General features: G+C 45.3%; 1 protein-coding gene across 8 annotated transcripts; it reads right to left on the reverse strand.

Annotated features, from left to right (window-relative positions):
• Positions 1–3,969: 3,969 nt before the first annotated feature.
• On the reverse strand, positions 3,970–68,389 carry LOC101403991 (ral guanine nucleotide dissociation stimulator-like). 8 transcript variants are annotated; one of them, XM_087428386.1, is made up of 6 exons: positions 9,013–9,133; positions 8,664–8,766; positions 6,498–6,571; positions 6,020–6,094; positions 5,388–5,420; positions 3,970–4,697 (listed from the first exon to the last, which is right to left on the reverse strand). In XM_087428386.1, exons 1-6 carry the CDS (start codon positions 9,091–9,093, stop codon positions 4,599–4,601), a joined length of 465 nt encoding a protein of 154 aa, XP_087284512.1. In that variant the 5' UTR covers positions 9,094–9,133; the 3' UTR covers positions 3,970–4,598. The 8 variants fall into 8 exon arrangements, 6 of the variants coding, with proteins under 6 accessions (XP_087284512.1, XP_087284513.1, XP_087284508.1 ...); XM_087428382.1 differs by having other exon boundaries at positions 4,624–5,027; positions 9,013–9,124; XR_015551359.1 differs by lacking the exons at positions 3,970–4,697; positions 5,388–5,420; positions 6,020–6,094; ... (1 more) ...; positions 8,664–8,766; positions 9,013–9,133 and adding exons at positions 30,166–30,283; positions 31,777–31,963; positions 32,177–33,672; ... (1 more) ...; positions 45,333–56,262; positions 67,106–68,389.
• Positions 68,390–138,703: the final 70,314 nt, after the last annotated feature.

Below are 138,703 nucleotides of genomic sequence, written 5' to 3' on the forward strand. Positions count from 1 at the left end.
GCAGATGGTTTTGTTTTTACAATGGTACCAAAAGATAATGTTTCGTGCTTTTTCTCAGTTTGTTATAAGACCAGCAGTAGCTATGGCATGGCAGATAATCGGGATCTTCTTGGTTTGGAGGTTTACAACATAAATGAGTGGTAAAGAATTTTTTATTATTCCAAGGAAATTATTGAGATCATAGTGCATGGAATCCAGGATTGATAGGTGTAGGAGGAAATTAAGGTGAGGATCGGTGATCTGGCAATACTTCTGATCTTGAGGGACAGGTATCTACTGTATGAGTGTTTGAATAAAAGTATTAGAGATCAGGAATTTGTGGTGAGTGAATATGTTTTCTGAATTATTTACTTTTGACCATAACCATTTGGATTATATGAACATCTGGGATATGGGAGTAAGTCGTTAACAGGGGGTGGTTGATAATGTCACTATTGATTTAACTTCTATGAACACCAAGTGGTCAATGGATTAAGAAAATGAGTAGTCAGAAAACACAGAAATGGTAGGATTTGGGATTTAGTAAAGGTTTGGGGACCGACTGTCCTGAGAGGGAGTGTCAGGACTTGTGCGGTTGAGAGTGACAAGGACAAGAATAGAATAGAAACACACTCAAACAAGGAGGGGTGTTAACAGGTTGGGGGAGGAGAAATGATCTGGAGTAGCCTTGAGTTTTGACCTTGAGCTTTCTGTTCTTGATGCAAATCTGCCTGATGACATCCCAGGACACAGGTCAGATCTATCCCCAGAGGATAGAGGGAGGGTGGAAGTACAAAACAGCCAGGATAATTGTCCTAAAAAGGCAGGCTTCCTTTATCATTTGACCCAATTTCATGATTTATTTTTGTAAGGTAAGAGGAAAAGAACGATGATAGTCACGTCTTCACAGAGGAAACAGTGTAACTGTGGGAACCAGTCCAAACCAAAGCCTCGTTTAAGCATCTTCATCCCTTTGAGGATGTCCAGTGACATATTCAAGAGGCCGGGTACTAGAATCCCATCTCATTCTGGCGGTGACGGGTCTCTGGGAGGACACTTTGGACCAGCGCTACCAGGTCTGCTGGCCCGAGAGACCACAAGGACTCCAGGCCTGCAGCAGTGCAGGACAACTGGTAAGTCCTTTCAATCTTGCCAAAGCGTTGCAAAAACTTGCACCTAGTCACACAGGTGAATCCCTGCCAGGTGTGCTCGCAGGTGGTCTGCACTCTAGGTCCCATGCCCACTCCTGCCGGTCTTCAGATTTGGCAGAGATGATTCCAGGAGCTGATCTGGGCTTCCACAGCTCCACTGCCAACAATTTCTGGCGACTGAGGAAGGTATCAGGAAGGAGGAAAGGGCAGTGAAGAGCACAGGAGAGAGACTGGTGATAGCACGGATGGCGGACAGACTTGCTAGCGAGGCAGAGAAAGTGAGGGGCCAAGAAGGACGTCCTGACTGCAGATGAAATGGAGCAGGCACCTCAGTGAGGTCTCTTGGCAGCATCCCTAATGTTTCCTTGCTTTGAGATCTTGAAATTTTAAAACATACCAATACGTTTCTTTTATTAAACTCTGCTGCGTGACATAGAAAATATAGACAGCGGTTTCTTTCTGAGGTGAGAGATTGAGTTCCAGGTGAGGAGAGAAAGATCTTCCTTTTTCATGCTGTTCTCTCATTTTCCTTTACTATGCACATTATTTATTTTTACTTTCAAGTTAGCAGCGAGTTATCAACGTCACGAGATGATTCAGTTTTTCCCCTCACAGTCACAGTAAAACCTACTTAAAGTGGATTATTCTTTTTGTGTAATATTCCAATAGATTCCAAAATATTATTTCAAAAGCACATCGATGTCTATATTCTCAAATTAGATATTTACTTTTTTTTTTTTTTTAAGATTTTATTTATTCATTTTTTTCCCCCCAAAGCCCCAGTAGATAGTTGCATGTCATAGGTTCACATCCTTCTAGTTGCTGTACGTGGGACTCGGCCTCGCGTTGGACGGAGAAGTGGTGCCTCGGGGCGCGCCCGGGATCCGAACCCGGGCTGCCAGCATCAGAGCGCGCGCACTTAACCGCTAAGCCACGGAGCCGGCCCTAGATATTTACTTCTAAGTCTCCATTTTTATGTTCTTTGTTGCATGCTAATTCAGAGTTGCATCTAAGGAAATACCAGATTTCCCTCAGTTTTTTAGATCCATATGTGTTGGAAATTTGATTCATGAAGATGGACATGGCAGCTGGGGGATCGTGCTATTATCAAAAGAGGCCTTTTCAGCATCAGTAATCTGACAAGAACCCACTGCTTGTTGGGATTTAATTGTCTATTTGAGGGATCAAGCTTTTGCTGTTGGCACTTCTCTTTCTCTTTGGAGGGAAAGTACGGCCTTCCCATTCTTTCCATTACCAAACCACTTTCCTGGGTGGCTATGCCATGTCAGGAAGAGCCTGGGATGCCGGGAACCAGGATTCATCATCAGCTTCTGGCTGTCCTGAGAAAGCTTCCCTGGCAGAGTCCAGCCTGTGTGTCTGGGTGACACTTGCAGCCATCAGAAAGGAGGGGATAGCCCACAAGTGCCAAGCGATTCATCTGGCCCTTGTCTTACAGGGTGTTCCCAAGGGAAGAGCTTCAAAATGCCACTTGGTAACACTTTGAAAGCTGCTAGTCATGGGGTGGGTTCTCGGTGTGAGCTCAGAGCAGTGTCTATTCACCACCAGATGGGAAGCATTTCAGTATTTTAATTGGTAAGGCTGTGTTCATGCACGTCCATGGATCATCAGTTCCATGGCATTCCCTGCTGGACCCCCCCACACCCCTGTCATACCTGATCTTTCAAAGCTCCAAACAGGGTTCACACCCCAGCAGGTGGTTGTAATGTAACCACAGCACAAGACTGGGGAAAAAAATCACAGACATCCAGGCTTGACACACTTTAAGGGCTCGGGCCCAATTGCCCCATTTTGACGAGTTTGGAACACCAACACTGAGTGTGTAAACTGGAGGATTGTCCAAGACCATGGACCTCAGAAGGACACGGGCTCAGAAGTCACCTTGGACAGCAAGGGACAATGTGGGGTCACTGACTGGCCAGGATTATGGTCCCTTATCCTGGCAAAGTAGAGCTCACTCAGGATCCATCAGGCCAAGCCAGGGAGGAGGCTGGGGGCTTTCTAGGGAAATTCTGTCCTAAAGGGAATTGCATAAGGAAGGCAGGGGTGCTGAGAATCCTAGTTCACAGGGAGCAGCCATGTTTATGGAACGAGGCCCAGCTGTAGCCTTAAAAGCTGCGTCACAGATCTTTCCTCCTGGATAGAAATCAAGCAGGAAAAGGAATTCAGGGTCCTGGACAGGGATCCCAGCAGGATTCAAATCCAGGTCAGGGGTGAACACGGAGCCCCTAGAGGGGCCTCAGGAGGGAAAGTCCTGCCTGTCTTTAGTCCATCTGCAAATGAACTTCCTCGGGTCTTGTCCTCTCAACGCGCACGTTTTGATCTTTTTCCATTGTTTTCCCCACTTAGAGCTGATGTAATCCCAGAGATTGAACTAGAAAACAACAAGTTCCTAAAATTTGGTCAAAAGAAACCTCAAGAAGAGAAGCAGAAAACATTCCCTCTTCCTCCAGAATTAGGAAGGCAGCCCCTGCCTGCGGCACGACATGGTCCTGCGTAGTGCTGTTTTAAAGTTACCCACATTTCAGTGGCTGTTTCTCTGCCTGTGAAAGTACCTTCAACCTTTAAATCTCAGGAGAAGGGGTGGTGGGCTGTGTCTGCTCCTGGAGGTGCTGAATGATACTGAAATGAACTGGTCCTCGGTGTTAGGGGGACTTGGTATTGTCCCCACTAGCCAGAGAAGGGGCTGGCCCTTCTCCCTTCTCCCACATACAATAAGCTGATGACCCGGAAGAGTTCTTGATTCAAGGAGAAATGTGAGATTCTGTGTCTCCCTCACATGCCTACAGAAAGTGACAGAACCACACCACAAGTTCCAGGCTGTAAAGGGAACAGGACTTTAATATAATATTCAAACATGGCATTTATTATTTACAACAAATAACTACTGTTCCTCCCCAATGAATGCATAGGTGCTGGGGGATGTCAGGGAGCTGAGATGGGATCGTCCCCCCTCTCTTGGGCTTCAGGGGACCCTAGGAATCAGCTTACAATGCTCCCCTCCCTGTCAGGTGAGAGGAGCTGGCCCGGTACATCGCAAGCATCCCAGCTGTGTCCCCGCTGCTGAGGATGAGGCTGTGATCGGCCACTGGTACGTGGCTCAGTATTGGGGCCTGGGCGCTGAGTAGAAGTGTCGGGTTATCTTGGGGGACCTCCCTCAGAATCATGGCCACCCACCCTGTCCTCACTGCACTGGGTGCTGCAGACCCTGTGCTCAGTGCTGTTAGCCACCAGTACCCCATTTGTCCCTGCCACGGGAGCAATCGTTTACTATCACCTATTTCACAGAGGAGGAAATGGAGTCTCAGGAAGCTGAAGAGAGTCACCCCAGTCACAGGACTGCTCAGTAGTGGAGCTGGGATCTCAGTGCCAGCTATCGGACTCCCCAAGGACACGCTTAGCCCAAAGTTTTACTGAACCCTTAGGAGTCAGTCACCCCGGCCCAGACACTCACTCACCCCAGACCTTGATGATGGCCGGTTCTTCTTGGCCTTGAATATTCTGCTGGCCAACTAGGTCTGGGGCTCTAGCAGGCAGGACAGGCTGTAGCTACAGTACAGAGAGGCACCTCTGAGCCTACCAGGAGCCACACCTCAGGTGTCCCCCCACTGCCTTCCCAGCAGCTGGAGTCTGGGTGTCCCAGAGTTTGCCAAGCAATAAGGACTGGGGCTGAGCAGGGGGCCACGGAGACAGGCTCTCTGGACTGGCCAACATGGAGAGTCCACCCCTGCCCTCACTCAACTCCTGCACAGCCTCAACTATCATTCTCGTTGAGCAGCTCCATGTCCTGGAATCAGGCCCCAAATCGCTCCTCCGGCTCTGGTTGTAATTCTTTGCAACCACTGGGAACAGCAGCATCTCCCTCATGACTCGGTATTCCTGGGACCAGAGGGAAGGAGAAGATGCACACAGGGCCTGGGTGGGGGATGCTGCAGGGGCCTTGTGGGGGGTGAGGTGTGGGGCAGGGGACCAGTCCTGGCAACGCTCCTTCCCACCAGTTCCATCCAGGCTCTACCTGTTCTCAGCATGGGAATAATCAGCCCCTCCTCCAGGAAGTTTTCCTTGATGCCATCCTCCCCTCAACCAACCCGCCAATTGGATGGGTCTCCCACTTCTCTGTTATCGAACTCTTCCACTCAATGTAAGATACAGGGGGTGGAACCAGGGACTGTTCTGCCCAGAGGGTCTCTGATTTCCACCTCCTTCCCCTCCCCTGCAGGGAGTGCCGCAGCTGCTCACCTCAGTCCCTTTCTTAAGGTTGATCTCATTCCCCTGGAAGGTAGACAGCCAGAGTCCATCAGACAGAATGCCATAGCCTGACTAGCCCCTTATGTCCACCCCTTCTCATGTTGCACGACTGCCAGGTCCCCAGAGGGGGCGGAGCATGCAGAGAAAACAGGACTTGGACCTAGGCCGGGCTCTGGGCTCCAGAGTAGGAGGACATGGGGGGGAGGCTGAGGGACCTGGCAGCACAACCCTCTCTGATGACAGATTTGGAGGCTGAGGCCTCAGGCAGAGGGGACTGCTCAGCAACTTATGTGCTGCCTGACTTGGGGGGGGAGCCGACTCCTCTCTCCCTCCATGGGCAGCATGGGAGTTAGAGGCTGAGTCCAGCTCAGATAAAACCTCACGCGGCTGTGCCATCAGGCAGCTCTGAGCTTCCCCAGCCTGGGGAACCGGAATGGGTGTCTCAGGTGGAGCCTCTGTTCACTCATCCCTAAGATGGGCCTGATGCCCCAGCTCCCAGGGGCGACTGCGAGGCTCCCAGGAGAGATGTGTCAAGTGCTGAGAGCTCGGAGCTCATTTTGGGGGCTCCCGCATCCCAAGGTTCAGGATCATGGTCCTTCCTGCCTGGTCTCAGGTTCACCCACCTCGAGATAATCACCCATCGCCAGACACAGCATAAGCAGGTCACCGAGGAAAGTGCCAAGATAGGGGACGACACCCTGTGACATTGGGGTGCAGTTGGGTTGAACCCTTGCTCTCAAGTCGACCCCCTGCAGACCCTCCCCTGAAAAGTCCACAGCCACAGCCTCCTGGCCCACCCCAGGGTTCCCACGGGGAGCAGCCTAGGACCATTAGCAGCTTCCCCTCAATTCCTCCTTGCTTCACACCCCAAGAACACCACACTCCTCCTCCTCTCCCAGGGCAGGCTTCTAGCAAATCACAGGGTATGCGGTCCCTGTCCCTCCCCACAACACACCCATCCTGCACCAGCTCTTCCAGGCCATCCCGGTCACTTCTACTGGGGGATTCGGACACTGTGGCACCAAGAGAAATGGCCCTCCTCTCTTGATTGGAGGCCTCCAGCTGGGATGCGCAGAGCCCCTCCCCCACAGGCACACTCACCTGCTGCTGCTGCTGCTGCTTCTCCTGCACTCTCTGGGGGTTGCTCTCCGGGGGGCAAACGTGGAGGGTCCCTCCTGTCAGGGTCGAGGACAGTGTCAGTGAGGCCATAGTCCCCTCACCGCATTTCTCTCCAGCACCACTTGCCTCCGACACTGGACATCTGACTCGAGTCAACTGGTACCACTGCCACTCCACCCTCCAAGGTCTTGTGATTCCAGAACAAGCCCAGCTCCAACTCTCTGAGTGTAAGCTTGGGCTTGCGTCCTGGACTCCCCAAGCCTGTTTCCTCATCTAGAAAGTGTGAGAACTCCAGCTACTTCACAGGATCTCCTGAGGACTCACTGTCGCATGACTGTCATCACTGTTCTCGCCCTCACCTCTCCAGGTGGAGCAGGCAGAAAGCTCCCACATTCCTTTCCTCCCTCTTACCTCATCACCCCCATGTGAGGCCTGCACCACACGATCACCATCCTTCCATTTCCCTGATGGGGAGACAGAGGCCCAAACAGGGGCAGTGAGTTGCTCAGGGGCCACAGAGGAGAGGCCACTTGGCCCTCCCAGCCAGAGACCCTGTTCCAACATCCTCACCTAACCCCCAGCCCCACCACTGACAACACTCCTGTCCCCTGAGCTCTCGAAGCTTGGTTGTGGGCCGAGCCATGGATGGAGAGGATGTGGTGTCTTGGGAGTCTGGTTGAATGGCTCCTGCCTGCCCCAGTCCCGTGGAGTGTCTGGCCCCCAGGCTGGGACAGAGGCAAAGCCAAACCCTTCTCCTCCCCAAGGAACCCCTCAGGATATTCCCCTGCACTGAACTCTTTCTTTATCCACTCAGAAACTGGACCCCCAAGGTGCCACATCTGATCTACAGGGAAGGGGATGACAGGACGTTTTGCTTCCCCGTTTACATGAAGCTCCTAACTTCCTTTCAGCAGGATCCACTAAGAATCTATCAGTTGCCTAGACGCTACTCATAAGCCACCTGGGGTATATGTCATTGCCAACCAGGCATTCAGGTGAGACTCCTGTGGTTGACTCGAGTGACTGTTCTAGGGGTCCAGGGGGTGTCCCAGAACGCACACACATCTGTCTCTGGTCCAGCTGTTCAGATCCAAAGATGAGCATCTTGTTTGTCCACCTGGGCCATGGGAATCCCCTGCTGTGCCTGTCCCTGGGGCAGGCAGTGTGCCCTCCCCTTGGAGACATGGTGAAGATAGAAGGAGCAGCAGGGGCCTGGCTTCCTGAGGACAGGCTTAGGCTGAGGGATAAACCCACCCAACCACCCAACAGCCTGGAAGAGGCTACATCCAGCAGGATGGACGTGCACGGAAGCCAGAGATCTGCTGATGGCGCCAGCTCAGCAACTTTCCCTGGAACAGCACAGCCAACACCACTGTGTCCCATGACCAGGGCCTCCTGGTCACAAACGGCACCCCACCTGCCCATGAGCCAAACAGATCCCTAAGCTTGTTAACCTGGACAAGATAGATGAGAAAGTTTCAGAGAAAGTTCAAGTGAGAAACTATCAAAACCACAGCTTGCCCAGTCACCCTCCCCCTGTGGCCCCTCCTCTCTTTGCAGACCCCCAGCCTCCACTCCACCTTGGTCATCAGTTCTCTGCTCAAGGACTCGTCTTGGCTATAGCGCTCCTTAAGTTTTTCAGAGCTCTCCCTGAGGCGAGGGGAAAGAGGGAAGGATAAATTTAGGGATAATGTGAGGGGTCTGAGTGCAAGTCCTTTTCTTTGACAACCTGAGAGATTCAAACTGCCTGGAGGAGTGCTCTCACTGGGCTCCTCTAAGGGCTAAGGTCTCGTGGGACTGGGAGGGTGCTCTCCTGTTGGTCACTGGGGTCACCATTCCCCCGCTATACAGAGCAGCTCTCTTTTGACCACTTTGAGTTTCAACTGGGCATAGAGTTCTGTTGCTATAAACACTTGAAAATCTCCAATGTGGCTCAACCCAGTACCTGGCATTTAGAGAAACCGAGTCCTGAAGCAGAATTGGTGCACTAAGGACACCAGGAGACTTAGAGACCCACTGCCGAGGCCCAGGCCGTGTTCCAAGCATTTGCTGCCACCCAGGAGTTCCCAGCTGACTGAGGGGCCAATGGCAGACATACGGGAGATCCCCCATCCACCCTGGTCCTCCTATGGAGAGAGGCCTACCCACCAGGAAACTTCTCCTGTGTGTTCTTCAGGTGGCATATGGAGGTTTTCTGCAGAGGAGAGATGACAGTGCGGGGCGAGGAGAAGTTCTTCAGGATCTTGCACTCCTGGGGAAGGGAAGAGAATGAGCTGTGAGGTGGGGTGCTGGAGCCCTGCTTGCTCTAGCTTCAGTCCCCTTCTATTTAAATCTCCTCTCCTGGATGAGACAGATGTTCAGGGAGCCCCAGAAGGGCACATTTAGGACCCAAAGAGTAACACTCACAGGGAGGAGGATTTTAGCTCAACCCAGGAAGGGAGCCAGGTAGGAAGCGAGCATCCCCGCACTGGGACCTGGAGTCAAGGTCAGCATTCACCTGGCAGGAAGGGCCTAGGGACTTGCAGGGGCTTAGACCACACACTGCAATCCTGGGAGCTGATAAACGTGGAGAGGCCATTCCCAAGGCTCCAGAGAGGGGCTCCACTGGGCCTCCCACAGCACACCTGGGCCACCTGGATCCAGCGCTCCACCACCATCACCCTGTCCTGGGCCGTCATGCTCGGGTCCCCGAGGCAGGTGGTGATGACGAGGCTGGCCACCCTTCTGAAGTGGTCGATGGTGGCCCGGACAGTGTGTCCCAGGTGCTCATGGCCGGGCTTGTTCCTCTTGCCCCAGGTGGAGCCCAGGCACTGAGAGAGCTCTTCCGGAAGAGCTCCTGGGGAACAGGGGGAGTGTCACCCAGCATTGACACACCCTAGCTCTGTGTCCACATCCCCAAAAGTCCCACACAGGGGTCACAGTTTAGAGCTGAAGCTCAGGAAGCTCAGGATGTGGCCTGAGCCTTGTGAGAGTCCCTGGCTTTTCTTCTCTGTCCACCGAGAGTACTCAGCAGAGGATGACCCAGGACCCAATACTGGCAAGGAAGGGAGAGGGGCATTTGCATCCAGCCCGTCCTGGCTAACTCCAAGCTCCAGATGGTGGCTCAACTCGGCTCATCCCAAGGGGGCATCTTCCAACACCCTGATCCTCCCTCTGGTCCCACTCCCCATTCTGATGCACATTCTCCTCTGGCAGCTGCAACCACGGGCCTTGTCTGTCTCCCTTGTAGTGAAGTACACATCAGGTGTCTACTAAGTCCTGAGGCTGTTGAGCCTCCTCAGCAGACGGTTGGGCCACCAGGGACCTGGCTGCACACAGTGAGTTCCCCTGCACCAGTGATGTGCCAGGCCCCACCCAGCTTTCCATCTCTTCTACCTCATGGAGCCGGCACAGCCACTCTGTGCAGCAGGTCCTGTTAGTGTCCACCTCTACAATCTGCAGGTGGAAAGCAAAGGCTTAGGGGTTCAAAAATTTGCCCAGGTCGTATGGTTGGTAAGGGGTGGAGCCAGGATTTGGGCCCAGATCATAAGAGAATGGATGAGGTCTGGGGCAACGATGGCAGAGGGAAGGGCTACCCAACCCCGCACTGAGAGCCCAGCTGCTCACCACATCCATCATGGTCAACTGCTCCACCACCAGCTTAGGAGGGAAGGCCGTAGGTTGGGCTTCTTCTCACGCTTCTTAGCCACAGGTGGAGATGGACTTCCCACTAGAAATGATGGTCCAGGTGACTCCAGCTCAGCAGCTCCCACTCCTGCTGCAGCCGATGTCGGCCCTTGCTCCAGCTCCAACACTGCTGGTGGAGGGGACACTGGCTCCAGTGCTAGAGAGGGTGGTGTCAACGGAGCTGGAGCCAGCTCTACCTCCACCACTGCCCACTGCTCTGCTTCTGCCGCTGGCTGGAGCTCTGCACCTGGCGCTGGAGCGGGATAAAGAGAAAGATTCACTCACATAGCTGACTTTCCATGTGTCCTTCTAAACACAGGAAAGATCCCACTTCCTTTCCAGGAATAGCCAGCCTGCAGTCCCCCTTAGCCTCTGGCTCTGCCTCAGTGGCCTCCTAAACTCACAACAGACAAGGGAAAGAGGGTCACGGGAGCTCAGCTTTGAACCAGACAAGGTTACCTGCATGTACATCCCCTTTAGCTTGAAAAAGAGACAGCCCCTGACTGGTCCCACCCTAGTTCTGGTCCAACCCCATCATCTCAAGGTCCTGAGTGTGGAGGCCCTCTGCTCCTGCTCTCATCTCAGAGCAGCACTGGATGGTGTGGGTTGCCTCATGTACCTGCTCCTTGTCTAGTGAGTTGGTGGAGTTGAAACCATTGGGCAGCTACTCGACCACCTCCTGAGTGGAGTTCTGCAAAGACTGCCCGGGAGCTGGGCCAGAGGGAATCAGGGGTTGCCTGCACACTGCCACTGGGGCCAACCCCCAAGAGAAAGTCTGCTCCTCAGTTCAGGCACAGAGGGCTTCCTGGCAAGGAACTTTGGTCAGGGAGGGAAGGAAATGAAACCTCTAGGGTTCAATAACATACGATTAGAGGAGCTCACCTTCTCATGCTGCCAGCCATGATCTGGTGTATGAACGTGACAGACTCACCAGGTTTCCGACACCTAACAACCAGCTCCTGCCCAGGAATGGCCTGCCCCACATACCCTGCCTTCCCCACTCCACACAGACACACAAACACACACAAACACACGATGAGGGGCCTGGAGTGTGGGGTTGATCAGGTGGGATCACTGTTGTGTCCTGGCCTGCACTAGCCTTTCCTGGGCTCCCCCATGTTACCCTTCACTGCCTCCTGTCAGACACCCAGAGGCGTCAGGGATGAGGGCTGAGCCAACATCAGCAACAATCAAAAAGATTCTCTTTCTGGGCTTTTTTGAGGCCAGATCCTCCAAATGTTGGGATACAACAACAAAACATTTTTGCTTCTTGACTGTCTCCATTCAAGTGAGCTGGATGAGCCTGGTTACCAGAGTTCTAAGATCTGTTGAGGCCTAGGACCAAGGAGATGGGGTCATTTTTCAAGATTCCTTTACCTGGGACCTTTACCTCAATCAGATTTCTCCAGAGCTGCCCCTTGAGCCCAGGCTGCTCACCCTCCTCTCTCATGTCACTTCCTGAACTGTGCACAAGGAGCCTACACAGCCCTAGCAACAGCTCCCTGGAAACCTAACTCAGCTCCTAGCTTTGAGGAGACAGAGATGAATGCAGACCTCCTTTTTCTTACCAGTTCTGCATCCTGGGAAAGTCCCCGTGCCTCTCAGGTCCTCCCTAGTTTCCAAACCTGCACCATGGGGATCAGGCTAGAATCTACTTCCTAGGGACCTCACCCGGTGTATATGAGATAATATCTATTACCCATGTGGGCTGGTGTCACATGTACCTATGGCACAAAATTAGAGATGGAAGAATAACAAGAAGGGGTGACATGTAGCACAGAACACCACTCAAAACAGGCCTGGGTTCTAGCAATGTGATATTGGAACAGTCACTTCCAACTTGGCCTCATTTCCAGGTCAGCATCATGAGGGGTTGAAACTAATGGAAATTTAGATACTGCCACCCTGTGGCATTAAACCATTCAATTGTTTCCTGTTTTATGGAGAATGAGACCCAAGTGCCTCATCTTGGCCTATGAGGTGGGCAGCCTCCACAATGGTACCCAGTAAGCCCCACCCATGGCATAGCCATCCCCGTGGAACCACTAAGTGGTTAGTAACTGGCTTATGAACATAATAAGAGCCAAAGTGATGGGATGTCTTGTCTAAATTTTAACTACACAAGTCTCTCACTTCCTCTTACTCCCTCTCTCATGTTCCACCTCTCTTTCTCACTCTGTCGAATCCCTGTAACTGAGGAATCAAATACCAGTGTTTTGGGGCTGCCCAATGTGGAGGCCTATAGAGGAGAGAAGCACGGGAGTGCCCAGGCCAACAGACAGAAAGTAACTCAGGCTCTCAGTCCAAACTGAACCCTGAAGTCTGAGAGTGACCTTTGGGGCTAGTCCTCCCCTAGTTGAGCCTCAGTTGAGGCCACAGCACCAACCTGTTCAACTCACTGAGGCAGAGGCACCCAGCTAAAACGTGCCTGATTGCTGATCCACACAAATTGTGAGATAGTCAACATTTGTAGTTTTGAAATGCAAGGTTAGGGGCAATGAAGTCAGAGAGGGAAAGGTAACTGACACAGCCTACCAGGTCCTGGCCCTACCTTCCACCCCAGCTCCTGTTCTCTCCTCCCAGCCTCCCTCCAGCTGCACTGGCCACATTTCTGACCTCTTCTGGCCAAATTCACTTCTGCCTGTGAGCCTCTTGTCATTCTGGTCCCAGCAAATGTCACCCTATTGAGGCCTTTCAGACCCTCCTACCCAGTGACGCCCAACCCTCCCTCACAGCCCTCTGCTGTGTTTCTCTACAGCACTTGCTCAGAGGAACTTACCCATGGCTCTCAGAAACAGTGAAAAAGATGGAGAACTCAAAGGTTTTGCGTGTACCAATGCCTGTGTTTCTCATCCCCTAAGCCATCAGATGTCTCCTTTGGATCCCACTGCTGCCACCAAACTGGTACAAAACAAAATAAAACTGAGTAAATTTTAAACATCTTATTGGCTTTATTCAACATTTCATGAATCAGGCAGCATCCAGTCTAGCAGAGAGAAAGGAGCTCCAAGGAGCTGTACAAAATGAAAGACTTTTATAGGCAGAAGGGAGCAGGAACAAGGAAGTTACACTACACAAAAAAGAGGGTTGGTTATTGCAAGGTTACCTTCCTTTAGGGGATGGCAGGGTTCTATCAGGAATTTGACCTACCTGCTGCTCATCAGGTGATTCCCAATTGACTGGTTTATGATTCTATTCCTGGGAGGGCAAAAAGTCTAATTAAATCTCGGCTTGTTGACGTGAGACTTAGGCTAAGTGGCTCCATTAGGGCCTGGTGTCTTGTTTTATTATTTTATTTATTTATTTTCTTTGTGAGGGAGATCAGCCCTGAGCTAACATCCGTGGTGATCCTCCTCTTTTTTTTTTTGCTGAGGAAGACCAGCTCTGAGCTAACATCTATTGCCAATCCTCCTCCTTTTTTCCTTCCCCAAAGCCCCAGTAGATAGTTGTATGTCATAGTTGCACATCCTTCTAGTTTCTGTATGTGGGGTGTAGTCTCAGCATGGCTGGAGAAGTGGTGCATCGGTCACGCCCGGGATCCGAACCCGGGCCGCCAGTAGTGGAGCGCGCACACTTAACTGCTAAGCCACTGGGCCTGCCCTGGTGTCTTGTTTTAAACACATTACTTCTGCTGGTCCCTGATTCCCCCAGTTACACCCCAGCTGTCCCTTCATTGACCATTGTTGGTCACACACCCACTGCACCTGCCTCCAGTCCTTCCCCTTCAACACCGTAATCTCACACACAGCTCCTCCCGACACTATCCTGACATCTCCCACCACAAGTCCCCTATATATTCCACATTGCCATCAAGATGATTGACAAACACCACCACCATTTATGTCCAATGGGCTGAGAGGTCTAACCATGCACTGGGAATCAGGAGTCACAGGGCCTGTCACTTGGCCTCCAATCACCTCCAAGTACCCCAGCTGAAGGGCTTACCCTGCGGAGACACTCAGTTGTAGCCAACTCCATCGAACAACATCTTTGCCCCGGGATTCCTTCAAAATGCTCTCCCCACTTTCCGCCCCAACTGGTCCTTGAGGGGTCATTTTGGGGTAGCCTTTGAGGCCACCTTGGTGATTTTGTGCCCAGGCCCAGACAGCTCTTGGCCCACAAACACTTTAACCATACCCCCTGAAATCATATAGCACAGGTAACTAGTGAATGGATGCAAATTATTGGTTTTACCTCAAGACACCTAATGAATATTTTACACCAGGAGCATCCACTTTTGGGTTTTACTGTGGGCTGATATCACAAGGCTCTCATCCAGTGAGCTTCTCTCTTCCCCAGCCCTCTGAGCAGCTTTCTCCAGGCTATATTGTGCAATGCACTATTGTTTCTCTCTCAGCCTGCTTCTCTCAGGTCGCAGGTCCCTTGAGTTTCCTGCCCTGACAGGCTACCAACAATCCATAGAAACAATGTCAGTCCTATAGCACTGGGTTTTCAGTTCTACTGGGATTGACTGACTGGACTTGGCACAGGTGCGGTGGCCCTACCCACACAAAATCAGGAAACTGAGGCAACTAAGAAGTATCCACAACCTTAACAGAACATGGACAACAACTCCGTAAGAACATATCATAACCCCTGAACAACACTCTCATGAGTCTCTTGCCCAAATGGTTTTAGGAAATAGCCTGGCCCTAGACTGTCTATACCGGTCAAGGAAGGAGGGGTTGGTGCCTTTCCTAGAACCACTTGCTGAGTGTACATCAACAGAGAAGTTCAAACCTACCTCCACCAAATGGCCCAAGAGGTTAAAATATTGCATAATATTACCCAAATCTTTGAATAGATACCAAAGGCCCCCGAGATCACTGACCTATTTTCATGGCTGGTCTCTCCAAGTTGGGGACAATGGAAATGGACTGGATTTTAGACTGTTGCTTGTATAATCATAGGATTTGTTACTATAGCCCTCGTCGGATGTTTACTCTCTTGGCTACAACCTGCCCTACCCCTAATAACTCCATTAATTACACTTATTAAATATACCAGCCAACTTAAAATTAACCAATAACCTCATTAACTTAAAAAATTCAAAATTTTTATGTGGACAATCTGCTTAACGTAGAACACATCATTTTAAGCATTTCAAAGTATACATTTCAGTGGCTTTTAGCACAATGATTATGTCGTGTGGCTATCACCATTATCTAATTCCAGAATATTTTCAACACCCCCAAACAAACCCATACTCATTCACACTCTATTTTCTGCTAACCCAAACCCATGGAAACAACTCATCTGTTTTCTCCCCCTACGGATTTGCCTATTCTGGACATTTCATTCAAATGGCATCCTGTTATTTATTGCCTTTGTGGATGGCTTCAGTGAGCACACATGTTTCAAGGTTCACCCATGGCCGAGCATGTAGCAGTACTTAATTCTTTTTTATGGCTTATAATATCCTATATTATGAATAGGCCATATTTGGTTTATGCAGTGATAACTGGATAGAAATTTGTGTTTGTTTCACTTTTGGACCATTGTGAACAATGTTGCTTTGAATGTCTATGGGCAAGTTTGCTCTTTTGGACATATCTACCATGGGCCTCTCCAGGTCAATGGTAATTCTAGGTTTAAGATTTTAGAAAATGCCAAGCTGTTTTCTGCAGTGGCTGCATCATTTTACTTTCCCACCAGTAATGTATGTGGGTTTCCCTTTCTCCACATCTTTACCAACACTTGTTATTTTCCATTATGTTGAATATAGCCTTCATTTTGAGCATGAAATAGTATCACATTGTGCTTTGAATTTGCATTTTCCTAATAATTAATGATACTGAGCAACTATCTTGTGCTTATTGGCCATCTATATATTTCCTGGAGACATGTCTATTCCAGTTGCTTACCCCGTTTCATTGACTTGTCTTTTATAATTGAGTTCTAAGAGATCTTTATATATACTCAATATAAGAGCCTTCTCACTTATATAAGTTGCAAATAGTAGGAGACTTCAAAGACCACTTTTAACAATGGATAGAACATCCATGCAGAAAATCAGGAAATAGCAGACATGAAAACATTAAATACTAAATGGAGCTATCAGACACACACAGAACATTTTACTGGACAGCAACAAAATGCACACTTTTCTCAAGGGCACACAGACTATTTTCCAGAACAGATCACGTGTTAGGTCACAAAACAAGTCTTAACAAGATTAAGAAGACTGAAATAATACCAAGTAACTTTTCTAAACACAATGGCATGAAACCAGAAGTCAATAACAGAAGGAAAACTGGAACATTCATAATACATGGAAGTTCAACAAAAACTCTTAAACTTAAAAGTAGATCAGGGGGCCAACAAGTGCTGTAGCGGTTAAGTGCATGTGTTCCACTGCTGGCGGCCTGGGTTCGGATCGTGGGCACGCACCAACCCATGCTTGTCAGGCCATGTTGTAGTGGCATCTCACATAAAGTGGAGGAAGATGGGCAAGGATGATAGCTCAGGGCCGGTCTTCCTGAGCAAAAAAGAAGGATTGGCACGGATGTTAGCTCAGGGCTGATCTTCTTCACACACAAAAAAGGTAGATCAAAGAAGAAATCAAAAGGTAAATTAGAAAATAGCTCAAAACATACAAAAAGAAACAATAGAGACTGGCCTGGTGGCACAAGCGGTTAAGCGCGTGCGCTCCACTGCGGTGGCCCGTGGTTCGCCGGCTCAGATCCCGGGTGCACACCGACGCACTGCTTGGCAAGCTATGCTGTGGTGGAGTGCCATATAAAGTTGAGGAAGATGGGCACAAATGTTAGCCCAGGGCCAGTCTTCCTCAGCAAAAAAAATAAAATAAAATAAAAGAGGATTGGCAGATGTTAGCACAGGGCCAATCTTCATCACACACACACAAAAAGAAACAATAAACACACCAAAACTTATAGGCTGCAGCAAAAGTAGTACTAAGAGGAAAGTTTATAGTGATAAACTTGTACATTACAAGAGAAGAAAGATGTCAAAGAAACAACCTGACTTACAACACACAGCATTAAAAAAAGAAAAAATGAAACCCAAAGTTAGCAGAAGGATGGAAGTCACCAAGAGGAGAGTGGAAAAAAAATGAAAGACAGTATGGACGATTAATAAAAGTAAAAGTTGAGTTTTGGAAAAAATAAAATTGAGAAACCCTTAGATAAAATATCTGGGAAAACAAAGATAGATGACTCAAACTTAATCAGAAATGAAAGAGGAGACATTGCAACGGATGCTTCAGAAAGAAAGCGATCAGAAGAGACTATTCTGAACTAGTGTACACTCATAAATTGCATAACCTAGACAAAATAGATAAATTCCTAGAAACAACCTACGAAAGCTGAATCATGAAGAAATAGAAATCTTGAATAGACCAGTAACAAATAAGCAGACTGAATCAGTAATCAAACACCTCCCAACGAGAAGGGACTTCTCCACTCTGCCTGACCTTAGCCAGCCTGCCCCAGAGCCAGGCTGACTTCTGTGGACCTAGCTGGCTCCCTGCAGGCTTCTGCAAATCCAGGCCCCTGGCTCACACTGGAGCATGCCAGCTCTGGGGGCCTCAAGCAGCATCCTTGACACCACGCTCCCACCAGGCTCCTGGGAACCCAGGGCCCCATCTCAGCCTAGGGGCTGCCATCTTCAACAGCCCAAGGTGGCTCTTGTGACCACAAGTGGTGTCTTTGGCACCAGGCTCCTGGTGGGCTCTGGTGAATCCAGACCCTGGCTCACCCAAGTTTCTGCCACTCCAGGCAGCCACAGGCAGCACTCAAAGCCACAAGCAGCTTCTGTAACAGGGCAAACCCAAGACCCCAGTAGGCTCCCACAAACCCAAGACCCCAGGTCACTCCAGCACTTGCTGGCTCCAGCAACCCAGGTAGATTCCATGACACCAGGCTCCCAGGGAGCTGCTGGGAACTCAGGCCCATGGATCACCACACCACCTGCCAGTTCCAGCAGCTGTAGACAGCTCTTATGGAACGAGGCTCCTTCCAGGCTCCCACAAAACCAGGCCCCCAGCTTACCCAGGTGCTTGTTGACTCAGGGGGCCCCAGGCAGCTCACATGGCACCAGGCACCGGCAGTTTCCCATGAACCCAGGCTTCCATCTTGATCCAGTGCCTGCTGGCTTCTGCAGCCTCAGGCAGCTCCTGTGGCCCCAGGATCCCAGCAGGCTCCCAGGAATCCAGACTTCTGGCCTACCACAGCACAAACTGTCTCTCGTGGTGCCAGGCTCCTGGCAGTCTCCCGTGAACCAAGGCTCTCAGCTCATCCCAGCACTGGCGAACTCTCATGGCCCTGGATGACTCCTGTGGTGGCAGGCTCTCAAAGAGGACCTTTCAAAACAGGCTGCAGTGGGGCTACTCATGAGCTCAGGGTCCCAGCTGTGCCCAGGGCCAGACACAATACCATAGACCCAAGCTTTCCACTCACCCCAGTACCAGGCTGCCCAAGGACTCCAGCAGCAAGCTTGCCCCTGGACACCACCAGATGGCCTACCCAGGACCCCTAGATGGGATGACTATGAAGGCTTTGGTTTGCTAAAGCCAGTCTGTAAAGAGTGGAAGAGGTGTCTACTTCCTCAAATTTGCAGACACCAATGGAAGGCCACAAGGATCATGAATAATCAAAGAGTCATGACACCACCAAAGAAAAAGAATAAAACGCCAATGACCGACCAAGCAATGGAGATATAGGAACCATGTGACAAAGACTTCAGAACAACCCTCTTTGAGAAATTCATAAAACTCTAAGGAAACATAGATAGACTACTAAATGAAATAAGGAAACAGTGCATGAACAAGTGAGAAGTTCACTATAGAAACAGAAATCATTAAGGAAAAACAAACAGAAATCCTAGAGTTGAAGAACACAATGACTGAACTGAAGAATTTAATAGAGAGCTTCTAAATCAGATTCAACCATGTACAAGAAATAATTAGTGAACTAGAAGATGTGTCGTTTGAAATCATCCAGTCAAAGAAGCAAAAAGAAAAACGGTAATGGATAGGAAGGGGGAAAGGCAGTGTGAATTATCAGATACCATGAAAAGAAATAGATAAGCTTTATTAAAGTACCAGAGGAGAAGACAGGGAGAAAGGAAAAGAGTGTTTACTTAAAAAAAATAGCAGCTGACATCTTCCCAAATCTGGAGAGAAATTTACACATCCAAGGTCCTGAAGCCGATCTGTCAACCTAAAATTTCAAACTAAAACTTTCTTCTCCAAGACACATTATAACAAAACTATCTAAATTCAAAAAAAGGATCAAATAACATGATCAAGTTCAACATGATGCAAATCAATGAATGTGATACACCACATTAATAGAATGAAAGATAAAAATCACAAAATAATCTCAATCGATGCAGAAAAGGCAGTTTGACAAAATTCAACAGCCCTTCATGATAAAAACTCTCAATAAAGGGTTACAGAAAGAACATACCTGAACATAATAAAAGGTTTACATGACAAAACCCACAGCTAACATCATATTGAACAGTGAAAGGTTGAAAGCTTTCTTGCTAAGACAAAGAACAAGACAAGGGTGCCCAGTCACAACACCACTCTTCAACATTCTGCTGTAAGTCTCAACCAGAGACATTAGGCAATGAAAAGAAATAAAATACATCTAAATTGGAAATGAAGAATCAAAGTGGTCTGTGTTTGCAGATGATAAGATTTTGTATAGAGAAATACCTAAAGACTCCCCCCAAATTGTTAGGACTAATAAACGAATTCACTCAAGCTGCAGGAGACAAAATCAACATGTAGAAATCTGTTGCCTTTCTGTACACTAACAATGAACTATCTAAAAAAGATATAAAGAAAAAAATTCTATTTACAATAGCATCAAAAACAGTAAAATACTCATATATAAATTTAACCAAGAAGGTGAAAGATCTAGACACTGACAACTATAAGACATTGATGAAAGAAATCAAAGACACAGAGAAATGAAAAGATATCTTATGTTCATGGATCAGAAGAATTAATATTATTAAAAAGTCCATGCTACCCAATGCCATCTCAAGATTCAATGTAATTCCTATTAAAATTCTCATGACATTTTTCACAGAAATAGGACAAACAATCCTAATATTCATATGGATTCACAAATACCTCCAATAACCGAAGCAACCCTAAGAAATAAAAACCTGAAGGAATCACAATTCCTGATTTCAAATTTTATTACAAATCTATAATAATAAAAACGGTATGATACAGGTATAAAAAGAGACACATAAACCAATACAACAGAATCAAAGGCCCAGAAATAAAACCACACACATACACTTTGCTAACACTTGACTAGTCAGCTAAGAAGACTCCATGGGGAACAGATAGTTTCTACAATAAATGGTGTTGGGAAAACTGGATAACCACATGCAGAAAACTGAAATTGGACCCCTATTTTACACCACTCCAAAAATGATCCCAAATTGAATTAAAGACTTAAATGCAAGAAACCAAATATAAAACAACTAGAAGAAAATACAGAAAACAGCCCCAAGAAACTGGTCTTGACAATGATTTTTTTGCATATAACATCAAAAGTGCAAACAACAAATGCAAAACTTAACAAGTGGGATGACATCAATCTAAAAATCTTCTGCACAGCAAATAAAATAATCGGCAAACTAAAGGGGTTAATATCCATAGTATATAAGAAACTCTTACAACTCAACAGCAAAGAAACCAACAAAACAATATGAAAATGGTCAAAGGACCTGAATAGATACTTTTCCAAAGAAGACATAAAAATGGTTAACAAGTACCTGAGAAGATGCTCGTAATCACTCATCATCAGGGAAATGAAATCAAAACTACAATGAGATATCACCTCACACCTGCTAGAATGGTTATTTTCAAAGAGACAACAGACAACAAGTGTTGGCGAGGCTGTGTAGAAAAGAGAACCCTGTGCACTGTTGGTATGAATGTAAATTGCTACAGTCACTATGGAAAAAAATTTGGAATTTTCTCAAAAAAATAGAAAGAGAAATACTATATAAATGAGCAATTCCCCTTCTGGTCGTATATCCAAAGGAAATGAAGTCACTATTCTGAAGAGATATCTGCACCCCCATGTTCATTTCAGCATTAGTCACAAACTGAGGACGTGGACACAATCCATGTGTCCATCAATGGATAAATAGTTAGAGAAAATGTGAGATATATGTATATATACATGAAATATATAATGGAATACTATTTAGCCATGCAAGAGAATGAAATCCTGCATTTTGTAACAACACAGATGGAACTTGCATTACACTAAGTGATATAAGTCAGACAAAGACAAATACTATATATTTTCACTAATGTGAAATCTAAAAAAGCCCAACTCAAAGGAATAGAGACTAGAATGGTGCTTGCCAGCACCTTGGGCATGGGGGAGCGGGGAAGATGTGAGTCAAAGTGCACAAATTTTTAGCTGTAAAATGAATAAGTACTGGGGATCTAAAGTACAGCATGGTGACCATAATTTACAATACTATATTATAGACTTGAAAGTTGTTAAGAGAGTAGATCTTAAAAGTGATAGCTAGAAAAAACAAGTTAATTATGTGAGGGAATGGAGGTGCTAACTCACCGTATTGTGGTAATCCTTTCACAAATCATCATCTTGAACACCTAAAACTTACATATGTTATATGTCACCAATATTTCAAGAAATCTAAAAAAAAAAATCTCTCAACAAAGTAAAACCCAGGACCATATGACTGCAGTGGTGAATTCTACCAAACATATAAAGAAGTTTTAAAAACAAGACTTCTTACACTCTGTCAAATATTGAAAAAGAGGGAATACTTCCAAACTCATTTTATGACACCAGCATTACCCTGATACCAACACTAGACAAGGACACTAAAAGAAAATAAAATTACAGACCATTACCCCCCATGAACATAGATGCAAAAATCCTCAACAAAATACTAGCAAACTGAATTCAACAGCGTATTAAAAGAATTATACACTACCACCAAGTGAAATTTATTCTTGATATACAAGGGTAGTTTAACATACAAAAATCGATCAATGTAATATGCAACATCAAGAAAATGAAGGGGAAAAAACATGACCATCTCAATTGATGCAGAAAAACCATTTGACAAAATTCAACACCCTTTCATGATAAAACACTCAGGAAACAAGGAATAGGAGGATAAATGCACAGCAAACACAATACTCAGTGAGGGAAGACTGAAAAGTTTTCCTGAAAGCTCTAAGATCAGAAACAAGGCAAGGACGCCCACTTTCACCACTTCTATTCAACACAGTACTGAAGTTCAAGCCAGAACCATGAGGCAATAAAAATAAATAAATAAAAGGCATCCAAATTGGAAAGAAAGAAGTAAAATGGTCTCTGTTTGAAGATGATATCATCTCATATGTAGAACATCGGAAAGACTCCACAAAAAAAGCCGTTTGATCTAACAGATGAATTCAGGAAAGTAGCAGGATACAAAGTCAACACACAAAAATCAGTTGCATTTCTATACATGAACCAGGAGCTCTCTGAAAAGGAAATTACAAAAACAATTCATTTATATCAGAAAGAATAACATGCTTAGGAATTAACTTAACCAAGTAGGTGAAAGGCTTGCACCATAAAAACTACAAAACATTTCAGAAAGAAATTAAAGAAGACATACATAAATGGACACACATCCCATATTCATGGATTAGAAGGTTTAGTATTGTTAAAGTGTCAATATTACCCAAAGCAGTCTACAGATTCAATGTAATCCCTATCCAAATCCTAATGATGTTTTTTGCAGAAATAGAAAAACTCGTCCTAAAATTCACATGGAATCTCAAGGGACTCAGAATAGCCAAAACAATCCTGAAAAAGAAGAACAAAACTGGAGGACTCACACTTCCTGATTTCAAAACTTACTACAAAGCCACAGTAATCAACAGTATGGTATTGGCATAAAGACAGACATAGAGACCAATGGCATAGAATAGCGAGCCCAGAAACAAACCCTCACATATATGGTCAAGTGATTTTTGACAAGGGTGCCAAACCATGCAATGGAGAAAGATTTCTTTTCAACAAATGGTACTGGGAAAACTGGATATCTGCATGCAAAAGAATGAACTTGGACCCTCATCCAACACCATATACCAAAATTAACTCAAGGATATAAATGTAAGACCTAAAATAAGAAAACTCTTAGAAGAAAACAGGACAAAATCTTTATGACACCAGACTTGCCAATGATTTCTTGGATATGACACCAAAGGCACAGGTAACAAAAGAAAAACAAAGGACAAATTGGACTTCATGAAAATTTTGTAAGTTGATACATCAAGAGGCACTGTCCATAGACTGAAAACGCAACACACAGAGTGGGAGAAAATATTTGCAAATCATATTTCTGACAAGAGACTGGTATCCGCAATATACAGAGATGTCCTAAAACTAAACAACTGAAAAACAAGCCAATTCAAATATGGGCAAAGGACTAGAAGAGACAGTTCTCCAAAGACTTATGAATGGCATATAAGCACATGAAAAGACGCTCAACACCACTAATCATTAGAGAAATGCAAATCAAAACCACAATGAGACACCACCTCACACCCACTAAGATGAGCGCTACAGGAAAGACAGAAAACAACAAATGTTGGCCAGGATGCGGTGAAATGGGAACACGTGTACGCTGTTGATAGGAATGTAAAATGGTGCAGCTGCTATGGAAAACAGTAGGAATGTTCCTCAAAAAATTGAACATAGAATTATCACATGATCCAGCAATTCCACTTCTGGATATACACCCAAAAGATCTGAAAGCAGAGCCTTGAAGAGATATTTGTACACCCATGTTTATAGCAGTATTATTCACAATAGCTAAAACGTGTAAGCAACCCCAATGTCCACTGACACATGAATGGATACACAATGTAGTATATCCATACAACAGAATATTATTCAGCGTTACAAGGGAAGCAAATTCTGCAATATGCTACACATGGATTAACCTTGGGGACATTATGCTAACAGAAATAAGCCAGTCAGAAAAAAGATAAATACTGTATGATTCTGCTAACATCAGGAAGGGAGACAAGTGAAAATCACAGAGATGGAAAGTGGAATGGTGGCTGCCAAGGGCTGGGGGGAGGGGAGAAGGGAGAGTTATTGTTTAATAGGTATAGGGTTTCAGATTTATAAGAGTTATGGGGATGAATGGTGGTGATGACTGTGCAACAGCGTAAATGTATTTAACACCACTGAAGTATACACTTAAAAATGGTTAAGACGGCACACTTTTTGTTATGTATATTTTAACTCAATATACAAAAAGGAAAAAAAAAAGAAATTAGCTATCAAGCCACAAAAAGACATAGTGGACTCTTAAATACATACTGCTAAGTGAAAGAACCCAAGTGGAAAAGGCTATATACTCTGTTCCGTAGTTTTCATATATTCCAATTACACAACATTCTAGACAAGGCAAAACCATAGAAACAGTATAAAGATCAGTGTTGCCAGGAGTTGGAAGGCAAGGGATGAAGAGGCAGAGCACAGGGAATTTAGGGCAATCCAACTCTTCTGTAGGATACTGTCATGGTGGATACATGAGATTATGCATTTGTCAAAATCCAAGTACGTGACAGTGAGACAGTGAACCTTAATGTAAACCACGGACATGGTTACGAACACTGTAGCAGCATCAGCTCCTCACTTGTAAGGAATGAGCAGCACTAACACAGGTGGTCATGCAAGATGTTAACAGTAGGGGAAACTGTGAGGGAGGAGGGAGAAATGCTCTGCACTATCTGCTGAATTTCTCTGTCCATCTAAAACTTTCCTAAAAAACAATCTATTAATTAAAAATTAATCAATGGAAGGTAGGGAGTGGGTAGAAATATAGAGAAAACAAGAATATCAGAATACTGATAAATGTTGAAGCTGGGTAATAGGGACATGGGGGACTATCACATTTTTCTGTTTAATTTGTGTATGTTCAATGTTTTCCACAAGAAAACATTTTTAAAGGTCCAGATTAAATCTAGATTATATGTAGAAGGAATCAAAGAATGTGAAGAAAACAGATATTTTTGAAGCAAGTACTCAAGGGGCACACTGAGGGAACGTGCAATCACACTGGATAGAGAGTGAACGTCCTAGTTCCATCAGGAAGGTTCGGAGCTCAGTGAGGAAGGCAGGCGACAGCACAGTCAGGGAAATGACAGATAATGATCACGGAAAAATGTTCGCCCTCACTGGTCACAGAAATGCCAATGATGGGCCCTGATAGGACTGCCCTAGGATTTACAACTTCGTGACAACCACACTTAGAGCAGACTCAGGGAGACAGCACCACGTCCTGTGAGAATGCCAATCAGCACCGGCTTCCTGGAGGGCAAACCTCCTGATCCCTGAAACCTGCAGGCCACTGGCCCGGCTCCTTTGTTATACTGATTCTGTCCAAAAACAAAGGGATTGGGTAAAGATGATGGATTGAATAAACACAAGTAGAGCCCCTTTGACATAAAATCCCTAAAAAATGACCCAAAGATTCTTTCATTGATGAACAAATTCATAATAGCCCTGGGAACCATCAAGAGAGCCGACATTTTGAGGAAGACATCAAAGAGAGACAGCAGCTGGTGACCGGGGACCCCAGCGGGGAGCTCCGTGTGGGACATGGAGACCAAGCCAGGGCGCCCTCTCCCCCTCCCCGTCCTCCCCCTGCCGCTCATCTAACACCTCCTGCATCGCCCCTCCACTCCCAGCCACTGCCCACCTCACGCTCCAGGAATACAGGAGCAGAGGCGCAAGGCGCCCTTTCCACCAGCACATCAGTCCTCTTGCTCTCTGCATCTGCCCAGGCAGTGGAGCCCAGCCCTGCACCTCCTCAGGTCCCAGCACGCTCCTCCCGGGCCCTCAGGCTCCTCCTCTCCATCTGGTCCTAACTGCAGCAACTGTTAGCTCATCTCCACCTTACAAACAAAACTCTCCCTTGGACCCATGCTCCCTTTTGGCTACTGTCCACTTTCCCGACTCCCCTTCATGGCTAAACTTCTTAAGTAAAGTGCCTCATCCCTACTGCCCTCCCATGGCCCCCTTCCCCCACTCTAGACCCAGCTTCATTCCCACCCTCTCAAGGAGACTGAGGTCACCAGTGATCCCATGTGGCCGAGTCCAGCCATCTTCTCTCCATTCTGATCAGAGCTGTATCCCACCCAGCTGAGCACCCCTCCTTTCTGCAATACCCTTTTCCCCTTGTGACTCTTGCGACTCCGTGCTCCACTGTTTCAGTCTCCTTTCCTGAACCCTCTTCAGCTGCACCTCTGCAAACACTGCCTGTTCCTAGGCTGGGCCCTGGTCCCTTCTACAGCTGCAGTGTCTCCAGGAGACCTCATTCAATACCATGGTTTTAAACATCTCTGACCTCATCCTGACTCTGCAGACACACCAATGCAACTTTAAGACTTTAGGTGCTAGCTCCCCAGCATCAGCACCTAAGGAGTATCTCAGACTCAATTCCTTTCAAAATTTTACTGTCATATGAGTTCCTAGATAGCATCAAATATTTCTAAGAAAGAGGAAAACTTTGGATACAATAAAGAGTGGTGAACAAAGTAACCAATAAAACATATACTTACATCCAATCATGGTTGCTTGATGGGGAAAATAAGAACACAGAACTAAGATCAGACCGTCTCGAGGTGGGGAGTGGAAGGTGATGAGTTGGGAGTGTAGAACACAGGAACTGATCAACTCTAAGCATTTACAGAAAGAGAGACAGAAATTGTTGTTCCTAAAGGCTGAAAGACACCCACTAGAAGAAGAGAAAAATCATGGGAAAGCCTAACAAATTAAAAATGAAATTAAAGAGTAGACTTAAATTCCAATTTATCAATAATCACAATTGTAAATGGATCAAATTGCTCTAGAAAAACATGAAGGCTCTCAAGTTGAGTTAAAATATAGTTATAAAATAAAGGGATATAATATGGTTGAAAATAAGGAGATAAAGAAATAAGACTTTAAATGGGACAAACAGGGGTTTTCTGTGTTGATAACTGTCAGGAACACTTATGCACCTCACAATATGGTCTTGAAACATAAAGCAAAACTGGACAAACAAGAAGACACAGGCACCTCCAGAATCACAGGGAAACCTACCTTACCTCTCTTAGAAATCCACAGGTCAAGTGATACAGTAAGTTAGGAAACAGATCTGTTGACAAACACAAAAAAGCTAGATCTAGCCTCAGCCTGAGGGACAACAACATAAGAAACTAGTGGAGAGGAAACATTCTCCTCAAATCACAATGAAACAGTCACCACAATGGACTGTGTGCTAAGCCACAGTGAAATCTCTAAAGAGTCCAAAAAGCAGAAATCTATAAGTAACCATATTACCGGACCTTAAAGCAATAAAAATAAAAAATAATCACAAAATATTGGCTCCCCTCCCCCAACCTATCCACTTGAAAATCTGTCCACACCCTTCTAAATCTCTCAGGTTACAGAGGGGATCCAGACAGGACAAACTCTTTAGAAATGAGCAGCACTGAGAGCAGCATGTGGCAAATCCATGGCGTGGAGACTAAAGGACAGAAGAGACACAGCCTCCACTGCAGGTATCAGGGAATATCAACTCTACACGAAGAAGCTGAGCACTTCCCTCCAGGAGCCAGAATAACACCACAATAAAACCAACAACAGCAGAATGAAGTGAGGATTCACGAGGCAGGAACAACAATGCAGACCTAAGCAATGGAGTTAAGGGCTGGCTGTCTGGAAAGACCTGTAACAGTGAGAAACCTTGTACAGTCTGACCAAGAGGAACAGACAAAGGCACCAAACTGTACCATCAGGTACAAGAAACTACAGAAACTGCTTTAACGTGATAGGAGAACATAGCGGATAACTCTGACCAAGACATCAGCGGTCCTCAACTGGAGCTGTCCTTCCACCAGAATGCATCTGGAAACACGCAGGATGGGTTTTGTTTCTTGTTTTGTGTTGTCCTAATGGTTGTTGCCCTGGGGGTCCTGGAGATCCTGAACAGCCTGTCACATAAAGCCGTTTCCCTCCTGAAGTGTTACTGACATCTGGGAAGACAAGCACTGATCCAGATTAAATGAACTATGTGGTAGGGAAATGTTTTCCATGGATGTATAACAGGCAAAAGATGGTACCCTCAATACATAAGGAATATCGAGAAACCAATGTTTACAATTACTAAACTGTAAGAGAGCGGGAAAAACAGAAACATAGCCAATAAACACACCAAAAATATATCCAACCTATTTGTACAGGTGGAGAAATATGCATGTAAAGTACAGGGAAGAGTTGAGGAGATTACACACCAAATTTTACTACCAACAAGGAATAAAAGTTGGGAGGTAGGTGAGAAATAGGAGTTTTTACCACTTCTTACCTTATATACTTCTGTAGTATTTTAATTTTTACAAAAGAGAATGTATTCTACTCAAAAAGATGTTTAAAATTTTAAAGAAATTATTCAAATGTTCAAAATGACTTCAGTTCATGGATATTCATTAAAACACGAATGGAAAGAACCTCCCCATGACTTTAAGAGTCTCCTATAACTTTTCTAATAGTTACTATGTCGATTTTATTTCACATTTAGATCCTAACTCATTGGAATTTACATTTGTTTGAGGGAAGCAACAGAAGCTGATTTTCTCCTGTTCAAGTGGAAAACCAACTATCCAGTCACCATTCATTGCGTAGGTCTGGCTTTCCCAGCAGACCTGCAATGCCTCCTTCTCCACCTGCTAAACCCTGACAACTACCGCTGCCTCTCGAGCGCCCTAGAACTGGCGGGGTGAGCTCTGCAGCCTGGGCTCCCTGTCTGCGAGGGGCGGCTACCAGCAGAGCCTTCTCCCAAGACAGCAGCAGGCATGCTGCACACAGAAGTGCTCAGGGGCCGTCTGCTGCATAGCAGGAAACCCCTCATGATGAGCAGGCAGTGGGGGAGCCCCGAGCACCGGCACTGACCTCGGCTGGGGGCAGCAGGCTGCTAAGGCAGGAAGCCCCCTCCCTTCAGCTCGTCCAGCTCCTCCTGCAGCGTGTGCACCTGGCTGTCAGCGGCTGCCCCTCTTCAGCTCGCCGTTCTTCTCCACCTGCACCCACAGGCGGCACCCGTGCTCCTGTTCCCCCGGGAGCAGAAGCAGTAGGAGTGCAGCGAATCGAGGAGATCTTGGGCCCCCAGTGCTGACAGGATGACCTTTCTGAGGGACGTGGGGCTGGTGTCGCTGTGTTCGCCCTGCACAGCTTCTGTGGCTGGCTTCAGGGTGACATCTGTTGGAGGGTGGAGGGGCTCTGGGAGGGTTTCTGAGGCATCATTGTGAATGATGAACTTGGGGGTTCTGGGCCAAGCCCTAGTCAGGCTCAAGGCTGGTCCCTCTGCAGCTGGGCTCCACATCTCTCTTCAACCTCTTTCGGTCAACAGCCTCGCGGGGGACAGATGGCCTTTCTCGAGTGTGCTCTGAGAAGAAAGTGTAAGAAGGTTGCCAGCCAATAAATCTGCACACCCCAGATCCTGAGGGATAAAGTCACCCACGGAAATGCCACTCTTACCTAAGAGGCCCTGGCAGGGAAGAGGGGGGTCTCATTGCCAGCATCTATAGCAGACATGTTTGCATCTCCCTGGCTGCCTGACGCTGTGGAGGCCACACTGTCTCCTGGAGTTCCTTCCAGAGACTCTGCACCTGCTCCTGACTGGCGGCTTCCTGGGCAGCCCTGGGTGCAGGTTCACCCTGCACAGTGGCTCGCTTCAACTTGCGGGAGCCCTGCTGGGCCCTCAGGTTTTCCCTTAAGGGCAATGATCAACCTGCAGCTCCTTTCCCATCTGCTTCACTCGCATGTTCCTCAGGCCCCCGGTGCCCTTCCTGGTGTCCTTTCTCCTGGGGCGGCCACGGCCTTCAGCTCCCCTTCTCAGTCAGGTGGAAGATGGAGGGCACGGCCATGGCTTGAGCATGTAGTACTGACCATCCAGCCTTTCCAAGAGCTTTTTTTAGTGAAACGTTCACTACAGACGAAAGAATGCTTAGTGGGGTCCAGTCATCCCTGTGAACAGCTTTTAACCACTGAACCAGACGTTTTGAACCCTTTATGTGGAGCCTGCAAGGATAAATGAAAAAGTAACTAGAAAGAAAGAATTAAATGTCTACCCCTAAAATAATCAACTATAGAAACAAAACAAGTGTTTTTGGGAACACCCACACCTGTAGCCACTTTACCCATTTAAACCTTTAGTAAAGATTTAAGGAACACCTTCTGCTTGCAAGTTATTACTGGAATAGAAAGATGAAAGACCCACTGTCTACCTTAAGAAACTGACCATCTGTAAGACAGAGGAGGAGGAAAGGTGAATACCTCCTCCCAGGCTATGGTAAGTGCCCTGTAGGGACACAGACACTCGGGCAGATAGCACAGGATGGCATCAAGACAACAGGAAAGGCTTCAGGAAGCCTCAGAAATAGTTCCTAGAAGCTCATGGCTGCCCAACCCTCCTGCTGTCCATGGGATGCAGTGCTAAAATGGGGAGGGTTGGTCCCCCTATTTCAAAGCCAGGCCAGGTGTCGGACAGCAGAGCCTCCCAGGCACTCAGCAGGGCGCCTGGCCCCAGCTCTGCTCAAGTAGCTGAGGTATGCAGGACTGCCACCAGGAGAAGGTCAGCCCCAAGGGTTGTGGTTCCGTGTTCCTCCTGTCCTCCCCCTACCAGGAGGAAAGCTGTTCTCTGTACAAAGCAACAAGCCCCTGCAAGGTACTGACCAAGACACTTCATCATCTCTTCTCTGCATTAAGGTAAATTCTCTATTTAGACCAAACTGTGCATGTGGGGGGTTGGGGGGGTCTCTTTCAAGGGCTTTCTGCTCCACCTGAGGTCATTTAGCCCCCCTGAGGCTGCTGTGGACCAGACCAGGTGGATACTAGGTCCTCAGGGAGTTCCAAGCAACATGACCTTCTAACCTTTCTCAATGCTTTGTGACTAGTTACCAAAGGACCACCACCTCCTTTGCCCCCAGACCACGTTAAACAATGACACATGCCAAGAGCAACCTTCTCTGCAGTGCTTTGCCTCATTCTCAAAAACAGTAACAAAACTTTTGGGACACAGGCTCTGAAGGAACTGTCAAGAAAGCATGGTGGCTGACCTCTGAAACAAGCTCATGTTACTAGTTCTTTGGATAGATTGTAACAACTTCCGACTTAGAACAAACCACTGTAAACCTTCAATAATTCTACAGACAACAAGTGGCATTCAGGTCTTTCAAAATTCAACAAGAACCTGCAATGCAAAACAAAAGGATCTGCCAGGAGATTTTCAAAGTAAAATGTGTTCAGTGCGCTGTTTTGGGACCTCCAGTGCGGAGTCCGCAGGAAAGGACTCACTGAACTGGCTGAATTCCAGAAGCCCTCATGAAGGGAGCCAGGCCAGGGGGCAGGCAAACTCCTCACCATGCTGTGGGAGCCCAAGGAAGAAGTGAAGAGAGGAGCCCCTTCCCCGAGTCCCCAGGGTAAGCCCCCGGGTGAGGAGTGGGCCACGCCCTCCACCACCCAGGATGCTGTCAAATGCAGAGTTCGCTGTCAGATGCCTCTCCAGGACTCACCTCCAGTGCAGAGCCACCTTTCCCTGCACTGCCAGGACCCGTCTAGCAACAGAGCATCTGGGAGGTGCGTCCATCCCGGAGGTACAAGCGGCTTTTGCTCAGCCACATTCCTGATCACAGAGATCAAGGCAGGCTCACTGCCATCAAAAGAGCAGAAAAGTCACAGCAAATGCCAGAAGATAGTGACCTAAGGAAGAGCGTTTCCAGAATACCCTGTTTGTCAACATTGTTGGCCTCAGCCCGAATCAATGGAGAGCAGGGTGGTCATAGGGTGGGACTGAGTGTGGTGGAGGCCATAAGGTGGGTGCTGGTGGCCATGGGGAGGCCGCAGTGGCCCAAAGCACCCAGAGCAGAGATGGTGGCACAGACCAAGGCCACACAGTGCCCGGCGCTGACTCACCTGCTGGACTGGCCCCGAGGGCCTGAGCACAGAGTGCTGCCTGCCTCAGGCTGAACCTCGAGGGGGGCTGACCAGGCGGCAGCGGCCAGTTACCTGTGGAAGGTGACAGCAGTTTCTCCTTGTTGCCCGGCAGTGGGAACGGTTCGCGGCAGTGCAGTGATCACCATCCCGGGCCTCAGGCTGTCGTGCCACCAGGCTCTGGCCCCCTTCTCACCACCCCACAGCAGAACCGCCACAAGGTTAAGGGCTTGTGGCGACACTACAGCACATGGGAGCTGGTCCCCGGGCCTCGCAGGGCGGCAAGATAGCGGTGCACGCCCATCCGTCCTCAGTAAAGCAAGATGGCCGTGCCTGCGGGCCCAGGCAAAATGCTGGCTGACACACCCACCCCAGGGTCACGCTGCCCAAACTCGTTTGTTCGGCTGTCCCGATGGGTCACTGCTGCGGTGTTCTGAGTGAAGAATGCAGACTGCGGGGTAGCGAGAGTGAGGCTGGCCCTCCGCGAGGGGAATTGCCATATGTCAAGATGGCGAACGAGGCACTTCCACCCACTGCTGGCCCCTCCCGCGTTGCTCCGCCAGATTGGGCCCAGCGGCTGCCCATCACGCTGCTCTTATTCTCTGGGGCAGCAGAAAGAGGGACGCGGGTGAGGGCACACCCACGCCGGGTGGCCTGGGAAGCTGCACTCGCCTGGGCCCGCGGCTGCTGGGACTGGCCGGCGCAGTTTGGAGTGAGGCCGCGGGGCAGAGCTGGTCCTCATGCGGAATGGGCGGGGGTAACTTCTGTAGTGAGACCGGTGCATCTGACAGCCTGGCCCCTGCAGGTCTGGACACTCTTTCCCTCCGCTCTCGGAGCTCAGGCGCCGGCCTGACAGGCCCACGGCGGCTGGGGAGGGAATGGCAGTGGGGCGTCGGTGAGGGGATGGGTGGCACTGGGCGGGCCTGAGGCGCTGGCCTGACAGGCCCACGGCTGCTAGGGCAGGAGGGGCAGCAGGGCATTGGGGTGGGGAGGCAGGGGCACAAGGTGGGGCTGGGGCACGGGCCTGACAGGCCCACAGCTGCTGGGGCGAGAGGGGCAGTGTGGGGTCGGGGAGGGAAGGGGCAGCGCTGGGCAGGGCTGGGGTGCTGGCCAGACAGGTCCACGGCCGCTGGGGCACGAGGGGCAGTGGGGCATCAGGGAGGGGAGGGTTGGCGACAGGGGCATTGGGGCATCGGGGAGGGAAGTGGTGGTGCCAGGTGGGCTGGGGCGCCGGCCTGACAGGCCCACGGCCGCTGGGGCGGGATGGGCACTGGGGCGTCGGGGAGGGGAGGTGGGGCACTGAGAGAGGCTGAGGCGCTGGTTCTTGGGAGGCTTTTTCCTTCCCCTCCAGGAGTTAAGAAGTGGAAGCTCTCTAACTCCTCTGAAGTTATGTTGTAGGCTGGAGGGGAGGAACCTACTCCAATGCTCACAACACACGCATGATTCTGTTGACAGATAGATCATTCCAACTTCTTTTTCTGTGATGAGAAAGAGAAACAATCCATCTCGTCGGGTCTTAACTTCTTGGGGTCCTAATACAATGTGTTGGGTGGCAGGGGTGGGGTATTGGTGCTTTGGTCAATGCTAGTGTTGGGCAGGAGGGAGAATCCTCCTCTGCCCTTTCCCTTAAGGTTCTTATGGCTGCCCAAATAATGAAAAGACAGGTTAGCAGGACAAAATAATACCAAGTTTAATAACATGTATACATGGGAGAAACTCAGAAATGAGCAGCTCATCATTCTGTCTAAGCTGCTTGCTTAAGTATTGTATTGTAGCTAAAGGCATGGAAGGTGTTGGAGGGGTAGTGGTTTGGGATTTCAGAGGGGAAGAAGACAATTCACATGAGATAGAAATGCAAATGTTTGTCTGAAAAATCTTTTCAGGGCAAGCTATAGAGACTGTGGCCAGGGAGAGACAGACATTTTGATAAAATGGGCTTGTTGGTGCCTTTCCTATTGCAACATCTATTTTACGTTGCATTACAGCCACCATATGATATTGGCTTCTTCCCGAAACAGGTCTTCTATGTTAAATTCTTTAGGCAGCTTGGGAGGGGAAACTCAAATGTTCTTCCTGAGTGTTCTGAGTCTTTATTGTCTTCAGCTCAAAATAATCCGCATGCCAGAATGGTGCATCTTGGGGTCGCCTGCCCTGAGCACCATCACTAGCATGCTTCTGCTCCAGAGGAGACAGTTCATTAATTTTTCCTGGCAAGATATTTTGGATTGTTGCAAGTTGCCTTGGAAGCATTTGTACACGGGCTCTCTTTTTCTTCCCACAGCAATTTTAGTTCCCTCATTCCTTGTGAGGAGTGATTTGCTTTCAAGTATCCCTGCATCTGTCAAGGAAGACTTCCATTTGGTTTAATTCCACCTGTCTTCATGGATGGCATTGTTTTTGCTTCCTTTTTCTTTTCCTGGCAGCTGCAACATAAGTTTACTGAAATCTCAGTTTGGGAACTGTACAGTAGACTTGTAGGCAATATTTCAATGGTTTGTGGCATCTGGCCACTTAAACATGTTAGGTGGCTGGAGGAAACAGTAGCCCTGACTTCCAAAGGAGCATGTTCAACAGATGTATTTCTGGTGACGTTTGTTTAAAAAAGACAAAGAATCAGACAGTGATGCACTGTTTGCTGGGGGCACATGGTGGGGGAAGGAATAGAATTATTTACTTCTCCATCTGTTCTCAGGTTATTACTGCTTACATACCTACGACCATTCCCAGGAGAGACTTGGTTAAGGTAGAAAACACAGTTTAATGTCAGTCATATTACCTTAGATATGAAAGTCATCAAGGTAAAGTTAGGAAAAGACATGTGATGAGTGGTAATGGGACACTGAAGGCTGCTTCAAAGTAGAAAAGGTGTTTGGTTTGAAAGCCTCTGTTGATGCTGATAAGAACATGTATGGTATTTGTAGGATGTGGTGGGGAGTTTTCTTTCTAACATGATGCTGTGCGTCCTTTTAGGGCTGATTAATGGACCAGCCTCTCCTGGCCCCTGGTGTTCTTACAGATTCGGCCTTCCTTGCCCAAGGGTTAGGCAGTTCCTGGTAGTTTTTATAGTTATCCATTCATTAAGCTACATTTCTTATTGAGTGCAAGGTTTGGTTCATGCATTGTCCTAGACCCTGGGGCCAGAGAAGTGAGCAAAACACAAAAAGCATGCCCTGGGTGACGTTCTAGATGTGACACCAATGGTGTGGCTCATGTGGGAGAGTGATGTGTGCCAGGCTGGAGGGGGGTGGAGTTGTAGCCAGGAGGGCCAGGAAAGGTCTCACTGCAGAGGTAGATTTTGAACAAGGCCCAAAAGCAGTGCAGGAGGAAGAGCAAGTGGCCTGCTCTGGGAGCAGCAAGGAGGCCAGTGTGGCCAGGGCACAGCCGGTGACGGCAGCAGGAGCTGAAGGCAGAGTTGTGACTTTGGCCCAATCGTCAGCCCTTGTTGGTCATGACAAGGACTCGGGCATTGATTTATTCTGAATGAGATGGTGACCCTTTGGAAGGTTTTGAGAGCAGGAGTAACATGGCTGGACATAGGTTTAGCAGGCTCAATCAGGCTGCTCTGTTGAGAACATACAACAGAGAGGCTGGGGCAGAGGCAAGGAGACTAGTTAGGGTGCTGTTGCAATAAGCCAGGCAAGAGGCCTTGGAGATGTAGGTCAGGGTGGGGAGAGGAGGTTGAATTCTGGGTGTGTTTGGAGATCGAGACAGTAGGACTGTGCACAGATGGGAAGTGGTGAGGGGTGGGGCTGGAGAGGGAAGATTTGAAGTCGGTGCTGAGTTTATGGCCTGAGTCAAGAAATAAGAGACTCAGATGGGGAGACTTGGGGAGGTCCTGCTTGGTGGAGACCTGTTAGGAGTTTGGTTTTGGCTGAGTTGACTGTGAGATTTATATTTTGTCTGTGGCTCTTTTCCACGAGAGGAGAGCAGAGAATGGCCACCTGGAATCTGTCGTATGAAGTCCCTGTGCCCCTCCCAGGCTCCCTCCTGACACAGACATCCTATGGGAAGGCCTTGGAGTGGAGGTTCCTCTGTGCCAACTTTCTTGGGTGTCCTGGCCTGTTTGCACTGCCCCTCCCTGGGTTTGTCACCTTGAAAAGATTTACTCACTTAGTGGAGCCTCAGGTTTTCAAAAGTTAAAGTTTATGTAATCAGTGGGCTTGAAAAGCAGTATAAAATATTTCCAAAAATGCAAGAAATAGGTAAATTTCAGGAAAAAAGAAGATTCTAGTATTACATTGTATGTGTTAAAAATTCTTGTTTCCCTTTCTGCCTCCCCTGAGCGTGTGTAGTCATATTGTTAGTTCTGTTCTTTTCTTTGGGATGCAGTGTTTTCAAATGGAATTCCAGGGCTTACAATTGAACAGCAAGTGTTAAATATGATTAATTGTTTATAAAACAATGTCTTGCCACGGAAATAACAGTTAATTAACATTATTTTCTGAAAGTAATAAATACATGTGGCTTTTCTTGTTGAACTAGAAAAATGCTTTACAACTTTCTTCTCTCCTTTCCATTAAAGTGTAGGTTTGTGTGAATTTGCTGGATTCTTCAAACACTGGGTTTGCCATTTACAAGGTCACTGTGGTCCAAAGCAACGTGACTGGGAGCAGAGGTCTGGGGTCAGGGTCTCTAAGATAAGCCCCCCTTGAGCCTGCACAGAGAAGTACTTGAGGCCCACACGTTCTTCCTGGGTGTCCTCCCTGCTCATACTCACTGCAGAAGGAGGCTTTCTGCTGAGAGAAGCTACAGAGCCCTGGAAAGCTGGGAAGGCACCTGCACAGGGGGAGGGAGTTGCTGCCCTTCCTGAGGTTGTCCCTGTGCTCCCCTTGAGCCTGTGTCTACACGTAGGGTGGAGTTTTGCACCCACAGTGTAGGGGCCCAGAGAGTGTAATTTGTGCACATTGAGAAAGTCTGTGAATGTCAGGAGTTCTGTGTCTGGATTAGAGTTTATGAATTTAGGGTTCATTTGAGTCACAACCTTAAACTGCATCCTGTCGAGAGTCTCCTCACTTGTGAGAGTGGAAGCTGAGAGATGGAGCCCTTCTTTTCCTCCCCGGGCAGGGGAGGGTGTGTGAGCTCCCAGAGTCCATTCCTGTGGCTGCTCAGGTATCCCCACCCTTCTGCACCAGGGACTGACCCACTCCAGGGCTTCTGTCTCTACCAGGAGAGTTTAGAATGTGTTTAACTTTCTGCATGTGGCTTTCCTTCTGTCCTGTGGGAAACAGGTTGCTTATCTGTGCTGATCCCAATATTTGTGTTTCTTTGCTTTGGATTCCTGTATCGATTGAACAGTGCAGCCCTATATTTCTGGTTTCCCTTAGCTCTTTGTAATTTTATTTCCTGTATGAGAAATAACATTTTGAGTTTCTTGGGCTTAAAAATGTGAATTGATGGAGAGATATAATGTCAGTAAGGCAAGAAAATTGTAGAACTAAATAGAGTTTTTGTTTTTAGGCAAGAGAATCTCAAGATGTGAAATGAATGTGTTGAAGTTTTCAGGTGCATTTTCATTTTTACATCAGTGTTTGCATGTGCGTGTCCCTAGAGAACATTGAGATTTAAAAAGCTAAAACAATGGAATTTCTATTTTAATTGATGTGAGGAAAATTAATCAAACTAATCCCACTATGTTTAAGGAGCTAAACCCAAACCCCTCTTGCATTATAATATGCCACTGACTCCTGAAAATCCTGCCTGTGTGAGACGCAGTGGAGGACAAACTAGGATGCAGCTTGTCCTTGTAGTTAGCGAGAGATATGAAAATGTCATTTCGTATGGTGACTCTTTTGTAACCGTTAGTGTGCTAAAGGAATTAAATCTTAGAATGGTTTCCTATGTACAGAAGTTTAAATTAAAGAAAAGCTATGAAATGGGAAAACATGGTATGTGTAAATTTCTCTATTTATATTAGATAAATCTGTAAGATAGAAAAGTCTAACCTCAGAAGAGTCACTACCAACACTTCTGGGTCCTCTCCAGCGCTGTTACTTCAGCCACCCCCAGTGCACAGTTCTGATCATTCTTGAGCTTCCTGTTGGTGTTTCTTTCTATAAAAACAAGCCATTGTGAATGCATATTTTTGTACGCATGTTTGTCCTTGTAATGAGCGGTCAGACTCCGCACTTTTTGATGTGTGCTGACAGCTTACGCCTCTCCTCTCCCTCTTCCTCTCGTGTCCACACCTGGACAAGCTGAGGAACAAGTCCGGAGGCTCTGTTCTCTGGCACTGGCTTCGGATCCAACCACACAATCCCTGTCTGTGTGCAGAAGTCTTGCCCTGGTCTCAGCCCTGGCAAAGATTTCTTGCTTTGACCAAACTTTAGTCAGGTCCCTGAACCTTGTTGTATGCCTGTCTGTGCACTTCCTTGTAAAATCCAGTTTTAGCAACAACCTTGCAAAGTCAGTTTAACCAGAACCCACACACGAATGTCTGATCACACTTGAGATCTGTTCAGGCTCCTCCTCCTCCTCCACCATCCCTCAGGTGGTGTCTGATCACTCTGGCCTGTCTCTGGTAAGAATCCTGTTAGGTCAGGTTAGCCAGAAACCCCAACACTTGAGTTTCTCTTAGTAATTTTCCATCCCTTTACCCCCACCATGCTGCCTGGCTGTGAAATCCCACTTGCCCATGCTGCATTTAGAGTCGAGCCCAATCTCATTTCTCCCCCGCTGTGAATCACATCACAGTGGTCTCTGCGTATCACAGTGGTTCTGAATAAAATATGCGTTACCATCTTTGACAAATTTCATTGAAGATTTTTTGTTTAAAACCCCAAACCACAATAAAAACCCAGGCCAGGCTCCTTTCCTTGCTCCCTCAAGCCATTTCAGAGCTGCATGTGATTCTGGCCCTGCTCTCCTCAGAGACCTCTATTATGTGAGTCATAAGACTTTTCCTAACTTCTGTGTGTGTGTGGAGGGGGGCACACACCAGCATCAGTCTCTCCATGGGAATCACAGCACTTGCCAGTGAGCAGTCATATTTTGAAAGGAATCTCTTTCTCTGAGTGATAGGTCTCAACAGTGGGCTCAAAATATTCAGTGAACCGTGTTGTAAACAGATGTGCTGTCATCTGGGCTTTGTTCTTCCATTTGAGAGTTGACTTTAACTTAAAGTTACCAGATGCATTACCCTTAACAAGAGAGTGAGCCTGTACAAAGGCCTGGGGGTGGATTGGAGGGGGAGGAGAGAGAACAGGCTCAGTTAGAGGGACCAGAGGTCAGAGTGTGAGAGAGGAGTTGGAGAAGGGGCCAGAGCAGTCAGTAGCAGCACAGCAGCCAGGTCAAGGCCCTGTGCACCATGTCTGGGAGTCAGGATCTTCTAATAGCAGTCAGTGGGGGAGCCCCACTTCTGCTTGGATCTCTGGGGGACAAGAAGACAATGTCTTACCACATCTTTCTGTCCACAGCTACCAGACCCTGGTCAGGGAGCGGGAAGCGCTGATGCAGAAGTACCTGCACCTGCTGCAGATCGTGGAGACGAGAAGACAGTGGCCAAGCAGCTACGGCAGCAGATCGAGGATGGGGAGATCAATATCGAGCAGCTGAAGGCAGAGGTGACTGCTGGCTAGGGGTGCAGAGGAGGCTGGCCGGGGGGCCCAGGGCACAGGCCCAACACCTCACACTCCAGGCTCCTGTAGGACCAGGGGGCACATGACGGGCAGGGGAAGCAACTTCCAGTCACAGCTAGGCCAGCCTCGAAACTTAAATTTAGTGATGCTGGCAGAGTGGGAAGGGCCTTAGTCAGATCTGAGTTCAGATCCTACCTCTGCCACTTGACAGTTGCAACCTGGAGTACATCCCCCCATCCTCTGTGCCTCCATTCTTTCAACTATAAAACACCATTTTTATACTTGCCTGACAAAGTTGTGAGAATTGAGTGAGGTTATTTACAGGCGAGTTTTTAGTTACTTTTCTGATGACCACATTGACTAAGCATTCCCACATTATCAGCTGGAGTCCAGGGACACAGAGTCCCGGGTAGGTCGTCATAGTGTGGGATCCTGGCTCAGTTCCAAGCATTCGTTCCCTCTGCCTGTTGTAAGAGCTCCTACAGGGGCTTACCGGGCATGAGTCTGGAGGCCACGCTGCTCCTAGGTTAAGCCTTGTAGAAATTCACTACTCAAACTGTGGTCCATGAAGCAAGAGCATGTTAGAAATGCAGAATCTCAGGCCCTGCCCAGACCTCCAGAATCAGAATCTGCACTTTCACAACATCCCAGTCGATTGCCATTTACATTAAAGCTTGGGAGGCGCTGGCTCTCTGTCCCTTAGATGCCCATCACCAGCTGTCTACCCCAGCACCGAATGATCTGATTGCCTCTCCCCCCTCATCTCACCATGCTCACCAGATGCTCAGAGCCATTTGGCCACATCACACGAGGACCGTGGACTCTGAGCTGAGGATGGGAAAATGGAAACATAGATTCTATGGAGGGTCGGATGCATGATTTGTAGGGCCTGATCCAAGGGAAAAATGCAAGGCCCTGGGTGGAGTCAGGGAAATCAACCTCCCCTTCTCACAGCCCACCAACCCACCCATGGCAGACAGGCGACCCCCCAATATCAACCTCCAACCTCCTCTAACCTCTGTGCCATGATACACTTGGTACCTAGATGAGGGGTTGGGCAAGATGCCCGTGTTGAGTCACCCACCTAGTGCCAGACACTGTCTACTCACCCTGCCCTGAGACACCATCGGGTGTGCACTGCACTCACCCTTTCTGCACCTACCCCAAGGCCCCTGCAGAGGGTGGAGGGTGACTCACAGTGGGAGGTGTGTCTTCCTGGCTGACTGAACCCATTTGCTCCCAGACAGAGGGTAGACAAGGTCATGGGTTCTGGGGTGCTGGCGTGTGGGGAGCGAGCAGCTGAGAAACCATCCCAGGGAGGCAGCAGGAGGCAGTAACATGTGAGGGCTGAGGCTCCACGCCCCTGGGGTGTGCTCCATTGTTCCATCAGATGTTCCATCAGATGTTCCTCATGAAACACAAATTCAAAGAGAAATGATTAAGAACTTCAGGGTGGCAACTGCAGAACTTGAAGCCCCAAGCATGGGGCCTTCTGAGCATAGAACCCCATCACACACCCTTGAAGCCAGCTCTGCCTGGAATGTTCAAAGATCTGAAGTTTCCAATTCCACCTTATGGTGCCGCTGCCAAGCTCTGAACTAATGGTCACATCAGCTTGGAACTTGAGCTTGAACAAAAGTTTAAGATTCCACACACCTCCTCTACCCTGCACCAGGCACTGTCAGACAAGCTTCCTTAGTCAGTCCCCATAGCCATCTTCATAGGATCAAAAGACGAAGCAGGTTCAGAGAACTCAAGTCACCTGCCCAAGCTCACACAGCTGGGAGGTTGCAGAGCCAGGACTAGAACCCAGGTCTGAGTGTCTACTTGCCAGTCTTGCCACTCGTAGCCTCTTCTCACATGGCTCCTGGGATGAGGGCTTGTCCCATGTCTAAACCATCTGGTTCATTCTGAGATCTATCCTAGCCCTACACATATCCCTGAAGCCAAGTTGAGTCCTTGTTAGGGACCAGGGAATAGGTCTAGGGACCAGCACCAGATTAGTGGCTTCATGATCAAGGGTGTCATTCACTCATTCACTCGTTCACTAACTGCCTAAGATCAGCTGACCACTGCCTCATCCTCTTCCCCAGGCTCCTCTTCCCTCATCACTCAGAGCTCCAGCCAGTGTCCCTGGTCATGAGCTGTGCACCTCTAGGCCTTTGCACATGCTGGGGCTTCTGTTTGGAGTGCTCCTGCCACCCCCACGCTTTCTTGCCTGGTGGAATCCTACCAAGCTCGAATGCCTCCTCCTGGGGACTCCCATCACAGAATGTGCTCCATGCCCCCTGCTCCCTCGGCTTTCCCACCCTCAGCATGCCACGTCAGAGCCAGGTCCTTGGGTGTCTGTCCCCCACCCAGCCTGGTGGGACCTCCTTGAAGGCAGGAGTGTCCTTTATCACTGTGTCCCTTCTGCCTCGCACATAGTAGGTACTCTGTAGGGGCTTGATGAATGAATGGACATCAGGCTCTGTGGTAGGCAGTAAAGAGATGGAAGTTTCTACCCTTAAGGTCTGATTGTGGTAAAGTGTGACTGGCACCATAATAGAGCTTTCGGTGTGAACCCAGGTAGAAAATGAGTCACTTTATGTCCAAAGAGGGTGCGGGTTCATGTCGCATATGACCTTGAAAGGTTTCGGGGGTTGATAGGCCAGAGAAGGGGTGGGTGCAAAGGGCAGGGCCCTCTCTGGTGCTGGAGAGCACCAAACTGGTCAGTTTTGAGTGAAAGTGTATGTGTGTGTGTGTGTGTCAGTGTGGCAGCAGAGGCCTTTTTGGTGGGAATTTGGAACAACGTTTCCAACTGAATACATTACTATCCAGGGCAAACAATTTCTTCAAAGAAGACTTTAAAAGATCAGCTTGGTAAAGCTTTCAGGCTGTAGTCTCTCCTTTTCTCTCTCTCTCTCTCACACACACACACACACACACATCCTGCAGGGCAGAGGGCACCTGTGTGCTCTGGAGGGGCTCCAGGAAGGTGAAACAGAGCCCATTTCCCAGGAAGTAGGCCATCAGGTAGGCAGGAGGCGCCAAGGAGCCAAGTAAGTGATGAGTGACGCCCATGTCAAAGACAGAGGGTCTTAGAACGTCAGAGCTGGGAGGGATCTGATAACTCTGAGGTCCACAGAAGAGGAAGGGACTTATCCAAGGTCACTCCAAGGTCATTTCCAGCGCTGGAATCCAGGTTTAACCTTGGGTCTCCTGGCTGTAGATCCTTGACCTGTACCTGCCCCACAACTGATTCCTTCCTTGCTGGGGAGATGGGCCATATAAAAGGTGCATGTTCAGGAACCACTGTGTCACCTGGATGGCCAAGCTCTCATGGTCCACCTGATAGCCAGAAAAATTCCTCAAACCCCATCCCACATATTCCTGAGGATTTTCAGGGTCTTCCATTTTCCTGGCCACGTCTGGTTTCCAATTCTGCTCTCCTGACTTCTTGTATCACTTCTCACAGTGGCTGTCTTCACTCAGTCTTGACTGCTCCTTGCCCCCGTGTGGTCACTCCACGTGTCCATCAGGTGGAGCTAGATTCTGCTGCAGTTACAAACAGCCTCCAAATCTCAGTGGCTTAAAACAACAAAGATTGCTTTCTCTCTCACACTGTGTGTCCACTGTGTGTTCTGCTCCACAACATTCTCACTCAGAGACAGGGACCGAGTCTGATGGGGCTCCACCATCAGGAAATTCACCAGTCCCATGGCAGGGGAAGGATCATGGCAAATCGTGCCTGACAGCTCTGCTCACGTTTCATTGGACAAAGTGAGTCACATGACCACACCCGGACTTCAGGGGCCTGGGCTGTACAGTCCTGCCTTGTCCCAGGAGGAGAACCAGAGTATCCAGGAAAGCCCTAATGACACCCAACTGGCTCCCACTTCAGTCCCCAAGCCCCTGACACCAGCCAAGTATGGACCAGACTTTCTGAATGGTTTAGATACAGTCGAGGGGTTTTCCAGTACTGAAACAGAAAACAGCTTAAATGTGAATAGAAGACATACTTGCCCTCCTGTCACTCAGCCTTTCCTGCTACAGGGATTTCTTGCTGACCTCCTCTCCTCACACTGGCCTCTCTCCACACGCTCCCAACTGCCATTTTGTTGGTGGTGGGGGTGTTCATAATCCCTTTATCTGCCAAGACCCTCGTCCCCGTCCAGTGATGTGCTGGAGCTGGCTCATACCAACTTGCAAGTCAGCTGTGAAATTTTCAAGAATCTTGCAAGCTTGTTATTCACCCTTCGGTAGCTTAAAATGGGCCAAGGTAGGAATGTTGACACCATGGAAATCGGCTGGTGCTACCAGTCAGAGTTTTTATTTGAGAGAGCTGGTGGTTAATCATTTAACAATATACGATTGTCTATACCTTTTTTCAGGACCAGCTAAATACTTTGCTGGGCCCAGTGCAAAATGAAAGTGCAGGGCTCTTAAGAATTTCAAGGCAGCAACAGCGGAGCTTTAAACCAGGCATTAGGCCCTTCTAAGCGGGCTGTTCACAGGTCACACTTCGAGGACATCGGCCCTGTCTCTACTCCCTCTATATTCTCCAGCCCTGGAGCCCCCACCCATAGCCATCTCTCCCTAGAGGTAATGGGAGATGACACCCAAACAAAAGTCTGCACAAAATTTATTAAGCAAAGCTATCCAGCTCTGCTCAGTCTCTTCTCTCCCACCTAACAGGCCTCTTGGACCTCATCTTTTGTAACCAGAAAGCTCCAAGGACCATCTAAAACAAAGGGAGCATCCTCCTCTGAGAAGAATCCTCCCCTCCTCTAGAATCTTCAGTTTGGCACCATTTCATTGTTTTAATAGCTATTTTTCTCCCATTTATGATTGGAAGTAAGTTGGGATGGCTCAAGCAACCCTAGAGGGCAGGGTAGGAGTTTAGAGATGGTCGTGGTATTTTCCTGGCTTGGAAGCACTCAGAATCCTGGAAGGCTGACTCTGCAAGAAACTGCAGAGATCTTTAGTTCAGGGTTTAAGGTAAAACTGTAGCCAAGGAATCAGGTTTGCAAACCAACTTTGTCATGGAGAGGGCCGCCTTGACCCCTCCCCAGTCAGCCCCTCTGTAGGGCCCACTCTGTGCCTTGAGTCCTGTTTCCCATGTTCCTCCTGCCATCCCCACCCCTGCTGCCCTGCATTCAACACCCTGTCGTACTCTGCATCTTTGTTCACATCATCCCTTCTGCTCCAATTCCTTCCATTCTATAACACACCTGCTGGGCTCCTTTTTGTGTGTGTGAGGAAGATCAGCCCTAAACAAATATCCACGCCAATCCTCCTCTTTTTGCTGAGGAAGACTGGCCCTGGGCTAACATCTGTGCCCATTTTCCTCCACTTTTATATGGGATGCCACCACAGCATAGCCTGACGAGCGGTGCATGGGTGCAGGCCCGGGATGCGAACCCCAGGCCGCCAGCAGCAGAGCGTGTGCACTTAACCGCTACACCACAGGGCCAGCCCAATTGGGCTCCTTTTTTGTCCTGCTAAACCTCTGGGTAGCGCTTGTGGCTTCCATGGTGAGACCCTCCCACTGCAGTAGGTGTGCACCTCTGGTCTGGCCTCACCTTGTTGGAGTATAAGTTACCTCTGTGGGTATCTGACCCCCTTCTTAGGCTGGAAGCTCCTCCAGGGAAGGGATCTGACTTATCCACCTCTGGCTGTGTCTCACCTGTGTGCAGCATGGTGCCCACCACAGAGACTCCATCAGGACATGCTGACAGGATTGGCACAAAGGGAGACAGAGATAGGCATCTCTTAGGCTTGGAACAGGTCAGAGGGAATGGAGAATGAAGGAGAGAGAACTGAGTTGTGTGGCAGCTGTTTGAAAAGAAAGAAGTACAGAGATCTTTAGCAAAACCTTGACTGCTAACAAAAGAGAGAAAACCATGGACTAATTCCTCCATCAATGACTGCACTGACTAAATGTATTCTGGATAAAAGACACTGTCTCCAGACAGGGGAGTGGGTTGGGGCAGGAGCCAACAACCAGTGCCCCTAAGGGGTGTGGCAAACGAGGGTTCGACTGTGATGGGCCAAGAAGGCCAGACTGTGGGGCAGCAAGTGGGCAGGGCTCAGCTGAGATGCCAGGCATTGAGCCAGGTTGGGCAGCCAGAGCTAGACTCTAGCCGGCGAGTTGGGGTATAAGCCAAAGTCCCAACTCTCCATGGCCATCGTTGACAAAGGTCAACTGAGCAGGCTTGGATGTTAGCCAAGCCAACCCAGATCCAAAGCAAATGCATCCCCAGAAGGGACCTGCAGGGTAAGGGAAAGGCAGCCTCTGCGAGGTCAGTGGGGCTGGGGCTCCTGCCGCCAACCTGACACTGGCTCGTAGCAGGGGTGGGCCGTGTCCCAAGGCTTCTGCAGGGTCCCCAGGCTCACAGCTCTCCAGAGCTTTGCCCACCTGGCCCGATCCTTAAATTAGGCTCCCAGACTGCCAGTGCTGCCTGTGCAGGGAGCAGAGAGCCTGACCTGACTGCATCTGGTTTTTGCTCTGGTCCCTGGGGAGTAGGTGTCCTGTAGATGTCTCTGAGAAGAGCGCCATCAGTTTAACATACAGACTACATTTACACACACACACACACACACACACCCTGCCATCCTAAAGAGAAAAGAATACCACGTGCAAATCCCAGAACTGGCCAAGAGAGCAGACTGGGATGGGGGTGCTGACATGAGGGCAGTGAGGGTGCTGACTGGGCATCCACGAGTCTCTGAGCTCTCCACAAGCGTGTGTGTGTGAGTCCCTTAGCTCTTTAGAGTTCAGATCCAAGAACAGCCATTATTTCATGTGCCAAGGTTCTCAGAGAATTGAAAAAATAGAAAAGCCTGCATCAGCCCTGAATATTTCTCCATTAGATATTTTCAGCAGCTCTTCAAGCACAGGCCGGGATAGTTTTAGCAACCCAGAAGTGGAGAGCGGGTAACTGTCCCATTTTGCTTTCAAAGTGCTCCATTCGCTCAATTGTCAGAGCCCATTCATCCTGCGGTTCAGCAAGTGGTCTTGAGGGAACAAAGCCACGTACCCTGAAAAGGGAGGTGAGCTGGCTCTGTGGCATGTTTGTGATTTCCTGAGCTACTATCTTTGGACATCTGCCACACAGCTCAGGGATGTCTCTGCGCCCACTCAGCACCTTCCACCCCCTGCTCTTATTGTACTGAGACCCCAGGGTGGGGGTTTGCCCTCAGGGCACAAACTGCTGGGAGAGGGCACAGCCCCCCGTGACAGCTCCCCAAGGAGGACAACACCAGGGGCCTCCAACAGCCAAAGTGCTGGGTCATCACACAGAGATGGAGCAGAGAGCACACATGGAGAATGGGACCAGGGAGGGGCATCTGATGTGGCAGAGAAAGACAGAGACCACTGCAGGGAGAGGGGGACAGGCTTCTAGGCTGGGGCTGCCCTGACTCCCAGGGGGGTTCAGTCTTTCTCTCTGAGCCTGTTTGCCTGTCCACAAATGGGGTGTACGACAAAGTCCCTTTGGCTTCCATTCTGTCATTCAGCTCAAATCCCAGACACATTGGGGAGGTTCCCAGGTCTCCAGGGTGGTAGGAGCTGAGGGTGTTGAGCAGGGGCAGAGGAGGAACAGTTGGGAGGGGAGGGGGCTGCAGGAAGTAGCAGAAGTCTCTCTGGCATCCTTACAGCTCACCCTGGAGAGGAGACTCAGGCTGTGTTCTGGAGCTGGCTGGCTGGGTAGCATGGGCAGGGAAGAGGGTGCTGGGAGGGGAGCCACGGCAAATGTGGCTGCCAGGATGCTCAGAGACCCATTACCCAGCCTGGTGCTAAGCTGTCAGTGAGAAGGCATGTTCCCCAGGACTCTTTAGGTGGTGACAGGGCAGGTGCTTGGGAGAATCTGGGTGTTTTTGCTTTTCTAAGTGTTCCCCCAAACAGGGGTGGTGGAGAGCTAGCATTTACTAAGCACCTACTCTGCACCAAGCCCTCAAATTTTCCCATTACATACAGGGGTGACCTCATTTCACCTTCATATTTTACGGGAAAGACCTGAGGTTCAGAGATGTTAGGCATCTTGCTGGAGGTCACACAGCTGAGAAGCAGCATAAGGCGGATTTGAGCCTGCTCTGCGTGGGTCTCAAGCCCTAGCTCTTTTCACATCATCAGTGGCATTTCCTCTGAATTCTCCAGAGCCCTGAGTTCCTCTAAGATCCCTTAGGGTTACCCCAGCAGGTGTGCACTGAGGGTGCCAGGAGGGCTGGCAACAAGAGCAGCTGCCATCCTCTGCCAGCTTCTGGGGCGTGTGACCCATGTTTACAAAAGTCTGTGTTTGGTTTAGTGGTCTGCTGTCACCATCTTGAAATTTTGTCATTTTTTAAAGAAGGGGTCCTGCATATTTTCTCTGCACTGGGCCTCACAAGTTACATAGTCCGTCCCGCTGATGGGGTTTTCACATAAGGTGTCACTTGAGAAAGGTGTTTGCTGTTAGAGTCCCACCGGTGGTGGCAGCCCCTGCCCTCTCCCTGGTCCCCTCAGCTCTGCTGGACTTGTGGTCGGGGGCAAATTGGAGGGGCAGGAACTCCGTGGCCGGAGCTTACCCTGTGGCTCCTCTGTCAGTGAGGCCATCGTGGGTTTGCACTAGATCTCACCAAGGCCTGAAGGCCTGCATCTCCAGCTGGCCCACTGGGGCCTGGGTGAGCAGGCAGCCCTGGCAGAGGTCCCCAGCCCCTCCTGCCCCTGCCTCCACCTGAGAAGTCCCTCTCCAGGGCCCACTCCTCCAGGCTGGCGGCACTTCCATCCTCCCAGAGTGTAACAGTGGCCCCTTAAAAACCCGCAGAATCCCTCAGAGGGAGCAGAAGAGGAAAGACAAGTTGGCAAAAGCTGTTTTTCTAGGAGGAAGAGATATATTTTTAGTTTCTTATCTACTTTTCCCTTTTAAAAATAATATATATGAACCCATTTGAGAAAATTTGACAATCTAGAGAAGCAGAAAATGTTAAAAGCTGTATCAACCATAGTTCTGTTTCCCAAAGATAACCACTGTAAACACTTTGTTGTGTTTTCTTCAAATTTTTTTCTATGCACAGATCTTGGGTTTTTTCCCCCCGTTTTATTTACATAATGTCACACATATGAATATTGAATTTGAATCGTAATGTGTTTTTTTTTTTTACTTAAGATTGTAGCACAATTGTTTTCTCATGCTGAAAGTATGCTTTTTGATGGCTGTATGATGCTCCAGTACCTGTGAGCATGCCATCATCCATGCAGTGATCTCCCATCCTTGGCTCTTAAAGTTGTTGCAACTTTTTGTTACTAGAAACACTCATCTCTGCATCTGAAAAGTTCATATGAGAGAGCGTCTCCTTGGGACAGGTTTCCAAAAGTAGAATGACTGAAACAATGGGTAGAAGCACGGTCAAGGCTCCCACTCCGTCCACCCTGCGTCACTGCTCTCCGAGCTGGCTGCACCGCCCTGACGGCCCCGAGGGCTGCACAGCAGGACCCCTGCATCACGCCTCTCCCACACTGAGTGTGACATTTTGTTGTTCACTTCCCTAAGTCGGAGAGACCCGCTTTTCCCCAAGGTCACAATGGGAAGCGGCCCTAGAAAGACGAGGTCTGCACTTCCTGTAGTTGCGTGGTTGAAGGTGCCGTCCCTTGGGTAGTGGAATGCCCTGTGTAAGCTCCCACTTAGAGTTTATCGCAAAGGAGGCATCTGTTTCTTTTTCAATGGAGTTTATAAGCAGAGGTTTTAGTGGACCCATCCCTGCTAATCAAGTACTGAAGGGCAGGTTTGGGGAGATTGGCTGGGCTTTCAGGTGTTGGAAGGCAGGATACTGTGTTTCCAAGAGGTTGGGACAGAGCGGGCCAGCAGCAGACCCAAGTTGCTGAACCTGGGGAGGCATGGAAGGACAGGGACACATGGATAAATGGACAGACAGCTGAAGGGACGAGACTCGGGAGGGCATGTCATGTGGGGGAAGCACTGGAATGGGGGACTCAGGAGACCTGGTTCCAAGCCAGCTACTGACTCACCTTATGACCTCGGATGGGTCACTTCTGTCACTGGCAGGGCACTCTGGGAGGGAGGCCTCGTAGGGGAGAAAGGGCCGAGGGGGATGTGGAGCTGCAATTCACTTACCACAGAGACCTCAGCCAACCCCCCCAAAGCTCCAGAGCTGGGTGGCCCTTCAGACCCTTCAGGCGGCGAGGCACACCACAGCACCCACAACAGCCCTCTCCGACCTTCCAATACACAGGACTCAGACTAGTCGGGGCCCCATCTCTATAAAGATCTGTGACTCTGATGTTGTCCTGATGCCTGAGGCCACCTATCTGGCCCTGGATAGGGCAGTGGTGCCAGAGTCATCCCCAAAGGCAAGGGTGTCTCTGGGTGGGAGGTCTGAGCCTGGCCCTGACCTCCGTGGGAGGGGCTGGGTGACCGAAGGCTTGTGGGCATCTCCTGAGCAGACCTATTGGACATCCTGCTGCCCATGGTCAATTTCTATCAGGAGTTGGTCTCCAGCCACCAGTACAGCCTGCAGATCCTGGCCCACTGCAAGCAGAACAGTGACTTTGACAAGCTGCTGAAGCACTATGAGGCCAAACTGACTGCAAGGAGATAGTTCTGGAGACTTTCCTCACTGACCCCATGTTCCAGCTGGCACCTAGCCCTGTCCTTGAGGACGCATGCCTGGGGAGCCTGCTGGGGGGCCATGGCAGTGAGGGCCCAAGCTGGGAGGAAGCCACACCTGGGGGCACCAGGGGGCCATGGCCGGGAGGGCCCAGGCCCTAACAGACCCCAGCTCTGGGCTGCCTGGAGAATGGAGTTAGAGCCAGCCCCTGACCCAGCGGACCACAGGCCTGTCCAGCTCCACAGAGCAGGCAGTGTGGGAAGGCGAGGGGGAGCTCCTGGTCCTGAGCCCACCTCCAGGCCCTTCCTCTTGCCGGCTTAGAGCCTCAAGCTCTGGGCTCTTGGCCCAGACAAGACCCTGGAAGAGCCTCCACGTTAGAGTCTGAGATCAGAAGTGCTGTGTGTGTCCGTCCTCAGCCCTGCTCATGGGAGTGCTGGGAGCTGCGAGTACCATTCTCTGTCCACTTGGTGTCTCTCTCTCCCTCTCTCCATTGTTGCTCTGTCTCTGACTTGCTTCATCACTGTCTCTCTCCTTGCCTTTGTCTCCCTGTCCCTCTGTCCTTCCCCATCCTTGCCTCTGTCCCTGTCCTCCTGCCTCTCCCTGCTGCAGATTCCCAGGCACATTCTGACACTGCACGAGATCCTGGCCCACTTTTCACGAGCACATCGAGCCAACAGCTTGGAGAACGCCAGGGCTAAACTGGGAGGGCTGTCTGGGTGAACCCAGCTCCCAGGTGCCCCCCCCCAGTGGACAGGCCAGGGCTGAGGATGCTCCCCAGTGGGAGTTTGCTGAGTCCCAGATGGTAAAATGTCATGTTCAGGTTATGATCCCAAGGGGTGTGTGTTGGGGGTCTCCCAGCCTGTCCCACCTGGAAGCAGGGACACGGAGCAATCTGAGAAGTTCACAGCTCAAGCCCAGGGGGTACTTTGTGTGATGGTGTGGGTGGTGTGCTGTCCCTGGCACAGATGGGGTTCGAGGAAGGGCCCTGGGCACTCACGTGGGCCCACCTGCCAGGATGGGGATCCGCCAAGGGACTCACAGGCACTCTGCCAACTTCCTCTGTTCTCCAGTGTCAGTGTGTCACAACCTGTGGTATAGGAGCCCCAGAGGGGGTCCTGGGTGACAGGCCTTCAAGTGCCAAAGGCTGCAGTCAACAGCAGGCAGTGTCATGGGTGGACAAGCCCATGACTTGTCCAGTGTCAGAGGCCCCAGCCCTCTGGTCAAGGCCCCTCTGCTGCCCCTCTTTCAGTCCCCAAAGCCCAGGGGGAACCTTCCTCTGCCAGGGCAGAAGCAGAAGGATCAGGGAGGAGGCGCCTACAACAGCCCAGGCAGCAGTTGACGGTGGCCTACACCAGGTGGTGGTATGGAGGTGAGCAGGAGGTTCAGATTCGGGGTGTGTTTTGAAGATGGAACCAACAGGATTTTCTGATGCATTAGATGTGGGGAGAGAGAAGATGGGAGTCAAGAGTGATTTGAGAGTTTTTGGTTGAGCAAGCAGAAGGTTGGAGTTGCTGCTAACCAAGATGGAGAAAGGTGCAGGAGGGGCAGGTGTGGAGGGGAAGTCTTTCTTGCTTCATTGGAGCTTTACTGGGGGCATGTTGAACTTGAGATGGACAACAGTGGTGGAGAGGACAAGAAGGGAGGAGGGCGTTTGGGTCTGGAGTGTAAGGGAGTGAGCCATTCAGGAGCCATCAGGTCGGAGATGGTATTTAAAGTCACAAGACTGGTGAGATCACCAGGGGAGTGAGTTTAGGCAGGAACGAGGTGCGTACCAAGAGCTGAGCCCTGGGGTCTGCACCTTATGGAGGCCAAGAGATGATGAGCAGCCTCATACGCAGTGATGGGCTGCCAGAAGCTGCAAGGGAGTGTGGTTATGCAGCATGTGGGGTCCTGTCCCCAGCCCTGCCAACCACTCAGTGCCCTAAATGTCTTCCCGTGTCCAGCAAAAGGCAGCCAGTAGGGCCATGTCTCCCAGCTGGGCAGTGGGAGGACCAGGCTGGACTAGGGCAGGGCACAGGCCCAGGAGTGGAGGTTCATTCAGGGAGCAGATGGAATCAGAACATGATTGCAGACTAACAGAAACCATTGTGGGGTGGGGACCCCAGTCCTCTCGTGCCCCAAGGAGCCAAATCCTGCACACTTCCCCAAGGAGAAGACTTGGGGCTCCAGCGAGTCTCCTCATCCCTGTGGGATGCCCTGTCCCAGTGCGGGCAGTAGCGAGGAAGGCACATGGGTGCCAAGGCATTTATCCTAAGATCCTGATCCCCTTTCCCAAAGCCTACTCATCCTTTGTTCCACCTGATCACCTGCATCTGGCCTGAACACAACCCTAATGGCACAGAAGTGAATTTTCCTATCGCCCTGACAGCAGCCCTTTCATGCTCCTCTCTCCCCTTGGAGGACTAAGGAAAGCTCCCAGCCTGGCAGGAAGCCATCAGATAACCAACCCTCCCTGGCTGTGCTCAGAAACACTCCTCCCCTGGGGCTGGCTCTCTCCTACCTCTGGCCTTTGTCCCGCTTTTTCTCCTGAATCTCATCTCTTGGGCTCACTGTAACCCAGGTCGTCACTTCCAGTTCCCCCGGGAGCCTGCGGCCCTGGGAACTCCTCCCCAGCTGCGTGGACGGTGTGGCTCTCAGCACAAACCCCAGCCGGGGCTGGCAGCAGTCCTGAGCAGCTGCAGCTGGCACTTGTCTAACAGTGAAACTAGTGTTGCTACTGTGGGATCGCCCCCTTGTTTGTAGCAAATACAGCCCTCCTCAGCAAAATCCCCACCCTCGTCAAAAGAAATGGTTCTGCTTACCTTTGCTAACTTCCAAAAATGAATCCCTATCCAGGGAACTAGCATATCCTTGAAAGGTGCCTTCCTGTGCCCCATCCCTTCCAGAAGAGGGCTAGGGCCTGGGCTGCTGAGAAGAGCATTGCTGGGAGGGAGAGACTGAGGCTTCTAAGCAAGAGACCCCATCTCCATGCCCCAGTCTGATAACCAGAAAACAACGGATAATAATAGTTTTATAATAACACCTTTGCAACCAGTGATACTAGCAACAGTGATCACAGCCCTTTACTCAAGCGCCTGCCGTGTGCTGGGCCTGAGGTCAGCACGTGAAATGCGTTCTCTTCCATCCTCACTCCGACCTTCTACAGGTGAGCAAACTGAGGGTCAGAGGGGCCCAGTAATTTGCTCATCACGCTGAGTTCATTAATTAGAGATCCAGCTCGACCAGTGTCATCTCTCATTGCTGGGAGGGTTAAACTGGACAGTGTCTACTAGAGAACTTCGTAAGCCACGCATATTAACCAGCCCTCTTGGTGATCTGGTCGTGGTTGTAGAATTTGAGGCATCAGCAGACAAATAAGAGGTTTTGTGCTTTTCTTGGAGTAGGTGGGGTACTTTCTCCAGACGCTCCCCCCCACATAATTACTAACCTCTTAAGACTCCTGAAAACCCACCAAGGCTCTTAGCAAAGTTGGAAACTCACAGGCTTCTTTTCCCACTATTGCTATTTTTTTTTTTTTTTGGTAAGGAAGATCAGCCCTGAGCTAACATCCATGCTAATCCTCCTCTTTTTTTTTTCTTTTGCTGAGGAAGACCGGCTCTGAGCTATCATCTATTGCCAATCCTCCTCCTTTCCTTCCCCAAAGCCCCAGTAGATAGTTGTATGTCATAGTTGCACATCCTTCTAGTTGCTGTATGTGGGACGCGTCCTCAGCATGGCTGGAGAAGCGGTGCGTTGGTGAGCACCGGGGATCCGAACCCGGGCCACCGGTAGCGGAGCTTGCACACTTAACCGCTAAGCCACGGGGCCGGCCCCACCACCAATGCTATTTTTAAAAAGCAGTTAAATGGCGCCACCTCCTGGAGGAGGGGTGTTGTGGCAGTCAGAACAGGACAAATAAGAGAGTTGTCCTTCTTTCTAGATTAAGGGGCAAGGTGTGTCTTGCTCCCCCCAAGACGTGCTGGAGCCTACTGGAGTCAGTCTTTCCGTGAGCCAGCTGGATTGTCAGGTGCTCCAAAACTAAGTCATTCCAGGGCCCGAACATTAAGGAAGCAACTGTATAAAGTGCATTGGGGGAGGGGTGGAGACATTAAGTGCAAAGACCCTGAGGCAGGATGGGTGGGTGGAGTTCTATGGATGGAGATAAGCCCAGTAGTGGTGTGGGGGTCAGAGTAATGAAGAAAGGTTGTTTCCTGTACTCCTGTCCTCCCAGTTTTGCCATCTCTGTTCCACGTGGCTCAGACTTTTAAATCAGACCTGCTTTCTAGCTATTAATCTCCATTTACATTTCCAACACCTGTCTCCTTGGGCTATCAAAAGGATGATGGGAGATCATGCCCCTAGAGTGCCCGGCAGAGCGGGCATTCAATATTGATGCTCTCTCCCCCTTTGTGAACACAGGCTCCACCTGAGAACCCTAGGCTTTCTTCCTAGGTCTGGGCAGAGGCCTGGCATTACCTTCTCGCTGAGAGGTGGGGGCAACCTGTCTCTGACATTTTCTCTCTCCACAGGATAATGCACAATGAAGTAAATGAAACAGAGAGCACCCAGGAAAACATAGCCATGGAGGGCATGATTGTCGAAGGCTGTGAGACCCTCCTGGATACCAGCCAGACTTTTGTGAGATGGGACATGGCACCTTGCCTCCTCCCACCCTCATGGTAGGCCCCAGCAGTGGTGGCACTTGGGGACACCACAAGTTGGTTTGGCTACCATGTGCCAGAATCTGCCAGGGTGATTGCGGAGTATTCCAGGGCTGCTGGAGGAATGTGACAGTTGTACGTAGATGTCGGTATCTGCACACATGGATGCAGATATTACTGGTTTTCACAGTTCCTTTCTCTCCAGATGTACACATGATGCTTCCCAGATGCCCTTGATGTGTCTGTGGATGTCATAGTAAACACTGACACGTCCTTTTGGGGAGAGAGGAGTGGAGGATGAAGACAGATACTGATTGGCCCCTGAATCACAAGCATGTTCAGCATCCGAGGGGAAGTCGTGTGGGTCAGTTCCTCTGTCCCTTGCTCATCATCCTTGGCCCCTTGTGGGAAGCTGTGATCACAATGGTTCTCGGGGTAGGAGGTTGCCTTCACCCTCAGCCTCCACTCACCTTGGGAGCGGTGTTTGAGAGGCACAGCCCTGTGAGGGGGCAGCTAGAGGCTGTGACTGAGGGGACTGACTTCCAACTCAGAGACATTAAAGCGGCAAGGAGTTTGAGGGTCACCTCTTCAGATTCCACTTGCTGTGGGACCCTCAGCTTCTGCTTGCATGCCCCCGAGGTGACCTCCACCTCAGATGGGCCTCCTGAGTTCCTTCTATCCAGCCCTGGGACTCTCTGAGCAGATGGAAAGCTCGCCAGCACGTCCTGTGGCCTGTGCAGCTGCCTTTGGCCCCTGCTGCCCTTAGCAAGGGTATCGTTGACTTGGAGTTTTGTCCCGATCCCCTGTGTGTGGCCCCCTGTGCCTTTTCCCTAGGCTGACCCTGTGATCTGCTGAGCCCAGAGCCAGCCTCCCTGTGTCCTGGCTCCCCCTGAGCTGCATTGAGCCCAAGCTGGAAGAGGCCCAAGGAATGACCTTTCCTGGGGTGGGCAGTGTCACCACAGTCCAGGAATCTGCTCCATTACCCTAAGCATAAGCATTTCCTCCCCTCCTGAGGGACTGGGCTGGACATGAAGTCCAGACAAGGGGGCCCAGCAAGGTGCCAGGCAGTGATGGATGTGGGCAGGAGGCAGAGTGGTGGCCTAGAGCAGGTCTGGGGAGATAGAGCGTCAGGGAAGGCTTCCCAAGGAGGCATCACTGGAGTCGAGTCTTGAAGTGTAAGTAGGAGCTCACAGGGTGGATGGGGTGAAGGAAGGGCCTTCCAGGCCAAGGAGCAGCACTCAGGAGCCACAGGTAACTTGCCCTGGAACTAGAGTGGGAGCAGAGAGGGGAGGCGATGGTAAGGAAGGAGAAGTGATCCCAGTGGTATAGCCGCCATTAATGGCTCATTTGTTGAATGATTCAAGTCCTACGTGATAGGAGTTCAGACAAAACTAATCCAGTCTGTTTCTATCTATTCTGTATTTCTCCCAGTACGAACAGTAAGTACAGGAAACTACATATATAAATAATATATGTATATTTTTTGAATAATACAAATCACTATATTGAATAATATAATATATTGAATTAAATAATATAAATATATATTTAATGAATATATAATGAATATGTATAAGTATGTTTATATATATTTGAATTAAATAATATAAATATATATATAGGATTTAAAGGAATATTCAGACATAATAACAGTAATTTACAGAATTGATAAAAGACTTCTACTCTAGATTCAGGCAGCTGAATACATCTCAAGCACAACTAAAATAAAAACAAAATCTAGAGCCAGATCCATCCAGGGAAACCAAAGAACACTAAATACAAAAGAAGATATTCAAAGCCCCACAGAGGAACAGAACACTTACAGAGACTTACATTTAGACCTATGATACATTTCTTAACAATGGAAGGCAAAAGAGAGTTGGAATAAATCTTCCAGGTACAGAGAGAAAAGAACTTTCAGTGTATATCCAATCAAACCATACCTCAAGAACTAGGGTGACTTAAAGATATTTGTATGCAAACATTTACTAAGAGTATTACCACCAACAAATGCTCATTAAGGAACATCTAAAGAACATACTTTAAGGGGGCCAGCCACCTGGTGTAGTGGTTTAAGTTCAGCACGCCCCGCTTCCAAGGCCTGGTTTCTTGGGTTTGGATCCCAAGAGTGGATCTACAACACTCATCAGCCATGCCATGGTGGTGACCCACATACAAAATAGAGGAAGATTGGCACAGATGTTAGCCCAGGGCTAATCTTCCTCAAGGAAAAAACTTAAAAAGTGAAAAAGAATATACTTTAAGAAGAAAGAAACTCATAGAAGAAGAACTGCTAAGAGGTAAAAATGGATCATGAGGATAAAAAAGGGTAAACATCTGAATAAATCATTGAAAGCATGACTTTACCAAACAATAATAATATTGACAATGTATAACTGATGCAGTTAAAAACTAATGACAAGGAAACTTCTGTTTTAGAGGAGACTAGGACAGGAAAGCACTCTTGCTGCAAAACTGGACAAAGCCAGATGAACTATAAATATATTTTTAGAGCATCAGACAACTTCAGAATCAACCAACTAAAATTCCAGAAAGAAGAAAAAGTCTTTTATGTGAGCAAGGATTTTTATCTTTCTTTCACCTGGAGGCATTTTCTGATTCGGGGTGCTTGCCGAGGATCTGGCTTGCTCAGTCAGAGCCTTGGCTAGGGAAAAGAGAAACTAGGCAAACTTGTAGTGATTCTGCAGGACTGGTGTGGCAGAGGAAACCTGAGGGCTTTCACACACACAACTGCTCTTCCTCACAGCACCTGTGCTAAGTTTTGGTTCCGCACAGGAATCTGGGGAACTAGGCCAAAAGCTTCCACAAAACAAAGTGAAACCTCCAGAAGTGGTGGAAGTGGCCTAAGTCAAACATACTGCTAGTCTGACCTTCAGGGAATTTGCCATATTGTGAAGCGATGTAAGGTAGGAGGCTGCAGAGCTGTGCTGAGATGTCTGAAGGGCATAGCTGAATTTTCTGTGGGCTCCCAAACCTGAGGAGACAGAGATCTACCAGACTTAGAACCAGACCCCTGTGCGGGGGAGGGGAGCAGAGCAAACAGGAACAGGGGAAAGTGGAAGGGCTGGGTTTACTAAAAGTGAGACCCAGCCCCAAGTCTGATCAACGTCTGATTGGACTCAGGTGCTCCAACCTCACTCTGTTTCTCAACGAAGGAAAATAATGTCATGTGGAGCCTCTCGAGTTACATTACACAGACCTTCCAAAGACACTGGTGAGAGGCTGGAGAAGGCAAGCCACAGACTGGGAGAAGACCTTTGCAAATTCACATATCTGACAGGACTATAAAGAACTCTCAAAATTCGGCAATAAGAAAATCCAAGTTTAAAATGGGCACAGACTTGGACACTTCACTAAAGACGATACACAGATGGCAAATAAGCACATGAAAAGATGCTCAACGTCGTTAATAGTGAGAAAAATGCACATAAAAACCACATTGACATACCGCTACGTAGCTATTGGAATGACTAGAATTAAAGAGGATGACCATAAGAAGTGTTAGTGAGGATGGAAAGTAACTGGAACACTCTTACATTGCTGGTGGGAACACAAAGTGGTTGGAAAACAGTCCATTATTTATTTATTTATTTTTTGTGAGGAAGATCAACCCTGAGCTAACATCCATGCCAATCCTCCTTTTTTTTTCCCCAAAGCCCCAGTAGATAGTTGTATGTCATAGTTGCACATCTTTATAGTTGCTGTATATGGGACGCGGCCTCAGCATGGCCAGAGAAGCGGTGCATCTGTGCACGCCTGGGATCCGAACCCGGCTCGCCAGTAGCAGAGCGGACGCACTTAACCGCTAAGCCACGGGGCAGGCCCCTGGACAACATTTTTAAAGTGGAGTTTGTTATGCTGCTGTAACAAACTAGCACAAATTTCATGGCTTAAATCTACTTAGAAGGTGTGTTATGTTGATGTCTGTGTGTGTTTAGAGACTTCAAGTCACTGTGGGCTCTGAGTGGTCTGTATGTGTGTGTGAGTTTGTGTGTATGTTCTGAGTATCAGTGTGCATTATCAGGTGTAGTTTACAGTCTGAATGCTGATGGTCATTTGCAAATAGTGTGTATGTGAGTGTGGGTGTGTTGTCAGCATTTCAATGTGTTCAGATGATGTCTGTCATTGTGGGAATGTGTGGAATAAGTATGTTGTTACAGACTAGCATGGGCACCAACACTGTTTGCCTGTTACTAGTTCAACACTCAACACCCCTGAAGAAACATTGAGTCCAGACATTCACAGGCCCCATCAGGCCCACAGAGATCCTACTCAGCTGTTTTCTTCCCATCACAGAAATATGAACAGGTAGCCAAGGACCACTTGATATTTGAAGAATTCCTCTAGCATGAAAAATGGAGCAAGAAACACATACACTGAAGTGAGGGACTAAAGGAGCAGCAAGGAAATCCAGAGATCATAGTGAAACTTCAATTGCATATCTAGTAACATCTTCAAAACAATTAGACATGGGCCGGTCCCATGGCCTAGTGATTAAGTTAAGAGAACTCCACTTCAGCAGCCCAGGTTCAGTTCCTGGGCGTGGACCTACACCACTCATCAGTGGCCAGGCTGTAGTGGCAACTCACATACAAAATAGAGGAAGACTGACACAGATGTTAGCTCAGGGTGAATCCTCAGCAAAGAAAAAAGAAAAAGACAAAACATCCATTAAGTGTATATATATGTATTGATGTTACCACACAATATTGGGGTTCTCTTTCCCAATGCACATTAAAAAAGCCAATTATTCTGGCATCAGCTTTTGGGAAAAGAATTGTAGCTTTATTTTGTGAGATTTATCTGCAAGGAGACAGGACACATGTGTCTGTCTCAGATCTGCCTCCCCGATCCAGGGCTTGGGGCACAATTTATGGGATGAAGGACAGGGTGGTCTGACATGTGGAGGTAGATGATTGGAAGTAAGGAGAAGTGAGGTAATTGATGATCTGCACAAGCAAAGTCAAGCTTTGTGGCTCTTCATCGGATGTGTGTTCAGAAATTGGCAGTGTTATGATGATCTGAGGATGGAGCTTTTAGCTCCTTGATGTAAAAAATGTCATTTATTGAGCATTTGCGCAGGTCTAGTTGATGGGTTGGTGGTCTCAACTGGCCTTAACTGGACTAGGGGTCTCAGTTCCTGAAAGAAAACTCTTAACTACTCTGTTGATAAGAAGGAGTCAGTTGAACTGGTCCTGGAGGGCCCATGGTTATGTTGGTATATGCATATATATGCATATGCATGAGATTACCTGTATGTGTGTTAAACATAGAGTATACACAAAGCCAGGCTCTAGTTAAAGTAGTCAGGACAGATTTTAATCAGTAATATACCACTGCAATAAGGAAGAGGGAACAGGATGAACTGAACTCAATTTGATTTGTACAGAAGTGACTGGGCATTTGAAAGGGAGAATGAGGGAGCAGGCAGAGGGGTGAGCAGGGGCTCAGTAGAGTCAGGGAGGGAAAAGTTACAGGGTTGGTCAGTGCAGTGGGATCTGGCCAGTTGTGTCTGCTGGTTGGAAATGATCAAAGTTTCACTTCTCTCCTCTCACAGAGTCTGGGAGACAGACATCCTGTCCTCAGCTCAAGGAATGGCTCTCAGGACCTTGAGAAATGCACTTCTGGGTTATTGGAGACACATATAGAACTCAAAAGGACAGAGGAAATATTCACCATTGTAAGCACTTTTGGGTAAATGCTCTAAGAAAAGGATGTCAGGGGCCAATGATCGAGTGTTAGCCAGAACAAACAGTCAATTCTTTTGGCTGCCTTGAGCTTTCCCAGGCAGGCACTTTAAGGGGGCAGGGGTCATCCTAAGGAAGTGGATTTGAGCTGTTAGAAACTATGTCAGCGTTTAAGTCTTATAATGTGTGTGCGGGGGGTGAAATGATTTGTGCTGAGAGGCCATAGTTATAATTGGCCAAGATTGAGGCCTAGTCAAGACGGGGGCTCAATGGAGCCTGGCTTGAGTTTGGTCAAGTACAGGATCATATATAGAAATAAGATATGTACATTTTTTGAATAATATAAATCATTATATTGAACAATATAATATATTGAATTTAATATATATTTAATGAATATATATTGAATGTGTATAAATAAGTATGTGTATATATATTTGAATTAAATCATATAAATATATAGAAGAGAGTGATGTCAGCATCATGGCAGAGTGAGCTTCCCCTATTGAACTCTCCTCCTCTAAGACACAAGAAAAAGGACATTCATATTCCAACAGAAGCTATTCACAAATAATATAAATATATATATGATTTAAAGGAATATTCAGACATAATAACAGAAGATTCCAGGGCCAGCCCCATGGCTTAGTGGTTAGGTGCACGCACTCTGCTGCTGATGGGCCAGGTTTGGATCCTGGGAACGCACCAATGCACCCCTTCTCTGGCCATGCTGAGGCAGCGTCCCACATACAGCAACTAGAAAGATGTGCAACTATGACATACAACTATCTACTGGGGCTTTGGGGGAAAAAAAAAAAAAGGAGGATTGGCAATAGATGTTAGCTCAGAGCCGGTCTTCCTCAGCAAAAAGAGGAAGATTAGCATGGATGTTAGCTCAGGGCTGATCTTCCTCACACACACACACACACAAAAAAAGAAATTTCCAGAATTGATAAAAGACTTCTACTCTAGATTCAGGCAGCTGAACACATCTCAAGCACAATTAAAACAAAAAAATCTAGAGTCAGATCCATCCAGGGAAACCAAAGAACACCAAATACAAAAGAAGATATTCAAAGCCCCACAGAGGGACAGAACACTTACAGAGACTGACATTTAGACCTATGATACATTTCTTAACAATGGAAGGCAAGAGAGAGTTGGATTAAATCTTCAAGGTACAGAGAGAAAATAACTTTCAGCATATACCCAATCAAACCATATCTCAAGAACTGGGGTGAATTAAAGATATGTTTATGCAAACATTTACTAAGAGTATTACCACCAACAAATGCTCATTAAGGAACTTCTAATGAATGTACTTTAAGGGGGCCAGCCACCTGGTGTAGAGGTTTAAGTTCAGCACGCTCCGCTTCCAAGGCCTGGGTTCATGGGTTCAGATCCTAGGCGTGGACCTACACCACACATCAGCCATGCCACGGTGGTGACACACATCAAAATAGAGGCAGATTGGCACAGATGTTAGCACAGAGCTAATATTACTCAAGGAAAAAAATTAAAAAGTAAAATGAATGTACTTTAACAAAAAATTGATAGATGTGCTAAGATGTAAAAATGGATCATGAGGATAAAAAAGGGTAAACATCTGAATAAATCATTGAAAGCATGACTTTACCAAACAATAATAATATTGACAATGTATAACTGATGGAGTTAAAAACTAATGACAAGGGAACTTCTGTTTTAGAGGAGACTAGGACAGGAAAGCACTCTTGCTGCAAAACTGGACAAAGCCAGATAAATTATAGATATATTTTTAGAGCATCAGAGAGCTTCAGAATCAACCAACTAAAATTCCAGAGAGAAGAAAACCACTTTTATGTGAGCAAGGATTTTTATCTTTCTTTCTCCTGCAGGTGTTTTCTGATTCTGGGTGCTTGCCGAGGATCTGGCTTGCTCAGTCAGAGTCTCGGCTAGGAAAAAGAGAAACTAGCCATACTTGTAGTGATTCTGCAGGACTGGTGTGGCAGAGGAAACCTGAGGGCTTTCAGACACACAACTGCTCTTCCTCGCAGCACCTGTTCTAAGTTCCACAAAGCAAAGTGAAACCTCCAGAAGTGGTGGAAGTGGCCTAAGTCAAATATACTGCTAGACTGACCTTCAGGGAATTTGCCATATTGTGAAGCGATGTAAGGTAGGAGGCTGCAGAGCTGTGCTGAGATGTCTGAAGGGCGTAGCTAACTTTTCTGTGGGCTCCCAAACCTGAGGAGACAGAGATCTACCAGACTTAGAACCAGACCCCTGTGCGGGGGAGGGGAGCACAGCAAATAGAAACAGGGGGAAAGTGGAAGGGCTGGGTTTACTAAAAGTGAGACCCAGCCCCAAATCTGATCAACATCTGATTGGTCTCAGGTGATCCAACCTCACTCTGTTTCCCAAGGAAGCAAGAAAATGTCATGTGGAGCCTCTCGAGTTACATTACACAGACCTTCCAAAGACACTGGTGAGAGGATGGAGAAGGCAAGCCACAGACTGGGAGAAGGCTTTTGCAAATCACATATCTGACAGGACAATAAAAAACTCTCAAAACTCAGCAATAAGATAATCCAAGTTTAAAATGGGCACAGGGCCGGCCCCGTGGCTTAGCGGTTAAGTGCGCGCGCTCCGCTGCTGGCGGCCCGGGTTCGGATCCCAGGCGCGCACCGACGCACCGCTTCTCCGGCCATGCTGAGGCCGTCTCCCACATACAGCAACTAGAAGGATGTGCAGTTATGACATACAACTATCTACTGGGGCTTTGGGGGGAAAAAATAAAATAAAATAAATAAAATCTTTAAAATGGACACAGATTTGGGCACTTCACTAAAGAAGATACACAGATGGCAAATAAGCACATGAAAAATGCTCGACGTCATTAATCATGAGAAAAATGCACATAAAAACCACATTGACATACTGCTACGTACCTATTAGAATGACTAGAATTAAAGAGGTTGACCATACCAAATGCTAATGAGGATGGAAAGTAACTGGAACACTCCTACGTTGCTGGTGGGAACACAAAATGGTCCAGCCTCTTTGGAAAACAGTTTTAAAGTGGAGTTTGTTATTCTGCTGTAACCAATTAGCACAAATTTCATGGCTTAAAAACAACTCAGATTTATTGTTTTCCAGTTCTGTAGGTTAACAGTCTGACACGGGTCTCCTTGGGCTAAAATCAAGGTGTTGGCAGAGCTAGGTTCTTTTTGGGGGACTCTATAGTTTAATCCATTTCCTAGCCTTTTCAAGCTTCTAGAGACCACCACATTCCTTAGGCTGTGGCCCCCCTCCTCCACCCTCAAAACCAGGAACTCTGCATCTCTCTGGGCCTGCTCCCCTTGTTGCATCTTTTTCTACTCTGCTGCTTCTCTTTCCCTTTTAAGGGCCTTTGTGATGCACTGGGCCCACCTAGATAATCCAGGATAATCGCCCTGTTTTAAAGTCAGTTGATTAGCAACCTTAATTCCATCTGTAAACTTAATCCACCTTTGGCAAGTAAACTAATGTATTTCCAGGTTCCAGGGATTAGGACATCATTGTGGGCCATGACTTTGCTACACAAACAGTTTTTAAAATAAAGTTAAACATACACATACCATGTGACCCAGCAATTCCACTTCTAGGTGCTTACCCAAGAGAAGAAGACTTATGTTCACACAAAAACTTGTTTGCAAAGATTTATAGCAGCTTTATTCATAGTCAAAAAAGACAAAACTGAAAATAACTCAAATGTCCTTCAATGGGTGGATGGATAAACTGTGGTACATTCATACAATGGATACTACATTCAGCAATAAAACAGAAGGAACTGCTGATACAGTCAACAACATGGATGAACATGCAAATAAATGTATTGTGCTAAATGAAAGAATCCAGAGTCAAAAGGCCAAATGCTGTAGAATTCCATTTATATGATATTCTAGAAAGGACAAACCATAGGGAAAGACAGCAGATCGTTAGTCTCCAGGGGTTAAGGATGGGGGAAGAGTTGACTACAAAGAGCAGCGGAAGGGAGTTCTGGGAGCTGGAACTGTTCTGTATATTGAATGTGGTAGTTGCACAGCTCTATGCATTTGTCAAAACAGTTGTAACAAGAGAAAAACAAATACATCATTTCTCACCCACCAGATTGGCAAACCTTTAAAAATCTGACAATGCCAATCTGACAATTCCCAGGGCAAGGATGACTCATACACTGTTGGCGGGAATGAAAATTGTTAAAACTTCAGAGGATGATTTGGCTGCAGCTCGTCAAGTTGCAGATGCACATCAGCCTTTGGCCCAGCAATCCACTCACAGGCAGGTGTCCATTCTAGGGAGTCTACATGTGTGCTCAAGGAGACACACACAAGGATAGTCATTAGACGTGGTAGGAGAATGAATTAATTGTAGTTAGTAGTTATTTTAAAAAGAAAGGAAAAAATGCATATGGGAAAGAATCAACCCTGCTGGCTACATATATGATCTGAGAAGGCAACTCATTAGTTTATCTCCTTAATAGTAGGTATACAGCACAGAGAGCACTGTACTAGGAATCTGGAGACAAGCATCCGAGCATTTACTTCCAACTCTGCCACTAAGTAGCAGTCAGACTATGGATGACTTAACTCGAGAAACCTCACTTTCCATTTCCTGGAAAATGAAGAGTTTAGGCTCTACAACCACTGAAATTATTTCCATCTCCACGATTCTATGATTCAATAAGCCAACTATCAAAAATTATATTCCAAAGTACCTATGTTGAGAAACTGTTTTTCCCAGACACCCTGAAATCAGAAACTATCAGAGAAATAGGACTTCTTAATATGTTGATACATAAAATGGTCCAAATTTCTTGGTATGTCTATGACCAGCTTTTTAATCAAGATCGTAACTCAGAAAGAGCATATAAGCAGCTAAACCCACCATATTGACTCAGGTCACCCTCAGGTAAAACTAATATATCCTCTCCCATTTTAACATTCCAAAACAAGTTCCCCATACTAATGAGTCCATCTTGTCAAGTTCAGGTCTGTCTAGCCAAAAGTCATTCATGTATATGATAAGATTTACTTGATTTTTTAACAAAGATAAAATGATGAATGGCTTTTTGTATTTTGCCTGTTTCATCTATAAAGCTCTTACATTACAATTTAATAGCTTCAGCCTGCTACAGTAATTTAAAGAGCCTTTTGAAACTTGTAATATGCCACGTCCAACATGATCTAGTAAAAAAATCAGTAGTTCAGAATCCAAAAAAGCTTAGTTAAAAATTTCAGTACCACCAATACTTACACTTCAAAGACACCAATAACCAACAAGTCATTTGTTCCTACTGCAGAATTTAATAGGTTATTAACTTCTGTAATCATCCAAAAGCATAATTAGGATGCTATCATTAAAATGTATTTTTTTAATCAGAAATATTAAAACTAATGATTAAACTATTAAACTAAATGATGAACTAAATATTAAAACTAATGGCAACTAACGATCTGTTGTCTTTCTTTATGGTTTATCTTTTCTAGAGTATCACATAAATGAAATCCTACCGTATTTGGCCTTTGGACCTTTCACCTGGTCAGTCAAATCAAAATTTCAAAATTCTTGTTCTATGGGCTTTCCTAATCTAAATTCTTATGATTCTAAATGAGTACGGAGACAAAACACACACTACATACTACTTGTAAAAACCTCCTCCTAATCCGATTTTAATTTTAGCACCAACTGCCAAGAAAAACCTTTCCATTGAAACCTAAATTCCATACACATTATGTCAATCAGCAATTGATCAGTCATGAATCTATCTTAACCAAAGGTGAGTTATTATTAGGAAGTTACATAATTTTCACCAAAGATTGTTTAAAGCTCCTTTCATTAAATGCAGTTTACAACAATTCACAGGCTTCAAAGTTCGCCTTGCAAATATAGAGTCAATTATCAGAAACCATTAATGCGATTAGGTTTTTCTATAAAGGTGGTCCCAAGGAAGTAGGAGCGCTTATTTGTTTAAAGAACGCAATGAGGAACCCAATAGCCTGAGCGGAGTCAGGCAGAGCAGCGCTGACCACAGTCCATCTTCTGAAGGAAAGTGTTCACTGGGGGATGTCGCGACCTGGCCTAGACAGGGTCCTGGGGGAGCGCGAACTCAAGGGCGCACACAGAGGGCAGGCGACTCCCTGCCGCCCCCTGCACCTCCGCTGGGTGGGCAGGAGGCCCTGCCGAGGTGGGGCCCCGCCAAGGCAGAGGGACCAGCCGATCAGGCGGCGCTCCTTTGCTCCTCCAAGGGACAGAGGTTTGGCTCCCCCGCCTGAGGCAGCCCGCCAGCAGCCCCGTCCCCATCCGCTGCCCCCAACACTGCGATCCCGCCATCAGCGGCGGAGATCTCCTCGCGGAGCCCGCCGCCCACCGCCCACCGCCTACCTCGGCGCCGCCTCCTGCCCAGCGCTCCTCCACACTGCAGAAAGGAGAGCTCCCCAGCGCTGAAAATCCTGGAGGAAGGATCCAGAAACCGACCATCCCCCCACACAAACCGGCGCAGCCGCCACCTCCGCACCAGGGACCCTGCCTCCGGTGCACGCGTCACGCAGCTCTCCAGCTCGCTGGCCCCTCTGCCGCTCTGAGGGCTGGTCCTGCGCATGCGCGGGCCTCCGAGGCTACAATGGGAACCGCTGAGGGGGGCACCGGCTGGGCATGGGGGGGGTGACCGAGGTGTCCATGGGACGAGAGCAAGAGCTGGTTGTCGCTCTGCAGCCCTTGACTCTGCTGTCCCTGGATGACCGTCAGCTCCTGGAGAAGATCTGCCTTCTCTTGAGGCGGCTTCTCCTGTCCTGAGAAGTGCGTCACACGATCTAACATTTGTTTAAAAATGAATAATGACATCCTTAACACCCAAAGTGTGTCGTGTCCCCAGAAGAATTCTCTGCTTCCCCAGAAGACTAGACAGCGAGCACCTGGGACCAAGTTCTGACCCAGGAAGGAAAGACGCTGAGTGCGAAGCCATCTCCCCTCCGCCAACTCCTCACCCTGATCTGTGGCCTTGATGGGGCAACAGCGCTGGGGACTTGTGCAGGTGACAGTGCTCAAGTGTTTGCCCACGGTATTACATTTCTTATGGTTTAGTGGTTAAAAGAGGAGGCGAGCTGTCAGTTTTTTAGACAATTTCACTTGCAGAAATGTCTTTGGACAAAGAAGTTTGTTTTCTTCTGATTTTTATAATCAATAACAATAATTAAAATAGTTATTTTCTTAATCTCATTGGCATGCTAAAACAAACAAGTCACTTGGTTTTCACCAAATTGGCCACGTTTTCATTAAAACTTTGGAAGTATTGCTGTTTGAGGTAAAGAAAGTGTCGGGGAAGAGGGAGAATCTCCCTCTGCCCTTTTCCTTAAGGTTCTTATGGCTGGCCAAATAATTAACAAGACAGGTTAGCAGGAGAAAATAATACTAAGTTTAATAACATGTATACATGGGAGAAAACAGGGACACTGCATTTCTCAACACAATAGCAGAAATTCTCATCTTAAATACCATGTTCAGCCAACGACAAAGGAGGATGTTGGGGGTGGGGGGAGTCAGTTACAGGAGATTACCGCTAAAGCACAGTAAACAAGAGTAAGGTTATTATGCAGATTTAAGGCCTCACCTTTCACATTGATAAGCCTCTAGAAATGAGGCCATCCCCCCATCTTCCCAAAATAGAGAGGGCGATACCTTTACAAATGGAGATTTCCCTTATAAATGTAAATGATTGTCTGGCAACTCCTCCCAGGACCATCCAGAGAATGTGGCCAGAGAGACAGAACTTCTGATAAGATGGGATTGTTTGTGCCTTTTCTATTGTAACATTTATCCTACATTATCTTTACAGCCTTCATGATAGATCTGTTCCAGGAAGGAGCTACCATGTCAAATTCTTTAAGCAGTTAGTGGGGGAGGACAAACGTCCCTCAGAGAAAACAATCAAGGTAAAGAGATATATTTTAGGATGGTGTCGGGGGAAGAGGGAGAATCTCCCTCTGCCCTTTCCCTTAAGATTCTTCTGGATGGCCAATCAACAAGACAGGTTAGCAGGAGAAAATAATACCAAGTTTAATAACATGTATACATGGGAGAAGCTCAGAAATGAGCAACTCGTCCCTCTGTCTAAGCTGCTTTCTTAAGTATTGCAGCTAAAGGCGAAGGAACGTGTTGGGGGTGGGTAGTGGCCTGGGACTTCAGAGGGCAGAAGGACAATTCTTTTCAGGGTCATCTATTGATAATTTGGTCAGGGAGAGATAGAGTTTTTTGATAAAAGGGGCTTGGTGCCCCTCCCATTGCAACATCTATTTTACATTATCTTTATAGCCATCATGATAGAAGATGTGTTCCAGGAATGAGCCACCATGCCAAATTCTCTAGGCAGTTAGTGGGGGAGGTCAAATATCCTTATTGTCTTCAGCTCGAAATAATCCACATACCAGAGTGGTGCTTCCTGGGGCAGCTTGCCCTGAGCACCATCAATGGTCAAATCTTGATCTCCCACAAAAGCATCTGGGAAGAACAATTACCCTTAGTTGATATCTTCCCAGATAAATGTACAAACACATAGCTATGAGCCGTTTTGACGGGCCTGGCAAATCCAGTTTGAGTTCTAGAATGGATCATCCAAAGTAAGGTTAAATTAGTAATTTTCTGAGGAGTTTGCAAGTAAATGTTCAAGTTGCCTTCATCAACTAGGTCTGGTGATTTAAATGAAGTTTGAGTTTAATGATAAAAGTTTTCAAGAGACTGAGAAATATTAAGTATATGTACTTAAAAACGTGTAAATTAAAGTACAGCCTGCCATTATCCTCTTTAAAACAGAGTCACAGTAACACTATTGTCAAGGTATGACAAGGAGTAGAAATGTTTTATAGAGTCAATTCTTCACTTCTAAAGGACCTAATGTGACATTCTAGAAATCTCCATAGTCTTTCAGTCATCTACATTTAAATTGCTCAATTTATATTTTAAAGACTAATGAATCTGAGGGCAAAATATTCAAGGTCATTGTTTAATTGTTTTTCATTGTTGCAAAGTACAAGGGTATAAAGTGTGGCTGAAATCCATGGTCTTGGAGAAGAAAAATATACAGAACTTATTTATCACTCTCGCAGTGTGTCCTGACTTAATCCTACAAATGTCCCAAGAATAAAGCCTCAGTGAACTCCATTCTGTTCTTAGATATGACAGCTTTCATTCATAATGAATATTCTCAAATTAGGCTCCAGCTAGTAATTATGTTCCTGATGCAAATAGGCAATAAAAAAGAATCCATGCTTGATTAAATTGGGCTCAAGAGGACTACTTAGAACCAAAATTTGTTCTTTGCTTTGTTTTTCTTTATCGATTTCTTTCTTTCTCCTCAGTGGATTTGGCAGATAAATGACACAGAAAGCTGAGAGACTGGAGGGCAGGGTCTTGAAGAATATGGGGTTTCCTCATCTTCAAGATCTTTTTTATCTTTCAAATTCTATGATTTTTGCTATTTATATAGGGATTCATTTTTTTCATTATTTGTAATAGTGATCATAATAGTGAGACTAACAAAACTTAGCACCTGTGGAACATTTTTCATTGTAAAAATTTACGTTATTCTGACAACTGTTAATATTTTAAAAAGCCATTAACAGCTAATCTGATGCTCAGAGGATTTTTAGGGTAGTGAGACTGTTCTGTATGTAATATTGCTTACATGTCACTATATGTGTGTCAAAACCCATGGAACTGTACAACACAAAGAGTGACACTCAAACTAGGGACTGTAGTTCATAACAACGTATCAATATTGTTCATTCATTATAACAAATGTATCACACTAATGCAAAGTGTTAATAATAGGGGACATGGGGCTTGGGAGAGAGGAGAGGGGCAGTGCAGTGGGTGTATGGAACGCTATGTACTCTCTGTTCAATTATCTGTAAATCTAAAACTGTACTTTTAAGAATCAACTTTTTAAAAGTTTTTTTGAAAGGCACTGAAAGGTAATTTAACACTGTAGGGCATCTATTTTGTGCAGAAGGGCAAGGAAAGAAGAAGCTGAAATGATTTAAACAGTTCACCTTGTGAGAATTTGAATTGCGGTGTGTTTCTGAAGCCTTAGACAAGGGCAGGACATAGAATTTGAGACATGGATGAAATAAAGGAGAAGGAAGACATCAGAGTGATCAGACCTGATCAATTAAATTTAGGACAAATTACTAAATTGGATGGATTTGTTTTTATTTTCTTTGCTTTTTAGAAACCTTACACCTTTCTATGAAAGCCACATGTGCACAGTATCAACACGTGTGTTTCCTACCGAGTGGCACCTGCTTCTCTCCCTCTGCATCTTCTATTCCTTCCCCCTCCTCTCACTACCTCTGACTGATGGTCGCTGTTTCTATCTCCTTTCCTTACTCTCCCTCTCTCCTGTTTTGTTTTATTTTCTTTATCTTTGTGCTTCTTTCTTCTCTAACTCATCAGACTAACCATAACCTTCCTGGTCATTGTTTAGTTCCACTGAAGGAACTCAGTGGTTTCCATCAGGAAATGATAGATCAGTGTTCTGGGAAAAATTTCTCTATTTCAGCTACTTCTCCACCCTCAATCTGAAGCAGGAAAATTTCTTGAATGTTGAACCAATCTTTTATGTTTTTTCTTTTTTGAACCCAAATTTCAGAGCTCCTGGTCATATTGGAAAAATTCCTGAAGAAGGCTGCCTGGAGTTTGAGGTGATAGTTCTTCCTATGGCCATAAAGGAGAATCCTCATTTTGTCCATGGGGCCTCAGGAGAAGCCCTCGTGAGAGAGGAATCCTTGCTAACCCTATGTTGTACCTAGGACTGGCTTCTCCTAAGACAGTGGTTCTCGAACTCCAGTGTGCATTAGAACTGTGTGGAGGTCCCCTACAGCACAAAACGCTGAGCTCATCCTAGAGTTTGTGATCCAGTAGGATGGGGGGGCCCGATAATTTACGTCTCTGATCATTTCCCAGGTGATGCTGCTGACCAGCCACACATCGAGAACCACCGTCTTTGAAACCCTAGGTTTCAAAGGATGCTTTGCTTGAGCAGACAGCCAAAAGTATAAAAATCTTAATCAAGATTCACCAACAAATTAAATGTGTTGGCACTTGGATCCAGAGGCTCCTGAATTTTCAGGGGCTAAAGCAAACATTACTCTGAGTTCAAGGTTTGTGACTCTCCTAAGGGTCACTCAATTCCTTTGCTTGCTTCCCTCCACCCCTACCTGGCTAGGAAAGAACATTAAAAAAAAGCCAGCTTTGATTACTTAATCCTCAGTCAATTAAGACATTTTTGAGTAAGACTTTTTTGACAGAATAGCCAACTTTCTTTTATCTACACTATTGGAAACGAATTATTAGTGATAACAATGGTTATTTACTGAGGTCCTAATATGTCTCAAGCCCTTTACATACTTCTGTTGCTCTGCTTCTCAGAAGCCTACGGCATCCCAGGTGTGTTTACTGTTTCCCCACCACTCCTCTAAGGAAATCCCCAGAGCACACTCATATTTGACTTCACCATGCCTTCTCTCATTTAATTTAACAGTAGATTAAAATTACAGAAGAAACTTGAAGGGGTCTTGAGCCCCAGCAGGAGAAGGTCTAAAGTCTATCCAGGACAAATGGCTTAATGTTTGTTTCTGAGAAGTTTCCAGGGACAAAGACTCCACAACCTTCAGAAACCAGTTCTGTTGATTATTAATATCTCTAATCAATGATATACATTAATTAATTGGTTTTTAATTGATTGGTTGATTGTCTGCTATATTACTTTGCCATATAACAAAATTTTTCTTTGTGTTTAGTTAAATAATTGTCACTTTATATCCACTTTTTAAATTTAGCCTTCTATGGACTTCTTCGTACATTAAAGATGGTAATTGTCACCTATTAGCATTTTCCTCTTCAGTTTAGATAACCTCAGTTTCTTTAGTGCATTAAAAATATTTAATAAGTGTTGTGCTTTTTTTCTCCAGTTCTTCTCTAGGTTCACTTTATTGGGTAGTATAGTGGAAAGATGACTTCAGAGGTCCTGTGTGGTAAAGAATCATCTTTGTACTGTATTCAATGTGAATAAAATCTAATTTAGTTTAGTGTTCAGTCTAATCTAGAATCTGAACCTTTCCTTCCTCCCTCCCTCTATTGTCTGGAATAGTTAATAATCCCAGACCTAGATTTTTGCTTGTGGAAAGTGTTTGTTGTTTTTGTTGGTTAGTTGGCTTGACGTTTTAACAATTCAATTTATTTAGTAGCTGTGTGAGTTTTCCTATGTTATGTTATTTTTTTGTGTCAGTTTCAGTATGTTGGTTTTTTGTAAAGTGAATTTTGACCTTTGTTGTCTAATTCGTAGTGCTAAGTATTTCACAAAATGGTGTATCTCGTTAAGATCTAAGCACTCTGTAGGGAATACTTCTTATTTGATTTCTGATACTGGTCATTTGTCTTTCATTTCTTTTTCTTTTCCTTAATCAGATTTGCTAGTGGTTTATTAACTTTATTTACACTTAAAAAAAAAACTTTTAGCCTGATTTGCTTCTTTAGTATTTTTCTATTTCATTGATTCTTATCTTTATTATTGTTTCCATTCTGTATTTTTTTCAGTGTGATTGTCTTTTAATTCTTGAGACAGAAGCTGAGATTATGGATTTCCTGTCTTTCTTCCATACTCATACATTCATTTAAGGCCAAACACCATTGCCTTCAAAGCACAGATGTAGCTGGTATCTCTTGTCTTCCCTAGTGTATTTCTAAACTCTGTGCTGCAAGCCATATCTGCCACATAGGGTCTCCAGCCCATGAGCCTGCAACCATGCCAGCCTTCATGTGTCTCCTTCCCTCTACCTGAAGCTCATATCTTCTGTCCAGTGTCACCATCTCATATAACTGTAGCTCAGTCTGCCCTTTTGTGTTGTCAACATTTTATCTCCCCTCAGTCCATATCACCTCTCAAAATTCTCCATTCTTTGTTCCTGTAGCCCATGCCAACCCGTATGAGTCTCCATCTGCTCTCTCTAAAACCCATGTCAGACAACTAATGTCATTCTCTCACATCCCTGCAGCACGTATCTTTCCTCGAGTGTCTCTATCTCCTGTGCACACATTTTATAGCAGACCTCACATGTCTCTCTCACTCCATGTGTCTGCATCCTTTTCCATCCCTGAGTGTGCCTGTCCGCTGTGCTTCAGCCCATGCCAGCTCGTGTTTGTCTACATTCTCTGTGCCTCCAGCCTATCTAGACAACCAGTGTTTTCATTTACTGTTCCTCTAGCCCCTGTCTGAACTCGTGTGTTTCCTTACCCTGTGCCTGTAGCCCATGTGTGCCTCAAGTGTCTTCACTCAGTGTCCCACGCTTGGGTGTCATTCACTTGTTAAAGGACATATTGGTTCCTTCTAGGTTTAGGCCACTGTGAATAAAGCTGCTTTTTAGATGTTCTTAGTGGTCTGTGTGTGAATGTATATTTTCACGGTAGTTGGAGAAATACACTGCTGCACAATTGGTGCACCATATAGTGACACTAAGCTTCATAAGAATTAGCAAGGTGTCTTCTGAAGAGGTTGTACTGTGCTTATTCCCATCAGCAGTGAATGAGATTTCCTATTGTCCCACATCCTCACCAGTAATTGCTATTGTCAGTTTTTGGTTTTTAGCTATTCTACCAGAAGTGTAGATTATCTCATTGGTGTTTTAATTTGCTTTTTCTTAATGCACAATGGATTTTATTTTCCAATAACTCCTTGTTGTTGAGCAATTTATATTTGCTTATTTCCCATGTAGATATATATTTTTGGTAACTTGTTTATTCATATTTTGGTCTTTTTATTTTAATTTGGGGAGTTTGTTTTCTTGTTGCAGGGTTTGACTGGTTCTTTGAATATTTTGCAGGCAAGTCTTTCTTCACATATGTGTTTTACAAATGTATTCTCCTAGTCAGGAGTTTGCCTTTCCACTCTGTGAATGCTGTCTTTCCCAGATTGGAAAGTTTAAATTTAACCAAGTCCACATGATCAATTGTTTTCTTCATGGATTGTGCTTTTTGTGTTGTATATGAAAACTAATCATCAAACTATAAATCATGTAGATTTTCTTCTAAGTTTCCCAGTATGATTTTTACAGTTTTGTGCCTTATATTTAAGTTGATGTGTGATTTTGAGTAAATTTATGTCTAAAGTGAAAGTGTGTGTATTTTTTTATTTATTTCCATAGGGTCGTCCTTTTGTATCATCATCACTGGTTGGTGATGACTAGAGACTAAAAGACTAAAGACTAAAATACTATTTTTTTTTATGTTGAAGTGCATTTATTCTCTTGACAATGGTCAAGTTGTCTGTATTTGCATAGGTCTATGTGTGGATTTTCCATGCTTTTTCATTTACCTCAGTCTATTCATCTTAAAATATCACAGTCTCTTGATTATTGTAGTATTGTAAAATATCACAGTCTCTTGACTTTGTAATTAATCTTGAAATTGAGAAGTGTGAGTTCATCAATTTGTTCTTCATCAGGATTGTCTAGACTACTCAAGGTTTCAAATGAGTTTGTCAGTATCTACAAAATATCTTGGTGAGATGTTTATTGGAATTGCACTGGATCTTTAGGTCAATTTAAGAAGAATTGACATCTTAATAATATTGTGCTTTTTGATCATGAGTAAGAAATATATCTCGATTTATTTTTTACTTTATTGCTTTTAAGAGTGTCTCATATTTTTTTCCACAGATATCTGTAAATATTTTATTGGATTTACACTTGAGGATTTCTTTGTGTATGTGTGTGTATTGTTAATGATATTGTTTCATATTCCAATTATTTGTTGGTATATAGACAATCAACTGAATTTTGTACACTGAATTTGAACTTCGCTTCATGATATCTCTATAAATTCCCATCTGGGCACAGAACACGGGGCTCCATTTCTGTTTAAACATCCCAAATCATGACATTGAATAATCTGAACACTGAATTTCAGCCATTCACCAGAACTGCCAAGGCACACAGCCACCACTAATACTGCAGTTACAAGCCTTTTCCAAGAGATGTGCCCTCGGATTCATTAAAGAACACCTGTTTTCCACTCGGCCTGGCAGTGGCAGTTTGGCAAGAAGACTGCAGAGCCCTTACAGGCTTATTCCTAGAGCTGATCCAAACTCTCCCTGTCTTCCATTGTTGAAACTGAGTCTGTGCAGAACCTCCCTCAGCTCTAGGTCTTAAGGCTGTCTCACACATAACTTCCATGACCCAATGCTGTTACAAGCCTGTTCCGAGTGGCATGCCCTCGGATTCACTACAGAACAACCTTTCTGTACTAGGCCTTCCAGTGGCAGTTTGGCAAGAAGACTGCAGAGCCCTTCGAGTCTTGTTCCCAGAGCCAAGCCAAACTATCCTTCTCTTCCACTCCTGAAACTGAGATGGTGCAGAACCTCCCTCAGCTCTACGTGTTAAGGCTCTCTCACACATCACCTCCAAAAACACAGTGTAGTGACAATCCTTTCCGAGAGGCTTGCCCTCGGATTCAATAAAGAGCACCCGTTCTCTACTCGGACTGCCGGTGGCAGTTTGGCAAGAAACTGCAGAGCCCTTAGAGGCTTGTTCCTAGAGCTGAGCCAAACTATCCCTGTCTTCCATTCCTGGAACTGAGTCAGTGCAGAACCTCCCTCAGCTCTATGTGTTAAAGCTCTCTCACATATAACTTCCAAGACACCCTGCAGTGACAAGCCTGTTCCAAGAGACGTGCCCTCTGATTCACTAAAGAACGCCCGTTTTCCATTCAGCCTGGCAGTGGCAGTTTGGCAAGAAGACTGCAGAGCAATTACAGGCTTGTTCCTAGAGCCAAGCCAAACTATCCCTGTCTTCCATTCCTAAAACTGAGACTGTGCTGAACCTCCCTCAGCTCTAGGAATTAAGGCTCTCTCACACATAACTTCCAAGACACACTGCAGTTACAAGCCTGTTCCGAAAGGCACTCCCTCGGATTCACTAAAGAAAGCCAGTACTCAAGTCCGCCTGCCAGTGGCAGTTTGGCAAGAAACTGCAGAGCCAGATTGTATGTATAACTGAGATCAAATGGTATTTGTCTTTCTCTGTCTCAGTTATTTCACTTAGCATAATGACCTCAAGGTCCATCCATGACATTACAAATGGCAAGATTTTTCTTTTTTATGGCTGAATAATATTCCATTATATATATATACCACATTTTCTTTCCTTTTTTGTGTGTGAGGAAGATCAGCCCTGAGCTAACATATGCCAATCCTCCTCCTTTTGCTGAGGAAAACTGGCCCTGGGCTAAAACCCATGCCCATCTTCCTCCACTTTATATGGGACTCTGCCACAATGTGGCTTGACAAGCGGTGCATCTGTGCGTGCCCAGGATCCAAACCCGTGGCTGCCACAGAGGAGCACTTACACTTAACCGCTGTGCCACCGGGCCGGCCCATACCACATTTTCTTTATCCTCTCATCTATTGATGGACATTTAGGTTGTTTCCATATCTTGGCTATTATAAATAATGCTGCAATGATCACAGGGGTGCATATATCTTTTCAAGTTAGTGTTTTCATTTACTTCGGATAAGTACACTGAAGTGTATCTATTTTTAATTTTTTCAGGAACCTCCACTGCCTTTTCCATAGTGGCTGCACCAATTTAAATTCCCATGAACAGCGCACAAGGGTTCCCTTTTCTTCACATCCTTGCCAACACTTATTATCTCTTGTCTCTTTGATGATCACCGTCCTTACAGGTGTGAGATGATAGCTCTTTGTGACTTTGATTTGCATTTCCCTGATGATTAGTGACATTGAGCTCCTTCTAATGTACATGTTGGCCATTTGGATGTCTTCTTTGGAGAAATGTCTACTTAGTCCTTTGCCCATTTTTCAAATGGATTGCCTTTTTGTTATTGGGTTGTATGAGTTCTTTATAAATTTTGTTATGGGTTGTATGAGTTCTTTATAAATTTTGGATATTTAACCCCTTTTCTGATACATGGTTTGTAAAATTTTTCTTCCAGCCTTTTGATTTTATTGGTTGTTTCCTTTGCTGGGCAGAAGCTTTTAAGTTTGGTATAGTCCCATTTGTTGATTTTTTCTTTTGTTGATTGCGGTTGTGGAGGGATATCCACAATATCATTGCCAAGACCAATGTCAAAGAGCTTCTTCCCTATGTTTTCTTCTAGCAGTTTTACAGCTTCAGGTCTTATATTTAAGTCTTTGATCCATTTTGAGTTAATTTTTGTGAGTGGTATATGATAGGGGTCTAATTGCATTCTTCTGCATGTGGTTAATCAGTTTTCCCAGCACCATTTGTTAAAGAAACTATCCTTTCCCCACTGGACGTTTCTAGCTCCCTTATCAAATATTAGTTGACCATGTTTGGGGGTTGAACTCTGGGTTCTCTATTCTGTTCTATTGGTCTATGTGTCTATTTTTATGCCAGTATCATAAAAGTATTATTTTTTAATCACCTTTAAAAGTTATTTTGTGTTTGCTGATGGAGAAATACAGCTGATTTTGTATATTGATTTTTTTATTCAGCAACCATGCAAAAGTTATTATTTCTAATAATCTGTACATTTATTTGAAATTTTTATGTATACCATCATGTCATCATGAATGGCAGTTTTATTTCTTTTCCAATCTCTTGTTTGTTTTGTTTATTCAACAACTTCTAGACTGAACAGAAATAATTGTTAAGTAGGAGACAAACTGGTGGTAGTGACACTGTTTTCTGATTCCCAAACTTAAAAGGACACACCTTTAACATTTCACCATTTTATCAGATTAAGCAAGTTTTCTTTCTTCCATTCTTACTTTCCTGAGAGTTTCTGTCATGAATAGGTGATATATTTTATCAAATGCTTTTCTGATTATCTCCAATAAGAATATTTTTTCTCCTTTATTCTGTTAATATGGAATATTACATGGATTTAATTTTAAACGTTAAGCCTACTTTATTTTCCTGGAATCAACTCAACTTGATTGTGATATATCATTCTTTTAATAATCTGCTGAATTCAGTTTGCTTGTATTATGTTTGAGATTTTTTCGTCCACATTCAGAAAGGTGCTTGGCTCATAATTTTCCTTTCTCATAATGCCCTTTCCAGATGTTGGTCCCTCTGTTATGTTGGTCTAATAAAATAAGTTGGGGAGTGTTTCTTCTTTTTCTATTCTTTGGAAGAATTGGTGTAAGGTTTGTGTTAAAACTTCCTTAAGGGTTTAGGCAGAATTTGTCTATCTAGCCTCCTGAATCTGGAGTGTTCTTTGTGAGACAGTTTTTAGTTTTGAATTTAATTTCAGTTATAGGACTATTCATATTTTTCTATTTGTCAATTAGTTGCATTTTTTTTAGAGAATTCACCCATTTTATCCAGTATTTTAAAATGTTTGGTATAAAGTTATTTTAATATCTTACTATTTTTTAATGTCTGTAGGCTCTGTATAATGTTTCCTTTTTCATTTCTGACATGGCTTAATTGTATGTCTACTTGACAATACTTGTTAGAGATTTTCGATTTGTTAGCTTTTTAGAGGACTCCTTTTGAGGTTATTTTATTAGTACTTTTATCTATTTCCTTCCTTCTCCCTTCTTTGGACTAAACCACTGGGTGGTTTCTCCCTCTAAATTCTTGAGAGGGATATTTAACTTGTTGATTTTTCAGGCTTTTATCTTTTTAACGTATGCATTTAAACCTAAAAATTGCTCCCTAAACATTACTAACTCCATCCCAATAGTTATGGTGTATAGTGTTTTCCTTACCATTCACTTCAAAAATATTTTCTAATTTTTATTCTATTGTCTTCTTTAAATAATTGGTGACTTAGAATTGTATCGCTTAATTTCCACATGTAAGGAGATTTTCTTTTATTTTTTTATTATTGATTTTTAATTTCATTGCATTGTGTTAAGAGAACATACTCTTCATATTTCAGTATGTTGCTATCTGTTGAGATTTACGTAGAGCCAAAGAAGTTATCAATTTTCGTAAATGTGCTGTGTGTGCTTGAAAAGAATGATTTGGGTTAAATGTTCTACATAAGTCCATTAGGTAAGCTTGCTGATCGTGATCTTTCATATCCTTACTGAGTTTATTCCTTTCATTCCAGCGGCAGTGGGAAGTTATCTCCACTCCACTTGTGGGTATGTCCTTTTCCCCAGAACTCTGCCTCGTTTGCTGTCTGTACTTTGAGGCCATGTTGTTGTCATATACTTTAGAATTATATATTTTCCTTACATGTTAAAGTTTTATCAGTAATGTTTTCTTCTTTATTTCTTCAGATGCTTTTTTGCCTTAAAGGTTTCTTATTTGATGTTCATATAGCTATGCTTGCTTTATTTAGTTAATAAGTTATATCATTTTCCTTCCTAGAAATCATAACCTTTTATATACCCTTATTTTTAATATTGTATCTTTTATAAAAAGCATACATTTGGAGTTCATTTTTTACCCAGTCCAACAGTCTTTTATTTTTTGTTGAAATATTAAGTCCATTTACATTTAATACAATTGTTTCAGTGGTCAGAATGAAATACTACTTTATTATGTACTTCTTATTTGTTTCATCTGTTCTATATTCCTTTTTCTTCTGTTTCTTTTGGGTTCATCAAGTATTTTTTACTATTACATTTTTCCCTCTAGTAATTTGAAAATTGTATACGTTTACCATTCTTTTAGTGACTATCTTTAAAAACAACACTCATTTTTGCTCTATTTTGGTACTTTTACCTGTTTCCAGACAAATCAAGCAAATTTTTTAACTTAATTTATTCCACCTCTGTGTGGTATGTTGTTGTTTTTTTATATTAATTCTCTCTCTCTATTAAACCTCATAAGATATTAATATTATTGTTTATACTATCAGTCTTTATGAAATCATTTTTCTTTGCTTCCTTTCCTTTTTTCCTGTATCTCTAGGTTTCTATTTGGGATTATTTTCTTTCTGCACTTTTTTGTATTTCCTTGAAGTGAAGGTCTGCTAGTTGACAAATTATTTAGTCTTTTCTGTCTTAAAATAGATTTCTTTCATTTTCCTTCGTGAAAGATATTTTTACAGGGTGTAGAATTCTAATGAGTTGTTTTCAGCATTTAAAAAAGATCATTCCACTATCTTCTAGCTTCCAATGAGACTGACTTCTTAACAAAAATAGTCCATTTGTTTCTTCTATGATGGTGATATATTTTTTGTGGCTGCTTTTAAGATTTTCTTTTTAACTTTTTTTTCTTAAAAGTATTACTACATGCACCTATGTATGGTTTTCTTTATATTTATTCTTCTAGGATTCATAGGGCTTCTGAAATCAGCGGCTTGATGCCTTCTCTCATTTCCCATCATCAGCCATGCCCTCTCTTCAAACGATGCTTCTATGTTACTCCTTCTCTGTTCTCCTCTCCTCCTGGCACTCCAGTTATACACAGGTTAGACTTCCTCACTGTAGCCTTTATGTCTCTTTTTCTGTCTGCAATTTTTCCCATCCTTTTGACTCTGTGCCTCTAGACAGTTTCTTTTGATCTCCCTTCCAATGCACTAATCCTCTATTCAGCTGCTTCTAATCTACCGTTAGACACATCTATTGAGTATTTTAATTTTGGTTGTTTTATTTAACAGTTCGAGAATTTTTCAGTTGTTTTTTGTTGTTTACAGTTTTGTATTGAAATTCTGTATTTTATCTTTTATCTTCTTGAGGAGATTAAATATAATTATTTTAAAGTGTGTCTAGTAATATCAATATCTAAGGCACCTGTGAGTCTTGTTTGGTGTCTATTGTTCTATTGATTTTCTTTTATTTTTGATTTATGTCTCCATGTTTCTACTTATTTTTTATTTTATGCTGTGCAGATACCTATATTGATGGAATGTTTTTCCAGATAGGATTTATGTTTGCTTTTGCCAGGACCTGGGGCACTAACGTTCCAAGATTAACTTGAAATACATTCAGGGATTTACATGATTTGGAGTTGAATTTCAGCCCTGAGAAGGTCTATCTACTTCTAGTTTACCTTTAGTCCTCGAGTGATAGTCCTTTGGATCCTAACCCAAAGCCTGGGGTGTCACTAAGGCTGCCCTTTAGAGGGCACCACCCTCCAATCATCCCCTGATAAAGTGCACTCAGACTCTCACAGGAACCTTGGGAGAGAAAGTGACCCATGAGCTTCTGCTCCCTTGGTGTTTGTCCTCCCCTGGATCCTGGCTTGACAATTCTTCCTTAGTTTACTATCCCCTTTCCTTGGCCTTTAAGCAGATTATATGTATATAATATATATTATATTATAGATAGATAATTATATATATAATATAAATATATACAGATAACTATATTTATATTCATTCTATCTTTTTTAGTCTCAGCAGAAGGGTTGGTTCTAACGACCTCTTCTGTCATTACCTCGTGAATGATTTTAACAATGTACAGTTTATAGCCAGTTACTTTCACCTTCAACATATGAACAGAATTTTATGGGAAATTTGATATGATATGATTTAAAAGCTCCTGGTTACTTGCACATAGTATAATTTTTCTTCATATTGCTATTTTTGGAAATTCTGCTTTTTTCCTTACTTTAAACATAAATAATGCTGGAATAAATGTATTCTAGTATATGAATATTTTTGCATATCACTGATTTATTTTCCCCTTAGGGAAAACTTCTATAAGTAGAATTGCTGGTTCCAAAGGGATCAGTTTTTAAATTCTTTTGATACTCAATTTCCCTCCAAAAATTTTGCACCAATTTGCAATCTCACTGCTAGTAATGTCAGTGCTTCTTTTGAACATAGTTAAGAAAACATCGCTTTATATTATCCTGAAACATTTCCAAAGACCTCAGCTCAGACTTAGATTTAGTATTCTTGATGTCATTCTTATTATCTTTTGGCATTTGTCATTTTTATATACCTTTCCAGGTTTATAACTTCTTATTGAATGTGAAGCAGAGGTGCTTTGGGAACTCACATTCACATGTTCTGTCTAGAGCCAATTAAATGGCTGTATAATAATGTTAATTGTGTCAAGATAATGACAGAAATATAAATTATAAGTGTGAAGATGGTGCAGTGATTTAAAAAATATCTATCGTATGTCATTTACAAAAGCATGTGCACTGTGATTACAGCTACACAGAACATTCAAAGAAAGATCAGAAAATAATATACCCAGTGGGCACTGTTGTGGTTCTGATTAGTTGTTTTTCTTATTTCACCTGTTTCAAAGCAGTTTGCGTTGTGCTGCTTTTTTTTATAATTAAAGGATCAATGAAAACCCAAATATTGTGAGTACAGTTCAGTCTACTATCAATGGATCTACCTTTTAACCAGCCAGTTATATTATAAAAAGTTATGAGGGGCTGGCCCAGTAGCATAGTGGTTAAGTTTGCATGCTCCACTTCTGCAGCCCAGGGTTCATGGGTTCAGATCCCAGGCATGGACCTGCACACTGCCCATCAAGCCATGCAGTGGTGGCATTCCACATACAAAAAAACAAAAAATAGAGCAAGATTGGCATAGATGTTAGCTCAGGACCAATCTTCCTCACCAAAAATAGTTTCAATAAATAAATAAATGGATCTTCCATCATTTTCCTAATACTAATTATGTGTTTATTGCCCCTTTATTCTAAAAAGTATTTACAATAATTAATAAGAACAGTAAGATACCATAAGATAAAAAAAATTAGCTATCAGTGAAAAGAAAAGATAAAACAAAACTTGGGAGGAACATAAAATGGTGCCAGGAATGAGGCTAATCAAAGACATATATTCTGGAACCCAAAACATGTGGCAGGTGAGTGGTGTGTTTATTTCAAATTTTCTAATAGCCAAAAGGAAAAGTAAATCTGATCAACACAGGGGTCCATAAGATTAAAAAAAAAACAAATATAAACTCTAAATATCATCCAACTATTTAATTCTTCGGGTGAAGCTGTAACGTTCTAAGATCAGAAATACATTTGTCTTCAGAACCTCCTACAGCAGCTCTTGTGTGATGGGGCAGACACTGAAGCAGCCTCCTCCACTGGACCCAGCATTCTTTTCTTAGAGGTCACCCCCAAGCACAGAGTTGAAGCCGTTCTTGAGGCCAGTGTGACCAGGCCCAGGTGAAGAGCCCTCTGCTGGCCTGAGATAGATTTTATCTCTGCTTCTATGGATAGATCGAGTAGATGTAAAGAAATTGAGGAGCTGTGTACTTTGGGGAAATTCTTTACATTTTTTCCTCTCAGTCAAACTGTTGATATTTGGCGGGAGATTGCACTTCCTAGAATGTGTGGGATACAGTTACTATACTGTGGGAGATCAAAATTGACCACCCTGAAATACATCTCTTTACCTTGATTATTTTCTCTGATGGACATTTGACCTCCCCTGCTAACTGCCTAAAGAATTTAACATAGAAGGCCTGTTTCAGGAAGGAGTTATTATCACATGATGGCTGCAATACAATGTAAATAGATGTTACAATAAGAAAGGCACCAACAAGCCCATCTTATCAAAAATTCTGTCTCCCAGGCCACATTCTCTAGGTGGCTGTACAAAGAGTTGCCGGACAAATATTTACATTTATAAGGGAAATCTCCATTTGTAAAGGTATCTCCCTCTCTGTATTGGGAAGAGAGGGCTTGGTCTTATCTCTGGAAACTCTTATCAGTACGGAAGAAGAAGACTTAAATCTGCAAGCCCTTGATTACTGTGATGTCTGTCTCCCTCCCCAACCCCAACATCCTCCTTTGTCTTTACATGAAGATGGTATTTAAGATGAGAATCTCTGCCACTTTGTTCAGAAACTCAATTTCCCTGGTTTCTCCAACGTATACATGTTATTAAACTTGGTATTTTTTTCTCCTGCTAACCTATCTTTTAATTATTTGGCCAGCCATAATAACCTTAAGGGAAAGTGTGGAGGGGGATTCTCCCTCTTCCTCGATGATACTTTATCATTCAAATAGAGATTTTCTTGGCCTTGATGGACACTTGAGCAGCGGTGGTGCCAAGAGCTTCTTAGGAAGTGAGAAACCCAAACTAAGATTTATTCCCACATGTGTGGACATCCTGTCTCCCCTCACTGAGGAGTCATAGGAACATCAGTGGGAAGAGCAACAATCCTCTTAGAGAGTAACTTCGATTCTGCTTTAATATACAGGCTAATGGGCAATGACATTTTCTTGCATATAGCACTCAGAAAAAGGTTCACCTAAAATAGTGTGAAGTGACAACCAAACCCTCATTGTGGCTAGAAAAATCTCCATGTAGCCCAGTTAGAATGCCTAACTTTGAGCATTATTATTTTCTACTGCACCCTCTAAAATGAACTATTTCTGGATTCTAGCTCTGAGTTATTTTGGGATTATTATTTATAAGTCAGTTAAAAGATGGGGAAATATCTGCTAAAAGTAACTCTTTTTCTTTTTTCTTTTTTCTTTGTTTTTTTTTTGAGATTGCAGGCCCATGGTCTTTTTATGCCACTTTTAGGTTGTGATTTTAAATCTTCTGATCTGTCTATGGTAGAAAGCTTGTATTTGTTTCATTAAGTGGAAGAAATGATCCAGTTCAACAGAAGTCAAAACAGACCTTGAGAATTTAAGGAGGTGGAGTGGGGCTGTGGAACACATATTCCTGTTTTGACCGAGATATAAAACTATGATTTGCTTTGTTAAAGATACTTTTTATTGATCTTGACCTTGTAGCTCCTTAGTACTCATTGTGTGTCTGTTATGTATACAGAATATGTAATATCCTGGGGAAAACAGGGGTTATAGGATATGATGCCTGGAGGCAAGGAGCTTATAACCTTACTTGGAAAATAACTACATTTCTGAAATGCTAAACAGAAATATAGCAGAGAAAAAGACATGCCTCTATGGTCGAGGAAATGCTACAACAAAGTTATTAATTGAATGCAAAACTTAGTGACAATCAGGACAAATGCCAAGAAAGCTCTGGCGACTCAAGTTTGCTCAACTAGCTTCTCACAATAAAGCAAAGATTCAGCACTGGTTCTGGAGAGACCTGGATGTGGACATATGGTGATGACGTTGAATTCCTCTGAAGAGGATTTTTTAAACACAAAATAATGTGTGACTATTCTAACTAAACATAGATTTCTAAAATGTCAAAACGAGTGGTACTCCTGGTGTGTTATTTCTGAATAACTGCTGTCATTGTCTTAGCTCTTTCCACATAGTGTTTGCTCCTGCCTCATACCAGCCCTATGAACAGGGCCAGGGTGGGCATCATTCCTGATTTCCTGATGAGAGCACTGAGGCCTTGCAAAGTTAGGAGATCTGTCTGGGCCCCAGTATTGATGATATCCTAGGAGTTATGTCTACTCAATATTTGTCTTTATCTTCCATAATTGCCATTAGGTTTTGATATAACAGATAAATTGCTACCTTGGTTTTTCAAATGAAACCCACAATTTTGTGGGTACTTTTTGGTACCTTGTTAAGCAAATGAGGAAAATGATACCAGCTACAGCTGCTGCTAATATTGACAAGCCATCTCCTTTATTTTTCTACCTGACAAGCGTATTCATTCAATAGACATTAAGTGGCTGTTATGCAGTCATCATGACATTGTCAAGAGTGGGGGGATTGACAGGACAAGTGTGCACACTTCTCGTGCTGAGGAGGTTTTCAGTGCATTTGAGGGAAGATGAGATACACTCAGGCAAGTGTTAAGCCGCCACCCTTCCAGACAGGACAACATTATTGTCAAAACAATGGGTGCAAGTGTGCCGTGTCTGTGTGTTGATTCCAGAGTGGTCCAAGTGAGCTGGGACTTCAACCAGATTTTAGTGATTGATGAGACTCTGTGAGTGGAGGACCAGAGAGGGCCTTCTAGTGGAGTGGAGCTTGACTCAGAAAACAGGAAGAGACGAATTTGGGGGGTGGACGGGAGGCATGTAGAAAAATTTAAGTGATAGGTGGTTGAAGAGATGGCATCTGTAGACACTAAAAAGCCATGAAAGAAATTGTGTTTTCCTTATTATCTGCTACTGGAGCCATGCAGTGAAGAAGGGGTTTTGAGATTACATCACAGCACTGTATTGTGTGACAGTCCTGGGGTGTGGCTGAAAGCCTGGAGGACCAACTGAACTTTCCATATATATATAGTTTATATGGGGTTGTATAGAGTGCTTATAGCGTACTTTGTATTGGGGTGAACGTGGAATCCTCAGTGAAACCATTCATCCCTTTGGCTGTTGGTGCTACCTGTTTTATATGGAGCCAGTGAAGTCCAAGACTGAGTGGCATTGTATTAGGATGATGAAGCTCTCTAGGCAAGAATCACTTCATCAGGGGATGTGCAGCTTACTACCCAGATAGATGCCTGGCTACACCTTCCATGAAAGGTTCACATGATACAGATATGAAGGAGACAGGATCCTGTGCCTAATGGCTGACAACAGGCAAGGAGACATTTTCCTAAACCAGCAGCAGGCGCAGCACCGTCAGGACATCACGTCTGACGTCCTCCCTTGCTCGAGTCTTACCTTCTTCTTCTAAGTATGAGGATATACTCTGATGTTTTGATGTTTTGGCCAATCCACATATATGGAATCCCATCAGTTGCACACTGATGAGAGCTCATATCTGAATTCATGCTAATTAAACGAACCACTCATTTCACCAATGAAAAGCTATTTCTGATATTCAGTAAGCTAAGTAGCAAAGCCTCTGGTGCTTATCAAGATATGACTAGCTTAAAGAGAGATGAATAGCTGAAATGCACAGCCAGGTCTGAATTGTGACACTTTCTGATACAAGACTAGCTGACCCCTGGAATCAGAATTCTCAATTAGGGTCAATGACGGTCCCTGACGGTAAAGCTTGAACTAACTGATATATCCATTGTATATTACTGTCAATGCTGAAGAATATTTTATGAATTTCTTAAGTTAATTTGTTAAAAAAAAAATTACATGAAAAGATGTTCAACATCACTAATCATCAGGGAAACGCAAATCAAAAAAAACACTAAGCTATCACCTCACGCCCGTTAGAATGGCTATAATCACCAAGACAAAAAACAACAAATGTTGGAGAGGATGTGGAGAAACAGGAACCCTCATACACAGCTGGTGGGAATGCAAACTGGTGCAGCCTCTATGGAAAACACTTTGGAGGGGCCAGCCCCGTGGCTTAGTGGTTAAGTGCTCTTGCTCCGCTACTGGCGGCTCGGGTTCGGATCCCGGGCGCGCACCGATACACTGCTTCTCCGGCCATGCTGAGGCCGCACCCCACATACAGCAACTAGAAGGATGTGCAACTATGACATACAATTATCTACTGGGGCTTTGGGGGGGAAACAAAAGGAGGAGGATTGGCAATAGATGTTAGCTCAGAGCCAGTCTTCCTCAACAAAAAGAGGAAGATTAGCATGGATGTTAGCTCAGGGCTGATCTTCCTCACATACACACACAAAAAAAGAAAATGGTATGGAGATTCCTCAAAGAATTAAAAATAGAGATGCCCTATGATCCATCTATCCCACTACTGGGAATCTATCCAACCAACCTGAAATCAACAATCCAAAGAGGCTTATGCACCCCTATGTTCATTGCAGCATTATTCACTACAACCAAGAAGTGGAAGCAACCTAAGTGTCCCTCAACTGATGATGGGATCAAGAAGATGTGGTATATATATACAATGGAATACTACTCAGCCATAAAAAAAGACAAAATCGTCCCATTTGCAACAACATGGATGGGCCTGGAGGGTATTATGTTAAGTGAAGTAAGCCAGAAAGAGAAAGACACTGTATGATCTCACTCATATGTGGAATATAAACCAACACATGGACAGAGAAAACTGTATTGTGGTTACCAGGGGCAATGGGGGTGGGGGATGGGCACAAGGGGTGAAGGGAGACATATATAAGTTGATGGACAACCAAAAATGTACAACCCAAAATTTCACAATGTTAAAAACTATTAAAACATCTATGAAAATAAAATGAGAAAGAAAAAAAAATTACAGAAAGAGCAACTCCTGTCCATCAGTTAATTCAGTTTACTTTATAGTCTCAACACGATGACTACTGTATGTTTTTTGTTTTTAATTTGCTCTTTACCTCTGCCACACTGTTATTCTGTTCACTTTACTTTATAATCATCAAAGGTTTAGCAAGTTATACATATAAGTAAGGAAAATATCATGAGGAGAAACCAGGACATGTATATATTGAACAGACACATCCTAAACATGTTGTTCTGAAATCCTAATGAGTAGGGTTTTTTTCTAATTTTTTATTTATTACAGTAACATTGGTTTATAACATTGTAAAAATTTCAGGTGTACCTCATTATACTTCTATTTCTGCATAGATTACATCATGTTCACCACCCAAATACTAATTACAACCCATCACCACACACATGTGCTGAATTATCCCTTTCACCTTCCTCCCTCCCCCTTCCCCTCTCGTAACTACCAATCCAATCTCTGTCCCTATGTGTTTGGTTATTGTTGTTATTGTCTACTACTTAATGAAGGAAATCATACGGTATTTGACCTTCTCCCTCTGACTTATTTCGCTTTGCATAATACCCTCAATGTCCATCCATGTTGTCACAAAATGGCTGGATTTCATCGTTTCTTATGGCTGAGTAGTATTCCATTGTGTATATATACCACATCTTCTTTATCCATTCGTCCCTTGATGGGCACTTAGGTTGCTTCCAAGTCTTGGCTATTGTGAATAACGCTGCAGTGAACACAGTGGTGCATGTATCATTATGCATTGGTGTTTTCAAGTTCTTTAGATAGATACCCAGCAGTGGAATAGGTGGATCATATGGCAGTTCTATCCTTGATTTTTTAAGGAACCTCCATACTGTTTTCCATAGTGGCTGCACCAGTTTGCACTCCCACCAGCAGTGTATGAGAGTCCCCTTCTCTCCACATCCTCTCCAACATATGTTGTTTCCTGTCTTGTTAATTATAGCCATTCTGACGGGCGTGAGATGATATCTCATTGTAGTTTTGATTTGCATTTCCCTGATAGTTAGTGATTTTGAACATCTTTTCATGTGTCTGTTGGCCATCTGTATATCTTCTTTGGAGAAATGTCTGTTCAGGTCTTTTGCCCATTTTTTAATTGGGTTGGTAGTTTTTTTGTTGTTCAGATGCATGTGTTCTTTTTATATTTTGGAGATTAAACCCTTATCAGATGTATGGTTTGCAAATATCTTCTCCCAATTGTTAGGTTGTCTTTTCGTTTTGTTGATGGTTTCCTTTGCTGTGCAGAAGCTTTTTAGTTTGATATAGTCCCATTTGTTTATTTTTTCTATTGTTTCTCTTGCCTGATCAGACATGGTGCTTGAAAAGATGTTGCTAAGACTGATGTCGAAGAGCGTACTGCCTATGTTTTCTTCTAGAAGTTTCACAGTTTCAGGTCTTACATTCAAGTCTTTAATCCATTTGGAGTAAATTTTTGTGTATGGTGTAAGGTAAGGGTCTACTTTCATTATTTTGCATATGGCTATCCAGTTTTCCCAACACCATTTGTTGAAGAGACTTTCTTTTCTCCACTGTATGTTCTTGGCTCCTTTGTCAAAGATTAGCTGTCCATAGATGTGTGGGTTTATTTCTGGGCTTTCGATTCTATTCCATTGATCTGTGTGTCTGTTTTTGTGCCAGTACCATGCTGTTTTGGTTACTATAGCTTTGTAGTATATTTTGAAATCAGGGAGTGTGATACTTCCAGCTTTGTTCTTTTTTCTCAGGATTTCTTTAGCTATTTGGGGTCTTTTGTTGTTCCATATACATTTTAGGATTCTTTGTTCTATTTCTGTGAAAAATGTTGTTGGAACTTTGATAGGGATTGCATTGAATCTATAGATTGCTTTAGGAAGTATGGACATCTTAACTATGTTAATTCTTCCAATCCAAGAGGACGGAATATCTTTCCATTTCTTTGAGTCTTCTTCAATTTCTTTCAGCATTGTTTTATAGTTTTCGGTGTACAGATCTTTCACCTCTTTGGTTAAGTTTATTCCTAGGTATTTTATTCTTTTTGTTGCACTTGTAAATGGGATGGTATTCTTAATTTCTCTTTCTGCTACTTCATTGTTAGTGTATAGAAATGCAACTGATTTTTGTATGTTGATTTTGTATCCTGCAACTATACCATATTTGTTTACTACTTGTAAAAGTTTTCTGGTGGATTCTTTAGGGTTTTCTATATATAAAATCATGTCATCTGCAAATAGTGACAGTTTCACTTCTTCCTTTCCAATTTGGATCCCTTTTATTTCTTTCTCTTGCCTGATTGCTCTGGCTAGGACTTCCAGTACTATGTTAAATAGGAGTGGTGAGAGTGGCCATCTTGTCTGGTTCCTCTTCTTAGAGGGACAGCTTTCAGTTTTTGACCATTGAGGTTGATATTAGCTGTGGGTTTGTCATATATGGTCTTTATTATGCTGAGGTACTTTCCTTCTATACCCATTTCATTCAGAGTTTTTATCATAAATGGATACTATATCTTGTCAAATGCTTTCTCTGCATCTATTGAGGTGATCATGTGATTTTTATTCTTCATTTTATTAATGTGGTGTATCACGTTGATTGATTTGCGAATGTTAAACCATCCCTGCATACCTGGAATAAATCCCAGTTGATCATGGTGTATAATCTTTTTAACATATTGTTGTATGCGATTTACTAGTATTTTGTTGAGGATTTTTGCATCGATGTTCATCAGTGATATTGGCCTGTGGTTTTCCTTTTTTGTGTTGTCCTTGTCTGGTTTTGGTATGAGGGTAATGTTGGCTTCATAGAATGAGTTAGGGAGCTTCTCCCCCTCCTCAATTTTTTGGAAGAGTTTGAGAAGGATAGCTATTAAGTCTTCTTTGAATGTTTGGTAGAATTCACCAGGGAAGCCGTCTGGTCCTGGACTTTTATTTTTGGGGAGGTTTTTGATTACTGTTTCCATCTCCTTACTGGTGATTGGTCTATTCAAATTCTCTACTTCTTCTTGATCCAGTTTTGGAAGGTTGTATGATTCCAAGAATTTATCCATTTCTTCCAGATTGTCGAATTGGTTGGCATATAGCTTTTCATAGTATTCTCTTACAATCTTTTGTATTTCTGAGGTGTCTGTTGTAATTTCCCCTCTTTCATTTCTGATTTTACTTATTTGTGCCTTCTCTCTTTTTTTCTTGGTGAATCTAGCTAAAGGTTTGTCAATTTTGTTGATCTTTTCAAAGAAGCAGCTCTTGCTTTTATTAATTTTTCTATTGTTTTTTTGGTCTCTATTTCATTTATTTCTGCTCTGATTTTTATTATTTCCCTACTTCTACTGATTTTGGGCTCTGTTTGTTCTTCTTTTTCCAGTTCCTTTAGGTGCATTGTTAGATTGTTTATTTGAGATTTTTCTTTTTTGTTGAGATAGGCCTGTATTGCTATAAACTTCCCTCTTAGAACTGCTTTTGCCGTATCCCATAAATTCTGGCATGTCATATTTTCATTTTCATTTATCTCCAGGTATTTTCTGATTTCTCCTTTGATTTCTTCATTGATCCAATTGTTGTTCAGTAGCATTTTGTTTAATCTCCACGTATCTGTGGCTTTTCTGATTTTCTTCCTGTAGTTGATTTCTAGTTACATACCATTGTGGTCAGAAAAGATGCTTGGTATTATTTCAATCTTCTTAAATTTGTGGAGACTTGTTTTGTGGCCTAATATGTGATCAATCCTGGAGAATGTTCCATGTGCATTTGAAAAGAACGTGTATTCTTCTGTGTTTGGATGGAATGCTCTGTATATATCTACTAGGTCCATCTGTTCTAGTGTGTCATTTAAGGCCAATGTTTCTTTATTAATCTTCTTTTGGATGATCTATCTGTTGGTGTAAGTGGAGTGTTAAAGTCCCCTACTATTATTGTGTTACTGTCTATTTCTGTTTTTATGTCTGTTAATAATTGCTTTATATATTTAGGTGCACCTACCTTGGGTGCGTAGATATTTACAAGTGTTATATCCTCTTGTTGGATTGTTACCTTGATCATTATGTAATGCCCTTCTTTGTCTCTTTTTACAGTTTTTGTTTTAAAGTCTCTTTTGTCTGATGTGAGTACTGCTACCCCAGCTTTCTTTTCATGGCCATTTGCGTGGAGTATCTTTTTCCATCCCTTCAGTTTCGGTTTGTGAGTGCCTTTAGCTCTGAAGTGTGTCTCTTGTATGCAGCATATATATGGGTCTTGTTTTTTTAATTCAATCAGCCACCCTATGCCTTTTAATTGGAGCATTTGGTCCATTGACGTTTAAAGTAGCTATTGATAAGTATGTACTTACTGCCATTTTTTAACTTTTATTCTCAGTGTTTTAGTAGTCCTTCTCTGTTCCTTTCTTCTTCTATACAGAATTGATGGTCTCTTTAGTTTGACCTCTGTCTGAAAGCTCTGCTCTTTAACTCCCCTCCTCCCTCCTTTTATGTTTTTGATATCATATCTAACCTCATTTTTGTGCATTTGTATCCATTACATTCTTATCATGGAAATAGATAATTTTGCCTATTTGTGGTCTTCTCTTTTCCCCTTAAATCAGTCCCTTTAACATTTCTTGTAGCACTGATTTCTTGTCGATGAACTCCTTTAATTTTTGCTTGTCTGGGAAATTTTTGATCTCTCCTTCCATTTTGAATGATAACCTTGCTGGGTAGAGTATTCTTGGCTGTAAATTTTGTCCTTTTAGCACTTTAAATATATCGTGCCACTCTCTTCTAGCCTGTAAGGTTTCTGCTGAGAAGTCAGCTGATAGCCTTATGGGGTTTCCTTTGTATGTAACTTGTCTTTCTCTTGCGGCTTTTAGGATTCTCTCTTTATCTTTAATTCTGGACATTTTGATTATGATGTGTCTTAGTGTGGGCCTCTTTGGGTTTATGTTGTTTGGTGCTCTCTGTGCTTCCTGTACCTGGATGTCAATTTCCTTCCTTAGGTTAGGGAAGTTTTCATCTATTTGTTCCTGAAATAGATTCTCTGCCCCTTTGTCTCGCTCTTCTCCTTCCGGGACACCTATAACACAGATGTTAGTGCGCTTGATGTTGTCCCAGAGGTCCCTTAGACTGTCCTCACTCTTTTTAATTCTTTTCTCTTGTACCTGTTCAGCTTGGGTAATTTCTTCTAGTCTTTCGTCCAGCTCGCAGATCCGTTCTTCTGTATCCTCTACTCTGCTTTTGAGTCCCTCTAGTGAATTTTTCATTTCCAGTATTGTATTCTTCATTTCTGATTGGTTCTTTTTTATATCTTCCATTTCTTTGTTGACATTCTCACTGAGTTCATCTCTTCTTCTCCCCAGATCAGTAAGCATCCTTAACACTCTTTGTTTGAACTCTCTGTCAGGTAGGTTGCTCATTTCTGTTTCACTTAGTTCCTTTTCTGGGGTTTTGTCCTGTTCCCTTACTTGGAATGTATTCCTTTGCCTCCTGATTTTGCCTCTTTCCCTGTGCTTGTGTCTACGTATTAGGTAGGTCAGCTACGTCTCCTGCTTTGGATAGGTGACCTTATGTAAGTGATGGCTTAGGAGGCCTGCCGTGTGCTTCCCTCAGTTCTCAGTGTTCCAGGGGTGACCCCTATGTGGGCTATGTGTGTCCTTCTGTTGTGGCCTGTTTGCTCTCCCTGTAGGCGCCCAGAGAGGCCGAGTTATGCTCCTGGCCGGCTGTTGTAATGCTCAGCTGCTTGTAGTTGTTGTGGGCCCTTCAGTCTCTTTATGAGGTGTGGGGAGCCCCAGCACAGTTGGCTGCAAGTTCTAATACCACATTTGTGTTGCAGTATTTCTTTTAAGTGAGTAGGCCCCCAGTGTGGCAGGTTGTTAGGCTCAGGGCCCTACAATTGCTATAAGCCTCCAGCCTTTAGGTCTCTTGTCAGCTCTCTGAGGATTGCAGCTGGGTGGGGCTGGCCTCAGGCACAGGAGCACTCAATTGTTTCAGGCTTTGGAAGGTGGGGCATACCCCCTATGTGGGTCTTTGAGAAGCACAAGTCTTCTGCAGCTGACAAGCCCTGCCACCCACAGGTCCACACACACAGTCAACACAGTCCTGCCCCGTGTGCGTGCCCTGAGCTCCTGAAGCAGACCCAGTCTCTCCACGTCGGTAGCCCCAGACACCCCACCACCGCCCCACACTCTCCACCTGTTCCTTGTGCAAGCCCTGCCCCGCTGAAATCTGCTCAGTTGCCAGGCTGCAGAGAATCCAGTCACCAATCTATGCAGTCCCACAAGTTGCCTGAGGGCTTGTTGTTGGGTGGGGCCAGTCTCTAGGGTGGGCTGCCTACCCTGGCTGAGCTGGATTAAATCGGTGCTCTAGCGAGTGGGGCAGACCCTGGGCTAGCAGGCCTCAGGGAGAGCTCCAATGGCGTCTGTGTCAGCATGCCCACACCAGGCCACAACAATGGTCGCCACCAATGTCCCAGTCCCTGGAGAGGTCTCACTTCTCACCGAGATGCACTCAGGGCCTATTAGGTGAGTCTCTTTTCACCACAGCACTGTGCACCTTTCTTTCTGGTAATTTTAAGTTGCTTTCTGAAATGGGTGAGTTTGCACGTGGGCCCTTTAAGAGCCAGTTTTAATTTCTTTGTGAACCAGCTTTTCTGGGGGTACTCCCCAACGTTTTAGTAGCAGGCCAAGTCAGATATTATGCCACTCGTCTCGATTGTGCTGGGTCCACAAAATGCCCACAGCGGGGGCGCTCCCCAGCTCAGGGCCCCGCGCCTCCAGAGAGGCTGCTTACCTGTGGGCTGCTCCCGGGTGGCCGTGAGGTGCTGCGGCTTGTGAAGGTGGCTTTTTTTCTCTCCAGAATGGAGTTTCTGCCTCTTCCACCTCAATTAGCATTGTCCATTGTTGCAGGAGTTCCTCTTATCCAGTTTTCAGTTCTATCTCAGGGGTAATTTTTCCACGAGTAGTTGTAAATTGGCTGTGTCCGTGGGAGGAGGTGAGTTCAGAGTCTGCCTATGCCGCCATCTTGACTTCCTCCCTAATGAGTAGTTTTGCAAGGTGTTTATAGGCCTCAAAGTGGCCTCCTCTGTGAGATTTCCATTTTACTTCCTGGTGCCAGGTGTAGTTACGAGACTTTTCATTCTGTCCAGATTCTATTGGTCTGTAGCCGGGAATAGTTTTCTTTGCCAGCAGATCCCTGTCCCATTCTTTTATTCTTGGCTGCTTTATTTACTTTTTCACTCTATTTCTCCCAAACAGTTCCCAACTTGGACCCAAGTTAAATCAGTTTCCTAGACCTTTTGTTGTTGAAGGGAAGCTATTAAGCAGGGAAGCTATTATCGTCCTGTGGTGCCTAGTACAGCCTGTCCTTTGACTTTGCCACACATATTCAAACAGATGTTAAAGGGACATCATATTCAAATACATAAAAGATGCTAAAAAGTTGCTTAAAAGATGCTTAAGTTCAGGGAATTTTCCAATTGAGTGTCTGGATTTCTGATCTTATAATCTCTGCCCACACGGCATCTCTACCTCTAAAGAAAGAGACTTATCTTCTCAAAGAAACAGCTCTTAGTTTCATTGAATGTTTCTATTCTTTTTCTAGTCTCTCTTTCATCTATTTCTTTTTTTTATATAATTTTTTCTTTGTTTATTTTTTTCTCCCAAAGCTCCAGTAGATAGTTGTACATCATAGTTGCACATCCCTCTAGTCACCACATGCGGGACGTGGCCCCAGCATGGCTAGAGAAGTGGCGCATCAGTGCGCACCTGGGATCCGAACCTGGGCCGCCAGCAGCAGAGTTCGCACACCTAACTGCTAAGCCATGGGGCCAGCCCTCTTTCATCTATTTCAGCTCTGATTTTTGTTACTTCTATCCTTCTACTGACTTTGGGCTTTGTTTGTTCTTCTTTTTCTAGTTCTTTTAGGTACAGTGTTAGATTGTTTAATTGGGATTTTTCTCGTTCCTTGAGGTAGGCTTGTAATGCCATAAATTTCACTCTTAGTACTACTTTTGCTGCATCCCATAAGTTTTCATATGTTGTTTTTCATTTTCATTTGTCTCTAGGTATATTTTGATTTCTCCTTTGATTTATTCATTGATCCAATAGTTGTTCAGTAGCATGGTGTTTAGTGTCCAAATATTTGTGACTTTTCCAACTTTTTTCTTATAGTTGATTTCTAGTTTCATACCATTGTGGTCAGAAAAGTGCGTGATATGATTTCAGTCTTCTTAGAATTATTGAGGCTTGCTTTTTTTCCCAACATAAGTCTATCTTTGAGAATGTTCCATGTGAACTTGAGAAGAATGTGTATTCTGCTGTTTTGGGATGAAATGTTCTCTATACATCTATTTAGTCCATCTGGTCTGATGTTTCATTTTAGGCCACTGTTTCCTTGTTGACTTTCTGTCTGGATGATCAATCCATTGATGTGAGTAGGGTATTGAAGTCCCCTACAATTATTGTGTTGCTGTGAATTTCTCCCTTTAAGTCTGTTAATGATTGCTTTCTATAGTTTGTTGCTCCTGTGTTAGGAGCAAGTATATTAATGTGTTATGTCTTCTTGGTGGAATGTCCCTTTTATCCTTATATAATGTCTGCCTTTGTCTCTTGTCAGGCAAGGGAAACAAAAGAAAAAATAAGCAAGTGGGACTACATCAGACTAAAAAGTTTCTGCACAGCAAAGGAAACTGTCAACAAAATGAAAAGACAACCTACCAACTGGGAGAAAATATTTGCAAATCATATGTCTGACAAGAGGCTAATTTCCAAAATATATAAAGAACTCATATAGCTCCACAACAAAAAAATGAACGACCTGATCAAAACATGGTCAGAGGATATGAAAAGACATTTTTCCAAAGAAGTTATGCAGATGGCCAACAGGCACATGAAAGATTTTCAACATCACTAATTATTAGGGAAATGCAAGCCAAAACTACAATGAGATATCAACTCACACCCATCAGAATGGCTATTATTAGAAAGGCAAGAAATAATAAGTGTTGGAGAGGATGTGGAGAAAAGGAAACCCTCATACATTGCTGGTGGGAAAGCAAACTGCTGCAGCCACAATGGAAAAAAGGATGGACATTTCTCAAAAAACTAAAAATAAAAATACCATAAGATCCAGCTATTCTACCTCTGGATATTTATCCAAAGAATATGAAGTCAGTAATTCAAAACAATGTATGCACCTCTATGTTCTTCACAGCATTATTCACAATAGCCAACACTGGGAAGCATCTCAAGTACTTATCAATGGATGAATGAATAAAGATGTGATATATATACATATATACCATGGAATACTACTCAGCCATCAAGAAGAGAACATCATGCCATTTGTGACAGTATGAATGGACATCGAGTGTATTATACTAAGTGAAACAAGTCAGATAGAGAAAGAACAATACTGATTGATTTCACTCATATGTGGAAAATAAACAAACACATACATAAGGAGTACAGATTGTGGTTACCAGAGGGGAAGAGGGAAAGTGGTAAAGGGGCACATATCAAGTGGGATTTCTTCCAGGGATGCAGGGATGGTTTAACATTCGCAAATCAATCAACGTGATACACCACATTAATAAAATGAAGAATAAAAATCACATGATCATCTCAATAGATGCAGAGAAAGCATTTGACAAGATACAGCATTCATTTATGATAAAAACTCTGAATAAAATGGGTATAGAAGGAAAGTAACTCAACACAATAAAGACCATACATGAAAAACCCACAGCTAATATCATCCTCAATGGTGAAAAACTGAAAGCTATCCCTCTAAGAACAGGAACCAGACAAGGTTGCCCACTCTCACCACTCCTATTTAACATAGTACTGGAAGTCCTAGCCAGAGCAATCAGGCAAGAGAAAGAAATAAAAGGGATCCAAATTGGAAAGGAAGAAGTGAACCTGTCACTATTTGCAGATGACACGATTTTATATATAGAAAACCCTAAAGAATCCACCAGAAAACTTTTAGAAGTAATAAACGAATATGGTAAAGTTGCAGGATACAAAATCAACATACAAGAATCAGTTGCATTTCTGTACACTAACAACGAAGTAGCAGAAAGAGAAATTAGGAATACCATCCCATTTACAAGTGCAACAAAAAGAATAAAATACCTAGGAATAAACTTAACCAAAGAGGTGAAAGATCTGTACACCGAAAACTATAAAACATTTCTGAAAGAAATTAAAGAAGACACAAAGAAATGGAAAGATAATCTGTGCTCTTGGATTGGAAGAATTAACATAGTTAAGATGTCCATACTTCCTAAAGCAATCTATAGATTCAATGCAATCCCTATCAAAGTTCCAACAACATTTTTCACAGAAATAGAACAAAGAATCCTAAAATGTATATGGAACAACAAAAGACCCCAAATAGCTAAAGAAATCCTGAGAAAAAAGAACAAAGCTGGAAGTATCACACTCCCTGATTTCAAAATATACTACAAAGCTATAGTAACCAAAACAGCATGGTACTGGCACAAAAACAGACACACAGATCAATGGAATAGAATCGAAAGCCCAGAAATAAACCCACACATCTATGGACAGCTAATCTTTGACAAAGGAGCCAAGAACATACAGTGGAGAAAAGAAAGTCTCTTCAACAAATGGTGTTGGGAAAACTGGATAGCCATATGCAAAATAATGAAAGTAGACCCTTACCTTACACCATACACAAAAATTTACTCCAAATGGATTAAAGACTTGAATGTAAGACCTGAAACTGTGAAACTTCTAGAAGAAAACATAGGCAGTACGCTCTTCGACATCAGTCTTAGCAACATCTTTTCAAGCACCATGTCTGACCGGGCAAGAGAAACAATAGAAAAAATAAACAAATGGGACTACATCAAACTAAAAACTTCTCTACAGCAAAGGAAACCATCAACAAAATGAAAAGACAACCTAACAATTGGGAGAAGATATTTGCAAACCATACTTCTGATAAGGGCTTAATCTCCAAAATATAAAAAGAACACATGCATCTCAACAACCAAAAAACTACCAACCCAATTAAAAAATGGGCAAAAGACCTGAACAGACATTTCTCCAAAGAAGATATACAGATGGCCAACAGACACATGAAAAGATGTTCAAAATCACTAACTATCAGGGAAATGCAAATCAAAACTACAATGAGATATCATCTCATGTCCGTCAGAATGGCTATAATTAACAAGACAGGAAACAACTTGTGTTGGAGAGGATGTGGAGAGAAGGGGACTCTCATACACTGCTGGTAGGAGTGCAAACTGGTGCAGCCACTATGGAAAACAGTATGGAGATTCCTCAAAAAATCAAGGATAGAACTGCCATATGATCCACCTATTCCACTGTTGGGAATCTATCCAAAGAACTTGAAAACACCAATTTGTAAAGGTACATGCACCCCTATGTTCATTGCAGCGTTATTCACAATAGCCAAGACTTGGAAGCAACCTAAGTGCCCATCAAGTGACGAATGGATAAAGAAGATGTGGTATATATATACACAATGGAATACTACTCAGCCATAAGAAACGATGAAATCCAGCCATTTGTGACAACATGGATGGACATTGAGGGTATTATGCAAAGTGAAATAAGTCAGAGGGAGAAGGTCAAATACCATATGATTTCCTTCATTAAGTAGTAGATAATAACAACAATGAACAAACACATAGGGACAGAGATTGGATTGGTGGTTACGAGAGGGGAAGGGGGAGGGGGGAAGGTGAAAGGGATAATTCGGTACATGTGTGTGGTGATGGGTTGTAATTAGTATTTGGGTAGTGAACATGATGTGATCTATGCAGAAATAGAAGTACAATGATGTACACCTGAAATTTTTACAATGTTATAAACCAATGTTACTGCAATAAACAAAAAATTAAAAAAAAAAAGGGGGCACATATGTATCATGACAGATGAAAATAAGACTATTGGTGGTGAACACGATCCAGTCTATACAGAACTGAAATATAGTAATGTACACCTGAAATTTACACAGTTATAAGCCATATGACCTCAATAAAATTAAAAAGAAATTTATTTTTAAATATAGCAAGACCAACTTTACACCTGGGCTGCAGGCAGCCCAGGCACTCACTGAATTACACAGAAAGGCAGTTTCTCAGGTGAGTCCTGTCTGCTTTGCCACCCTCGGAACCTCCTGATGAAGAACACAGTCCCAAGGATGCTGAAGCAGGTGGGACCCCTGGAGCAGGGAACATTCTGAGAGTGTGTGACACAAAGTATCTGTGCAGTGCGTACTGGGTAGTGAGTTTGTGCTTCTCTTCAAGGTATGCCTTTGGTCATAATCTGCCGATAACTCAAGGAAAATCACTGATAGGCTTGTTAAATGGAAAATTCTCGTGTCCCAACTTCAAAGCTGCTGCGTTAGAATTCCGGGGAAGGGACACTGGACTTGTCCAGTTATTATCGTGTAGACTGAAGTCTGAGAAGCACTGCTGCTGGCGTCCAGCTGTAGCCACTGCCCGAGGTCAAAGCTCCACATCTTGTGAGGCCTGAGACGGCTCCCAGGGGAGATTTCTGTCTGTCGTCTGCAGAGGGGCGGCCACCTCACCTCTTCCCGCCAACTCGCTTCCCTAACTGGCTTCCTTGTGCCTTTCTTAGTCCTTTTCTTTACCTTCAGAGATAACTGGGAGAGGCAAGATAGAGATACAAATTTTACTAAATCTAACATTTAAGTAATCTTTAAAATATTGTACAGCGTTCAGATGTAATATTTATTTTTATTTTTGGTTGTTTTTTGTCTTTGTGCCTTTTGTTTTCTTAAAGTATTTTGTGTTATTGGCTGGGAAGATAGCATGAGATTAACATCAGCTTTATATGGAGCCCCAAACCAGGAAAGCATTTTCTATTTGTCCCACGGAATTAAGAATCACATTTGTGTAATGATGTTTAAAGGAATTTGATTATTTTATTCCTTGTTTTTTCTTCTTTTTGGCATAATAAAGTCCCAGTTTCATCTTGATGGACTGATCAGGAATATTGATGTCTGATCTATAAGTGAAGAGTAAATAGAAGGGCATTGTTACTATTCAGAAATCTCTCCCTCACCAACTTTTCCTAAATGGTAGCATGGGTGTTAGAGTTAAGAATTTTTATTTTTCCCTCATTGGATTATGGAGAGAAAGATAGTCATTAGAGACTTAACTTGGAGTTGTAGTAAAAGAGCATCACAGAAGAGCACTGAGCTTGGGCTCGGCCATTTATCAGCTTTGTAACCTGGCTGAGTTTTCTAGCCACTGTACCCAGCCTCTTCATCTATAAAATGGTAAGAACAACATCTGCTACATTGGGATATTTTGAGGGTTATGGGAGTTAATGTATGTTCAAGCACAGAATTAACATTCAGAGTGCAGTGCCTGGTTCAGTAGAAGTGTTTGCTGCTGTTAAGATAATTATCATTATTTCATGTCCTTATCTTCCTCGTGAGTTCCCTGTAAAACCAACCATGATCCACGGTGTCAACAATTTTTTTCCAGGGCCCTGCTTAAAGGCCTGCAGAGGGAGCCTCTTGCTCATAACCTCCTGTTTTTATCCCAGTCTTGGAGGGATGCATTTACCTCTTTCTTCTTTGCACTCAGGCACTGAATGGGGGCCCACACCCAGCCCTGCATGTCCTCCGATGCTTTTGAAACCTTGCTTAGTGTTTACTTGGTGGACTATACTCCCTGACATGAACAACGCACGGGAGATAGGATGTAGGAAATATTGTTCCATGTAGGTCTCTGAGTTTATCATAACACAGAGTACAGTTGATCAAGGGCCAAGGTAGAGTTCCTTAATGCAAAGATCTTCAGAGATGAGAGTGTTCTAATGTGACACCACCTGAAAATAAAGCAAGCACATAAAAACATATGTAGTTTTCAAAGGAAAAGCACACAACTAAAAGAATTGATCCCATTAAATAAACTATTCTACTTGTTTATGTATCAAATTATTTATAGGAAATAGCCAGGTGTAGGGATAGTAGAATTGATCAATTTCATAGAGAATTCTTTTAACAGTTGTTCATATCTTGTGTTTTACATCATTGATTAGTATAATACTTTCATCTTTTCCTTTCCTAATGTCTCTATCTATCTCAACTTTTCCAAGAGATATATTTATATCTCTAAATATATATATAATATATATATATTTATATATATATTATATATATGTCCTAAAATTTTAGGACAATTTAAAAAAAGTTGTGAAACATTTTAAGTTATTGATTTTGTATATTTGAGGAGCACTATATTGAAAGTTAATTAGTGATAATTAGAGTTTTAGTTTGATAAAAGATGGTAGTTGGAATTGATAACAGGAGTTTGTAACCTAGTTTATCTCTTCATGATTTGATGTAGTTTTCAAAACGCCAGAGCAAGTAATTTTTAATATAATAACTTGTCTCATTTTAAAATATGTGTCCTTGGAGAGGGTGATGCAGGTAAGTAGAAAATAATTTAATGTAGTGACTTGTTTTTCTCGTTGATCTGTTATAAACCCAACAGCCATACAGCATCCTTTTGTCCAAATGACCTGATGGCACTTTTTTGACTTTTCTTGCTGTGACTCTAGCAATCTGGGGTCACACCACCTTCTCCCTCCTAGTCATGCCTTCAGTTGTAAGAGTGACATTGTCAATAATATAGTGACAACTTTGCACACAGTCTACTATTTACTAATATATATATATATCAATTGCAAACTTTGATAACAGAATTATTAAGTAATGAACTATTTGCAGTGCACTTAACAACTGATTGCTATACATTATTGTGTAGTAACATCATGGTTAAAACCATTATTTGCAACATGTGGTCCCCTTCAATTTTATTTTAAAAGAAAGGGTTCAATGGCTTTTTTCTTTTTGAAGAAGAAGGACTTGCATTTCCATCTTAGAAAATTGAGAACTTGTTTTTTGCCTTTTTTTTTTGTCTTCAGTTCTTCTTTATATTGGTTATTAATTCACATGTCCAGTTACTTCAGATTCATGGTGATGCCTCCTCTGCCTTTATCATGGCTCTCACTTTAATTTTTCCATAATCCCTTCTGTGAAAGAGGTTTCTCTCCACCTTCATATATCAAGGAAGGAACCGACCCTCCTTTATGTGAACTTGGAGACAGAGGCCAAGGTGAAGCCTCGGTGCCCCTCCCCACCAGTGAGCTGCAGAAGGCCTGCAGAGTCCTGTGAATCTTTTGCTCCCCTTCTGGCTCCCTACATAGTTGGCTGTTGTTGGCCCAGGTTGTTACAATCGAACTTTTGAAGTCTATAGAAGCTGGCTGAAGGATAAGACTAGCTAGAAAGGACATCAGCAAGCAGTGTGCTACAAAAGTTGGTGGCAGAAACGTTAATAAGAAGAAAACCTTTCCGTTTATCTTGTTTTCTCTTTATCTTCTCTCTCTTCATTTTCCTTCACTTATATGGTACAAAGCCTGTCTACCTCCTCGGGGTGGTTGTTTTTTTCCCCAAAGCCCCAGTACATAGGTGTATATCTTAGTTCTAGGTCAACCCATGGTGGTTCTTTGTCCTGGAGTCCCATGGCATTTTATTCATATCTCTTTCATTCAAATTATTTCAGTAGCGTAATTTATCTGTTTATACATATCTGTCTTCCTCGCAGACTCCCATTTCAAGACCTTTGGGTACATAGTATATACTTAAGTATTTGAGTGAATAAATGAAGATCTTTTGTTGAATAAAATCTAAATAAATAAAATATCTAGTCAGCACATGAATGCAAGCATTTGAGAGAGAGTTTTGTGTCTGCTGAAGCAAACTGTGGACCAGTTTAGGGGCTCAGTGCCAAGGTTACTGAATAGATTTAGACAAAATGTAAGAGATAATTAACTTTAGCTTTAAAGTTCATGGAGAACAGGAGCAGGATATCTAGGTGTGGATCTGGACTTGATCATTCTTGTTGCATCTTTGGAAAATCCAGTCCTTTATGTCTCTATGAAAATGTCACTGGCCAAGAGAATGAACAGAGGACTGGTTTTTAGAAAGGCAATTTTGTCACAGGAAATCCTGGAGGAAAATATATGGAAGGAGAGCTGGTAGAAACATGGCAGAAACTTTTTGTGTAGAAACCCTAAAAATTGGGTTTACAAGCTGGCTGAAAGAATTGTAACCCAACTTTTCTCCAATATAGATATGAGCAGCCTTTAAATATCTAGGTATAAAAAAGGATTACAAAGGAAAAGAGATCAAACTGAAAGGAATTTAGGATGGAACAATGAAATGAAGCTGAAGTAAGCCAGTGCACTGAAATGTGTTTCAGAAAGACCTGCAGTTTTTAAAGGTAGTTGGAAATGTATCCCTCAGGTTTAAAGTAGAAAGGGAAATGGGAACAATTTTCTATCATCTCATGTCCATGAGATTAAAAGCAAAAGTCTCTCAGAGAAGCAAAACTTTTCTGGCCACTAATGTCCCAAAAAAGTGTTTTGAATGGTGCCTAATGAAAGAGATTCTGTGTGACATAATGCAAATACAGTATCATCCACTCATTTCCAAGTTTAGTTCAAACACTTTAGGACACGGTCAGTTGAGGTAATGTAGAATTCTAAAGGGCCAAGGAAGAGACCGATAGCATTCTCTCTCTCAGCTTCTCACTTGAGCAAGTCAGAAAATGTTCTTGAACAGATTGAGCATGCCTCCTAAAGATAATGCTCCATTTTCAATTTTTCTTTTTGTAAACTCAGCCCTCATTTCCCCTTACATATGCAAGCTAAAGCCCTTGTGTAGACATCCTTCGTTGGCAATGAGGAGCAGATTCATAGTGTTAAATAATCAAATAGACAGAACATATGGTTGGTCCCTTTTAGGAAAATTACAGGTTTAAGCCCACCTTCATTGGTGGAAGGACATGGTATACCAGAATTAAAATATCTACCATTTATGATGCAGCTAATCATAAGTCACGCTATTTAAATGAAACTTAACGAATTCTTCTTCTATTAAGTTGAATAGATTTTAGTCAAACTTATGTATAATTTTATATTAGTGCATTTTTACTTTAAAAGTAAAACTCTTTAGAGACTGCTTCATTCAGTTTTAGAGGCATATGTTGTATATTTTGGTGTGATTTTATTTATTTTCCTTCATAGCAGAGAGGCACATCCTCCTCTTTTCCTTGCTGCCCTCTCTCTACGAGATAAAACTCATCCAAGTTTATTTTGTTTTATAAGGCATAGGCTTACTTTGTGATGATGAAAAAGATATCATTTCTGAAACATTTGGAACTGTGGGGAGCCTGGAATTTTAGAGTATGCTCAGAATTTTGTGAGGTAACGTCAAAAAAGATGGAACATTTAAAGTTCTTTTTTTAATAATTTTATTTATTTATTTATTTATTCCCCCAAAGCCCCAGTAGATAGTTGTATGTCATAGCTGAACATCCTTATATTTGCTGTATGTGGGACGCGGCCTCAGCATGGCCGGAGAAACAGTGCATCAGTGCGCACCCAGGATCCGAACCCGGGTCGCCAGCAGTGGTGCACGAGCACTTAACCGCTAAGCCACGGGGCCGGCCCGGAACATTTAAAGTTTTGCCAGGAAGATTTTCTCCTACTTTGCTTCACAGTAACTTTTTTTTCAAAAAAAAAATAAGTTTAGTTTCTTAATTCTTCAGATGGGTGAGTGAAGGATTTGCCAGGTTTAAATGTACCCTTGAGAGAGCTCTCTCTGGCTTACTCTTTCAAAACAACCATCCCAGTTGATTAATATTTAATGAGGACTCTGTCAGTCCCAGAGCTGAGAGAGGCAGTTCCCAAAGCTCCCGTAGGCCCCGGGAGAGAACAGCGCTGGTAACCAGTGTCGTCAGAGTTTGGATGAGGCGTGTTCATTGTCAGGATGTTAGAACTGAGTGGAGTTCTCAAATGCAGCCCAGTGACTGTAGACCTGAGCCCGGCTCAGAAGCCAGTTGACTTGTCATTCGCTCTGAACATGGTGTCTTCCCTCTGCTCGTGCCCCTTTTTGCCATTTCTCATGCTTCTCCTCACTCTTTCTCTTTCCTACACCTTCTTCCTTCTTTTTTCTCTCTTTCTTACTTTTACTCTCTATTATATTCCTTCTCCTTAGCATTTTTTCTTCCTTCTCTTATTGTTCTCATTCATTTTCTTTTTATTTTGTAATACAGTTACTCTGTACATCACTTTCATCTTAAAATCTTGACCCTCTACAACTCCTATATTCAGCTAGCTATTTTGAAGAGAGGATTTTGATAAATTTCTCTTAGGTGTTATAACATGCTGATTCAAGGAGATAAAAACTATCACGAAAGGGATGCGGTTGGAGAATTAATTCAGTTCAGGTAGCCATGGAATTAGACAGAGGGAAACTGAGAGCTTAGGTATGGGTGTTCAAAATATTTCCTGATACATCTTTATAGTTCATTGTTGTGGGAAACTGCACAAAGTCTTATTTACTGTTGGAGCCCAGAAGTTTGCTCCTCTGGGCAGGTCAGCAGGACTTGGCCTATAGAAAAGAAACTAGGAAATACTGCATGCATTTCTAATGTGAAGAGCTGTTCGTGTTCCACTAGGAGACATTTTGGGCTCTTCCCTGCACTATCTGAATAGAAAAAGAGGAAGAGAAGCTTTTCTCCATCTGCACAAAACCGGGACCTTATCTTGAGTTTGCGACGATTTGCATGTGACTGAAAACAAAAATGTTCCCGAGTTTGGATTTGCTTTAACAAGATCTATTGGCTGGCTTTGATGTTAAATGTCTTTATTCAAAATTGGATACCTCTAGTGTTAAGTTCAGAGTGGAGATTTGTCAGTATAAGAGAGAAGAATCCCTTTTTGATTAAGTCAGTGAAATACAATATTTGGGAAAATGGTTATATTTGAAGGCCACTTGTTAATATTCTGTTGCCATAGTGACATCTGTTGGTAAGCGACTACTTCATGCTATTCTCGATGAATTCGGTTTGAAAGACACACCCTGAGATTGATAAATAAATGGCAAGCAATAGGATATATTGGAGCATATAAGGAAGCCATTTGGGATAAAACTAATTCGGCCTGAGTTTGTTTTTCCAAAAGGGCCTGTCGCCTGCATTGTGTATCTGCTTTGCCATGTCCCAAAGAGAAGAGTAAATGCCCTTAAATTAAGGTTGCAACTTCCCCCACATTGACGTTTCCTTAAGGATAAGCCTTTCTCCCTAGGCTGCGATTTGATTGCTGCCGTCATCCTGTGACCACCCAGCTTGAGACAACCACACCCATAGACCTGACCCTAACCACACCCAAAGAGACAGCAGATCTGCCCCCCACTGTGTCCATCAATAGCTATTCTTGCAGGGCAACATGGCATGATGATCTTGTGGCTATTGTAAAAGGGACATTGCAATCATATGTGATACATGCTCTTTGACGGTATATAACCACTCTGTACACCCCACACCTTCGGTGCCCTTCCTTCCTTATGGAAGGAACGCCCAGGGTTATAGTTCTCAAAAGTTGCCTCATAATAAACTCACCCCAATTTTGATTTATAGTTTGATTATGGATTATTTACATCAACAAGCTGATGTGCAGGAAGTAGTAAAGACACAGTGGTATCCATGTTGCCTGATATAAAATCTTTCCTCCCTCTTTCCCTTCCCAGGATGCCCACTCTTCATGGTGGCACCTACTACCATGGTGTGATCATTCTTCTGATCGCTCCTTTCATTCCCTCCTACAATTACTCAACAAATATTTAAACATCTACTGTATGCCAGGCTTGGGATACACTAAAGAAAAACTTTTCTACAAAATCTCTGTCTTCACAGAGTTTGTTTTTGTTGGGTAAGAGAGATAATGGATAAGTAGGCGGACAAGTGAATTACATAGTCTATCGTGTGATGATCTGTGTCATGAAGATGGTGAGTGACAGGCAATGGGGAGAGCTAGTGAGTGAGTGTGTTGCTACTTTAATTAGAGAGCCCAGGGAGGCTGGAGCAAGGCCCAGAGGGAAGGGACAGGGCAGGAGTACGTGCAGATGTCCCAGGGCTGCAGAGATGCAGTGGAGGGACTATGAGTTGGATGTCGGTGGGCAGCAAGAAGCCAGTGTGGCTGGATCACAGTGAGCAAGAGGGGAAAGGCAGAGAAGGTTTGAGACGTCAGGGAGGGTGTGCAGATGAAAGAAGGCCCCTGGGCCCATCAAAACTGTCCTGTAAGTGAAATGAAAACTTGCAATGTCATTTAACTATACGTTATACAATTTCAGTAGTAAATACCATTTGTTTTTCTATTACTTTGCCACGTACATCAACTAAAATGCTGCTAAATTGGGAATGTCTAAATTATCCCCAGGAGTGACTGCTGGATCTTGTCGGGTATCTGGTCTGCACAGCAGTTGGTGGTGGGAGTGATGTGACAGTCAGGACACGAACTCTAGTCTTCAGGTTGCCACCAACTGCTTGTGTTATATCTCATCTGGCTGCTCTGTTGAGAATATACCACAGAGGGGTGGGGGCAGAAGCAAGGAGACCAGTTAGGAGGCTGTTGCAATAAGCCAGGCAAGAGGCCTTGGAGGCTTAGGTCAGGGTGGGGAGAGGAGGTTGAGTTCTGGGTGGGTAAGACCGTGTACGAATGGGAAGTGGTGAGGGGTGGGGCTGAGGAGGGAGGAGTTGAAGTCAGTGCTGAGTTTATGGCCTGAGCCAAGCAATAAGAAACTCAGCTGGGGAGACTTGGGGAGGTCCTGCTTGGTGGGAAGCTGTTAGGAGTTTGGTTTTGGCTGAGTTGACTGTGAGATTTATCTTTTGTCTGTGACTCTTTTCCACGAGAGGAGAGCAGAGAATGGCCGCCTGGAATCTGTCGTATGAAGTCCCTGTGCCCCTCCCAGGCTCCCTCCTGGCATAGACATCCTACAGGAAGGCCTTGGAGTGGATGTTCCTCTGTGCAAACTTTCTTGAGTGTTCTGGCCTGTCAGCACTGCCCCTCCCTGGGTTTGTCACCTTGTAAAGATTTACTCACTTAGTTGAGCCTCAGGTTTTCAAAAGTTAAAGTTTATGTAATCAGTGGGCTTGAAAAGCAGTATAAAATATTTCCAAAAAGGCAAGAAATATGTAAATTTCAGAAAAAAATAAAAGATCTAGTGTTACATTGTATGTGTTAAAAATTCTTGTTTCTGGGGCCGGCCTGGTGGCACAAGTGGTTAAGTGCGCGCGCTCCACTGCGGCGGCCCGGGGTCTGCCGGTTCGGATCCCGGGCGCGTGCCAATGCACTGCTTGGCAAGCCATGCTGTGGCGGTGTCCCATATAAAGTAGAGGAAAATGGGCATGTATGTTAGCCCAGGGCCAGTCTTCCTCAACAAAAAGAGGAGGATTGGCAGATGTCAGCTCAGGTCCGATCTTCCTCACAAAAAAAAAAAAAATTCTTGTTTCTCTTTCTGCCTCCCCTGAGCGTGTGCAGTCATATTCTGAGGTCTGTTCTTTTCTTTGCGATGGGGTGTTTTCAAATGGAATTCTAGGGCTTACGCTTGAACAGCAAAAGTGTTAAGTATGATTAATTGTTTATAAAACAGTTTCTTGCCATGGAAATAACAATTAATTAAAATTATTTTCTGAAAGTAATAAATACATGTGGCTTTTCTTGTTGAACTAGAAAAATGCTTTACAACTTTCTTCCCTCCTTTCCATGAAAACTGTAGGTTTGTATGAATTTGCTGGATTCTTCAAACACTAGGTTTTGCCATTTACAAGATCACAGTGGTCCAAAGCAAGGTGACTGGGAGCAGAGGCCTGGGGTCAGGGTCTCTAAGCTAAGCCCCCCTTGAGCCTGCACAGGGAAGTACTTGAGGGCCCACACGTTCTTCCTGGGTGTCCTCCCTGCTCATACTCACTGCAGAAGGAGGCTTTCTCCTGAGAGAAGCTGCAGAGCCCTGGAAAGCTGGGAAGGCACCTGCACATGGGGAGGGAGTTGCTGCCCTTCCTGAGGTTGTCCCTGTGCTCCCCTTGGACCTGTGTCTACACACAGGGTGGAGTTTTGCACCCACAGTGCAGGTGCCCACAGAGTGTAATTTGTGCACATTGAGAAAGTCTGTGAAAGTCAGGAGTTCTGTGTCTGGATTAGGGTTTATGAATTTAGGGTTCATTTGAGTCACAACCTTAAACTGCATCCTGCCGAGAGTCTCCTCACTTGTGAGAGTGGAAGCTGAGAGAGGGAGCCCTTCTCTTCCTCTCCAGGGAGAGGAGGGTGTGTGAGCTCCCGGAGTCCATTCCTGTGGCTGCTCAGGTGTCCCCACCCTTCTGCACCAGGGACTGACCCACTCCAGGACTTCTGTCTCTACCAGGAGAGTTTAGAATGTGTTTAACTTTCTGCATGTGGCTTTCCTTCTGTCCCTGGGAAGCAGGCTGCTTATCTGTGCTGATCCCAATATTTGTGTTTCTTTGCTTTAATTCCTGTATTGATTGAACAGTGCAGCCCTGTGCCTCTGGTTTCCCTTAGCACTTTGTAATTTTATTTCCTGTATGAGAAATAACATTTTGAGTTTCTTGGGCTGAAAAATGTGAATTGATGGAGAGATATAATGTCAGTAAGGCAAGAAAACTGTGGAACTAAATAGAATTTTTGTTCTTTTTAGGCAAGAGACTCTCAAGATGTGAAATGAATGTGTTGAAGTTTTCAGGTGCAGTTTTTGTCTTTACATCAGTGTTTGCGTGTGCGTGTCCCTAGAGAACACTGAGATTTAAAAAGCTAAAGCAATGGAATTTCTATTTTAATTGATGTGAAGAAAACTAATCAAACTAATCCCACTATGTTTAAGGAGCTAAACCCAAACCCCTGTTGCGTTATAATATGCCACTGATTCCTGAAAATCCTGCCTGAGTGAGACACAGTGGAGGACAAACTAGGATGCAGCTTGTCCTTTTAGTTATCAAGAGATAGGAAAATTTCATTTCCTCTGGTTTACTCTTTTGTAACCGTTAGTGTGCTAAAGGAATTAAATCTTAGAATGGTATCCTATGTACAGAAGTTAAAATTAAAGAAAAACTATTAAATGGGAAAATATGATATGTGTAAATTTCTCTGTTTATATTAGATAAAACTGTAAGATGAAAAAGTCTAACCTCAGAAGAGTCACTGCCAACATTTCTGGGTCCCCTCCAGCGCTGTTACTCCAGCCACCCCCAGTGCACAGTTCTGATCATTCTTGAGCTTCCTGCAGGTGTTTCTTTATATAAAAACAAGACATTGTGAATGCATATTTTTGTACACGTTTGTCTTTGTAATGAGCAGTCAGACTCCACACGTTTTGATGTGTGCTGACAGCTTACGCCTCTCCTCTCCTTCTTCCCCTGGTGTCCACACCTGGACAAGCTGATGAGCAAGTCCGGAGGCTCCGTTCTCTAGCATGGGCTTCGGATCCAACCACACAAGCCCCTGTCTGTGTGCAGAACTCTTGCCCTGGTCTCAACCCTGGCAAAGATTTCTTGCTTTGACCAAACTTTAGTCAGGCTCCTGAAACTTCTTGTAGGACTGTCTGTGCAATTCTTTGTAAAATCCAGTTTTAGCAAGAACCTTGCTAAGTCAGTTTAACCAGAACCCCCACTCATATGTCTGATCACAATCGAGATCTGCTCAGGCTCCTCCTCCTCCTCCACCATCCCTCAGTTGGTATCTGATCACTCTGGCCTGTCTCTGGTAAGAATCCTGTTAGGTCAGGTTAGCCAGAAACCCCAACACTGGTTTTTTCTCTTAGTAATTTTCCATCCCCTGACCCACACCATGCTGCCTGGCTGTGAATTCCCATTTCCCCATGCTGCATTCAGAGTCAAGTCCAATCTCATTTCTCCCCTGCTGTGAATCCCATCATGGTGGTCTCTGTGTATCACAGTGGTTCTGAATAAAATATGTCTTACCACCTTTGACAAGTGTCATTGAATATTTTTTCTTTAAAATCCCCAACCACAATAAAAGCCCAGGCCAGGCTCCTTTCCATGCTCCCTCAAGCCATGTCAGAGCTTCTTGAGATTCTGGCCCTGCTCTCTTTGGAGACCTCTATCATGTGAGTCATAAGACTTTTCCTAACTTCTGTGTGTGTGTGGAGGAGGGCACACACCAGCATCAGTCTCTCCATGGGAACCACAGCACTTGCCAGTGAGCAGTCATATTTTGAAAGCAATCTCTTTATTTGAGCAGTAGGGCTCAGCAGTGGGCTCAAAATATTCAGTGAACCTTGTAAACAAATGTGCTGTCATCCGGGCTTTGTTGTTCCATTTGAGCATTGACTTTAACTGAAAGTCACCAGATGCGTTACCCCTAACAAGAGGGTGAGCATGTACAAAGCCCTGGGGCGTTGGATTGGTGAGGGAGTGGAGAGAACAGGATTAGTTAGAGGAACCAGAGGCTACAGTGTGAGACAAGTTGGAGAAGGGGCCAGAGCAGTCAGTAACAGCACAGCAGCCAGGTCAAGGCCCTGTGCACCATGTCTGGGAGTCAGGATCTTCTAATTGCAGTCAGTGGAGGGAGCCCCACTTCTGCTTGGATCTCTGGGGGACAAGAAGGCAATGTCTTACCACGTCTGTCTGTCCACAGCTACCAGACCCTGGCCAGGGAGCAGGAAGTGCTAATGCAGAAGTACCTGCACCTGCTGCAGATCGTGGAGACGAGAAGACAGTGGCCAAGCAGCTACGGCAGCAGATCGAGGATGGGGAGATCAATATCGAGCGGCTGAAGGCAGAGGTGACTGCTGGGTAGGGGTGCAGAGGAGGCTGGCCAGGGGGCCCAGGGCACAGGCCCAACACCTCACACTCCAGGCTCCTGCAGGATCGGGGGTCACATGACGGGTAGGGATACCAGCTTCCAGACACAGCTAGGCCAGCCTCCAAACTTAAATTTAGTGATGCTGGCAGAGTGGAAAGGGCCTTAGTCAGATCTGAGTTCAGATCCTACCTCTACCACTTGACAGTTGCACCCTGGAGTACATCCCTCCATCCCCTGTGTCTCCATCCCTTCATCTATAAAACAGCCTTTTTATACTTGCCTGACAAGGTTGTGAGGATTGAGTGAGGTTATTTATGGGCGAGGTTTTAGTTACTCTGCTGATGACCACATTGACTAAGCATTCCCACATTATCAGCTGAAGAGTCCGGGGACACAGAGTCCCTGGTAGGTCATCATAGTGTGAGCTCCTGGCTTAGTTCCAAACAGTCGTTCCCTCTGCCTGTCATAAGAGCTCCTACAGGAGCTCACCAGGCATCAGTCTGGAGGCCATGCTGTTGCTAGGTTAAGCCTTCTAGAACTTCACTACTCAAAATGTGGTCCATGAAGCAAGAGCATGTTAGAAATGCAGAATCTCAGGCCCTGCCCAGACCTCCAGAGTCAGAATCTGCACTGTCACAACATCCCAGTTGATTGCCATTTACATTAAAGCTTGGGAGGCGCTGGCTCTCAGCCCCTTGGACACCCCTCACCAGCTGTCTACCCCAGCGCCGAATGATCTGATTGCCTCTCCCCCCACATCTCACCAGTGCTCACCAGATGCTCAGAGCCATTTGGCCACATCACATAAGGATCGTGGACTCTGAGCTGAGGACAGGGAAATGGAAACATAGATTCTAAATGAGGTCGGCTACATGATTTGTAGGGCCTGATGCAAGGGAAAAATGCAGGTTCTAGGTGGAGTCGGTGAAGTCGACCTCCCCTTCTCACAGACCATTAACCCACCCATGGCAGACAGGCGATGCCCCCCCCCAATTTCAACCTCCAATCTCCTCTAACCTCTGTGCCATTATACACTTGGTACCTAGATGAGGGGTGGGCAAGATGCCCATGCTGAGTCACCCACCTAGTGTCCAGGCATTGTCTCCTCGCCCTGCCCTGAGACACCATCGGGAGTGCACTGCACCGACCCTTTCTGCACCTACACCGAGGCCCCTGCAGGGGGTGGAGGGTGACTCACGGTGGGATGTGTGTCTTCCTGGCTGACTCAGCCCATTTACTCCCAGACAGAGGGTAGAGGAGGTCGTGTGTTCTGGGGTGCTGGTGTGTGGGGAGCGAGCAGTGGAGAAACCATCCCAGGGAGGCAGCAGGAGGCAGGAACACCTGTGGGCTGAGGCTCCAAGCCCCTGGGACATGCTCCATTGTTCCATCAGATGTTACTTGTGAAAAACAAATTCAAAGAGAAATGATTAAGAACTTGCAAGGTTGCAACTACAGAACTTGAAGCCCAAAGCAGGGGGCCTTCTGAGCATAAGACCCCATCACACGGCCTTGAAGCCAGCTCTGCCTGGAATGTTCAAAGATCTGAAGTTGCTGATTCCACCTTATGGTGCCGCTTCCAAGCTCTGAACTAACGGTCACATCAGCTTAGATCTTGAGCTTGAACAAAAGTTTCAGATTCCACGCACCTCCTTTATCCTGCACCAGGCACTGTCAGACATGTTTCCTTAGTCAGCCTCCATAGCCATCTTCGTAGGATCGAACAAAAAAGCAGGCTCAGAGAACTCAAGTCACCTGCCCAAGCTCACAGAGCTGGGAGGTGGCAGAGCCAGGATTAGAACCCAGGTCTGCGTGTCTACTTGCCAGTCTTCCCACTCTACTCGTAGTCTCTTCCCACGTGGCTCCTGGGATGGGGGCTTGTCCTGTGTCTAAACCATCTGGTTCACTCTGAGATCTATCCTAGCCCTACACACATCCCTGAAGCCAAGCTGAGTCCTTGCTAGGGACCAAAGAATAGGTCTAGGGACCAGTACCAGGTTAGTGACTTCATGATCAAGGGTGTCCAGGTATCATTAATTCACTCACCCACTCGTTCACTAACTGCCTAAGATCAGCTGACCACTGCCTCATCCTCTTCTCCAGGCTCCTCTTCCTCCATCACTCGGGGCTCCAGCCAGTGCTCCCTGGTCATGAGCTGTGTACCTTTTGGCCTTTGCACATGCTGGGGCTTCTGTTTGGAGTGCCCCTGCCACCCCCACGCTTCCCTGCCTGGTGGAATCCTACCAAGCTCGAACGCCTCCTCCTGGGGACACTCATCCCAGAACGTGCTCCGTGCCCCCTGTTCCCAAGGCTTTCCCACCCTCAGCATGCCACGTCAGAGCCAGCTCCTCAGGTCTCTGTCCCCCACCTGGCCTGGTGGGACCTCCTTAAAGGCAGGGGTGTCCTTTATCACTCTGTCCCTTCTGCCTCGCACATAGTAGGTACTCTGTAAGGACTTGAATGAATGGGCATCAGGCTCTGTGGTAGGCAGTAAAGAGATGGAAGTTTCTACCCTTAAGGTCTGATTGAGGTAGTGTGTGATTGGCACCATAATAGAGCTTGCAGTGTGAACCCAGGCAGAAAATGAGTCATTTTATGGCTAAAGAGGGTGTGGGTTCATGTTGCATATGGCCTTGGAAGGTTTCGGGGGTTGGTAGGCCAGAGAAGGAGTGGGTGCAAAGGGGAGGGCCCTCTCTGGTGCTGGGGAGCACAAAACTGGTCAGTTTTGAGTGAAAGTGTGTGTGTGTGTTTGTTAGTGTGGCAGCAGAGGCCTTTTCGGTGGGAATTTGCAGCAACGTTTCCAACTGAGTGCATTACTCTCCAGGGCAAATGATTCTTTTAAAGAAGACTTTGAAAGATCAGCTTGGTAAAGCTTTCTGGCTGTAGTCTCTCTCTCCCTCCTTCCTTCTCTCCCTCCCTCTCTCCTTCTCTCCCTCCCTCCCTCCCTCACTTTCTCTCTCTCTCTCACACACACACACCCTGCAGGGCAGAGGGCACCTGTGTGCTCTGGAGGGGCTCCAGGAGGGTGAAACAGAGCCTATTTCCCAGGAAGTAGGCCATCACGTAGGCAGAAGGCACTGAGGAGCCAAGTAAGTGATGAGTGACACCCGTGACAAAGACAGAGGGTCTTAGAACGTCAGAGCTGGGAGGAATCTGAGAACTCTGAGGTTCACAGAAGAGGAAGGGACTTATCCAAGGTCACTGCAAGGTCACTTCCAGCGCTGGACTCCAGGCTTAACCTTGGGTCTTCTGGCTGTAGATCCTTGGCCTGTGACTGCCCCACAACTTATTCCTTCCTTGCTGGGGAGACGGGCCAGATAAAAGGTGCATGTTCGGGAACCACTGTGTCACCTGGATGGCCTCAAGCTCTCGTGGTCCACCTGATAGCCAGAAAAATTCCTCAAGCCCCATCCCACATATTCCTGAGGATTTTCAGGGTCTTCCATTTTCCTGGCCACGTCTGGCTTCCAATGCTGCTCTCCTGACTTCTTGTATCACTTCTCATAATGGCTGTCTTCACTCAGTCTTGACTCCTCCTTACCCCCGTGTGGTCACTCCATGTGTCCATCAGGTCCAGTGCAAAATGAAAATGCAGGGCTCTTAAGAATTTCATGACAGCAACAGCAGAGCCTTAAACCAGGCATTAGGCCTTTCTAAGTGGTCTGTGCACAGGTCACACATCGAGGACACCGGCCCTGTCTCTACTCCTTCTATACTCTCCAGCCCTGGAGCCCCCACCCTCAGCCATCTCTCCCAAGAGGTAATGGGAGATCACACCCAAACAAAAGTCTGCACAAAATTTATTAAGAAAAACTATCCAGCTCTGCTCAGTCTCTTCTCTCCCATCTAAACAGCCCTCTTGGGCCTCATCTTTTGTAACCAAAAATCTCCAAGGACCATCTAAAACAAAGGGAGCATCCTCCTCTGAGAAGAATCCTCCCCTCCTCTAGAATCCTCAGTTTGGCACCATTTCATTGTTTTTTCTCCCATTTATGATTGGAAGTAAGTTGGGATGGCTCAGGCAGCCCAAAGGGCAGGGTAGGAGTTTAGAGATGGTCGTGGTATTTTCCTGACTTGGGAGCACTCAGAATCCTGGAAGGCTGACTCTGCAAGAAACTGCAGAGATCTTTACTTCATATAGTTTAAGGTAAAACTATAGCCATGGAGTCAGGTTTGTAAACCAACTTTGACATGGAGAGGGCCGCCTTGAACCCTCCCCAGGCAGCACCTCTGCAGGGCCCATTCTGTGCCTTGAGTCCTGTTTCCCATGTTCCTCCTGCCATCCACACCCCTGCTGCCCTGCACTCAACACCCTATCTTACTCTGCATTTTTGTTCACACTGTCCCCTCTGCTCCAATTCCTTCCATCCTATAGCACACCTGTTGGGCTCCTTTTTGGGGGAGGAGGAAGATCAGCCTTGAGCTAACATCCATGCCAATCCTCCTCTTTTTGCTGAGGAAGACTGGTCCTGGGCTAACATCTGTGCCCATTTTCCTCCACTTTTATATGGGACGCCACCACAGCATAGCCTGACAAGCAGTGCATCGGTGCAGGCCCGGGATCTGAACCCAGGCTGCCAGCAACAGAGAGCGTGCACTAAACCACTACATCACGGGGCCAGCCCAATTGGGCTCCTGTTTTATCCTGCAAAACCTCTGGGTAGCGCTTGTGGCTTCTATGGTGAGACCCTCCCACTGCAGTAGGTGTGCACCTCTGTTCTGGCCTCACTTTGTTGGAGTATAAGTTACCTCTGTGGGTATCTGACCCCCTTCTTAGGCTGGAAGCTCCTCCAGGGAAGGGATCTGACTTATCCACCTCCAGCTGTGTCTCACCCATGTCCAGCATGGTGCCCACCACAGAGACTCCATCAGGACATGCTGACAGGATTGGCACAAAGGTAGACAGAGATGGGCATCTCTTAGGCTTGGAAGAGGCCAGAGGGAATCGAGAATGAAGGAGAGAGAACTGAGTTATGTGGCAGCTGTTTGAAAAGCAAGAAATACAGAGATCTTTAGGAAAACCTTGACTGCTAACAAACAAGAAAAAACCCTGGACTAATTCCTCCATCAATGACTGCACTAACTAAATGCATTCTGGATTAAAGACACTGTCTCTAGAGAGGGGTGTGGGGTGGGGCAGGAACCAATGAGCAGTGCCCCAAGGGGTGTGGCAAATGAGGGTTTGTCTTGGATGGGCCAAGAAGGCCAGACTGTGGGGTGGTAAGTGGGCAGGGCTCAGCTGAGACGCCAGGCATTGAACCAGGTTGGGCAGCCAGAGCTGGACTCTAGCCAGAGAGTTGGGATAATAAACCAAAGTCCCAACTCTCCATGGCCATTGTTGACAAGGGTCAACAGAGCAGGCCTTGGACGTCAGCCAAGGCAACCCGGATCCAAAGCAAATGCAGCCCCAGAAGGGACCTGCAGGATAAGGGAAAGGCAGCCTCTGTGAGTTCAGTGGGGCTGGGGTTCCTGCCGCCATCCTCACACTGCCTCGGAGCAGGAATGGGCCGTGGCCCAAGGCTTCTGCAGGGTCCCCAGGCTCACAGCTCTCCAGAGCTTTGCCCACCCAGCCCGATCCTTAAATCAGAGTCCCAGACTGCCGGTGTTGCCTGTGCAGGGAGCAGAGCGCCTGACATGACTGCATCTGGTTTTTGCTCTGGTCCCTGGGGAATAGATGTCCTGTAGATGTCTCTGAGAGGAGCACCATCAGTTTTACATACAGACTACTTTTACGCACACACACACGCACGCACGCACACTCCACCATCCTAAAGAGAAAAGGATACCAGGTGCAAATCCCAGACTTGGCCAAGAGAGCAGACTGACATCGGGGTGACGACATCAGGGCAGTGAGGGTGCTGACTGGGCATCCACGTGTCTCTGAGCTCTCCACGATCCTGTGTGTGAGTCCCATAGCTCTTTAGAGTTCAGATCCAAGAACAGCCATTATTTCATGTGCTGAGGTTCTCAGAGAATCGAAAAAATAGAATACCCTGCTTCAGCACTGAATATTTCTCCATTAGATATTTTCAGCCGCTCTTCAAGCACATGCCAGGGTAGTTTTAGCAACCCGGAAGTGGAGAGCGGGTAACTGTCCCATTTTGATTGCAAAGTGCTCCATTCGCTCAATTGTCAGAGCCCATTCATCCTGGGGTTCAGCAAGTGGCATTGAGGGGACAAGGCCACGTGCCCTGAAAAGGGAGGGGAGCTGGCTCTGTGGCATGTTTGTGATTTCCTGAGCTACTATCTTTGGACGTGTGCCACACAGCTCAGGGATGTCTCTGCGCCCACTCAGCACCTTCCACTCCCTGTTCTTATTGTACTGAGAGAGTGAGACCCCAGGGTGAGGGTTTGCCGTCAGGGCACAAACTGCTGGGAGAGGGGACAGCCCCCTGTGACTGCTCCCCAAGGAGGACAACGTGAGGGGCCTCCAACAGCCAAAGTGCTGGGTGATCACAGAGGGAGGGAGCAGAGAGTACACGTGGAGAATGAGACCAGGGAAGGGCATCTGATGTGGCAGAGAAAGACAGAGACCACCGCAGGGAGGGGGGACAGGCTTCTAGGCTGGGGCTGCCCTGACTCCCAGGGGGGGGTTCACTCCTCTCTGGGCCTGTTTTCCTGTCCACAAATAGGGTGCACGACAGAGTCCCTTTAGCTTTCCCTCTGTCGTTAAGCTCAAACACCAGACACATTGGGGAGGTTCCCAGGTATCCAGAGTTGTAGGAGCCGGGGGTGATGAGCAGGAGCAGAGGAGGAACAGTTGGGAGGGGAGGGGGCTGCAGGAAGTCTCTCTGGCATCCTTACAGCTCATCCTGGGAGAGGAGACTGGGGCTGTGTTCTGGAGCTGGCTGGCTGGGGAGCATGGGCGGGGAAGAGGGTGCTGGGAGGGGAGCCATGGCAAATGTGGCTGCCAGGGTTGATCAGGGGCCCATGACGCAGCCTGGTGCTAAGCTGCCAGCGAGAAGGCATGATCCCCAGGCCTCTTTAGGTGGTGACAGGGCAGGTGCTTTGGAGAATCTGGGTGTTTTTGCTTTTCTAAGTTTTCCCCCAAAAGGGGGTGGTGGAGAGCTAGCATTTACTGAGCTCCTCCTCTGCACCAGGCCCTCAAATTGTCCCGTTACTTGCAGGGGTGACCTCATTTCACCTTCATATTTTACAGGAAAGACCTGAGGTTCAGAGATGTTAGGCATCTTGCTGGAGGTCACAAAGCGGAAAAGCAGTATAAGGAGGATTTGAGCCTGCTTTGTGTGGGTCTCAAGCCCTAGCTCTTTTCACATCTTCAGTGGCATTTCCTCTGAATTCTCTAGAGCCCTGAGTTCCTCTAAGATCCCTTAGGGTTACCCCAGCAGGTGGGCACTGAGAGTGCCAAGAAGGCTGGCAGCGAGAGCAGCTCCCATCCTCTGCCAGCTTCTGGGGCGTGTGACCCATGTTTAGAAAAGTCTGTGTTTGGTTTAGTGCTCTGCTGTCACCATCTTGAAATTTTGTCATTTTTTCACAAGGGGTCCTGCGTATTTGCTCTGCACTGGGCCCCACAAGTTACATAGTCCATCCCGCTGACGGAGTTTTCACATAAGGTGTCACTTGAGAAAGGCATTTGCTGCTACAGTCCCACGGGTGGTGGCAGCCCCTGCCCTCTCCCTGGGCCCCTCAGCTCTGCTGGACTTGGGGGCGAGGGTCCTTGGAGGGGCAGGAACTCCATGGCTGGAGTTTACCCTGTGCCTCCTCTGTCAGTGAGGCCATCATGGGTTTGCACCAGATCTCTACCAAGGCCTGAAGGCCTGCATCTCCAGCTGGCCCACTGGGGCCTGGGTGAGCAGGCAGCCCTGGCAGAGATCCCCAGCCCCTCCTGCCCCCGCCTACACCTGAGAAGTCCCTCTCCAGGGCCCACTCCTCCAGGCTGGCGGCACTTCCATCCTCCCTGAGTGTAACAGTGACCCCTTAAAAACACACAGAATCCCTCAGAGGGAGCAGAAGAGGAAAGACAAGTTGGCAAAAGTTGTTTTTCTAGGATGAAGCAACATATTTTTAGTTTCTTATCTACTTTTCCCTTTTAAAAACAATATATATGAACCCATTTGAGAAAATTTGACAATCTAGACAAGCAGAAAATGTTCAAAGCTATATCAACCATAGTTCTTCTTCCCAAAGATAACCACTGTAAACACTTCGGTGTGTTTTCTTCAAATTTTTTTCTATGCACAGATCTGGGGTTATTTCCCCCCATTTTATTTACATAATGTCGCACATATGAATATTGAATTTTAATCTTGATTTTTTTTTACTTAACATTATAGCACAAGTGTTTTCTCATGCTGAAAGTATGCTTTTTGATGGCTGTATGAAGCTCCAGTACCTGGGAGCATGCCATCATCCATGCAGCCATCTCCCATCATTGGCTCTTAAATTTGTTGCAACTTTTTGTTACTAGAAACACTCATGTCTGCATCTGAAAAGTTCATATGAGAGAGCGTCTCCTTGGGACAGGTTTCCAAAAGTAGAATGACTGAAACAAAAGGTAGAAGCACGGTCAAGGCTCCCACTCCGTCCACCGTGCGTCACTGCTCTCCGAGCGGGCTGCACCGCCCTGACGGCCCCGAGGGCTGCACAGCAGGACCCCTGCATCGCGCCTCTCCCACATTGAGTGTGACGCTTTTGTTGTCCACTTCCCTAAGTCAGAGAGCCCCGCTTTTCCCCAAGGTCACAATGGGAAGCGGCCCCAGAAAGACGAGGTCTGCACTTCCTGTAGTTGCGTGGTTGAAGGTGCCGTCCCTTGGGTAATGGAATGCCCTGTGTAAGCTCCCACTTAGAGTTCATCGCAAAGAAAGCACGTTTTTCTTTTTTAATGGAGTTTATAAGGAGAGGTTTCAGTGCGTCCATCCCTGCCAATCAAGTACTGAAGGGCAGGTTTGGGGAGATTGGCTAGGCTTTCGGGGGCTGGAAGGCAGGGTATTGTGTATCCAGGAAGTTGGGACAGAGCAGGCCAGCAGCAGACCCACCTTGCTGAACCTGGGGAGGTGTGGAAGGACAGGGACACATGGATAAAGGGACAGACAGCTGAAGGGACGTGACTCGGGAGGGCATGTCTTGTGGAGGGAAGCCCTGGAATGGGGGACTCAGGAGACCTGTTTCCAAACCAGCTACTGACTCACATTATGACCTCAGATGGGTCACTTCTGTCACTGGTGGGACACTCTTGGAGGGAGGCCTCTTGGGGGAGCAAGGGCCTAGGGGGATGTGGAGCTGCAATTCAGTTACCACAGAGGCTTCAGCCGACCCCCCCAAAGCTCCGGAACTGGGTGGCCCTTCAGACCCTTCAGGCAGCGGGGCACACCACAGCACCCACAACAGCCCTCTCCGAGCTTCCAATACACAGGTGTCAGACTAGACGGGGCCCCATCTCTGTAAAGATCTGTGACTCTGATGTTGTTCTGATGCCTGGGGCCACCTATCTGGCCCTGGATAGGGCAGTGGTGCCAGAGTCACCCCAAAGGCAAGGGTGTCTCTGGGTGGGAGGTCTGAGCCTGGCCCTGACCCCGTGGGTAGGGCTGGGTGACCGAGGGCTTGTGGTGCATCTCCCCAAGAAGACTCATTGGACATCGTGCTGCCCATGGTCAATTTCTATCAGGAGTTGGTCTCCAGCCACCAGTACAGTCTGCAGATCCTGACCCACTGCAAGAAGAACAGTGACTTTCACAAGCTGCTGAAGCACTATGAAGCCAAACTAACTGCAAGGAGAGGGTGCTGGAGACCTTCCTCACTGACCCCATGTTCCAGCTGGCACCTAGCCCTGTCCTTGAGGGTGTGTGCCTGGAGAGCCTGCTGGGGGACCGTGGCAGTGAGGGCCTCAGCTGGGAGGAAGCCACAGTTGGGGGCACCATGGGGCCATGGCTAGGAGAGCCCAGGCCCTAACAGTGCCAAGCTCTGGGCTGCCTGGAGAATGGGGTTAGATCCAGCCCCTAACCCAGCAGACCGCAGGGCTGTCCATCTCCACAGAGCAGGCAGTGTGGGAAGGTGAGGAGGTGCTCCTGGTCCTGAGCCCACCTCCAGGCCCTTTCTCCTGCTGGCTTAGAGCCTCAAGATCTGGGCTCTTGCCCCAGACAAGACCCTGGAAGAGCCTCCACATTAGAGTCTGAGATCAGAAGTGCTGTGGGTGTCCATCCTCAGCCCTGCTCGTGGGAGTGCTGGGAGCTGAGAGAACGATTCTCTGTCCACTTTGTCTCTCTCTCCCCCTCTCTACGTAGCTCCTCTGTCTCTGACTTGCTTCATCACTGTCTCTCCATGCCTCTGTCTCCCTGTCCCTCTGTCCTTCTCCATCCTTGCCTCTGTCCCTGCCCCCTGCCTCTGCCTGCTGCAGATTCCCAGGCACATTCTGACACTGCACAAGCTCCTGGCCCACTTTTCACGAGCACATAGAGCCAACAGACTGGACGACGCCAGGGCTAAACTGGAGGAGCTGTCGGGGTGAGTCCGGCTCCCGGGTGCCCCCACCAGTGGACAGACCAGGGCTGAGGATGCTCCCCAGCAGGAGTTTGCTGAGCCCCAGATGGTAAAATCTCATGTTCAGGTTAGGATCCCAAGGGATGGGTGTTGGGGGACCCCCAACCTGCCCCACCTGGAAGCAGGTTCCTCAGAGGAATCTGAGGAGTTCACAGCTCAAGCCCAGGGGGCACTTGGTGGGATGGTGTGGGTGGTGTGTTGTCTCTGGCACAGATGGAGTTTGAGGAAGGGCCCTGGGCACTCACGTGGGCCCATCTGGCAGGACAGGGATCTGCCCGGGGACTCGCAGGCACTCTGCCAACTTCCCCTGTTCTCCAGTGTCAGTGTCTCACAACCTGTGGTATAGGAGCCCCAGAGGGGTCCTGGGTGATGGGCCTTCATGTGCAAAAGGCTGCAGTCACAGCAGGCAGTGTCATGGGTGGACAAGCCCATGACTTGTCCAGTGTCAGAGGCCCCAGCCTTCTGGTCAAGGCCCCTCCGTTGCCCCTCTTTCAGTCCTCAAAGCCCAGGGGATCCTTCCTCTGCCAGGGCAGAAGCAGAGGGATCAAGGAGGAGGCACCTACAACAGCCCAGGCAGCAGTTGACGGTGGCCGGCACCAGGTGGTGGTATGGAGGTGAGGAGGAGGTTCAGATTCGGGGTGTGTTTTGAAGATGGAACCAACAGGAGTTTCTGATGCATTAGATGAGAGGAGAGAGAAGATGGGAGTCAAGGGTGATTCCAGAGTTTTTGGCTGAGCAAGCAGAAGGTTGGAGTTGCTGCTAACCGAGATGGAGAAAGGTGCGGGAGTGGCAGGTGTGGAGGGGGAGTCTTTCTTGCTTCATTGGAGCTTAACTGGGGGCAAGTTGAGCTTGAGATGGACAACAGTGGTGGAGAGGACAAGAAGGGAGGAGGGTGTTTGAGTCTGGAGTGTAAGGGAGTGAGCCATTCAGGAACCATCAGCTGGGAGATGGTATTTAACGTCACAAGACTGACGAGATCACCAAGGAAATGAGTTTAGGCAGGAACGAGGTGCGCACCAAGAGCTGAGCCCTGGGGTCTGCACCTTATGGAGGCCAAGAGATGATGAGCAGCCTGGTACTCAGTGATGGGCTGCCAGAAGCTGCAAAGGAGGGTCGGTCTGCAGCAGGTGAGGTCCAGTCCCAGCCCTGCCAACCACTCAGTGCCCTAAATGGCTTCCCGAGTCCAGCAAAAGGCAGCCAGTAGGGCCACAGCTCCCACCTGGGCAGAAGGAGGACCAAGATGGACTAGGGCAGGGCTCAGTTCCCGGAGTGGAGGTTCATTCAGGGAGCAGATGTAATCAGAGCGTGATTCCAGACTAACAAAAACCATTGTGGGGTGGGGACCCCAGTCCTCTCGTGCCCCAAGGAGCCAAATCCTGCACACTTCTGCAAGCAGAAGACTTGGGGCTCCAGCGAGGCTCCTCATCCCTGTGGGATGCCCTGTCCCGGTGCGGGTAGGGGTGAGGAAGGCACATGGGTGCCAAGGCATTTATCCTGAGATCCTGGTACACTTTCCCGCAGCCTACTCATCCTTTGTCCCACCTGATCACCTGCACCTGGCCTGAACCCAGCCCTAGTGGCACAGAAGAGGGTTTTCCTATCGCCCTAACAGCAGCCCTTTCATCCTCCACTCTCCCTCCCTTGGGGGACTGAGGAAAGCTCCCAGCCCGGCAGGAAGCCATCAGATAACAAACCCTCCCTGGTTGTGCTCAGAAACACTCCTCCCCTGGGGCTGACTCTCTCCTATTTCTGGCCTTTGTCCCGCTTTTTCTCCTGAACCTCATCTCTTGGGCTCACTGTAACCCAGGTTCCCCGGCAGACTGCAGCCCTGGGAACTCCTCGCCAGCTGCCTGGACAGTGTGGCTCTCAGCACAAACCCCAGCCGGGGCTGGCAGCAGTCCTGAGCAGCTGCAGCTGGCACTTGTCTAACAGTGAAACTAGTGTTGCTACTCTGGGATCGCCCCCTTGTTTGTAGCAAATACAGCCGTCCTCAGCAAAATCCCCACCCTCGTCAAAAGAAATGGTTCTGCTTACCTTTGCTAACTTCCAAAAATGAATCCCTAGCCAGGGAACTAGCATATCCTTGAAAGGTGCCTCCCTGTGCCCTGTCCCTTCCAGAAGAGGGCTAGGGCCTGGGCTGCTGAGAAGAGCATTGCTGGGAGGGAGGGACTGAGGCTCCTAAGGAAGAGACCCCATCTCCATGCCCCATTCTGAAAGCCAGAAAACAACGGATAATAATAGTTTTATAACAACACCTTTGCAACCAATGATACTAGCAACAGTGATCAGGCCCTTTATTCAAGCACCTGCCGTGCGCTGGGTCTGAGGTCAGCAAGTGAAATGCGTTCTCTTCCATCCTCACTCTGACCTTCTACAGGTGAGCAAACTAAGGGTCAGAGGGGCCCAGTAATTTGCTCATCATGCTGAGTTCATTAATTAGAGATCCAGCTCGACCAGTATCATCTCTCATTGCTGGGAGGGTTAAATTGGACAGTGTCTACTAGAGAACTTCATAAGCCACACATATTAACCAGCCCTCTTGGTGATCTGGTCGTGGTTGTAGAATTTGAGGCATCAGCAAACAAATAAGAGGTTTTGTGCTTTTCTTGGAGTAAGTGGGGTACTTTCTCCAGACACTCCTCCCCACAAAATTACTAACTTCCTAAGACTCCTGAAAACCCACCAAGTCTGTTAGCAAAGTTGGCAACTCACAGGCCTCTTTTCCCACCAATGCTATTTTTAAAAAGCAGTTAAATGGCGCCACCTTCTGGAGGAGGGGTGTTGCGGCAGTCAGAACAGAACAAATAGGACAGTTGTCCTTATTCTCAGATTAAGGGGCAAGGTGTATCTTGCTCCCCCCAGATGTGCTGGAGCCTACTGGAGTCAGTCTTTCCTTGAGCCAGCTGGATTGCCAGGTGCTCCAAAACTAAGCCATTCCAGGGCCCGAACATTAAGGAAGGAACTGTATAAAGTGCATTGGGGGAGGTGTGGAGACAGTAAGCGCAAAGGCCCTGAGGCAGGATGGGTGGGAGGAGTTCTATGGATGGAGATAAGGCCAGTAGTGGTGTGGGGGGCAGAGTAATGAAGAAAGATTGTTTCCTGTACTGCTGTCGTCATCCCAGTTTTGCCATCTCTGTTCCACGTGGTTCAGACTTTTAAATCAGACTTGCTTTGTAGTCATTAATCTGCATTTCCATTTCCAACACCTGTCTCCTTCGGCTATCAGAAGGATGATTTGAGATCATGCCCATAGAGTGCCCGGCACAGCCGGCATTCAATATGCATGCTCTCTCCCCCTTTGTGACCACAGGCTCCACCTGAGAATCGTGGGTGCCAGGCTTTCTTCCCAGGTCTGGCCAGAGGCCTGGCATTCCTTTCTCCCTGAGAGACGGGGGCAGCCTGTCTCTGACATTTTCTGTCCCCACAGGATAATGTACAATGAAGTAAACGAGACAGAGAGCATCCAGGAAAACATAGCCATGGAGGACATGATTGTCGAAGGCTGTGAGACCCTCCTGGACACCAGCCAGACTTTTGTGAGATGGGGCATGGCACCCTGCCTCCCCCCAACCTCAAGGTAGGCCCCAGCAGTGGTGGCACTTGGGGACACCACCAGTTGGTTTGGCTACCATGTGCCAAAACCTGCCAGCATGATTGCGGAGTATTCTAGGGCTGCTGGAGGAACGTGACAGCTGTATATAGATGTCTGTATCTGCACACATGGATGCAGATATTACTGGTTTTCACAGTTCCCTTCTCTCCAAATGTACACATGATACTTCCCAGATGCCCTTGCTGTGTCTGTGGATGTCATAGTAAACACTGACATGACCTTTTGGGGAGAGAGGAGTGGAGGATGAGGACAGATACTGATTGGCCTGGTGAATCACAAGCATGTTCAGCATCCGAGGGGAAGTCGTGTGGGTCAGTCCCTCTGTCCCTTGCTCATCATCCTTGGCCCCTTGCGGGAGGCCGTGATCTCAGCGGTTCTCATGGGTCAGAGGTTTCCTTCACCCTCAGCCTCCACTCTCCTTGGGAGCGGTGTTTGAGAGGCACAGCCCTGTGAGGGGGCAGCTAGAGGCTGTGACTGAGGGGACTGACTTCCAACTCGGAGACGTTAGTGCCGCAAGGAGTTTGAGGGTCACCTCTTCAGATTCCACTTGCTGTGGGACCCTCAGCTTCTGCTTGCATGCCCCCGAGGTGACCTCCACCTCAGATGGGCCTCCTGAGTTCCTTCTATCCAGCCCTGGGACTCTCTGAGCAGAGGAAAGGCTCGCCAGCACCTCCTGCAGCCTGTGCAGCTGCCTTTGGTCCCAGCTGCCCTTAGCAAGGGTATGGTTGACTTGGAGTTTTGTCCTGAGCCCCCCTGTGTGTTTTCCCTAGGCCGACCCTGTGAGCTACTGAGCCCAGAGCCAGCCTCCCTGTGTCCTGGCTCCCCCTGAGCTGCATCGGGCCCAAGCTGGAAGTGCCCAAAGAATGACCTCTTCTGGGGTGGGCAGTGTCACCAAAGTCCAGGAATCTGCTCCATTGCCCTGAGCCCAAGCATTTCCTCCCCTCCTGATGGGCTGGGATGGACGGGAAGACCAGACAAGGGTCCCAGCAAGGTTCCAGGCGGTGACGGACGTGGGCAGGAGGCAGAGTGGTGGCCCAGAGCAGGCCTGGGGAGATGGAGCATCAGGGAGGACTTCCCGAGGAGGCATCACTGGAGTCGAGTCTTGAAGGGTAAGTAGGAGTGCACAGGGTGGATGGAGTGAAGGAAGGGACTTCCAGGCCAAGGAGCAGCACTCAGGAGCCACAGGTAACTTGCCCTGGAACTAGAGTGGGAGCAGAGAGGGGAGGCGATGGTAAGGAGGGAGAAGTGCTGGAGCAGCCTGCTGGCGGGCCTTGAAGGCCTGAGTCCCGAGGACAGTGAGGAGCTGGCGGAGTAAGTGGGGAAAGGAGGCCTGGAGCACGTCTTAGGGGAGCGGAGACGGCAAATGGGTTCATCACAGTCCCCTGCTCTGCCCGGGGGGTGGCTTCCGTGTGCAACTTGTTGAGGACTGGGGGGCTCTCTGGGCTCTGCAGCCAAGCATGTCGTGACTGATTGGTGATGTCTGCTGTGGCTGTGTGTGGCAGCAGGTGCCCTGTGTCTCTTGCTCATCCCTCTGGGCCAGAGCCAGCTCCACACTTGTCCAGCCTCCTGCCTCCTCCAGACCCAGACCTAAAGAGGTACAGCCTTTTAGATACAGGATATAACCTTCCTTAGAGAGGGAGTACAAACAATACCCTAGTTGGCCTATATTCAGCCACCAATTAAGAAAGTCTTCAGGTTCGACAATATACTTATCTTAATTTCAATCACAGAAACTAACTCCTAATCTAATACTGCATTAATCTATTAATTCATAGAAGTAGTACTGTTACTATGAGGAAATATTCTCATATTCTTAGAACAGATAATCACCGAAAATTAACAATAAAATAAATTCAACCTAATAATTATTTATTACATTAATTGTTAACCCAACAAAGGTAGTCATTCAAGGAAAGATTTAAAAAAGTAAAAGAAACTCGGGAAACACAACGCCCACCTGTTTACCAAAAGCATCTCCTCTGGCATTTCTGGTGTTACAGGCATTGCTTACCCAGTGACACGGTGTAAAGGCCGCAGTGACTGGACCCTGGAAAAGCAGCATCATCATTTATTGTCTAAATGAGGACTTGTATGAACGGCCACTCGAGGGTTTTACTCTCTCTTACTTTTAATCAGTGAAATTGACCTTTCCCTGAAGAGGTGGGAATGACAAAATAAGAAGAGAAGACCCTAAGGAGCTTCAATTAATTCAAAAAAACCACAAAGGTAAGCCAAATCAAGGGATAACAAAACTTAAATGGACTAACAATTTTGGTTGGGGTGACCTCAGAGAAGAAAATAACCTCTGAGTGATTAAAATCTAGACCAGCTAGTCAAAATATTTTATCACTTTTTGATCCAAAATATTGATCAACAGAACAAGTTACCCTCAGGATAACAGCACAATCCTATTCTAGAGTCCATGTCCACAATAGGGTGTGTGACCATGATGTTGGATCAGGAGATCTCAGTGGTGTAGTCGCGGTTAATGGCTCATTTGTTGAATGATTCAAGCCCTGCATGATCTGAGTTCAGACCAGAGTAATCCAGTCGGTTTCTATCTATTCCGTATTTCTCCCAGTACGAACGGGCAAGAGAAACAAGGCATACTTTACAAAAGCACATTCAAACCAATAGATGATATAATTTTAATCTAAAATATATATGTATATAGGCCTGCCTATAAACGGGGTTTGTTAGGGTGGCTGATTAATTGCATAAAAAGTAAACCTTTATAGCCAGAGGTTCAATTTTTCTCCCTAACAGCATGTTCATAATCAATCTTCTTTTATTAGTTGTCCCCAATCTACTTTCCATAGCATTCCTTACACTAATTGAATGAAAACTATTAGGTTATATATGACTCCATAAAGGAAAACACATCATTGGCCTCATGATCTGTGGAGACACCAGTATTTATGTCAGTGTCACAAGGCCATCAGCTGGAGTTCACATTGGAAAATGTACCCGGGAAGACACCCTACGAAGGACCCATTAGCACACAACTGAACAAGTAATGTGGACTTTTGTCAATGACCATGTGAAAACATACCTGGGAAGACACCCTACAAAGGATCCACTAGCACACAACTGAACGAGTAATGTGGACTTTTGTCGATGACTAGTATTTAAAATGGTAGGATAAAGATGCAGGATTCTAAAGTGTTCATGGAAATGCTAAATGCACAATTCGGAAACAAGGAATAATCGACAAGGTAAACCAACTTCAATAGATTTATAATTGCTTACATGTACACAGTAAGAGTTTTTGCTGAACAATTAAGTACTCATGTATTTGTCTTGAAAACATGAAACTTTATGTTGAATAAAAATGGGCCATTTTCCTGTATTAGTACATTACTACTCACCATTTAGTCAATTTCTATATTAATGGAGTTATAAACATAATTACAAAGGCATGCATCCATCAGAAAATAACTATGAGTGAATCTGGAAATTGTAGGGCCAAAAATAATGTTTTAAATATTATATATTAGAAAATGTACATACATAACAAGGATGAGAGAAAACTCTGATTAAAGGAGATTAAACTGTAATCTAATGTTAAAAGAGTAAAAAGGGTGTCAGTCCTGGGCGACTGGGGATAGGCAGTAAAATTTTACAGAATTCTGAGACTGGAAATGGGCCATTCCCTACTTTCATTCTTTTATTGTCATTGCCAAGGGAATTTGGCCGCCAAGAACAGAGAGATGGAGGGGAAAGAGGACATGGAAGGATATTGCAGACATGAGAAGGGTTCCATTTTCAGGACACCTTAGAGCAGCCAGGTGTCCATATTCTAGATCATGTAACCACAAAGAATTTCCCCTGGGAGATGCCTTCTGTAGCTCTTCCCTCCAAATTTCCACTCATTGCTCCTGGTGAGATCATCCTAAATGAGAACAGGCTGGGAGAAACACAGAGCTGCCTGGAGGAAAGACCATCTTGTAAATTGACCCTGCTCTAGAGCTGGCTGGGCAGAGGACAGGAGCTGCATGATGGATACCGGCCCCTCTTCAGTTCAGGGACTTTCCTTTATTGCCCAAAGCACTGGCTGTAACACTGAGGTTCACTGAAGGCCAATGGGATGAGGTGTGAGACTAAGGTGTTGATAAAGCACTTGACGCATAACATGTTTTCATGTGTAGCAATATGTGGATAACTAGGAAGAAGGGCCTTAATGTCTTTATGATCCTTAAGGGAAATTTGACTCACACCAATTTAGGAATCATTGGCAATAACGTGTCATGTAGAAGAAGGATCATCAATCTAAATGAACTTATCACACACTCAGTGTCCTAGTCAGTATGGGATGCTGTAACAAAAATACCATAGATAGGGTACTATATATAATTATATTTTTGCTGAGGAAGATTCACCATGAGCTAACATCCATGTCACTCTTCCTCTATTTTGTATGTGGGTCACCCCCACAGCATGGCTGCCAATGAGTGGTATAGGTCTGTGTCCAGGAACCGAACCCAGGCCACTGAAGAGGAGCTCACTGAACCTAACAACTAGGCACTGGGGCAGGCCCCTAGACTGGGCACTTTTGTTTTTTGTGTGTGTGTGTGAAGAAGATCAGCCCTGAGCTAACATCTGATGCAAATCCTCCTCCTGTTTGCTGAGGAAGATTGTCCCTCGGCTAACATTTGTGCCCATCTTCCTCTACTTTTTATATGAGACACCGCCACAGCATGGCTTGACAAGAGGTGCATCAGTGTGCACCCGGAACCAGTGAACCCTCAGGCCGCCAAAGTGGACCACACACACTTAGCCACTGTGCCACTGGGCCGTCCCTAGACTGGGCACTTTTAACAACAGAAATGCATTCCTCACAGTTCTGAAGACTGGGATGTTCAAGATCTATGTTCCAGCTGATTTTTGGTGAGAGCTCTCTTTCTGTTTTGCAGAGGGACAGCAAGACAGCTTGCTCTACCCTCATCTGGCAGAAAGAGGTCTGGCCCTCCATCTCCTCATAAGGGTACTAATACCATCATGGGGGCTTCACACTCACGGCGTCACCTAACCTAATTTACTCCCAAAAGCCCCACTTCTAAATACCATCATGTCGGGGATTAGGAGTTTAACGTACGAAATTGGGTTACATAGACATTCAGTCCATAGCATTCATGAAACCAACAATTAACATATATTTATAGAAGTCATACAGCCCCAACTGAAGAATGTGCTGGAGATCATGTGGCAAATGATACAATGTCCTTCCCTTCTAGTGGAGGCAATAAAAATTAACAGCCAAACAAAGCTTGTGCTATTAAAAAGCTAAGATAGATAAATTATGACAGATTATACTTACAATTGTCTTCTGGTAAAACAAGCCCGATTATCAGAGTCCAGATTAAGCAAATTCCCCTGGGTGAGGGCATGTCTGGCAGTCTCACTTAAAAAGGCTCTTCCCTTTTTGAAATTTTATTTCATCTAGTCCTGTTTGCTTCCACATCCTTTGGTGTTTGTAAACATACAGTATTTGTTAAATCAATGTTTAATTGTTGCTCTGCCTTTACCACATCTGACTAGAAGCAGAAGTTACTGGACTTGGCTGGAACCAAATTTCAGTTCATTTTCCTCCTCTTTCTGCTCAGACTCTCTTCTCTCACTGTTGAAATAGCAAATGCCTTAGGGAGAAGCCGCATGGAGCTGGTGCTCACAGTCTTGTGCTTCCCTCATCTCAGAGATTGTAGACCCCAAGTCCTGTCTGCACAGGATGTTTTATGACCCTTCAAACAGCTGTTCTGTGTGCTTTGTCCAGCTTTTATAGCTGCCCAAGGAAAGCTCCTCAATAAAAGTGGAACCTGCAGTTATTTTACCTTGAAATGTTTTAAACCAATGAATATTTGTCATTTTTCAACAAGCATTTCTATAATTTTATAAGAAACATTTAAATAGGAATTTTAATGGCAATAATGGCCGTTCTTTGGCCAGAATTCCATGTCATTCATTGTTTGGAATTATATGTAAGTTTTCATACCCTCTCCTCAGTGCCTTTTAAAATATCACTGTTCCTTACATTTAAATATCTTGTGATGGGTTTATATCAGTCACCTCCTTTGTACCATTTCAGATCCTCTTGGCTCCTCATACCCTTAAGTCATATGGCATTTAGCAACCAGTTTTTCAGGTATCATATTTGCTTTATGCAGTTGCCTCCTGACTGCTCCCCACATTTTGTCCCTGTGTCCTCTGCCTCTCCCTCTCGCCCTGGGGTGTCCATGTTGATGCTGAGGTTTGAAAAACCCTCTGATCAACCCCACAGACACATGACATGTTCCTTGTTGTGTGGAAGTGTGTGTGTTCAGAAATTTTGTATGGTCACAGGGTGCATGGCTATTATGGCATCTATGTGAAGGTGTGTTTTCTTGATGTCTGTGTGTGTTTAGAGAGTTCAAGTCACTGTGGGTTCTGAGACAGTGAGTGGTCTGTATGTGTGTGAGTTTGTGTGTATGTTCTGAGTACCACTGTGCATTATCAGGTGTAGTTTACAGTCTGAATGCTGATGGTCATTTGCAAATAGTGTGTATATGGGTGTGGGTGTGTGTTGTCAGCATTTCCAAGTGTTCACAGGATGTCTGTCATTGTGGGAATGTGTGGAATAAATATGTTGTTAGAGATCAGTGCGGACACAAACAGTGTTTGCCTGTTTAGCTCAACACTCTACACCCCTGAAGAAACACTGAGTCCAGACAGACACAGGCCCCATCAGGCCCACAGAGATCCTACTCAGCTGTTTCCTCCCCATCACAGAAATATGAATGGGTAGCCAAGCACCACTTGATATTTGAGGAATTCCTCTAGCATGAAAGATGGAGCAAGAAACACATACATTGAAGTGAAGGACTAAAGGAGCAGCAAGGAAATCCAGAGATCATCGCGAAACTTCAATTACATATCTAGTAATGTCTTCAAAACAATTAGAGATGGACCAGTCCCGTGGCCTAGTGGTTAAGTTCAGAGATCTCCACTTCAGCGGCTCAGGTTCACTTCCTGGGCATGGCTCTACACCACTCCTCAGTGGCTAGGCTGTGGCGGCAACCCACATACAAAATAGAGGAAGATTGGCACAGATGTTAGCTCAAGGAGAATCTTCCTTAGAAAAAGAAGATTGGCAACAGATGTTAGCTCAGGGTGAATCCTCCTCAGCAAAGAAAAAAAAAGAAGATAAAACATCCATTAATTGTAGATATATGTATTGATGTTACCACATAATATTGGGGTTCTCTTGCCCAATACACATTAAAAAAGCCAATTATTCTGGCATCAGCTTTTGGGGAAAGAATTGTAGCTTTATTTTGTGAGATTGATCTGCAAGGAGACAGGGGGCATGTGTCTGTCTCAGATCTGTCTCCCCAATCCAGGGCTTGGGGCACAATTTATGGGATGAAGGGCAGGGTGGTCTGACATGTGGAGGTAGATGATTGGAAGTAAGGAGAAGTGAGGTAATTGATGATCTGTGCAAGCAAAGTCAAGCTTCATGGCTCTTCATCGGATGTGTGTTCACAAATTGGCAGTGTTACCATGATCTGAGGATGGAGCTTTTAGCTTGATGTCAAAAAGTTCACTTATAAAGCATTTGTGCACTCCCAGTTGATAAGTTGGTAGTCCCAACTGGTCTGAACTGGACGAGGGGTCTCAGTTCCTGAAAGAAAACTCTTAACTACTCTGTTTATAAGATGGGGTCAGTTGAACTGGTCCTGGAGGGCCCAGGGTTATGTTGGTATATGCATATATATGCATATGCATGAGATTATCTGTATGTGTGTTAAATGTAGAGTATACACAAAGCCAGACTCTAGTTAAAGTGGTCAGGACAGATTTCAATCAGTAATATACCACTGCAATAGGGAAGAGGGAGCAGGGTGAACTGAACTCAATTTGATTTGTACAGAGGTGACTGGGCATTTGAAGGGGAGAATGAAGGAGCAGGCAGAGGGTTGAGCAGGGGCTCAGTAGAGTCAGGGAGGGAAAAGTTACAGAGTGTTGGTCAGTGCAGTGTGATCTGGCCAGTTGTGTCTTCTAGTTGGAAATGATCAAATTTTTCACTTCTCTCCTCTCACAGAGTCTGGGAGACAGACACTCTGTCCTCCTCTCAAGGAATGGCTCTCAGGACCTTGAGAAATGCAGTTATAGGAGATACATATACAGCTCAAAGGACAGAGGAAAGATTCACAGTTGTCCAGCACAGTTTTTATAATGTGTGTGGGGCGTGAAACCATTTGTGCTGAAAGGCTGTAGTTACTATAGGCCAAGATTGAGGCCTAGTGAAGAAGAGGGCTCAAAGGAGCCTGGCTTGAGTTTAGTTAAATACAGGAAACTATATATATAAATAATATATGTATATTTTGAATAATATAAATCATTATATTGAATAATATATTGAATTAAATAATATAAATATATATTTAATGAATGTAAATTGAATGTGTATAAAAAACATAAGAATGTGTATATATATTTGAATTAAACAATATAAATATATATATGATTTAAAGGAAAGTTCAGACATAATAACAGAAATTTCCAGAATTGATAAAACACTTCTACTCTAGATTCAGGCAGCTGAATACATCTCAAGCACAATTTAAAAAAAAATCTAGAGTCAGATCCATCCAGGCATACCAAATACAAAAGAAGATATTCAAAACCCCACAGAGGACAGAACACTTACAGAGACTTACATTTAGACCTATGATACGTTTCTTAACAATGGAAGGCAAGAGAGAGTTGGATTAAATCTTCAAGGTACAGAGAGAAAATAACTTTCAGTGTATACCCAATCAAACCATATCTCAAGAACTGGGGTGAATTAAAGATATTTTATGCAAACATTTACTAAGAGTATTACCACCAACAAATGCTCATTAAGGAACTTCGAAAGAATGTACTTTAAGGGGGCCAGCCATCTGGTGTAGTGGTGTAAGTTCAGCACGCTCCACTTTGGTTGCCTGGGTTTGTGGATTTGGATTCCAGGTGTGGACCTACACCACTCATCAGCCATGCCATGGTGGTGACCCACATACAAAATAGAGGAAGATTGGAACAGATGTTAGCCCAGGGATAATCTTCCTCAAGGAAAAACTTAAAAAGTAAAACAGAATGTACTTTAAGAAGAAAGAAATTGATAGAAGAAACAGCTAAGATGTAAAAATGGATCATGAGGATAAAAAAGGGTAAACATCTGAATAAATCATTGAAAACATGACTTTACCAAAAAATAATAATATTGACAATGTATAACTGATGGAGTTAAGAATTAATGACAAGGGAACTTCCGTTTTAGGGGAGACTAGGACAGGAAAGCACTCTTGCTGCACAAAACCAGATAAATTATAAATATATTTTTAGAGCATCAGAGAACTTCAGAATCAACCAACTAAAATTCCAGAAAGAAGAAAAACTCTTTTATTTGAGCAAGGATTTTTATCTTTCTTTCCCCTGCAGGCGTTTTCTGATTCTGGGTGCTTGCCCAGGATCTGGCTTGCTCAGAGCCTCGGCTAGGGAAAAGAGAAACTAGCCAAACTTGTAGTGATTCTGCAGGACTGGTGTGGCAGAGGAAACCTGAGGGCTTTCAGACACACAACTGCTCTTCCTCACAGCACCTGTGCTAAATTTTGGTGCCACACAGGACTCTGGGCAACTAGGTGAAAATCCTCCACAAAGCAAAGTGAAACCTCCAGAAGTGGTGGAAGTGGCCTAAGCCAAACATACTGCTAGTCTGACCTTCAGGAATGTGCCATATTGTGAAGCGATGTAAGGTAGGAGGCTGGAGAGCTGCGCTGAGATGTCTGAAGGGAGCACAGCCTTCAGAATTTCTGTGGGCTCCCAAACCTGAGGAGACAGAGATCTACCAGAATTAGAACCAGACCCTTGTGTGGGGAGGGGCACAGCAAACAGGAACAGGGGAAAGTGGAGGGGCTGGGTTTACTAAAAGTGAGACCAGGCCCTAACTCTGATCAACATCTGATTGGACTCAAGGTACCCCAACCTCATTCTGTTTCCCAGCGAAGGAAAATAAGGTCATGTGGATTCTCTCGAGTTACATTACACAGACCTTCCAAAGACACTGGTGAGAGGATGGAGAAGGCAAAGCCACAGACTGGGAGAGAAGACCTTTGCAAATCACATATTTGACAGGACTATAAAGAACTCTCAAAACTCGGCAATAAGAAAATCCAAGTTTAAAATGCGCACAGATTTGGACACTTCACCAAAGACGATACACAGATAGCAAATAAGCACATGAAAAGATGCTCAACATCATTAATCGTGAGAAAAATGCACATAAAACCACCACGGAGATACTGCTATGTACCTATTAGAATGATTAGAATTAAAGAGGTTGACCACACCAAGTGTTAATTGGGATGGAAAGTAAATGGAGCACTCCGACCTTGCTGGTGGGAACACAAAGTGGTTCAGCCTCTTTGGAAAACAGTTTTAAAGTGGAGTTTGTTATGCTGCTGTAACAAATTACCACAAACTTCATGACTTATAACAGCTCAGATTGATTGTTTTCCAGTTCTGTAGGTTAGCAGTTTGACACAGGTCTCCTTGGGCTAAAATCAAGGTGTTGGCAGAGCTAGGTTCTTTTTGAGGGGAACTCTAAAGGTTAATCCATTTCCTAGCCTTTTCAAGCTTCTAGAGACCAGCTGTAACATTCCTTAGCCTATGGCCCCCTCTCCTCCTCCTCAAAACCAAGAAGTCTGCATCTCTCTGGCCTTGCTCCCCTTGTTGCATCTTTTTCTACTCTGCTGCTTCTCTTTTTCCTTTTAAGGGCCTTTTGTGATGTACTAGGCCCACCTAGATAATCCAGGCTAATTTCCCTATTTTTAAAGTCAGCTAATTAGCAACTTGTGTAATTCCATCTGCAAATTTAATTCACCTTTTGTAAGTAAACTAATAAACTTTCCCAGGTTCAAGGGATTAGGACTGTCTTACCTTGGGACCCATTTGACTTTGCTACACAAACAGTTTTTGTAATAAGGATTAACTTCTATATCTCCATATATTTAACAGTGCCTTCACACTTCTAATAGTGCTTACCCAAGAGAAGAAGGCTGCTTTTATGTTCACCCTACAGAAAACTTGTTTGCAAAGAAGATTTACTGCAACTCTATTCATAGTCCAAAAAAAGACAAAACAGAAAATAACTAAAAATGTCCTTCTAATGGTGGATGGATAAACTGTGGTACATTCACACCATAGATACTACATTCCATAATAAAA

Source organism: Ceratotherium simum, unplaced genomic scaffold (assembly GCF_057802395.1).
Source record: "Ceratotherium simum simum isolate JZ-2026a unplaced genomic scaffold, ASM5780239v1 HiC_scaffold_44, whole genome shotgun sequence".
NCBI classification, from domain to species: Eukaryota; Metazoa; Chordata; class Mammalia; order Perissodactyla; family Rhinocerotidae; genus Ceratotherium; species Ceratotherium simum.

Excerpts from the sequence above, each read along its gene's own strand:
- LOC101403991 (XM_087428382.1), bottom strand. The coding sequence starts at position 9,093 with ATGGCCTCTCCACGTTTATCAGCTCCCAGGATTGCAGTGTGTGGTCTA. Across the intron at positions 6,095-6,497 it reads AGCAGCAGCAGCAGCAGCAG|GGTGTCGTCCCCTATCTTGG; the intron begins GTGAGTGTGCCT and ends CCAATGTCACAG. Across the intron at positions 5,028-5,387 it reads ACCTTAAGAAAGGGACTGAG|GAATACCGAGTCATGAGGGA; the intron begins GTGAGCAGCTGC and ends CTCTGGTCCCAG.